General features: G+C 39.7%; 3 protein-coding genes, 3 long non-coding RNA genes and 2 other non-coding genes across 14 annotated transcripts; 4 read left to right on the top strand and 4 right to left on the bottom strand.

Moving 5' to 3' along the window:
• Positions 1–1179: 1179 nt before the first annotated feature.
• On the bottom strand, positions 1180–7665 carry LOC124269713 (PR domain zinc finger protein 12-like). The gene is given in 6 exon segments (XM_046704745.1): positions 1180–1303; positions 1306–1364; positions 4391–4622; positions 5427–5537; positions 6511–6669; positions 7496–7665. Coding segments are annotated over 6 exon segments (690 nt in total). The 5' UTR covers positions 7565–7665; the 3' UTR covers positions 1180–1243.
• Positions 7666–35629: 27964 nt separating this feature from the next.
• On the top strand, positions 35630–43360 carry LOC124269756. Its single transcript, XR_006896600.1, has 3 exons — positions 35630–35641; positions 42089–42093; positions 43281–43360. It is a non-coding gene; the product is annotated as an uncharacterized LOC124269756 (long non-coding RNA).
• LOC124269757 lies at positions 41682–66098 on the bottom strand. Its single transcript, XR_006896601.1, has 3 exons — positions 66015–66098; positions 46659–46673; positions 41682–41698 (listed from the first exon to the last, which is right to left on the bottom strand). It is a non-coding gene; the product is annotated as an uncharacterized LOC124269757 (long non-coding RNA).
• LOC124269753 (far upstream element-binding protein 1-like) lies at positions 56328–79761 on the top strand. 7 transcript variants are annotated; one of them, XM_046704782.1, is made up of 20 exons: positions 56328–56453; positions 61552–61639; positions 64615–64656; positions 64926–64983; positions 66105–66262; positions 67922–67993; positions 68491–68572; positions 69165–69333; positions 69827–69925; positions 70351–70410; positions 71077–71154; positions 71510–71612; positions 71797–71897; positions 73328–73544; positions 74066–74232; positions 74623–74765; positions 74910–74977; positions 75194–75397; positions 75655–75842; positions 76338–79761. In XM_046704782.1, exons 1-19 carry the CDS (start codon positions 56379–56381, stop codon positions 75795–75797), a joined length of 2127 nt encoding a protein of 708 aa, XP_046560738.1. In that variant the 5' UTR covers positions 56328–56378; the 3' UTR covers positions 75798–75842; positions 76338–79761. The 7 variants fall into 7 exon arrangements, with proteins under 7 accessions (XP_046560738.1, XP_046560740.1, XP_046560744.1 ...); XM_046704784.1 differs by having other exon boundaries at positions 56348–56453; positions 75194–75391; XM_046704788.1 differs by having other exon boundaries at positions 56348–56453; positions 68515–68572; positions 75194–75391.
• LOC124269768 lies at positions 72350–72490 on the top strand. Its single transcript, XR_006896603.1, has one exon. It is a non-coding gene; the product is annotated as a small nucleolar RNA SNORA62/SNORA6 family (small nucleolar RNA).
• LOC124269769 lies at positions 72951–73091 on the top strand. Its single transcript, XR_006896604.1, has one exon. It is a non-coding gene; the product is annotated as a small nucleolar RNA SNORA62/SNORA6 family (small nucleolar RNA).
• A 728-nt stretch (positions 79762–80489) lies between the features above and the next one.
• On the bottom strand, positions 80490–85455 carry LOC124269755 (very low-density lipoprotein receptor-like). The gene is made up of 4 exons (XM_046704789.1): positions 85203–85455; positions 82877–82987; positions 81294–81422; positions 80490–80803 (listed from the first exon to the last, which is right to left on the bottom strand). The coding sequence occupies exons 1-4, from the start codon at positions 85270–85272 to the stop codon at positions 80799–80801; spliced, it is 315 nt and encodes a 104-aa protein (XP_046560745.1). The 5' UTR covers positions 85273–85455; the 3' UTR covers positions 80490–80798.
• A 17995-nt stretch (positions 85456–103450) lies between these two features.
• On the bottom strand, positions 103451–125630 carry LOC124269714. The gene is made up of 3 exons (XR_006896587.1): positions 125476–125630; positions 116590–116727; positions 103451–105558 (listed from the first exon to the last, which is right to left on the bottom strand). It is a non-coding gene; the product is annotated as an uncharacterized LOC124269714 (long non-coding RNA).
• Positions 125631–144179: the final 18549 nt, after the last annotated feature.

A 144179-nucleotide genomic window follows, 5' to 3' on the forward strand; every position in this document is an offset into this window, starting at 1 on the left:
TTAAACTCTCGATAATGTGATACCACACAGTAATATACTTAAAATCTTGTTTCACTATAACCCGTGAAGATCCGTGTTAGAATTGATCTTCAGTAACCCATGCTTGTCGTAAGAGGCGACTAACGGGATCGGATGGTCAGACTCGACTTGGTTGACACGTGTCATCGGTTCCCAACTACGTGCATCGATGCTCATGTTGTTGATCACTGGATTGTCTGGTCCAGACTCGATTATTTACAGACCGCCTCCATATTGCTGGAATATTGCTGAGTGCGGCGTAAAACTAAGCTCACTTCACCCACAAGGACAATAACTTAGAAAAACAAAGACAATACTCAAATGAGGAAGTATAAATATTTATTTACAAATGCAAACATAATAATGTGTAGATACACGTGTAAGCGGCACATGTATTTACAGAAATATACGGTATGAAAGTATAAGGAATGGCCAAGTATGTGAAGTCTTCGACCAAGGCGTGTTGCGGCTAATGTCCATGTATGCAACATCATCGGGAACAGGGGCGGTGGGGTAGCCTAGTGGTTAAAGCGTTCGCACGTCACGCCGAAGACCAGGGTTCGATTCCTAACATGGGTACAATGTGCGAAGCCCATTTCTGGTGTCCCCAGCCGTGATATTTCTTGAATATTGCTAAAACCGGCGTAAAACCATACTCACTCACTCACTCATCGGGAACGCTGACATGTAAGGCACTGGTCGATAATAACAACATAATTCTATTGATGTTCATTTCACCGAATAATATATCCAAAGGAAGGAAAGTGGCATCCATGAATGATTGCTCTGCCATTCTTTGTTTAGAGAGCTGCACTGGTCGTTCTGGTCGTGATGTTTATTGTGGTCGCGGTCTGTTTCAAGGAGACAACTCCTACATCCTTGAGCGTCATTCAGCTGGTCTCGATCACATTTGCAGCGGGTGATATTAAACTAAGCGGTTGCAGTTGACTTCGGTTGTATATATCACAATGTCAATTTTGCATATGGAAACTGACAAGTGCTTTGCTTTGCGGAACACTTTAAATAGTCCGGTTTCTACCCCAGTGAAAACACATAGGTCGGTGGATATCATAAATATATATGTATGTATATACATGAATGTATATAATCGATCGTATCGATCCTAGAGTATTCTCAGTTCTCAACACCAGAATATTTAGCAAATATGTTTCACATTTTTTCTTTTCGGTGGTGGTTATTATTAGGGTAAAGGAAATATCAGATGTCACGTGTGTGACTGCTGATTGGCTTGTGGTCGATGTCTCGCGCTCTTCTGATGCGCGCGCGCAGCCCTGCCAGCTGACTGTACGAGCTCTGGCAGACTGTACATTTGTACGGCTTCTCTCCTGAAGCACAAATATATGCATTTACGTTAGTGTTAAATATCTTTTAAATCGCACAAATTGTGAAATGGCATCTATCTTCTCTTTACGTGGAAAAAGATATAATGATGTAATAACGTGGATTTGTCTTTATTTTGTTTAACGCCGCACTCCAGCAATATTCAAGCCATTTGACCGGGGATTTTATATACGGTCTTCATATAATCGAGTCTCAAACAGACAATCCGGTGATCAACAGCATGAGTATCGATCTACGCAATCGGTGACACTGGCTTGTCTGGTCCAGACTGGATTATTTACAGACCGCCGCTATTTAGGGGCAGCAACGATTCACCCAGACCTCGATTCGATTCGATTTTCGATATTGGACATTCGATCATTTTCGGTTCGATTCGATTCTTCATACAAGTAAAAACATCAGATTTCATTTAACTCTCAGAGTCGGCTTTTTTAGCATAAAATCCATCATCAACTTGGCGATGTCTACTAACAACAATTCTCATTGGATAATTAGCCCGGCGTCAACCAATCACGTTTCGCCTTATTTCAGAGCTCGAAACAGCTCGAGTTGGAGTCAAAATTTCGTACTGGCTCTGTGGAAATATTTTAAATAGGTATTCAAATATCGAATAGAATTAGTGGTAATGGTTATCGAAAATCGAAACAAAGGTGTCAGATTAGATTTTCGATGAATCGAACCGAAACGTTCCAGCCCTACGCTATATAGCTGGAATATTTCCGAGTGCGGCGTTAAACTGACTGACTTAGTTTGGTTTTACGCCGCTTTTAGCAATATTTCAGCAACATCACGGCGGGGGACACCAGAAATGGGCTTCACACATTTTACCCATGTGGGGATTCGAACCCGGGTCTTCGTTGTGACGGAGCCAACGCTTTAACCACTAAGAGTACCTTACACGCCCCAATGCGCTAAACAACAAACAAACCAAACAAAATGTGCACTTTATTGACCAAATAGGGGAAATAACTGTAGATTTCAGCGACAGTTACACTACAGAAGCTATTTGATAAAACAACCATAAGGTGACATAAAGATGTCACTGAAATGGGATATTTCGCTTCCTATCGAACTAAAAGTACTGTCGGAAATAGAAAAAACTGGTTTTTTCGCATTGATATCTACAATTTATGTAGTTAATAGTATAAGTGTGAAATATCTGTTGAACTAAGTTCGGCCTAACTACAGTCTTAGTGGTAGGGAGATAGGAAACGTAGAAAAAGGACTTTACTGAGGAGAGATTAGTCCAGAAATGAGAAATGCGGTTTTTTTCCAAGTCCAAAGCGACTTATTTGGAACAGGCCATGGCTTTATGCAAATTAGTGTGCGATGATATTATATTACAAAGGACAATTTTTAATGTCCATTTTGAAATTAAACTTAGCTTCATTATAAACGATAGCTGACATAAACAATAATAACTTTTATATTACTGAAACTATGAAGGATGTAGCTACTCATGGAGTCTCACTATCAGTATATAAAAGAAAACAGGTAGGAGGGTCGTCTCAAAAAGCAAAACCAAGACCGGTGTTTCTGACGGTAGTTGGGGTCGGGCTTAAGGGATAGAGATAATAGCTAAGATTAGATAATCAGTAGAGACATATTCAATACACATGAAAAAGCATAAAAAGATATTTGAGATGACCCCTGTGTCTGTGGGCAGCACGTGCATTTCATGCCAAGTGAGTTGACGGTCCGTTGTCATACCTGGCTGAGCGACCTAATTTGCCATCTATAGTCTAATCTATTGTTTTCAGCAGCTATTCGTATTTTTCTAAGGTTTTGCCCTATTTTACGAGTAAACATGCTTTTCTGGATACAATTTTTTAATGTCCATTTTTGAAATTAAACTTAGCTTCATTATAAACGATAGCTGACATAAACAATATAACTTTAATATTACTGAAACTATGAAGGGATGTACCTGCCATGGAGTCTCACTGTATCAGTATAAAAGGAAACGAATTGGGAGGGGTCGTCTCAAAAGCAAAACCAAGACGGGTGTTTCTGACGGAAACAGTTGTAGGGCTATCGGACTTGGGGATAGAGATATTAGCTAAGATTAGATAATCAGTAGAGACATATTCAATACACATGAAAAAGCATAAAATATATTTGAGATGACCCCTTGTGCTCCGTGGGGCACGTTGCATTTCATGCCAAGTGAGTTGATTTGGTCCGTTGTCATACCTGGCTGAGCGACCTAATTGTCATCTATAGTCTAATCTATTGTTTTCAGCAGCTATTCGTATTTACAATTTTTTAATGTCCATTTTGAAATTAAACTTAGCTTCATTATAAACGATAGCTGACATAAACAATAATAACTTTAATACTGAAACTATGAAGGATGTAGCTACCATGGAGTCTCACTGTCACTATAAAATGAAACAGGTAGGAGGGGTCGTCTCAAAAGCAAAACCAAGACGGGTGTTTCTGACGGTAGTTGGGGTCGGGCTTGGGGATAGAGATATTAGCTAAGATTAGATAATATGATAGATAGATAGATTCAATACACATGAAAAAGCATAAAAGATATTTGAGATGACCCCTTGTGTCTGTGGGCAGCACGTGCATTTCATGCCAAGTGAGTTGATGGTCCATTGTCATACCTGGCTGAGCGACCTAATTGCCATCTATAGTCTGATCTATTGTTTTCAGCAGCTGTTCGTAATTTTTCTAAGTTTTGCCCGATTTTACGAGTAAACATGCTTTTCTGGATATCTTATTACGCATCCCACTGAACGCCCAGTTAGGCCGATGCGGGTTATTTCGACATATGCTATTTGCAATTGTGTACATTTTAGAGATACAGAGTAACAGCCTAAAAACAGTTTTTTCTATTTCCGACAGTACTTTAGTTGTCTTTTTCGTTGGTTGAAATTAATACAGACTGCAACAACTAACAGCAACATCATATATATGCAAAGAAACAAAACAAAACTATATTATTTTTTTTAAATTTTATCACACATATGAAATTGTTCCAGTGTTTGGTCGCACCTACCTGTGTGTAGACGGACATGGTTTCTGAGTGTGGAAGACTGGCTGAACCTCCGGTCACAGAATCGACATACGAACGGTTTCTCCATGGTATGGATGCGCATGTGCGAGCGGAGGTTACTCCTGGAGTTGAACCCCCGCCTGCACAACACACACTTTAATTTAGTGGCGGGGATCGGCGTCTGTTTCGGGAGGGACGGCTGATGCTGATGTTGATGCTGCTGATGCTGCTGATGCTCATGCTGATGCTGATGTTGACACTTTGGGTCTGAAAGTGGGAGTTTCAGAAACTTAAGTTTTGTTTCACAAATCAATTTGGTACTTTCAACCATATCACAGGCCAAACTTCAGCTCACTGAGTGAGCATTGTTTTACGCCGCTTTTAGCAATATTCCAGCAATATCATGGCGGAGGACACCAGAAATTGGCTTCGCAGATTGTACCCACATAGGAAACCGAACCCGGGACTTTGGCGTGACGAGTGAACGCCTTAACAACTAGGCTAACCCACCATATTCTCGTACCATTCTACACCTGAAATGATGGACGGGCTTATAATGTACTTAAGTTTGTGAGAGAGGGGCGTGGGGTGTACCCTAAGGGATCGAAAACGTTCGTGACTCGCGAACGCCTTAACACCTAGGCTAACCCACCGTACCATTCTACAACGATGATGGACGGGCCCAGGGATGGGTACGTTCGCTCGTCACGACGATTCCCATCTGTAGCCCATCCTAGTGTTACTCTGCTTATGATTTCTGTTTGGAGAAGAAGGGGGCATGCTATTAGAAACTGAAGCCAAATATCTGCTCAATTTCTCCAGCTAATTATATATTTTGCAAAACTAAACAAATTTGATAACATTAATGTATCAGATACTAAACAAATACTAAACAAATCAGAGTGAGTGAGTATGGTTTTACGCCGCTTTTAGCAATATTCCAGCAATATCACGGCGGGGGACAAACAAATCAGATACGTCAAACGTAGATAAGTCAGTTAGTATGCGTTGAAGTGAACAGTGAGTGAAACAAACCTGCAGGTGACACGTCCTTGACCTCTGGCGCATGGTGACCCAGAGACGGAATACCCATATACAAGTTGAAGGACGCTCCGTACCAAACCAACAGCTCCTGTTGTGGGGGAATGTCCTGGAATAGAAAACAACCCTTGTTTACAAAGAAAACACCATTTATGGATAACAGCTTCCTTATTGACAGTTACAACGACGTCTTTGCTATAGATATTTATACGGCTGCCAAGCTGGTCTTGACCTGTTAGTTTACTGGATTGTCTGGTCCAGACTCGATTATATACAGACTGCTGCCATACATTAAACACCAAAAGAAACGTTACCCTCATACCCTAAGAATTATTCAGGGCTTCAGACAGACTGGGGTCACCGTAGACAGACCAAGAAGTGGCCGTCAACGCATCACAACGCTAGCTGAAGATAGGTACCTCCGTCACTAAGGTGAGGTGAGGTGAAATTGGGTTTTACGTCGTGCTTGAGAATATTTCGCTCATATGACGACGTGCATGCCTGTGTATGTGTATGTGCGGCTGCTTGTACTAGCCCAGACTGAAGCTGGTTTTATAGTGCTAGCCCACTGAGATACCATGCCGCAGTGAAGCATGAATACCCCACTCAGACACATTATACTGACTCCGAGCCGACCAGTCCTTGTTGTACCCATTAATGCCGAGCGCCAGGCAGGGACCAACAAGTACCATATTTTAACGTCTTTTGGTATGACGCGGTCGGGGATCGAACCCGCGACCTTCCGCTCTCCAGGCGGACGCTCTAACCACTACACCACGGAGGCGGTCTCCGTCACTAAGGAAGGAGGGTAACGTTTCTTTTGGCGATTAGTGTATACAATGTAGCTGGAATGCGGCGTATAGCGACAAACCAACCAACCAACCAACCTAAGAGCTGTTATAGAAGCTGTTCCAAACATATCGACTCGATTATCTTAGACACAAATCTTAGCTAAAACAGCTTTGTGAAAAGGCCGATCCCGACCACAAGTCCCCATAGTAATTTCCTCTTTGGCAGGCAGACATGGGGCATTTGGTGCCTTTCAGAACTACCCTGTGTATCTACACCGGAAAACAACGTACCTTGATGGCTCTGTAGAATAGGTTCCTTCCGACTTGGAATGTCTCAAGGTTCTGTTCCTGCTCGTTCCTGGCACAGTTGACATAAGAGAGCCAGCTGGCCCGGGGATGTTCTGTCCCCCCGTCTATGTATAGCAAGATGTTGCCCTGGTCGTCAAAAATCTGAAAATGAAAAATGGTTGTAAGTGGATGATGTTTTACGCAAGTCATCAAAATTCCAGTTTGAAAATCGAATGTACGGATATTATTACCCAACATTCAGCCTTAAATGTTCTGAAGTGAGGTGAAATTGGGTTTAACGTCGTGCTTGAAAATATTTCGCTCATATGACGACGTGCATGCGTGTGTATGTGTATGTGCGGCTGCTTGTACTAGCCCAGACAGAAGCTGGTTTTATAGTGCTAGACCACTGAGATACCATGCCGCAGTGAAGCATGAATACCCCACTCAGACACAATATACTGACTCCGAACCGACCAGTCCTTGATGTACCCATTAATGCCGAACGCCAGGCAGGGACCAACAAGTACCATATTTTAACGTATTTTGGTATGACGCGGTCGGGGATCGAACCCGCGACCTTCCGCTCTCCGGGCGGACGCTCTAATCACTACACCACGGAGGCGGTTTTAAATGCTCTGAATATTCTGTTCATTATCGAATGAATTAATACTGTTGTATTATATCTAAGCCATAACTATGCCTGTTACCATGGGGATCTGTGAATATGAGATCGCTTGAATATAGTTTTACGCCGCGGTCAGTGATATCCCAGATAGATCACAAATGCAACCTGGACTAGGAAAATACCGAGAGGTACGATGAAATCATCTTGGTCTCACATTGTAACCACCTAATCCTGATTTTAGACCACCCTGCGAAGAGCAATTAGATCCCCGGAATCACACAGGCTATCGAAGTTTATTTATTTTTTAATTTTGTTATATCTATTTCATAAAGGAAACAATAAACAGTGTTGCATGCCAACCTCCCAGGCGTTTTCGCTGCTGCAGTCCATATTCTCTCTGCTGACAACTCGACCAATGAACGGCCCCATCTCAGTTCCCGTTTTGATCCACGTGGTCGAGAACACGCCGAGACCTGCCCCGGGAAGAGACGATGGCCCAACTCGAACTTGTTTTGGAGTTTGCACTGATGATATTTCTGGAAAAGAATTAAAGGAATTTAAAGAGCAGCTCGGTTTAACGCTTCTTTCCCTAGTATACCCATTATATCGTGGTGTGTCAGTTTCATGTGGGATAAAACCCCGAAGTAATGCACATGTAACGTCTTTGAGAGGCATTTAGAAGTTGGATCAATAAGGAAGGATGGCAATATATGGATGAACAACTACTTTATTACAGTGACCTGTGAAGGTCCGGGTTAGAATTAGGGCTGCGCAATATAACCGGTTTACCGGTATTTACCGGTTCAGACATGAAAACGATACGTATTTCGATACGCTGATCGAAAACCGGTATTTTGACATCGTAAACTTCGTAACACTCGGAAATCTTCGGATATTTCCGTTTTTTGAATTGTTCTTTTCCCTGTTTCATTAGTGCCAAATGTTAATTACATTTTTATTTTGTCATGATTAAAAGTTTTTATAAACGGTTAATCAATCATAGTGATTTTGTTGTGTTTTTGCTTATAATCAAGCATTAACTCGATTATAAGTTAACTCAATAAATATCGCAATATATGCTTCCGCATCGCAATATATCGCAATATGAAAATATAGCTGGAATATTGCTGATTGCGGCGTAAAACTAAACTCCCTCACTCTCTCACTCTTTATTACAGTGGGAGCGACGTTTCCGTGTATGTTCCAACACCATTATCAAGCCAGTGATCACTGACTGAGTTTAGTTTTACGACGCTTTTACAATATTCCAGCAACATCACGGCGGGTGACACCAGAAATGAGCGTCCAGCATTGTACCACGTAGGGAATCGAACCCGGGTCTTCGGCGTGACGAAACAAGTGATGAACAGAATGACGATAGAGATCGAAGAATATATACAGGCGTTTGTACAGTACAATTGGGGATTAGTACTGTGATGTTATAGGGAAGCCAGTCAGACGGGATATAGCTGACATATTGCTAGCTGGTGCGTGAGACAACATTCACTCACTAACTCAAAAAGCTCTTTGAACGGTGAGCATGGTGAGGTAGCCCTCCGGTTAAAGCGTCCCCTCGTCACACCGAAGCGTGTTCCCAACATGGGTACAATGTGTGAAGCCCATTTCTGGTGTCCCCCGTCGTGATAACTAAACTCTCACTCACTAAAAAAGCTCTTTGATCTAATATATGAAGACATTCCTCAATAAAACCACTCTGTCAAACGCTCCAGCCAAGCGACCAATGACAGGCACCACCTGGCTTTGACAAAAACGCCGCCCAGCAAAATCCCGTTACCAGTGCCACAAATCGGTTAATGAAACGTGGATAAGGCGCGCTGCGGGATACAATACAAACTCTCGTTAAGCATCGCTACCCAAACGAGAATTATGGGTATATGATACTGACACGAGTCTCACAATACCGCTACTTCATTGCAGTCGGACGTGTTCGGAAGGAGCTGGACTACGTCGAGTGGATCCGAATGTCCATCATAGTTTATTGTGTTTTGTCTCTTGTTTAACGCCGTCAGCCACGGCTAAATGACGGGGACTAGTATGTCTCACAGTCCCTGGACCATATTATTTTCACTTTTTCAATGGAACAAGTCCACTTTTATCTCACTAAATAATAATAAATAATAATAATAATGGATATTTTTAGCGCGTCATTTTCCACCCACTGATACATGCTCAAGGCGCTACATAAAAGCATACATACAATGCATACAGAGGATAAAATAGCAAAATAAGTATACATTAAAATTGATGGCAGAAAGATTGATTTTAGGGATAGGCTTTGGAAAAAAGAAAGTCTTCAACTTAATTTTGAAAGTTTCCAATGTGGGAGACTGCTTTATGTGGAGAGGGAGAGAATTCCACAGAGTAGGACCAGCGTACTGGAAATGGTTTTGGTTTTTGAAAATATACAACCCTGAGAATTTCATTTAGATAAGGTTTTTCTTATGATTACGTTTTTCTTATGAATTTCTTATGAAGATAATAAAGAAAAACTTTATTAATATCTTTATTAGAATTTCATTTTAATAAAGTTTTCTCATGATTACGTTTTTCTTATGAATTTCTTAAAATAAAGAAAAACTTTATTAAAATGAAATTCTCAATGTTATATATTTTCAAAAACTGAAGAGTTAATCTAGACAGTAGCCTGTAATAATAGAGTGGACACAACAGGGATACGGGGCACGAAACAACCTGGTCAGCGAGACTGTTACCGGTGTAGCCAATGGGTTAAAGCGTTCGCACGTTACTCTGAAGACCCGGGTTCGATTCCCCACTCCCCACATGGGTACAATGTGTGTAGCCCATTTCTGGTGTCGCCACTGCTGGAATATTGCTAAAAGCGGCGTAGCACCCAACTCACTCACTCACTCTTTCACTTGACGACCTGTTGTAGGGTCTCTTACTGATTTTGATATCTATCTCATGGGTACCAGTGGAACTGCCCCAGCTACAAAATGCCCCAGCAAATTTGGTCGTTCATTCTAATTTGGTCAAATTTATTTCAAATGATTAAATATATGCCGTAAATGCATAGTTTTTGTCAACTTTGATATTATGTTCTTCATGTAAAAGTTATTAAGAAGTAATATTTCTGATAAATGTTCCATCAGTAAACTCATAACTATGTATATACTTTTATATGAAGAACATAATATCAAAGTTGACAAAACTATGCATTTATGGCCTATATTTAATCATTTTAAATAAATTGGGGCATTTTAACTACCCCCCTGGGGCAATTTGACCAAAACTCCGGGGCAATTTGACCAAATTTGCTGGTGCAGTTTGCAGCGGGGGCAATTCGACTGGCAATCGTACTTGATTAAATTTATGTTAAAAATACCACTGACAGTACTGACTAACTGAGTTTGGCTTTACGCCGCTTTTAGCAATATTCCAGCAACATCACGGCGGGGGACACCAGAAATGGGTTTCACGCGTTGTACCCATGTGGGGATTCGAACCCGGGTCTTCGGCGTGACAAGCCAACGCTTTAACCACTAGACTGCCCCATCGTCCCCCACTGACAGTAAGCTGTAACAGGGAATGATGGAGTATAAATGAATTTCGTGGGTAATTCTTCCTTCTTCAGCCTAGATTTGGGATTTGTATGCCCCATATGTGTGCTTGTCTCTTTCATATGCGTCCGACTCGGAATGATCGGACCATTTCTCCTGCCTAAGTCTATCTCTTTACTTGGAAAACGGAAGAAATGGTGGCTTTCCATTGTTCGATGATTCCGTGCATCCCCAGGCAACAGAATACACCATCGTACCATTTAAAAAAACGACAGAAACAACACGATTTGTACTACTGTAGCGCTTGGTCTTTGGCAATATGGCGGACTCCAGGCACATTTGACGTCACGAGCGGAAAGGTCACGTGGGTTCCAGCAAAATATGGATTTACAGAAACTGTTTTCGCGATTAAAACATAATTATGCATAATTTTTAATTGAAAATATTTGGGAATATGTTTCTGATGACTTATCTTTCACCAGAAAATTATTGCAATTGACTCGTATTCTCCTTTAAGTCTGGGCTAGTACAAGCAGCCGCACATACACATACACACGCATGCACGTCGTCATATGAGCGAAATATTCTCAAGCACGACGTTAAACCCAATTTCACCTCACCTCACTTACTCTGCAGTTTAGCCCACATAAACACACGTGTTTTATGCCTTCCTATATATTATAGCCATGCAAATTAAATATTTCAAAATATACAGTTTAATGATCAATCTGTTAAGATCAAAGCGCACCATCGTTTAAACATTTTAACAGTGAGATTTACACGGTATGTTATCCCTAACTTATGTTCATGTTTCGTAGGCCTGGCAGACCCGCATAGAGGCCCTTAACGACGTGTCCTGTATTAAGGGCTAGAGGGCCGGAGGGGATTAGCCGGCTGATACATGGCCTTTGTCGCTCAGCGGACAAGAAACAAGACAACCGGGTTGAGAATGCCGTGGCATATGTTCACTATGACCGTGCTTTGTTCAGCTTGATAACCCTTTCCTTTGAGCTTTTCAGTACACGTTTACTTCTAGTCTGTCACACAGTCCATAAACCACAATATTTTCCTTTCTGGTGAGGTGAAATGGGGCTTAATATTTCGCTCATATGACGACATGCATGCGTGTGTATGAAGCATGAATACCCCACTCAGACACATTATACTGACTCCGAGCCGACCAATCCTTGTTGTACCCATTAAAGCCGAGCGCCAGGCAGGGACCAACAAGTACCATATTTTAACGTCGTTTGGTATGACACGGCCGGAGATCGAACCCGCGAACTTCCGCTCTCCGGGCGGACGCTCTAACCACTACACCACCTATATCCCTAGTTAAACGTGAGTCAGGTGTACCTGTATCCCTAGTTAACCGTGAGTCAGGTGCACCTATATCCCTAGTTAACCGTGAGTCAGGTGCACCTATATCCCTAGTTAACCGTGAGTCAGGTGCACCTGTATCCCTAGTTAACCGTGAGTCAGGTGCACCCAGGTGCACCTATATCCCTAGTTAACCGTGAGTCAGGTGCACCTATATCCCTAGTTAACCGTGAGTCAGGTGTACCTGTATCCCTAGTTAACCGTGAGTCAGGTGTACCTGTATCCCTAGTTAACCGTGAGTCAGGTGCACCTGTATCCCTAGTTAACCGTGAGTCAGGTGCACCTATATCCCTAGTTAACCGTGAGTCAGGTGCACCTATATCCCTAGTTAACCGTGAGTCAGGTGCAGGTGCACCTTATATGTATCCTATATCCCTAGTTAACCGTGAGTCAGGTGCACCTGTATCCCTAGTTAACCGTGAGTCAGGTGCACCTATATCCCTAGTTAACCGTGAGTCAGGTGCACCTATATCCCTAGTTAACCGTGAGTCAGGTGCACCTATATCCCTAGTTAACCGTGAGTCAGGTGCACCTATATCCCTAGTTAACCGTGAGTCAGGTGCACCTATATCCCTAGTTAACCGTGAGTCAGGTGCACCTATTTAACCATGGGTTACGGTGTATCTGTATTCATGACAGTCAGAGAGCGACAGGCAGGGAGATAGACAGACACAGAGTGAGACGAGGATGCTTCACATCCCGTTAACTTGTCCGATATTTTACAAATCCATAAACATCGAAGCCTCTATGTTCACTGGCGAGTGCTCCTTGCTACAACATGCCCGTACCAAGTCGCATATATGTTGTAAATAATCTAGTTATCCCCCTCTCGGAAGTGTGGATCTATCTGACCGCTTGGTAATAACGTTTAATGCGTTTAAGGTCATACTGGCACGATGTGAGAACATTAGCCACAGCAGGAAATAATTACTCAGAGAAATACGTGGTCAATACCATCTCGAGCCTTTGTGAACATCGCGGTGTAAATGCTCCTCGCACCTGTCTCAATCTTAGTGATAGATCCCCAACCGTCACTCCTCCACCCTGCCACGACAATGCCACCCCTCCCTCCAGCTGTTCTCCCTCCATGTCCTAACACCAGGGTGAAAGTTTCCCCACGGCGCCTCAACCGCTGTACGAAAAAAAGATAATATCCTCATTCCAAAACGCTACATCTCGCATGAGCCCTGAAGAATAATCTCTGCTAATCTATCGAGCTCACCCTCCCCTCTCCCCCTCGTCGATACGACATCCTCCCGACCCTGACCCGCATGTATAAACATGGCATTGGCGAGTAGTCGTCTCCGGGCGCATGTCTAATTATCCTGATGTCAATACAAAGGGTCGTGCCCCTATATAAAAAAATCTTACATTTTCCGACGAATGAATTTACATTAACTTGCTCCGACCAAGAAGACATATTGGATGCGATTTCAACCCCGTCGGTTGTTAAGCTGGTGATGTGCTGTTTCGTCTGCTATCACATTATTACATTAATACTCCCAGAGCAGACACGCACGCGCAGTAGCCCGCATTCCACGTGCTGGTAACCACCAGTGCGCCATCTAGCGGATTCGGTCGAAGTGTCGACTGTCGTTGTCGCGGCGAAAGGCAACCCGTACAAAAACATTAATCTGTTCAGTTTTAATTATCATGCAAAGGGTTGACATCCTCTGCTGGTATAGCTGGTCCTGATGCAGGGGTAATTTGTATGGGGTGAACCAAAGGGGCTTAATTTGCTTTGTAAAGGCGCTGAGAGTTAAACGTGCATGTCAAGCATTACTGGAACGTATGGTGTCTGTTTGAACAACCAGGTGAATTTCTTTAGTAATTTAAATGATTATTTTTATTATGCTGTTCAAACCTGATTGACATATATAGACTTCAGGAGTAAAGCACATTTGGTTTGATTGCATTTATTGCTATACAGAGTTGCGTCCCTTGACCTTGCCTGGATCGGCTTATCCAAGATCGTTACGTCCGGATTGTCAGCTCAATACCATGAATATGAGTAAGGTTCAAATTATACCACCTTAGCTTTTATGTTGGGGTTTCCTCTAAACGTAAACGCGTTATGCCGAAATTAATCGATCAGTCAGTTTTTAACCCAAAAAGCTCTGGACTAATCGCCAGGAGAAACCGATACCCCGCCCAAATGTACTCGTCTCGTTTTGGAAATGAAATTTCAACACACTCACTCGACAGTCCCAAGGGCCGAGAGATTGTAACAGGAATCTTAACTGAGATAGCACGTCTAGTGACAGCTACGTCTTCATTAATAATTTCAACGGGATCGGTTGGTCAGGCTAGCTGACTTGGTTGACACATGTCATCGGTTCCTATTCGCGTAGATCGATGCCCATGCTGTTGATCACTGGACTGTCTGGTCCAGACTCGATTATTTACAGACCGCGGCGTTTAACAACAAACAAAGCAAAGTATTATTTATGCCGTAGGAACCAGTGCCATTCATAACACTGTGGAAATTAAACATAGAAAGTCAAGGCCAGAAAATAACCAGTCTAGTTTATTTGCCGCACCAGGTGTCTCCAGACGGGTTCTGGACTCCGAAGACCCGGGTTCGATTCCCCACATGGGTACAATGTGTGAAGCCCGTTTCTGGTGTCCCCCGCCGTGATATTGCTTGAATATTGCTAAAAGATGCGAAAAAATACCAACTCACTCATTATGTTGAGGACCGCCTCCGTGGTGAAGCGGTTCGATCCCCGACCGCGTCATACCAAAAGACGTTAAAATATGGTACTTGTTGGTCCCTGCCTGGCGCTCGGCATTAATGGGTACAACAAGGACTGGTTGGCTCGGAGCCAGTATAATGTGTCTGAGTGGGGTATTCATGCTTCACTGCGGCATGGTATCTCAGTGGGTTAGCACTATAAAAGCAGCTTAAGTCTGGGCTAGTACAAGCAGCCGCACATACACATACACACGCATGCACGTCGTCATATGAGCGAAATATTCTCAAGCACGACGTTAAACCCAATTTCACCTCACCTCACCTCACATCCCATTATGTGGAGATACAGTTTCGCGCCCAGCTGGGTTCACTCGCTCTACCATTAATGGCCTTGACAGGCGTTTCCCAAATGTGTTCCTTTTGAAAAAACCGACATCATTACATCTAAATGTCCTTTGGAATGACAAGAATACATGTACGGTGTTTAAAAAACTTCAGAGAAATATTAAAATTGTTTGTATGCGGTAACAGACGGGAGACTTGCTGTCCTTTGATTCCGACGTGAAGTGTGTCCAGATTCATCACGTCTTTTATCACCCAATATGTTACCGATATTTAAAACATGTTCCGTCATAGTGAGCACACATTACATCTTTTTTGTCATTTATCATCGTTATGCGATAATATATGTAGAGCGTGCTATGTACCTTTCCTAGGCGTCCATGATAATAGTAAAAAAATTTACTAATCGTCTTTTTTATCTACAAAATAATGAGGATACAGCCCTTTAGAATTATGACAAATAACAATTTTCACTGCAGGTGGTGTTGGCACATACGGGTTTATATCTCCATTGCTTTCTGTATTCAGAGGTGCATAGGTACACCTGGGCTAACATGTCGTCGTATATGGGCGGTGGGGTAACCTAGTGGTTAAAACGTTCACTCGTCACGCCAAAGACCCGGGTTCGATTCCCCACATAGGTACAATGTGGGAAGCCCATTTCTAGTGTCCCCCCCGCCGTGATATTGCTCGAATATTGCTAAAAGCGGCGTAAAACCAAACGCACTCACTCACTCCCTCTAGTCATATATTATAGCGAAAAGGGTTCCTAATATAAATTAACAAAATAATACATAAAGCAGAACACCAGAGCCTTTCATTTTCAGAAACTGAGGTACACTAGATTTGCATCGGGAGTCTTGGATATATATATATCAGTGTCTGTATCACAGATTAAGGTACACCAAATGATCAAATGAGTAAGCTTAAAATTCATTAATTCAAGACCACTTCATCCAGATAAATGACTGTTTGAAATAATGAGTGAGTGAGTTTAGTTTTACGACGATTTTACAAATATTGCAGTAATATCATGGGCTTCACACATTATACCCATGTGGGGAATTGAACCCGGGTCTTCGGCGTGACACTTTAACCACTTGGCTACCCCACCGCCCCTTGAAATAATGGCAGAGCTAGGTATTGTAAGGTCAATGCTGCGTGCATGCTGACCTTTATCAATACAGTGTGATTGATCGGGATTCTTCATGTATTCCTGTGGTTGCCGATATGGTTATTTTTTTTATATTTCCTAATCAATGTGTCCCATGACATTACAGTAATAGGTGAGGTGAAATTGGGTTTAACGTCGTGCTTGAGAATATTTCGCTCATATGACGACGTGCATGCGTGTGTATGTGCGGCTGCTTGTACTAGCCCAGACTTAAGCTGCTTTTATAGTGCTAGCCCACTGAGATATCATGCCGCAGTGAAGCTTGAATACCCCACTCAGACACATTATACTGACTCCGAGTCGACCAGTCCTTGTTGTACCCATTAATGCCGAGCGCCAGGCAGGGACCAACAAGTACCATATTTTAACGTCTTTTGGTATGACGCGGTCGGGGATCGAACCCGCGACCTTCCGCTCTCCGGGCGAACGCTCTAACCACTACACCACGGAGGCGGTCTTGCAGTAACAAACCCAGGCAGCATTTAGAAAGAGATATCATATTATTAAGATTCATATGTTTAGTCATATTTTATTCCATTTTTGTAATCGGTCACAAGAGTGAGTGAGTGAGTTTAGTTTTACGCCGCACTCAGCAATATTCCAGCTGTATGGCGGCGGTCTGTAAATACTCGAGTGTGGACCAGACAATCCAGTGATCAACAGCATGAGCATCGATCTGCGCAACTGGGAACCGATGACATGTGTCAACCAAGTTAGCGAGCCTGACCATTCCATCCCGTTAGTCGCCTCTTACGATAAGCATGGGTTACTGAAGATCAATATTCTAATCCGGACCTTCACGGGTCCGGTCACAAGACATTCACCGGGATATATTGTTGTGCATGTCACATATCAATAAAAGGGGCTGTGTGTAATCATATAGACTGTAATATCAGTTGTAATTTAATTTTTAAATCAATTTCTATTTTGTTTTTATAAATTTATGAATTACCCACTTTTGCCTGTTAACAAACGCTGTCACATCATGTGATAAAATACACACTTTTGGGAAAATTGCGATTTGGGTGATAACAGAATTCACATTAACTCCAAGCTAAACACAAAACAGAACATTATTAAAAATAATTGTTATGATAATAATTTTCCGAAACGAAATATCGCTAGAACTGCTTATGTATTCACGAAGGTGTGTTTGAACTTCAAATTGGTTTTATCAAACAAATCATAAGCGTTTCAACAAAATGCAGTTTGGGAGATAAGATCAGAATCTCTGTAATGAGGTTATTCTTAAAAGCTGAATATTCAAATATTATTGTTTTTCTTTCAAACAGAAACGCCGACACTTCATGTAAACAATAAACACGAAATAAATAGGCAACTACTCATTGCTGTGTCATTGTTGCATGTTGAAACGCAGACACATAACTGCCAATATTTTATTGCTAAGAGTGACAATAGCTAGTTATATTGTTATGATAAAAATTTCTGAATCGAAATATTGCTGGAAGTGAACGTGTATTCACGAAGTAAATTTCACGTTACGTCCAAAACAAAAATTCAGAATAATTACAGAAGAATGACTTGGTCATGAGAGACATGTACTATTGGAAATATCTGCACTTTTTAAGGTGTGTTTGTACTTCAAATTTACTTTATTAAACAAATTATAAGTGTTTCTTACACTATGAATGTGATTCAAACATAAGAGTTGAAAACAATTCATTAAAACAGTTCAATAACTTCAAACCTATGTTAAATTAAAGTGTGTGAGGAAATATTGTGTAACAACCCATAATCCAAATTCAGCTTTTCGCGGCCATGTAAAATTGAAATAATATCGCGTAGAGAGAGAGTGTGTAGACTATTAAGAGTACCGTCGTATCAAAACCAAATAACGTTGTGTACACTTGAGAAATTAAATTAGAATTAACAGTCTGTTGTATTCGATCTGATTTCTGACGTCATTTACTCAGTAATTCAGAAGGGGCGGTGTGGTAGCCTAGTGGTTAAAGCGTTCGCTCGTCACGCCGAAGACCCGGGTTCGATTCTCCACATGGGTACAAATGGGGAAGCCCATTTCTGGTGTCCCCCGCCTTGATATTGCTGGAATATTGCTAAAAGCGGCGTAAAACTAAACTCATTCACTCAGTAATTCAGTAATACACACAATATGTCATAACAAAATAAGTGTTATGGTTACCATTAACAACATTAAAATGCCTTGTGTCTGTTATGTATTAGGGTCATTTTGTCCTTTTCTTCTAAGAATGTTGACAAACTACATTTCGGCAACAATTAATCGTTATACATCTCCTTTGTCAAACAAGCGATACCCATACATTAGAACTGACAGTCCACACTGTCAATTATTTATAAGGACAAAAGTATGGATGGTTTTCTAGTCCTGAGCAGATTGTTCTTAAAGGAAGAAAAATTCACTTGAACAAAAATGACAGACGTCGTTTTACCGTTACTAATATGAATATATTAAGACTAACTTTCTGATCTTTTTATGGGCTTTGCGCACGAGAAACCATTAATAATCTTCCGTGTAAAATAAGGCTTACACTTCACACTAGGATTAGACCAACATTTAAAAACGTTATCAACCGTGATATCAAACCCCCCAAACGTAGGGTCCAACGGTAAATGTACCGTATTACACATCACAAATACATCACAGTCGGATAACCATTTATGGGTATAGTTTTAGCCAACATCACCTACCTGCAGTTTACTAATATATTCCTGCTTTTCGAAATGGACAGAGAATATCACATTTTTGTGAAAATGGGCGTCCTTATTATATATAACCTTGACAGAAACTGACCTACTGTTGCTCTGCGCTAAATTCTATATCTTTAAATGTAACGTGTTGAAAACAAACGCTATTCACTTTAAACAGTATATCCACACCGGGTATATCATTGAAAGAAGTATTGCCTACAGCAAAAGCCATGAACCATGAACTAGCTAATGTAGATATGTCGATTGCTCAGAGATCTTGATTTAATGGGTACAAATATTCTTGATTACTTAAATTTATGTTTTGATGTGACGAAATTGAACCTATTTGTTCAGTGAATCTGAATGTGAAGGAGTGTCTATATCAGTGTTAAATTTTTAAAAATATATAAATCCTTAATATCATACCACTGATATGAAACATACTAACCTAATTAGCATCCATAACAATAGCTTTAGAAACTCATTTAATAACTTAAAGTTGTCTGTATATCATTTCTCTTTTGATTTAAACCCAAAACTACAATAGTTGTTTGGTTTTATCTCTAACAGGGACTCAATAATAACATATGAGTAAAAAAAAACAATATTATTATTCAAACAATAAATCTTCCGTCTCATTTTCACCTATCTGTAACGAATTAAATTATGTACTGTTAATCAGCACAATAAATGTTAATACAATGTTATATATATCTTTCATAAGTGTGATTATAAACACACTTCCCGTTATGACGTTGAAGAATGATCATTTTCGTCGTATTCATTGTGACATAATGATTCCAGAAAAGATCATATATTAAACATGGTTATGGCGTCCTTAAACAAGTGCATGGCGTCAGTTTTAAACGTTTGTGGTAAGTATTACCACAATTAGTACCAATAGCATTGTGTGTGTCTCTCCTGCGTACGTAATTAATAATTACGATGTACCGTATTGTCAAAAACATGAAAACATTATTTGATTTGAATAAAATTGTACGTCAAGACTAATTCATTGTTGTTTCATTTGTTTTATTTATTTATGAAACATAGGTTGTTGAATTACTCAAAAGAAGCATTTCATCTGAAACTTTTTTGGGGGGGAGTGGAACGTAATTTATTTTCTAAAAACCTTGTCAACTTCATTTACTTCTTTTCAGTATGCACAATTTTAGTAATTGTGAGAGATATTCCGAAACTGTAGAGTGCCTAAAATTGGTAATTACCCTTACATTTCTATAGATATTTCCAAGAGACGATCATGGCAAACCAAAGTACCGAATTAAAAAGCATACACAATACGAAAACATACAATGTACAATTTGCCTATTAATAAAACGAATGTGGATATCTATTTGTCGTTGTTTGTTTTTTTACATTTCTGGCATAGCTTTTCAAAGTGCCCTTGTACATGTAATTCTAATTTAATTTAATAACTCTAGATTGTTCACTTGCATTATTCAAAATGAAAAAAGTGAAAATATTGGTAAATAATCAAGTTCCTTACCTTGTATGTTGTTAACACTATACGCATTTGTCATATTGTTCCAACAGACTTGGCCGTACAAGCACTGCCTGAGAGTTTCTGCTAAAACCGCCATTAAACACTTTTCTTACTAAACGCGGGACTCAACACAAAATATGTTCTTTTATCAAGCCTGTTAATGATTGACGGATCAGCATGATAGGGGATTTATAGGGTTCAAGAAGACTGCAGATCTGTGATTTACGGAAGTATTCAGCCAATCACAACGCCCGCGCCTCAATAAAATAGGGGCGGGTGGTACACGGAGCTAAGGACAGAAGGGCCATAATTGAAATCAGTGATCGAGATCAAATCTCGCGAGACCGGGATAACTATCCGGGTACACATATGACGTCACGCACTCCATTTAAATCACGTGACACAGGTTTTCATCGCGTTTTTATTTATCGTTTTTATCGCGTACCCGCATTTTGAACTCCTTTTTTAACCTGGCACGTATCTTTGTCCAGGTTAAAGGACTGCTCTTGTATCAATAGCTTTTGAAAGATCAAACTGACAGATTTCGTCCGTGGACATGTACACTATTCGTTGACAGCGTACTTGAATTTTTTAAAGTTCGTCTAAAAATTTATGAAACTAAAAAGGGAGTGGAGCAAACTAGACTAACGCTTAGTCTCTGAATATATAAAATTTTGATAGAAACAAGTAATTCCTAATAAACTGAAAAGGAGCTCCAGTGATATGGGAGGTTCCTAAGGAAATCTAGACTTGCTTCATTTAAGTTTAAGCATTGCATAAAGGGTTGAGTGGAAGGAAAATAACACTGTTTAGGGATTGTGAGACAGACTGATTACACCCGTGGCTGTAACGTTCGAGTAAAAGGCTATTGGTTCAAGTTACCGTTATTATATTCCTCGTGTTGGTACATGGTTGAGACGTAATATATGTTACTTGTACAAAAGTTAATTTCTATCATGTAATGTAAAAACCACTGCTACTTATATGTGTACTACAAGGTTATTGTTTCAAAAGACCGTGATTACATTCCTGTTCTAGGTATCATGGTTAAGACGTGATATATATGTTACTTGTACAATATTTAATTTGTATATTGTAATGTGACAAAACACTGCGACGTACATGTGTAGTACAAGGTTATTGTTTCAAAAGACCGTGATCATATTCCTGTTCTAGGTATCATGGTTAAGACGTAATATATATGTTACTTGTACAATAGTTAATTTGTATAATGTAATGTGACAAAACACTGCGACTTACATGTGTACTACAAGGTTATTGTTTCAACCGACCGCGATTATATGTTAATTTAAAAATAAAATATCTGTGAAAGCACCTGTGAAAGCAGAGAGAACATTCTTCACTAGTTACTAAAATGACAATACGTGGAACATTTGGTTTATATGAATACAGGGAATCATTTTGGTTCATTTGGAAATCTCAACCAGGCATCTGGCATACAACTTTTTGAAAGCTAAAGTGAGTCTTGCATGTCGTATACATGTTAACAATACGCCCTTTAAAATCTGCCCCAAAATGGCATGCTGGATTCCGGCTCGAAAACTGTTCTTTTGTTGATGATATTGTATTACATGTACACGAGGGTGGTGACTATACTGATGATGAGACTACGAGTGGAAAGATAAAGATTGCAAGAGAAGTGGAGACGTTTTACATCAAACACTCTGTTGTATTAAAACAATTTAAGTGTTTAATTAATACATTTATTGATGCCTATACTGACGATGAGACTATGAAAGAGTGGAAAGATAAAGACTGCAGGAGAAGTGGATAGGTTTTACATCAAACACTCTGTTGTATTAAACCAATTTAAGTGTTTAAATGATATCTTTATTGATGCCTATACTGACGATGAGACTATGAAAGAGTGGAAAGATAAAGACTGCAGGAGAAGTGGAGAAGTTTTACATCAAACACCCTTTGTATTAAATCAATTTAAGTGTTTAATTAAGGTATTTCCTTGTATTATGTCGAGTAGGCTGCAATATTTAGATTTGTAATTGCTTTTAAATTATCTCAATGTTAACAAAATTAGCCACCACGAAGTTGGATATTGAAGTATTACTGCAGTCTTAACCGACCTTAATATTGTTTAGGGTACTTTGATTTTTGAATTAGCAGTGAAGTATACTCAAGGGTAAAACTATACCGCGAAGTTGGTTCTACCATATGTTCGATTTTCATATTTCAATGTCTTAGGTTTGCCACATTATATCCAAAACTAGAACTTTATTATGCTTATTCAGCGCAAAAAGACTACCTCTACATGGTTTAAGTGTACCTTGAATTTAAAACAAGTACCAAAACTTCGCATAAAACGCCACTGTTAATGGGTACCTTAGACATCTTATCTTTCATTGTTAACAAAAAATCAAACATGGTTGGGTCATATCATTTAAGCTTCATTTCTAACTTCAATGAACCAATGTTTTATACAAAATCTTCCAACAATAGATTTATTTTTTATACAAACCTAGTGTAAAACCGCCATATTCAATGTTAACAACAGTTCTTTTAATTTTCGATTACATAAAAGAACACTCGGTGTATTTTCTTAAGTCAACCAGTTAAATTGAATAACAGTTTATGAAAATGTTTAAATTTAAGCAACATCTACATAAACAAAGAATTCGATTGGATGTCTATAAGTGTGGTGTATAGATCGGTTATTGATACAAAATTAACTTTTATAAAAAATTCTCCTTTTTTGTATTTACATTTGTTCTCTCACCATGCAAGTCGCATGTAAGATGTTTGTTCGTATTTTTGTCTTGGTACAAAACAGAATTGCATGATAAAAAGAACGCCTTATAAGTTAGACCCTTTCAAAAAACACATTTGAATGTCAGTGAAAAGAATCGTTGCTGCTCCGGAAAAAGGACACAGCTGGAACTCGTCTCGAAAGGAATCAACTCACTCAAAATCTAAACCAGGAAGTACGTTACGGAGAGGGAGAGTAAAAAAATGTTTTGGTGATAAAAACGTCAATGGTTGAGAGCTCGTAATGTGTTTTTTGTGTTGACATATTGAGTCAGGCACCTGTTAATTGGCAAGGCTCCCGCGGCCGAAAGCTAACACTTTTCAGAGGGGTACACAAAGTCCGCAGTCTAGACTACCAGTTGTCCGACTTCAATTTTCGTGGAAGCCGCGGTGGCTGAGCGGTCTAGGCGTCTGACTTTTGAGTGTTGGCAATTAGGTGCCTGACTCTGAGGGTGTGGGTTCGAATCCCGGATGGGACTCAACCCCCCAAAAAGTACTAGAATCTGTACTTTACTAAGAAAGTGTAATCCCATATATAACATACGTTACATTTGACCACTTTCTAAAATGGCATTGTGTATTTTATATTGAGCTCAGTCTGTGACAGGGAAAGCAGCTTGTGCCGTGATCGTAAACAACCTCTGTCTGGCCTCAGTGACTAGTGTCGAGCATTAATATGCTAATAGGCTCAAATCGACATTTAAGCACCCATTTCGATAAACGTCACAGCTTAGCTTTTGTGTCAACCAAGGTCACAGCCCCGTGATGTGGTCTCTCCAAACTCGAAACATTCCAGACGGATTCGAACAATCAAAACCAATGTGAATCTCTCAACCATGAAATCTAGTTTCAAAACATCTTCAGTGGCACCCTGTAAATGAGATTATTCCGTTTAAGTTTATGCTTTTCCATTCATAAAGCTATGTTGCATGGTTGTATTAATGCTTGATTATGTTCTCTCGTTGAATTCTTTTCCGTATTACATCAGGGGTTAAAGTATAGGCTGTGACAAAGGCTTTTGTAATATAAGTCCTTTTTGTTAGTGTAAAAGTGCACAAAATGATAAATGTGTTTAAATCTCTGCTAGGCTGTTAGGGTCGGAATATCCAGTTTCTTTTCCTCAGTCTTAATCTATTCCGACCTTAAGGAAGAACGAGGTCACGTGTCACAAACAACCATGCGCAAACAACACAAGCTGGTACAGATCTGTTGGGCATCAAAACAAGACTGCAGCATGTTTGGCTGCAAACAGGTGGTCTTCAGTCAAGACTATTACAGACAGATCTGATTTATATCCTTAGTTGGCAGTTGCAGTCTTGGTTCAAGCCACAATCATCTCATCGAAAACGCCACTTAGAGATCACTGAAGTGTTAAGGTTCTTTTGTAGATGCCCAATTTGAAACACCAGCTCGATCAGCATTGCTGTCAAGTCCTTTAGAGAACAGTGGACAGTGATTTACGAAAGGTAGTTCTTTTTAAGCATGCCATTGACATGCAGTTGATGACGGGTAGACTAACACTTAGACCCTGAAAGAATATAATTTTGATCGAAACAAACAACAAAATGATAAAGGAGCCACAGCGAGAAGGGAGATAGAGAATTTGGAAAATATATACCTGTGCTTCATTTAGAGCTATGACATTTCTGTAAGGGCAAGGCGGGCGTCAAAGCTTTTGTTTTTATAGGTTTGTTTGTTTATACTTTTGTTCTTTATCGTTACTTATTTTTATTTTTTATTCATTTTTTAGTTGGGGGTGGGCTGTGCTGGTGTTAATATGTCTTTATTTATATATCCACACCAAGATCCGGTGGACGATATACATTGTCAAAATCCGGAGGGGAGAAAATACTTTTTATGGATATTTTCGGGGACATTTGCAACTCCGCGTTTTATTTTGATTCATCAAAACAGTTGTAAAATTACTAAACGATCACAAAATGACCCTCTCAGTTTTAAAATACTGACTGGCTAACTCTCATTTATTGAAAACTTTCAGAAATCAGGATGAAATACATAGTGTATCAGCTCTGTGATTAGAATTTCTTTTTCCCAAATTTCTAACGAAAACAATTCCCGATTTATGGGCAAGTCTAAAATGAGTATATGAAATAAACATGTGTCAGACATCTGTAATAGCAAATATATTTGCATCGGAAACTATTTTTTATAGATAAATGACAAAGAGAAGAAAGTATGTCAGTTTTATTGAACAAACATGTAAGTATTTTATTTGACACATGTTTATTATTGACTATTAATGATCAGTCGGAGGTGGATCTAGGGTTTTTCAGACTGCTTATTCTGTGACAAAAAAGTGTTATAGGGATAGCTAATAAGAATGTGGCGTTAATTTTTTGATGAATTATAGCGTGATATAGGTATATTTAAACGCAATTTGTCGGTTTTGTGTATAGTCTGTTTGCAGTGAAAACGTACCGGTGAATTGCACTTTAAACAAACATGTAAATCAAATAAAGTGAAATTAAGATTGCGAATCCACATAATTCTACCTTGCCAATTGAACATTTAAATCTTAGATTTTTATTCAACTTATGAAAAAAGTTGTTTAACAAACGATCATAGTTTCAAATCGCTTATATCGGTTTGTATTACAAGGGGGTAAGCGCAGTAGTTGGAACAGTGAAACACATGCACGTGCGGAACGTGGTGAGCGTTAATTTAGACCAACCCTACTTGATCTCGGTGTTTCATTTTATGTGCATACACCCTTGTAATACAAACCAATAATAGCGATTTGTAACTATGATCGTCTGTTAAACAACTTTCATCCCAAGTTGAATAAAATTCTGAGATTTAAATTTTCAAATGGCAAGGTGAAATTATGAGGATTCGCAATCTTAATTTCACTTTATTTGATTTACTTTTTTGTTTAAAGTGAAATTCATCGGTACGTTTTCACCGCAAACAGACTACAATTTGTTCGTGTTTAAATATACTGAGGGAAACAAATAAGGGAAAACGTTGTTTTCCAGGTTTCTTCACCAGCTTTGTGTCGCACTGTAGGTGAAAATCTGAGAATAAATAGAGAAATAGTGCGATGGAGTAGTGTTCTTCAGTAACCCATGCGTGTCGTAAGAGGCGACTAACGGGATCGGGTGGTCAGGTGGTCAGGCTCGCTGACTTGGTTGACACATGTCATCGGTTCCTAATTATGCAGATCGATGCTCATGCTGTTGATCACTGGATTGTCTGGTCAAGACTCGATTAGTTACAGACCGCCGCCATATAGTTGGAATATTGCTGAGTGCGGAGTAAAACTAAACTCACTCACTCACTTAAATATAAAATAATCATATCCTCGATTTGTGCATTATTTGTCTATGTATGCACAGTTACACGCAACCGACAGTCTCACCAAAAAACATAAAATATACGTAAAGAAGACGCGCCATCGTTTAATGATTTCCATAGAACATTTTAGTCGGAAGTAAGTAAGCCATAGCATAGTACAACAACTAGCCTAAATATAATTTATTTCCACCGAAATCGAAATAAATGTTATACATTGCAAACTTGAAATTTGTAATCTCTATTCTTCCGTATGTCATCTGATTAATCGTCTTCACGCGATAGGTTCAGGCTCATGTGTAAGGTCATTATGCCAAAATGACGTCAGGTCACGTGATGACACCTTTGCTTTCATTGTCTTCAGCTCTCAGTAGTTTCCGGAACATGCATTGTTTTTAACAGTTTTGGCACCAATTGTTGACTTAAGAAAACAATTTTCGTCAATATACTTCTTTTTTTATGCTTTATTGGATTTCAGATCTTTAACGTATATCTCTTTTAAAGAAGATGGCCTCTTGATACGTGTAGTTCGATTATCGATAGAAGCGACAAATCTGCTTTAATCGATACAATTCAAAACGATGTTTCAATTTTGTTAACATTATGTGTAATTTTCTTTGGATTACTATAATTTACAATGGGTTTGTCATGAACCTCCTGAAAAGTACATTTTGAAGAGTCCACCTAGAGTGACAGTATCATACAAAGTACATTTACCATGGTTCAAAGGTCCCTAAAAGTACATACATTCTGGTCGTCGCGAGTATGATCGACCTGTTGCGACATCAAAAGGTTAAAAGGGCATTACGTGCTTCACTGAGCGTGACATTTACCTTTTTCACGGTGATCTCACAGGTTACCATAACAATAGGTTATTCTTCATTCACCACAAGCGGGGAAGGTTGACAAGGACTGGTACGTGTTTCGGCGATCTTAGTATTACGATTGCCTTAGGTTTGTGTTTGTACAATGAATGAGTGTGGTTTTACGTTGCTTTTAGCATTTTAAAGCAATATTGCGACAAGGATGACCAGAAATAGACTTTTGTACTTTTTCAGTCGATTGAGAGATTCGATTGTCGTAACGTTAGAGCTGAAATAATCATAAACAAGAGTAAGTGAGTTTAGTTTTGAGCACACACACAGCAATATTCCAGTTATGTGGCGGGGGTCTGTAAATAATCAACAGCATCATCACCGATCTGCGGCAATTGGGATACGATGACATGTGTCAACCAAGTCAGCGAGCCTGACCACCCGATCCCGTTAGTCGCCTCTTACGACAAGCATGGGTTACTGTATTCTAACCCTGATCATCACGGGTCTCCAAGTGAAGGACATGAGTAAGAGGTGTTGCCTATCTATGCTGAAGAGGTTGCTCTTGGTTCATCAAAAGGCTCAACGGATTTAGTGACAGACAAAAACGCACAGGCCTAAACACGTCCCCTAGAGTACTATCCTTCTGATGTGGAATAGATTCCTAAGTCTGCAACCAGCAGTTCCTTAAAGACTTGAGTAAATGAAGTAGTCTCTCAGGCACGTCAATACAATCAAGAGACTTCAGAGTCCACATATGGAGGACAGATTATTATGCTTATTTGAAGTCCTTCCAGCACATTGATAGGTTATGGTGGTATGTTTTTGTCTCTTCCAAAATCAATATTTGTACAAGAAGTTGATCCTTGCACCCAAAACACTCCCTTCTTGCTCCTTTCTGCTCTCCAGATATAAGATCGTTGGAAAAGCAGTACGATGTCAAACACCCTTTGAAGATTTTATATTGTGTATTCCAGCATGTTATAAGCATTTTGGGGATCAATCAAGTCTCCTTTCTAGGGAAGAGGTATTATGGGAACTTTCCAGAACTGTGGAGGAACAAGAGGACTGAAACAGTGAAGCAGTGCCGTTGCATCTAGTTGCCTGTAAAATTATTCTTCATCAGTGAGGAAACTGTTTTGTTTGATGAAAATATTTTTATTTTTATTTTTATTTCAGTCCACATCGTTATTGTTTTTATTTGTATTATTTTAGGGACAGCTCTGGTCGTCTCTGCAACCTTTCATTTACGATATATCCTATGCCACCCGGTGGTTCTTTGAATACTGGAACAATAATGTTATGATTATGATTATTTTTGGGGATGTTTTTGTTCTTAAGAGTATACACACAATTTCGTTAATATATCCCCTTCCACCCCACCCCCAATATACACATGATCCCCAACCTTTTTTGGTTCAGCATATATGCATTAAGGGACTTTGACTTTGACTTTTCTATAGGAAAGAAGATGTACTATTTCAAGCAGAGTAATAAATTATGATGTGAGGGGATCAATTTCCAATTATGTTTGTATAACTCCTAGACATTTGTATACTGAAGCAAATTCAACTATCTTTCCTTCGTTTTTCCTTTCAAGAAAAAATGACAGCAATGGTCTACGCGGGCTGTGAAGTGTACCCCTCCAAAATCAAACCTTTAACCACTAGGCTACCCAAACACTCCTGAAGTTAAAGGGAGGTGCTATTACATTGCTCAAAGTTCAGCATGTTGCGTTTTTGCTAATCTGTTTATTCGAATTCCTTCAACACGATGTAACGTCTCTCTACAATTCTTCATTTTAAAGAGATCTTACTGAACATATATCCGACATTTCCAGTTATGATGTTTCAAAAAGACGGAAGTAACAGCCACAAGAATGAGGAAAACACAGGTAATCGAACTGCATATCATCTATTCTTAAAACACCTACTATTCACTGATCGATAAATAATACTTTTATTCCATATGAGAATTATTCTGAAGCCTACATCATGTTCTGAAATCAACACCGGTACACTGAACGTGTCAACGACCAAAATGGTAAACAAATTGTCCTGAGGAAAATAAAGACATATGTTCCCCTCTTTTTGTGGTTTTCTCATAAATCAAATATTCTGACAGCTCACACTGGGATGCTCATCTGAACGTCAAAAGCAACGTGTGAATAGCACAGCGAAGTGGGCGTGGTCGGTAGGCGTGGTCCTGGAAGTAGGATGATTGGCAGGTTGTTAACACGCGGAAGTGATAAATGATAATACAACACTTTCGACTGTAGGGTTAGCTTAGGATCATCCGATACATTACTTTTCGCGTTTGATATTTTAATCAAATGTTTTGAAGCTGAAAATACCAGTTGATTTTAATGCCTAGTTACGATTTCTTCATTTATCAAGGGCATGCAGATGAAAGCGGGACATGAAATGAAGTGTAGTGTGTTTTCTTCATATTGGGAGTGGACGCATCTGGTCATAGTGATTCACGCCGGGAGTACAATTCAGAGTATATTTGTTGTTCTTTTTTAAAACTCTAAATAAATATAGAAAGTAAAACAGAACAACGAGCAACACAATCGATGATTAAAAGAAATCAAAATAAAGTAATTCATTTAATCGAATGAGTTTAAGTTTTAAACTCTAATGAATTGTAGAAAGTAAAACAGAACACGAGCAACACAATCGATGATTAAAAGAAATCAAAATAACGTAATTCATTTAATCGAATGAGTTTAAATTTAAGGTTGTGTCGCAATATATATCAGTATAGCGACGAATTCAAATAAAATAATCATAGAGGCTGTCAATGTATGGAACATTACCAGGAATCAGTAATTGCAAACTTAATGACTAAAATATGTTGGATATAAACTGACTGTCAATGTATGGAACATTACCAGGAATCAGTAATTGCAAACTAAAAGACTAAAATATGTAGGATATAAACTGATTGTCAATGTATGGAACATTACCAGGAATCAGTAATTGCAAACTAAAAGACTAAAATATGTAGGATATAAACTGACTGTCAATGTATGGAACATTACCAGGAATCAGTAATTGCAAACTAAAAGACTAAAATATGTAGGATATAAACTGACTGTCAATGTATGGAACATTACCAGGAATCAGTAATTGCAAACTAAAAGACTAAAATATGTAGGATATAAACTGACTGTCAATGTATGGAACATTACCAGGAATCAGTAATTGTAAACTAAAAGACTAAAATATGTAGGATATAAACTGACTGTCAATGTATGGAACATTACCAGGAATCAGTAATTGCAAACTAAAAGACTAAAATATGTAGGATATAAACTGACTGTCAATGTATGGAACATTACCAGGAATCAGTAATTGTAAACTAAAAGACTAAAATATGTAGGATATAAACTGACTGTCAATGTATGGAACATTACCAGGAATCAGTAATTGCAAACTTAATGACTAAAATATGTTGGATATAAACTGACTGTCAATGTATGGAACATTACCAGGAATCAGTAATTGCAAACTAAAAGACTAAAATATGTAGGATATAAACTGACTGTCAATGTATGGAACATTACCAGGAATCAGTAATTGCAAACTAAAAGACTAAAATATGTAGGATATAAACTGACTGTCAATGTATGGAACATTACCAGGAATCAGTAATTGTAAACTAAAAGACTAAAATATGTAGGATATAAACTGACTGTCAATGTATGGAACATTACCAGGAATCAGTAATTGCAAACTAAAAGACTAAAATATGTAGGATATAAACTGACTGTCAATGTATGGAACATTACCAGGAATCAGTAATTGCAAACTAAAAGACTAAAATATGTAGGATATAAACTGACGTACAAAAGAAAGTACACTCCTGTATTATACTGAGGGGAAAAATAAGGGATCGCATGAAAGCACATGTGTCCCTCTATATTTTTCCCAGGTTTCTTCACAAGCTTGTGAAGAAATCTAGCAAAAAAAAGGAACACTTGTGCTTTCATGTGATCGATTATTTTTTCCAATAGTACATGTATATTTTACAAAAATCCCAACCGAATATTTTGAAAAGTGTTTTGATTTACATTAATCACAGACATTTAGTACGCTTTACTGATACACCACCGATATCACTGACAGTGTTATGAGACAAATATGATTAAAATCACGATTTTGTTGAATCTAACGTGCATGTTATGCGCCAACAGCATAAAACGCAGTTGAATGAGAGTATAAGTGCTAAACCTGTTAACAGCACACATCAAAATGCCAAGATTATCAGCAACGGAGCGAGAACGAGCCCTTGGAATGTCGCAGAGGGGGACTTCCTACAGAAATATTGCCAGGCAGACCGTCATTAGACTAAAATGACGCGTCAGTAGGACTGGAAAGACATCTGACATCTTCATCCCAGAAGACCGAGACTGACCACACCTTAAGATGACATCACCTGCGCATTCTCCATCTGCGCATCCGGATATTCACAATGACGTCATTAGCATTAACAGCGCTAGGGTATGCTGTCGCATCCGGGCATATCGGCCAATTCCGGTTGAACCCGTCAACGTCGATTGAATCGTTGGCAAGGAAAGTGAGTCGCAAATGACGCTATAATATTTTTCAAATTCTGAATTCAAATATGAAACCTATCTGATTTTATTACATCATAACAATTGGAGGGGGATGCTTAATTTCAGAACTTCAAACCATTATCTACCAATTGAAACAGGACGATGGATCAAAACTGCCCCAAATGAAAGATTATGTACTCTCTGTAATGCAAACGATATTGGAGATGAATTTCACTTTTTGTTTATTTGCCCTACCTTGGCCCAAGAAAGGAAAAATTATATCAACAACTATTTCTGCAGAAACCCGAATATGCACAAAAGGAACCACCTTTTTCACTCTAACAAACAAGGAGCAATTCGGAAATTAGCAATATTTTGTATTTAAGATGAACATCATGATGTAAACTTGTACCTCTAATGCCGTAGAACGCTGCCGGAGTGTAAATAAAGTTCAGTTCAGTTCAGTTACGATATCTATGATATTTTGTACACAATGTCTGTCACTTGTAAGTCACATTCAAATCACTTTTCAAAATTACCTTTCTATTTTGGAAAATTATCCAAGAGAGTGTACTTTCTTTTGTACATTAGTTTATATTACTCTGTAGAATTACACGGAGCTGAAGCTTGTGGTACACCATCACGAGCTGATTCAGTCTTCAAGAACCTGCATTTGCATTTGCAGTCTTCTAATTGTAACTAACTAGCGGTCAAAAGAAATAATACCAGGGAGAAGTTAACTATACCTTTGAGGAACCACACAAGTCTTTGAAAAAAACAAACATTTGTATTTGCAGGGCTCCGGATAAAGGCCATATTGGCGTATGTACGGATAAACAATATGCACGATACGATGGGAAATAATTTAGAAAACTTAGCAGATACGCACCACAGCGATGGTGTACGGTTTTAGAATCAGTTACAGACGTATTTATCTGAAAAAAGTAGTGTTTTATTGTTTATTGACCTGTTTACACAAGAGTAGCAATGTTGTGGTGCATATATGAAACAAACACAAGATTACTGATACTCCATTAAATTCCATTCAGTACTCTAAATGTACACTGAAGGTTTTCCAGAACTCTGGAAAAATTATCTGGAGCCCTGTATTTGTAAAACGCCATAGTTTCATTTAATCACCGATGAAAACAAAGTCAGAATCCTTTAGACAAAAGCGCGGTTACATGCCAAGTGTTCGGTCACATCAAAATGAATATGACAATCTTTAGGATGTGAACACTCACTCTTGCTGAGGATGCCAGACGCCTCCTCTGGAATAGCCTGAACAAGCTGTTTCCGGGAATCACAGGTCTTGCGCGAATTTGTCGACCCATCGGTCACACAGGTGCTCACATTGGCGACATGTCAGACCAAGACAGCACGTGGACGTTGTTTCTCTGGAGGAAATCTGTGATAATGATCCTGAAACAAGATCCGGGTGTGGTGTAGGGGTGACAGGACAATGTGGTGCAGTATCTGCTCCGTGTATCTGTGGGTATTCGGATTCCCTTGCACCACGGCAAGATCGGTCTTCATCTGGTCACGGGGCGGTGGGGTAGACAAGTGGGTAAAGCGTTCGCTCGTCACGCCGATGGTCCGGGGTCGATTCCCCACATAGGTACAATGTGGGAAGCCCATTACTGGTGTCCCCCGCCGTGATATTGCAGGAATATTGCTAAAAGCGGCGTAAAACCATACTCACACTTATGACCCCCAATGCGAACTTCACACTGATAAAACCGTAGAATAAATGAACTCATTAACTTTCGTGACGTCTTGGTCGGAATGGCTATCCCGATAAGTGAGGGTATGGCAACAGATGCTACCCAAACCACCACCAAACAGTTCCACCTCCTGGACGCAGAAACCTTGCCATCGTTCGCGTAGTCGTCGGTAGACTTGAGCCCTGCCATCATTGCTGATAAGCTAGAGTTGAGTGAGTGAATTTAGTTTTACGCCGCACTCAGCAATATTCCAGCTATATGGCGGCGGTCTGTAAATAATAGTGTCTTGACCAGACAATCCAGTAATCAACAGCATGATCATCGATCTACGCAATTGTCAACCAAGTCACCGAGCCTGACCACCCGATCCCGTTAGTCGCCTCTTACGACAAGCATGGGTTACTGAAGATTAATATTCTAAACCGGCACTTCACGGGTGCTGAAAAGCTGTAACCTTCTCTCATCAGAAAATGTCACTCTCTGTCAGCTTGAGTGAGTGAGTGAGTTTAGTTTTACGCCGCACTCAGCAATATTACAGCTATATGGCGGCGGTCTGCAAATAATCGAGTCTGGACCAGACAATCCAGTGATCAACAGCATGAGCCTGTCAGCATGATGTAAGAGCTCAACCCGAAGCCATGCAAGCCTTAGTCGTATACGATTTGGGTGAAACGCATCAGGTTTGCTTCTGACATATCTACAAATATATTTGGGGCAAAATTGGGATTCGAAACCCAAGAACACAACACAACTCAAGCGAATTGCGACGCCTTAGGCAACTATTCGTGCCCCCACGTGAGGAAATGACTGCTGTCTAATTCCTCTATCTATTCAAATGTAGCACCCTTAGCATGAGACCGCCTCCGTGGTGTAGTGGTTAGAGCGTCCAACCGGAGAACGGAAGGTCGCGGGTTCATACCAAAAGACGTTAAAATATGGTACTTGTTGGTCCCTGCCTGGCGCTCGGCATTAATGGGTACAACAAGGACTGGTCGGCTCGGAGTCAGTATAATGTGTCTGAGTGGGGTATTCATGCTTCACTGCGGCATGGTATCTCAGTGGGCTAGCACTATAAAACCAGCTTAAGTCTGGGGTAGTACAAGCAGCCGCACATACACATACACACGCATGCACGTCGTCATATGAGCGAAATATTCTCAAGCACGACGTTAAAACCCAATTTCACCTCACCTCACCCTTAGCATCATTAGATATAACATGTTGCATAAACTCATTATGAATGACCTAGCCTGATTAAGTGAGCTAGTATGGTTTTACACCGCTTTTAGCAATATTCCAGCAATCAGGGGACACCAGAAATTGGCTTCACACATTGTGCCCCTGTGGGGAATCGAACATGGGTTTTCGGCGTGACGAGCAAACGCTTTAACCACTAGGCTACCCCACTGCCCCCAAGCCTGTATCAATACATGTAAGAGCGAATATGAGAATGCCGACAATATCATGAGCTTGTGTCGACAAATCACTATCGAATAATGATGACACCAGTGGTGTTTGCGTTTGCGAAACGTTAAATGTATCCTGGAGTGAGTGCGTGAGTTTAGTTTTACGCCGCACTCAGCAATATTCCAGCTATATGGCGGCGGTCTGTAAATAATTTATGTCCTGCAAATGTTTCCAGGATATCTTTTTGCTTTTTCTTTCATAATGTAAAACCTAACCACTATGGTGATCATGTGATTTATGGGAATGCAAAATGTATACTCAGGGAAACGAATAAGGGAACACCTGAAAGTACAAGTGTTCCTTTCGTCTTTTCCAGGTTTCTTTACAAGGTACGTATTGCACTGTGGGTGAAATTCTGGAAATAAATAAAGAAACGCTTGTACTTTCATGTGTTTCCTTATTCGTTTCCATGGGGATAATTGCTAATACATGCTTTTGTACCACCGTGGTTTGTGATTTAAGAAAAGAAAATTAAATTCAGGTTTTCTTACGACTTCCGCGTCGTCTCATTATCTAATGTTTTTGTCTTAGAACTGTTGATGGCGCCCATAGTGGACGTTGAACGATCAGCGGTGCACGAGAAAACAATCCATAATTAGTTCTTCTTAATTTACAGGTCAGTCGTCTTCTTCAAATTTTAATTATCGTCTCTAAAAAATAAATTCGCCCCAGCTGATGCATGTTATATCATAGATTTTGAACATTTACACGCAGTGCAGCCCCAATTATATCGTTCTTTAAACATGCTCGTTGCGAGGGCGAACCAGCACCTCACGCAAGATTTACAACAAATGCGTGGCCTGAAGTGTCTCGAGTTGCCTTCAGATGTGTCCTTGATGTCTTGGCAAGCGCCCTCGCGTCTCGATCTCAATCAGATCATCCTCACTTGCCCACAAGCACCTCGCAATAACAACCTATATTTCCTCTCAGGGGACCATTCATTATCTCCTAGCTATTGTGTCAAAGTAAGGCCATATGGTCGGCCCGTATAACCCCGTCAAAACATGACTGCTCCCTGGGAGGCTAACACCGTAAAGGGTTTCGGGAATAGGGGTGGTAGTTTCGCCCCGAGGGAGGGGCTTGGTAGAATGGGTCGGGTTACCCTACACTCTGTTTCGAAACCCGCACCGCTCCCTCTTCAAGTACCTGTCAAAAATGGAAGCGGTCTAATGCATATATGTTGTCGGACGCGAGTTTGGGCTGAAACACTGAACCTTGTTTGTCTTTAACATCACGTTAATTTCCCGGTATTGGTAGCTGTGGAAACATGGAGCTGTTGTGTCTGGAAATTAAGAGTTTGTTTAGAATTTCATCAGCACAAAACATACATATGTCACGATAAAACACGCACAGAGATCAGTGCCGTTGCCAACGTGTCTCCCTGACAACAAAGAAATACACGAACCCAGTATAATAAAAATCGAATATAAAAAAAGAAATATTCTCTTAACTTATTCGAACATAAATAAAATACAAGGGTTCTCTAAAGAAACTCACTCACGAATAAGAATAGTTTTAGCAATATTCCAGCAATATCACGGCGGGGGACACCAGGAATGGGCTTCACACATTGTACCGATGTGGGGAATCGAACCCGGGTCTTCAGCACGACGAGCGAACGCTTTAACCACTAGGCTACCCCACCGCCCCTCAAGAATAGGACCACCTCCGTGGCCTAGTGGTAGACTTGACAGCGTCCCTATTCTGGGATGCATAGTGAACATTGATAGTCAGGTTAAGTACCTAGTGAGTGAGTGAGTGAGTTTAGTTTTACGCCGCACTCAGCAATATTCCAGCTATATGGCGGCGGTCTGTAAATAATCGAGTCTGGACCAGACAACCCAGTGATCAACAGCATGAGCATCGATCTGCGCAATTGGGAACCGATGACATGTGTCAACCAAGTCAGCGAGCCTGACCACCCGATCCCGTTAGTCGCCTCTTACGACAAGCATAGTCGCCTTTTACGACAAGCATGGGTTACTGAAGACCAATTCTAACCCGGGACCTTCACGGGTCGGTTAAGTACCTAGAAAGGAGTTATACTCTCTCATTTATATGACTAGCACGTTATGAGGTGAGTATAATAAGATGACCTCTCTGTGAAACTTTAAACACCTCCCTGTAATCTCAGCAGTTTATCCAATAGTTGATGCAGTTCATAAACAATGGATAAAGAAAGGAAAGGTCTGTGGTTCGAATCCCGGTCGCGTCACACTTTCAGTTTATTTTCAAATGTGTGCGCCAAGAGCCAAATGACAAATCTTGAAATATAAATATTTGAAAAAAATATCATAGCGCAAATGCGATGTATTTTTTTAGAGATAAAAATACCAGTCGAACCCCACCCAGCTCCCACCCGTTGTGATCCCGACCCTGGAGATGTACATATGCTGAAACGTCATATTCATGGACAGCTGAAGTTGTAACATTTTCGTTCTTTCATAATATGAAAAATACAACAGCCTTGATATTCTAGGAGTCTAATTTCTACAAACAAGGTTTTCTGTAATAAAAATCCTCCAAATAGCGTTGTGTGTATATATTGCATTTAGGACCAATAAGGAGAACATGGCATTCATCCTCCAGATTGTTTGTACAAAAAGGACAAACGCTTTTAAATACATTGGCATTTTCTATCATCAGAGTGTGAGAACCCACGCAAAATCGAGTTAACGATACTTATAGTTTTTTAATATCAAATCTCAATCAAAAGTCTATCAAATTCTAAAGTGCCTAATTCACATTTAAAGTATCCAAACCCATAAACGTTACTGATCTCTCAGCAGTGATGGGGCGGTGGGGTAGCCAAGTGGTTAAAGCGTTCGCTCGTCACGCCAAGGGCCAAGGTTCGACTCCCCACGTCGGTACATTGTGTGAAGCCCATTTCTGGTGTCCCCCGAGGTAATATTGCTGGAGGGCGGTGGGGTAGCCTGGTGGTTAAAGCGCTGGCTCGTCACGCCGAAGACCCGGGTTCGAATCCCCACATGGGTACAATGTGTGAAGCCCATTTCTGGTGTCCCCCCGCCGTGATGTTGCTGGAATATTGCTAAAAGCGGCGTAAAACCATACTCAGTCAGTTAGTAATATTGCTGGAATAATGCTAAAAGCGGCTTAAAAGCCAACTCACTCACTCACACAACAATGTAACCCAAGACTTGTGACCTGAATGATCATCTGCTAGCTTTAGTAAGGCACCACACACAAAGCTCATAAACATTATTACTACAGTCAATAAATTTTAACCAATGTTTCATAATACGTATTAACCTGAGGGTACAAAATGATTGGGTTTCCATGTCCAGAAACATTAAAATCCCTAGGTGTTGACTTTTTAAACGTTAGCACTTGTTTATTAACTTAAGGTGTATCCGCTCCGGGCGGTTGGGTAGTCTGGTGGTTAAAGCGTTTGCTCGTCACGCTGAAAACCCGGGCTCGATTCCCCACATGGGTACAATGTGTGAAGCCAATTTCTGGTGTCCCCCGCCGTGATATTGCTGGAATATTGCTAAAAGCGGCGTAAAACCATACTTACTCACTGTATACGCTCCATTGGTATTGCTTCCATGAAGTCCCGAACTTCACAACCAAAATACTAATTTAAAACGCGAAGATCAGGGTTAGAATTGGTCTTCAGCAACCTATGCCTGTGTAGATCGATGCTAAGGATGTTGATCACTGCATGGATTGTGTGGTCCAGATTTGAATGGAGGGATTCACTTTAAGGCTCGAGTGTGGAGAACATAATATTTGTTCCGAGAGAATTTTATAAGCCTGCGAGGAATCGCCATGACCCATGACCAACGAACACTTTCACCTAGAGGGTTGCATGCAGACACTAGTGTGGCTAGTTTCCCTGTACATATTGCCGAAGAGGTTTTTTGACTGACTGTTTCCTCTTGTTATAAGTGTTAAAATTGAGGAAATTTTTCTTTTTTTAAATATATCGAATAACATGTGCAAGATTATAAGGAGAGGATAAGTTTCAATTAATGTGTTGTTAGAAATTAAAAAACGTAAAGTGTAACGTAAAATCTGACATTTTTACAAGGTTACCGAGAGTTTTCCTGACTAAACGCCATGTTTTGAGAGAAGCGGCAAAGAGCTTCCTGGGTGCTTTGTCCCCTTGAGCCGCGCAGTTAATCAGGGCCGGTAACTCTGTAAGATGCGGGTCGCTAATTCACAGGCTATTGAAGGGACAAGCTAATGAATATGTTCGCCAGTGTCGCTTTAGGAGTCTCTCGTGGATAGCACATAATAGGGGCCTTTTACGAACTCAAATGAGATAATTTCGACTACTTTTACACATGAAAAAATTAGTTAATTTTCCAACATTTGTGAGACATTGTCACTCGATTAAAACTTGCGTTCTGTCACGGGTGGCGCGAATGTGCGCGCGCAACTCAGCACGCGGAGTAGATACGGGAGGATTTAGGGGAAAATTCATTGAATAAATGTTGTGAAAGATTTTGTCGTTGGTTTTATTCAGTCTGCATGAGCAATTATTTTTTATAGGGTTTCATAAAATAAATTTGACGAAAGAGCGATGGTAAGTTTGAATGAAAAATAATGGATTCATTTGAGATAACAACACGTAATATAGAGGAAGGACGTTTGGTTTTTTAAAAAAGGAGTTTCTCGTTTGTATGCGGAAAAAATACATTTGAAACCAGTACCATACATTTATGTGTGCATATGCTCTGATATCCAATATCACTGGTCGCCCGTGTTCCCAACACACTCATGCATACATCATGCATACACCATGCATACATCGGCCAGATTTGGTTGCTGGTGTGTTTCCGTTCGTCCTTTGTGCCCAACACTTTTGATTATTTTTATTTTTTTAAATTTAGTAAGTTTTTGTTTTTGTTTTGTCTTTTATGTAAATTGACATCAATCTGAATATTAGATCCATATTTTTTTTCCCAAGTTTCAAAATATCACCAGTCTCTAACATACGTTTGAATTGGCCAACTTTTCTTTGAGTTTCACACCACGCCTCTGTACATCACAATATCAGTATAGCAGTGTAACGAATAATACTGAGGCTAAGTTTACTTAAACTGTCTCTGATGAATTCTCATATTGTAATTTAACTTTGAAAGATTCTTTGATTTTGTACGGTTGAATAGTTGACGTGTAAGTTGTCCTTACTCTATTGTTAGCGTTGTTTTGTTAACTGGGATCTTTTTGTTTTGCTTAAATAGTATCATTTTATTTTTTAATTGTTTTTGTTTCTTCTTCTTCTTCTTTTTTAAATCATATTTCTTTTGGTTTAATAAAGAGCAGGCTTAGGGGCAGCAACTGTGGCGGTGTCGGATGGAACGATAAGATTATCGATGTCGACACTTTGCCTGAGACTAAATTCACGTGATTTGTGTCACATGCCTGTTCCACAAAGATAACTCAGTGCTGGGAGACCTACGAAGCCTGGTCGAAGCACGAAGATCGGTTCGTGGCATATCTTCACAAGGGCTGTTCACAAAGAGATCTTAGCCTTACGTGAATATACGAACCCTGGACGAAGCACGAAGATCGGTTCGTGGCATATCTCCACAAGGGCTGTTCACACAGAGATCTTAGCCTTACGTGAATATACGAACCCTGGTCGAAGCACGAAGATCGGTTCGTGGCATATCTCCACAAGGGCTGTTCACAAAGAGGTCTTAGCCTTACGTGAATACGAACCCTGGTACGAACCCTGGTCGAAGCACGAAGATCGGTTCGTGGCATATCTTCACAAGGGCTGTTCACAAAGAGATCTTAGCCTTACGTGAATATACGAACCCTGGACGAAGCACGAAGATCGGTTCGTGGCATATCTCCACAAGGGCTGTTCACAAAGAGATCTTAGCCTTACGTGAATATACGAACCCTGGACGAAGCACGAAGATCGGTTCGTGGCATATCTCCACAAGGGCTGTTCACAAAGAGATCTTAGCCTTACGTGAATATACGAACCCTGGTCGAAGCACGAAGATCGGTTCGTGGCATATCTCCACAAGGGCTGTTCACAAAGAGATCTTAGCCTTACGTGAATATACGAAGCCTGGTCGAAGTACGAAGATCGGTTCGTGGCATATCTCCACAAGGGCTGTTCACAAAGAGATCTAAGCCTTACGTGAATATACGAACCCTGGTCGAAGCACGAAGATCGGTTTGCGATGTCCCATAGACCCCTTCAACAAACAAATCAGAGCAAAACATTCACCAGACAGGGTACAATAACCAACATAATTACCTCTTATTGCTGGCAAATACGACAAATAATCGCAAACAGGGAGATCGGTTTTCTTTCACTGACCCATGAATCCCCAGTAAGGTGGTCTGGCTTTCGTGACTGGTGGTATACAGCTCGTATTTTAATGGTATTGCATGTAATACTGATCTTTGTGTTGAGTAAAGTCTTTTATCATTTGAAATGGTTAGTTTTTAGATTCAAATTGTGATAACTTGCTAATGTTTTACTGTCCTTTGCGAAGATATTTCATATAGTTAAACCAAATGATTGTCGTTACTATATGGCCAAAAAATTGCCGATGTAACGTATATAGTTTTAACTCTCACTCACTCACTCACTGACCCATGACATACAGATCTTAGCTGCGGAAAATACGACAAATAGTCGTAGCAGAAAAATCGGTTTGTTCCACACATGTTCACTTCCACAAAGAGACATGTGGCATGCGGCATGTAGCGTTAAGATCGACACAGACCCAAGCACGAAGAGACTGCTGTAACTCCCTAGTGTTGAGCCTTGCGATGGACGTAGAGTAGTCTGTCTCACAGCCCCTGAACCACATTATTTTCCCTACAGCCTAGCCTTCCCTGCAGTGCTAAAGCCCTAAATGAAGCAAGTCTAGATTTCCTCAGGTTCAGGCCTGAATCTCTGGTCTCCCTGGGGCTCCTTTTCAATTTATAATAGGTTTGTTTGTTACTATCGCAATTATATCTATTCAGAGACTAAGCATTAGTCTAGATGTAGCGTTAAGATCACTTAAGGAAATGGCCTCACTAGTGCTGGTTGAGCTTGTCTTGCATCAGACCCCGACATGAAGGGAGAGTGAGTGAGTTGAGCTTTACGCCACACTCAGCAATATTCCAGCTGTAAATAATCGAGTCTGGACCAGACAATCCAGTGATCAACAGCATGCACATCGATCTACGCAATTGGGAACCGATGACATTTGTCAACCAAGTCAGCGAGCCTGAACACCCGATCTCGTTAGTCGCCTCTTACGACAACCATGGATTACTGAAGATCAATTCTAACCCGGATCTTCACGGGTCACATGTAGGGAGACATTCACCAGATTTATTACTTGTCTCTCACACAGTTTGGGTGAGCATACATTGGATATCGCTCGTTATATACCAAAAGCAGAGAGAATGTTGTTTTATGACAGAAGCCTTCAGCTATGTGTCTGTAAATCAGTCAAATCAGTGTGAGTGAGAGAGAGAGAGAGAGAGAGAGAGAGAGAGAGAGAGAGAGTATGGTTTTACGCCGCTTTTAGCATTGTTCCAGCAATATCAAGGCAGAAATGGGCTTCACATATTGTACCCATGTGGGGAATCAAACCAAGGACATCGTCGTGACGAGCGAACGCTTTAAGCACTAGGCTAACCCACCGCCCCCACAATTCATCATGCGTTTAACAATTCATCATGCGTTTAACAATTCATCATGCGTTTAACAATTCATCATCCGTTTAACAATTCATCATGCGTTTAACAATTCATCATCCGTTTAACAATTCATCATGCGTTTAACAATTCATCATGCTGTCATATGTACAAGTGTAAATATGATGAATTCAACAATTCACAATGAGTTCAACAATTCATCATATGAACAAATCTAAATGAATGGTGGAAATCAGGTGTGCTACAGAGTCAAGTGGGTTGTGGCTAGGACTGTGCATTGGCAACTATATTGTATTGCAATATATTGCGATTCAGGTACCCGTATTGCGATACGTATTGCGATATATTGGGGACTTGTGTGTTTGACAGTGAGTCACACTAATTGTGAATGCCAATCCTATTTTCTACATTATAAGTCCCTAAACATATGTGTTATGAATATCGCTCTGATAACAGCAACCTCAAAATTAGGTTGCATAGTCAGGGATTCTATTTTCTTTTTTATACAATTTATAGTATTACAATATGCAGTTTTGTCATTTAGTAACGAAGGGAAACATTTGTTGTGAATGAAAGTCCGTGTAAATTTTTATTTAAACCATAAAGATCATCACAAAAACTTCATGGTTCTATACCCAATATACCGGTTTTCGGAAAAATATTGCAATACATATCGTTTGAAAAGAGTAATGCGATATAACGGTATACCTAGACTAACAACTAGTCTCTGAAATGAACATATTTTACTGAAAAAAGTTCATAGTAAAAAAAATATAATATAATGAAAATGAGGCCTGAGACTTGAAGCTGAGGAAATCTAGACTTGCCACATTTTCTAGACTTGCGTGGGCTTGCTTGGATATATTTGCTTCAGGGTCTGTATGACAGACTACGGTATACCGTGCAGTCTTAGTTGTGGCGGGAGTAAAACACGAGAAGCGTTCGTAAAATATACTTTGTTTCTGCCCAACCACAATGTTGTCACTCCGACATAAGCCAATGACCTCCATTCTTCTCCTATGTTTACGAAAGAGGGATATCACTGTTATTCAACGCAGCAAACTGTTACAAGGCGATCGATGATCACCATATGTTTGGTGAGACGTGAACAGATATCAGATTTCTATCAATATTACCGAATCAACATGGTAACATATCGATTGTGAACGCTGTGTCTGGGACATAAACCGTTATGTTGTTTGGTCAATAACAGTCTGTGCTGAAAAACATGTGTTGTTATTACTTGTACGTCGGCACATAATCATTCGTTATCAATAATCCAATAATAACAGCAACAGTAATAGCAGACATCCAACGCTCTTTGTAAAATGGCCATTGAATTATGTGTGGTTGTTGATTTTGGTTCATGCCAGTGTGCGAAATAGCCATTGGTCCGCTTTCCCGTGGCTAGTAAAAATTCAGTCGGGACAGTAAATCTCGACAGTCACTGGCCCGACAGGCTAGTAAATTTCCACTGGGACATTTTGTAAATATATCACTCTCTCCGAAAGTTATAATAAACTTTTAAATCCTGCAAGATTATGGTCTGACAGATGTTCATCATATATTATAAGCAGATTAATGATGAAACCCGTGTCATGCCGACAATATCTTATTCTCATCTATTTTTACTCAGTTTCTACATTCAAATTTCGGGCATAGCTAGCCTGACTGGATAACAAAATTTGGAAACCATTTCGCATACTGGTCCATGCCTTCACAAACCTATGGTTGTAAAGGGAGACTAACGGGACAGGCTTGCTGACTTGGTTGATGCATGTCATCATCCCAACTGCGTAGATCGGTGCTCTTATTGTCAATCACTGGGTTGTCTGGTCCAGACTCAATATTTACAGATCGCCGTCATATAGCTGGAATAGTGCTAATTGTGGCGTTAAACAACAAACGACAAACACTGTTGGCATTGACATTGATGTCCACGGACGATGGGGTGGCCAAATCAGGGTTTGCAATACTTTAATTTGCCAGTTGGCCACCAGGGCCTGCTGCCGCCTGCAGGCTTTAATATCTACAGGCCCTGAATGAAATCTGCAGGCCAGTTGTGTTAAAGTCAAACCAATAAAAACAAAATAGACTACACTGTACAGAGTTTCACACTGTTTGTACAAAATGAATTAGCGAAGCCTATGGCGCAGAGAGACGTTTTATTTGTTAAAGACTGGTGTTGACATTCCTATATGCGCAAAGCGTTGGAATACCAGGGAGTGAAACTGTAAGTTCTCGTAATTATAACATGGTGGATCATGGATGATTCCGGAACGTTAATAAAGAAAAAAAAAAAGGAAAGATTCCAGTTGAAAAAAAGACATAATTTACTAAAGACCACAAGGGCCTGGTATTTGAAACTGCAGGCCCGATACAATAACAACCGGCGCTGGGCCTCCGGGCCGGCGATTATTTCGAACGCTGGGCCAAATGGTTAAAGCGTTCACTCGTCACGCCAAAGACCAGGGTTCGATTCATCACAAGGATACAATGTGCGACGCCGTAGTGTGTTTCGAACCCCCCTTTCCGTAACCTCCAAGAAGATTCGGCTTGTCCCGGAATAACATGAATTGGTCACGAATGGGATATAGGGATACATGTGATTGTGTTGAATTTCAACATCCCTGCTGTTGAAGTATTTAATTCCAACCACCGCCACACCGGCAATCGAGAGACGTAAGAGTTTATATGCAATAAAACATTGCGCTGGGATACAGGTGACATATCTTAATAATCTCATCATCCCTGTTGCTATCGTGATTCAGACGAAGAAAATAAGCAAAATGATAATTGTTAATCATTTACGAAGCGGTTACTAATATAGACATTGTAGCACCATTATGAACCATGTAGCGACAAATTGCATACACTTTTAGTGATATTCAATACAATTGATTAGTATTGATTACTGCTATGATAACAACGACGTATTAAAGAGTATGAGATGCTTTATACACCAGCTACTGAATACAGGTTTGTGCGTGCGTATGTTTTTCTCTAAATAGATAGATCACCTCACTTAATACATACAGACAGATAGATAGATTTAAGCCTCAACTCACTTAATATATACAGACAGATAGATAGATTTAAGCCTCACCTCACTTAATATATACAGATGGATAGATAGACAGATAGATAGATAGATAGGTAGATAGGTAGGTAGGTAGGTAGGTAGGTAGGTAGGTAGGTAGATAGATAGATAGATAGATAGATAGATAGATATAAGCCTTACCTCACTTAATATGTACATAAAATACAAAGCATATAATTATGATACATAAAAGACGTGTGCCACCCATTCATGGCTATAGCCACATGGCTATGGATAGATGGATGGATGGATAGATAGATAGATAGATAGATAGATTTAAGCCTCACCTCACTTAATATATACAGATGGATGGATGGATAGATAGATAGATAGAAAATAGATAGATAGATAGATTTAAGCCTTACCTCACTTAATATATACAGATGGATGGATGGATAGATAGATAGATAGATAGGTAGGTAGATAGGTAGATAGGTAGGTAGGTAGGTAGGTAGGTAGGTAGATAGATAGATAGGTAGATATAAGCCTTACCTCACTTAATATGTACATAAAATACAAAGCATATAATTATGATACATAAAAGACGTGTGCCACCCATTCATGGCTATAGCCACATGGCTATGGATAGATGGATGGATGGATAGATAGATAGATAGATAGATTTAAGCCTCACCTCACTTAATATATACAGATGGATGGATGGATAGATAGATAGATAGAAAATAGATAGATAGATAGATAGATTTAAGCCTTACCTCACTTAATATATACAGATGGATGGATGGATAGATAGATAGAAAATAGATAAATAGATAGATAGATTTAAGCCTCACCTCACTTAATATATACTGATGGATGGATGGATGGATAGATTTAAGCCTTACCTCACTTAATATGTACATAAATACAAAGCATACAATTATAATACATAAAAGACGTGAGCCACCCATTCATCGCCATGAGCGACTATAAAAACATTATAGGGGGGGAGGGAGAGGGAGGGGGGAGGTGTCCTGCTTCAGGTTACCGTTCTACGTTCGTTTCCGGGTATTTCAAGTATTTTGACTTGTATAAACGGAATAATATTTCATCAGCCATGCGCAGTAGGTGTTGGTTGATAGTATCGATCTGACACCGTCTGCACGTGTAGACGACGGGTCGTGAAAACCTCTGTTCAATGAGCATGTCGGTTAAACCGGTTCTCCTTGTCCACTGACAGACGCTACGTACATACACTATGTGGGACACAAATATAATATGTCGGAATCTGTATCGGATAACACGGAGTTTCTAAACGTTGGTTTATTGTACAATGGCAGTGGTTGAAGCGTTAGTAAAATGCCTCTGTGTTCCCGGCTTTAATTTATACGTGCACGAGTTGTCTCCCTTAGATTTGCGTTACTTCAGTTTGGCTAACATAAATTACATTTCACTCAAAAGATCCGCATCCTATTCCGTTTCAGGGATAAAGGTTATATTGTAGGTCAATTTACTTATTTATTGCTGAATTTTATTTATTTGAAGGTAAACAAAGCATGAGTCCAATAACGAAAGGTTGGAAACACAAAAAATCAGTCGATAACACGAGACGAGAAAGCGATAACACGAGACGAGAAAGATAACGCGAGACGAGAAAGCGATAGTACGAGATAAAGCGATGGCCCTAATCAGCCACCTTGCAATGTCAATGAGGATCAAACACAGCTTCATTATTTTGTAATACTGTTTCAATTCTGCAATGTATCGACATGCAATAGGGCTGTTTGTTGTGTACTACTGCTTTGAAAGTTGTTAATTTACTCGGATATTCTTCAGAACGCCTATAGGGACTAAAGAGACTGTCCCGTAACTGCACCAAAAACAACAAAACAATGAACATTCACTCCTGATCACTTCCAAAAACTGTAACATACACCGAAAGAAACATGAGTACTACAGTCCTTGAGCAGTAGGGGTGGGTATTGCAGAGAATTTTCATATTGCGATATATTGCGATGCGGAAGCATATATTTCGATATGTATTGCAATATATTGCAAGAATTATTTTTTTAACAAAAACTATTTATAATCGAGTTAATGCTTGATTATAAAGCAAAAACACAACAATTAACCTTTAATAAAAACTTTTAATCATGACAAAATAAAAATGTAAGTAACATTTGGCACTAATGAAACAGGGAAAAGAACAATTAAAAAAACGAATATATCCGAAGATTTCCGAGTGTTACGAAGTTTTCCGAATGCATGTTAAAATACCGGTTTTCGATCAGCGTATCGCAATACGTATCGTTTTCATCTCCGAACCGGTAAATACCGGTAAACCGGTTATATTGCGCAGCCCTATTGAGCAGTATAACTTAATGACGAAATTAGATAAATGACAAAATCATAAGTTCATAAAATCATAGTGGTCATGGATCCGCAGTCAACATTCATTGTCACCATGAAGTATGATACATATCTACTAAACACACTACTTCCATTGAAAGGCGGTGGGGTAGCCTAGTGGTTAAAGCGTTTGCTCGTCACGCCGAAGACCCGGGTTCGATTCCCCACATGGTACAATGTCTGAAGTCCATTTCTGGTGTCCCCCGCCGTGATATTGCTGGAATATTGCTAAAAGCGGCGTAAATCTAAACTCACTAACTCAATCACTCGCTCCATTGAAGGCTTCCGTATAACAAATGTCAGTTCTGTAATGGAAACACATCACATTGCACGTGACTATTTATCACGGTTGGGTTTCTGTAAAATTGTGTGCAGTAGTCCGTTTGAGACAAAATGGTACAGTGAATTACAATCTAACACAAAACAAATAGACATAAAAGAATCAAACCAACGCGGAGTGCAATAAAAACAACAGACCAACTCTAGATAAAAGTGCATAATTTATGTCACAAATATAAAAGTTGTTTAAGAAACTGTCATCATTTAAGTTTGTGCGTTTGCCCAGTTTGTTACAGGGGGCGCAGTGCAATTAAAAATGAATTTGTTTCGTTGGGTATTTTGCAGAAACACCCAAATGTGCTAGAAACCTGCCATTAGGTAAGGGGAGAGACTCATTGTACTACACGCAGGGTGTCCAGGGGCGGATACAGCTTTTTGAGAAAGGGGGGTGCACACTATTGAGAAAAGGGAGGGTGCACACTTCATTTTCATCCGAGTTTCAATGGTCATTTAATAAACTTTCAGTACAAGTGTGTGTGTGTGTGTGTGTGTGTGTGTGTGTGTGTGTGTGTGGGTGTGTGGGGCACCCTGCACCAACACACACACACACCCCACCCCTCTGAATCCGCCTATGGTGTCGGGCTCTTACCTGGCCCCGGGGTCATGAAAGTGACTTAAGTCTAAAAATTGCTTAAGTCTGTCATTTTGATCATTTAAGTGACCGGACATGATTACACAATTCTAAAATTGCCATGGTAACTATCTCAGTCTTAGTCTTAGCTAAGATTTCACTGAGAGAGTTTCATGATTCCAGTCTTATCTACAATCTTAGCTAAGCAAAGTTTTTTGGACTTACGACTTTTTTTGTGCCAAGCATATTTTAGACTTAAGATGTTTTCATGATCCCGGGGCCTGGTTGTTCTCTAGTTTTCAAAGCAAAATCCAGGGACAATAGAGACTACCATACGGAAATGAATGATGAGGTATTCTTAGAATGGGTAAAGCACCAGTTGGTTCCAGCCCTGCCTACACAGTGCTTAGTGGTAATGGACAACGCTATCACAGTGTTCAGGAACCGGTCACTAAAGCTCCTACATCGAACGCCAGAAAGGGGGACATGATATCATGGCTGGAAAAAAACAAAATACCATTTCCTGACAAATCGACGAAACCAATTTTATACGAGATCATCAAATCTAACAAAACAGCTCCTGTATATAAAGTTGACCAGTTTCTTAGAGCCGAAGGTCATGAGATTTTGCGATTGCCGCCATACCACTGAGGTGAGGTGCTATGGGGTTTAACGTCGTGCTTGAGAATATTTCGCTCATATGACGACGTGCATGCGTGTGTATGTGTATGTGCGGCTGCCTGTACTAGCCCAGACTGAAGCTGGTTTTATAGTGCTAGCCCACTGAGATACCATGCCGCAGTGAAGCATGAATACCCCACTCACTCAGACACATTATACTGACTCCGAGCCGACCAGTCCTTGTTGTACCCATTAATGCCGAGCGCCAGGCAGGGACCAACAAGTACCATATGTTAACATCTTTTGATATGACGCGGTCGGGGATCGAACCCGCGACCTTCCGCTGTCCGGGTGGCCGCTTTAACCACTACACCACGGAGGCGGTCGAATCCCATTGAGGTTTTCTGGGGTATTTGAAGTCAGATGTTGGTAGGCAAAACACAACCTTCAAACTAAGTGACGTCCAAAAGTTAGTCGTTCAGTCCATGCAAAATGTTTCACAAGAGACTTGGCAACAGGCATTATTTGAATTTCGCTTTGGTTTACGGGGGTGGGGGGTTGAAGGGAAGAGAGAGTGGTCGGTAGGGTAGTCTAGTGGTTAAAGCGTTGGCTCGTCACGCCGAAGTTCCGGGTTCGAATCCCCACATGGGTACAATGAGTGAAGCCCATTTCTAGTTATCAGCAAGCGTGTGTACTGTGAGACGAACTTAAGAATAATGCCGACCTGTCATTTGAACCCGTGAATCTGAATAGCGGTGCAGTCCATTTTACCATTAAAGGGCCGAGGGTAGGTAAAGCGATAAACTGCTGTGAAGCGTGTCAGTCTACTCTCGCTCTTCTGGAACGGGTTCTATTTGCTAATTTGCGGTTGACGATTTCCATACACAACCCAATACAACACTCGATTTTTTTGTGTTTAACGATAAACAAAATACCAAAAGGTTAATATCTGTCCTAGCCTAGGTTCTGTGTGTGTGAATATGTTATGGATAATACGTTTGTGCTGTCGTCGAGGGGAATGAAATAACGTGATGTAAATTCAACACGGGGTACTAATTAATAATAACTTAGTAATTTTATTGCTCAGTGGTAGTTAATCTGCTATTTGCTACATGTCAGTCTCTTGAATCTGCTACTCGTCATCAATATCACTGATATCACTGTCAAGTTCGATGACAAGCTTTTCGATTTCATCCTCTAGGGCAATTTCTCGATGCCAGTAAAGATCCTCAATTTCCATCACATGTCTGCAACAGTCTGACCATTCCTTCTGGCCAATAGATGACAATCGTTCTTCGCAAGCCCTCTGTACAGAAGCCATTTTGAAATCTAAATTCTGGGACCCAACCCAATTTTTCAAATTCGCCCAAATTATTTCTATGGCATTGAAATCGGCGTGATAAGGAGGTAATCGGAGAACAGTATGCCCATGGGTTTTCAGAATTACATCGACATGATATACGGGGCCGCGCGGACCTGATTTCACAAGTGCAAGCAATTCAGCCTTCAACATTGAATGTGTAAAAGGTATATCATGCCTTTGTAGCCACGATTTGATTTCATCTTTCCGATTGGCAGTTGTTGGAGTTTTGTCCATTTGTTTGCTCTGGTAAGGGGCATTGTCCATTATAACTACTGAGTTTTGGGGCAGATTAGGAATAAGTTTTTCTTGCAACCACTTAGAGAAATTGATGAAATTCATTTCGTCATGGTAATCGCCGCTATTTTGTTTGGCTTTAAATATCAAAGAAGCATTAGGAATGAACCCCTCACATGTACCAGCATGGACTATAATTAATCTTGGACCTGTCCCCGATGGTACCCGAACACCGCCGACTGCTCCCTCCTCATCAGTTTGCCAACATATTGATACCGTGTGATGGGCGTGTACCCATGTTTCGTCGATGTACACGATTGGACGGTAATCTTAACGGTACTGGCGAATCATTCTGAGATATCTCAAACGCCATGCAATAATGTCTTTTCGCTCCATTAGGACCTGTCTGTCTGAACGAGTTTTCCGCCATTTGAAACCAATTTTTCTTAAACATTTACGCATTGTTTCTTTACTCCCTGTATATCCCAAATCATCAGTAGCCATTTTCATAATGCTTGTCAGTGTTGGCATTGTCTTGGTTACTGTGTAGCAGTGTTGAAAGTACTGGCGAATTGCGCATTTATCAAAATCATCAAATTCAATGTTCCCTTCGGTACGAGTACGCACATTCCCTGGGCTTGTGAACTTACTGGTACCCATCGCGGGAACGCATTACCTTCGTCATTTATTTAGCATCGCTGGCTTTTTTGAGTGCACTGTGTGTGCTGTCGGAAATAGTACACATGTACTGAATGACATTGTAGGCAACCTCACGTGTTTGTGAATGAATTACTTGACCCCGTTTACCCAATTTAGAGTGCGACATGATAAGCTTCAAATACCTGCAGAGTTTAATACTCTTTTAACAGACCACTTTACAAGATACTAGTATACAAATACTCGAGCAGAAACACGACGCTTCCGAATCATTGCGTAGAAAGTGATTACTGCAAGGATCACAAAAATCACGTGCGCGAAGTTTTCACACCTGTTCCCCCTTCGAGTGGGTAGTGGATCAGTTCACGGCACGCTCCCCCCTCTCCTTTCACAAAGGCGTCTTTCGCGCACATCTAATGTTGGTTGGACAGTAGTGGCATTTCAATTTCACACAAGCAACTCACACACCTGGCTGTTCTACCAGCAAGTGGCCCCCCTCGTAAACAATAGCGAAAAGTGACATTGTCACTGACAACAGAATAATGATCGTTTGTTTAGCAACTTTGTTATTCGGGTGTCCAAAAGTATGAGACAAATCATCAGAGTTGGTCTGTCGATTTCATGTGACTGTGCAAAATCTGGGTTTGTTGCAATTATTAGATGTTGTGTTAGTGAGCAATTCATCGGTCTCAAATGAAATAAAACTGACTGTAATTATTTAGCCGCTATCTTGCCTTCAATGTGAAATCAAATCCATTTTCAATAATTAAGAGCGATTAATCTGACATTTCGCATTTCGTTTCTGCACTGCTTTGAATGTCACGGGTCGGATTGTAAAGGACATGAATAATACTTTCATGAATGAAGACATAGCTGTCGGTAGACGAGGTATTTCATTAAAGCGTTCTGTTACATCTTCTGTTTAGTCACGAAGGAAGACATCTTTGGTACAGAAGAGTGAGTGAGTGGGTTTTACGCCGCACTCAGCAATATTCCAATCCAGTGATCAACATCATGAGCATCGATCTACGCAACTGGAATACGATAACATGTGTCAACCAATTCAGCGAGCCTGACCACCCGGTTGTACCCCATAACCCCTACATGCCATTACCCCTACACCCAAGTACCCCTACAATTAGTTAAAACAACACACGGCATTTACCTGTCTGGCATAATGGACTGACCCAAGAAGAGATTAGTGCATAGAGTATACAGATCAGATCAAGGGAGGGATTAGTGCACAGAGTATACCGATGAGATCAAGGGAGGGATTAAGCTGTTGTTTAGTGTTTTGTGTCAAGGAAATTTGGGATCAGCTAAAAGTTGATTAGTTTCATGATGAAAGATAAACCTCTAGTGAGTAGAACAATTTTACAAATTGGATAGTGTTTTGTGTCAAGGAAATTTGGCATCAGCTAAAAGTTGATTAGTTTCATGATGAAAGATAAACCTGTAGTGAGTAGAACAATTTGTGTAGGTTGTTAAATGTTGAAATTAAGTTGTTTTAGTGCCAGGATGAAAGATGCACAGTAATATTGAAACCTAGTCTTAGGACCCCTAATGTTCATAATGTATATTAATGATATTGTAGATGATATTGCTAGTAATATTAGACGACACGTCTCTATACGTTATAATTGATGATCCTGACATAGCTGCAGACTGTTTAAATAATGAATACTGGGATATTCACATAAACTCTATGAAACGAAAGTTAGCCCACTGATTAATGCTCAAGAAGTTTGAAATATCGATTATCGCGTAAAAGTTTAGAAATTATCTACAAATCTTTCATCTTACCGACGACATATGCCAGATCATTTCTACCTGATACAATAAAACTGTGGAAATCCCTGAGTTCGGAAATTCAAAATATTGATACTTTATCCTGATTCAAAAACTCGATATTAAGACAATATAACAAAACTATTATTTTTGATCTAAACTGATTTGATTTGAATGCTGATAGGTTTGATAGACATCATCGACAGCCCCTCGTGCTCATGTGGACATCCAGTCGAAAATGCTGTGCATTATTTCTTTACATGCAATAAATACACGGAATTAAGACAAAAATCATATTTCTATTTAAAGGGGTACACTGTACTATGGGTATCAACGATGTACTATGGGTATCAACACTGTACTATGGGTATCAACACTGTACTATGGGTATCAACACTGTACTATGGGTATCAACACTGTACTATGGGTATCAACACTGTAGTATGGGTATCAACACTGTACTATGGGTATCAACACTGTACTATGGGTATCAACACTGTACTATGGGTATCAACACTGTACTATAGGTATCAACACTGTACTATGGGTATCAACACTGTACTATGTACACTGAATGTTAACAATTAATTGTTATTGTTCATCAATTAATCATGATGACAACTTATTGTTAATCCTTATTAAAATCTTGATGATGACAAATGATGATATCAACCTTCATTAAAATCATTCTCTCAGTCTTATAGCTGTGTGTTGTTATGTCTCTTAAGTGGATTGGTCCATTGTATGGAATAGGTAACAGGCAGGGGATTAACAGTGCAACAGACCGTAAACTATGTTGTTTTAAGCTGTAGGGGTAGTGGCATGTAGGGGTAATGGGGGTTACCGACCACCCGGTCCCGTTAATCACCTCTTACGACAAGTATGCTGAGACCAATTCTAAACCGGATCTTCACGGGTAGTGAGTGAGTGGGTGAGTCGGTGGTTTCGGTGATAAATATGCATAAATATTGTCAAAAAACGCCAAGCGCTTCGACGTAAAATTATCAACCCAAATCATTGCCACTGAGCATATTTCTGAAACAGTCGAGTGAGTGAGTGAGTATGGTGTTTCGCCTCTTTTAGCAATATTCCAGCAATATCATGGCGGGGGACACCAGAAATGGACCTCACAATTTGTACCCATGTTGGGAATCGAACCGAAACAGTCAAGGGCTGTAAATTCACCTCACCGTGGAAACGTATATTTACGTTTGCCTATTCCGTATATTGTGTTTCATAATGGCCAGTTATCTGTGCCCTTTAAAACACTCTGACAATCAGGGTGGTACATAAGTTTCGAACAATAAAATGAAATTTGTGAAACAGCATAATTCTTATTAAATTCGGGTGTGTATATAAATTATGCTAAGATACCAGTTTAATATCATAAAGTCCTCAAAAAGAGAAACTTTAATGAGCTTAACTCATAAAGGGACGAGATAAATAAAGTGAGAGAGTGAGTTGGGTTTATGGCAGGGTCTGTAAGATAAATAAAGGTCAGACGGGCTTTCTTTAATCAAATGGTAGGTGTCCTCCCATTTGTGAGAACTCCCAGTTGTGAGACACATTAATTAATGGTTCAGTGCACATAGGTGGTGTTTCCACATCCCCCACAATGAAAGTGGGATCAGCCCAGTTGTTGACGAGTACCCACAGGAGTCATTGATGAGTAGATTAATGAAATAGATTATCAAAGATTTTATTTACAAAGAAGAAACATTTCATTAAATATTTTTTTTATTCAGAATAATATGTAATTATAATAACACCTTTTTATTGACTATTATGAAGTTTGAAAGTCATTTTGGTTTAAAACATATTTTATTATCATTATCAAAGTGTTTAATTTTTAAGGACATTTACTGGAGTATGTTAATCAATTTATCTTATTAAGTTTCATTAAGTTACCTCCAAAACATGCAGTTACATAGCAAATCAGTAATTCGCTAGGGTTAATCCATTCTATCAGGCAGGGGAGTATGGTGTGTTTTCTTTGTTAATTACCAACTCCACTGTCTCATAACTGGGAGTCTCACAAATGGGAGTAGACCAAATGGTATGCATTAATGTCGACATTTGGTCACTTTTTTGTCTTATAAATTAATGATTAAATTAAGATTTATTATTATTCAGAAATAAATGTTTTGAAACACAATAAAAATGATATATATGACTATTTACAATATATTAGTCGATGATTGGGGAATGAATAAATGATTGGCATAATTATGAAATTTTTGGATGAATAAGCTAGAAACAGGTGCTGCAATATCTTGAATTGTTTAAAATCGTATTCTTGTTTTGAGAATATATATCGCTAATATCACCTGCATATCGATATTTTTATCTCGTACATTTCAACTGAATGCACCACGCGTCTCGACCAGCACGGCCACCTTCCTTTCCTTGCCGCTCACGCCATTGAGGTAAACCTACAAATTTTCTCTTGAACTTTCTAAAGCAATGCAAAAACCACGTGCTCGTGGTGGAAAATCCCAACAGAGGGCGCCTTTTCTGTCTCGGCCAATCAAAACAGCAGAAAACTTCAGCGCCCTCGCGTCGCGATCACTCTCTTCCGCCATTTTGAAGACAATGGATCAATCTGGTGGTCCAGGTGGATTTGATGCACAATCGGCTTTCGCGGACGCAGTAGCAAGAGCAAGACAGGTAATAATGATCATTAATCATTGAAATGCAAAGGTGCTGAGTTGTAGATCATAATGATATGTATTTTGATTGTTTCGGATAACTAATTATGCTTGTTCCTCGACCGTGGCTTCTCGGCGATCTGAAGACATGCTTCCGCGTGCCGACATTTTCAATTAGCAAAAGGCTAGGATGTGCACGTGGTTTTGAAACATTCACCAAGATCTCTGATGGATGATTAATAAATTTGCAACGGTATCTACCTGAGTGTGTGTTATTCTTCTGCGGTGTCTTTGGTTATATGTTCTAGTGCATATTAATATCCAAGTAAATTAGGTTATGAAAAGTACGGAACACGCTTAGCCTCAGTTCCTTGCACGCCCTCGAGGGTCATCGTGCCAAAGCGTATCCGGTCTGTAAATTTCGCGTTTATAACCCAATATTCAAACCATCAAAATTCCCCAACTCGTGACTGGACTCGCAATCATTACCTACTTGTAGCTGGTATAGTTTTAATCAATTAAACCAATTCGATACGCAGTAACCCAGGCTCCACGTGTGCACGATATCTTGCCTACAACATTTGTTCCGTGTTTAATAAGGAAGTAGATGGACTTTCTGTTCACTGCACCTTACAGATTGCAGCATATTCACAAATAATTTGGCGTTTTAATAACGCAGGTTTTGGTATTTTTTTGTTTTCCGTTTTCAAGGACGTGCGCCTCATGGTTAAAACATTATTGCTGGTAGTTCCACCTTTTGTGTTTTGCTTGGCGTTCTACGATGGTTATTACTTTTTTGTGTTGTGTGGTTTTCCTGGTGAAAGTAATGAGTTTGATAACATAGACAAAGGACTTGCAGGGCTCCTTACAAAATGGGACAAAATGGCATTTTTAAAACAAAGTCTTAGACAAGTGCGTAGCAAGCCAATTATTCGTCTAAGCCCGATAGGTTGCACAGCTTTATGTGTAGGTAGTATTGAGGGCTTGCTCTACCTTTTTAGCAACAATCATGTGTAACCCCAGGCTTTTTTCTATAACAGTAGCTACGTCCCTGTTAGAGCTTATTTTGAGATACTTGACCAAGGATGGTATTGATGTCCATGTCAGTATGACCCACACACACACACGTTATAAAGATTAAAGCCATTATATTTTAGGAAACATGTGTCGTCTCCCCCCCCCCCCCCTTTAAAAAAGAAAGATTAAGATTTTAACAACCATTTAAAGCATGTCTGATTGGTGAAGAAACAGAAATTCAGAAGCTGTATTAAAACAGCATTGAAACAATAAGAATAATTGAAAGCATGTCGATCTCAGCCACCTCAAACCCTTTTCCCCACCCCCCAAATGTTTTGAACATTTGGTTTATTAGAAAGATTTGTCAACGCTACTGTTTCACTGGTGTTGATGCACTTTGTGAAGTGTGTTGGGTCCTTTCAAACTCTTGTGAACTAGTTTGACTTTTATTTGGGTGATGGTTTAAAGACATTTGGCAAGATTGTTGTAAACACTTGTTGCATACAGTACACATTTTTCACAGGTTCAACGATTATACCAGACTTGAACTGATGCAGATTTATGACCACTTCATCGTTAATTGGAATTAGTTTCCAACCAATTGAGTTACGACAGAATCTATGATCAATATTTGTGTGCTGACAAGAATGCTGACTTTTCACGGTAGATTTTTGAGTGTTGTATATGGCAGGAATTTACCTTGAGTCCTGTATTTGAGGGTCCCTAGGACTCCCTCATAATTTTAAGGGGTCCTGGACTACAAATTGGGGTCCCAGACACTTATATATTATTATTTATACTGTGTTGTAATATTGTTGCAATTCAGTTACTGTTATTGTTTTATGTACCATGATCATCACATTGTTACAGTAATTAAATTGCAAATGATACCATAACCCGTCTAGTAGAGGACTGAGTGATAACTCATGGTTACTTGATTGGAATTTTTACAGAAAGTGTTTGGATTTTATCTGCGTCCCTATGGACGCGCTATTAAATGTAGTTCTGTCCATTGTAAATTTTTATGAGTATAGGACGAAGGAATTCGCGCCCTTTAAATCCCGGCATAGTCATTAAATATTATAACTTATGTTGAAAGATGCCGAAAAATAATGGTCAAACTAACAAAGTTCAGATTTTTCTGTTCTCACTCATTTGTAAAGTTGGTGCCTATGTGTATCAATGAAAATATCAGCTTGTAAATCATTATTACTACTAACTACATATCATACACCATTTGAAAGGTCTAATCCTACTGTTTATAAATATGAAAGTTATTTTTTATCATATTATTCAAGTAATACGACTACAGCTTAAATAAGTTAATGAATATGCAAGCTTACACATTTATATATCCAGATAAACCACGAAGGAAGCAAAAAATGAGACGATTTTTTTCCATTTGTAACATGTCATAATACCCCTTTACCTTTTTCTTTTATATTTTCATTTTTACGTAATCGGAACATTATTATAAAAAGATTTCTGAATTAGTATTTATGGTCGTCTATTTCCCAATATCTGTGGCTTTCCACTCGGTAACGTGATACAACAGCGTGAAATACCTGTTTTGAGGCTTCGTATGAATAACATGGGAGGCGATTCGTTTGATGGCGGGTATTGTTCGAAGGCTCTGATAATCAACATCACTGTACCCTTGCCAAGAGTATTTTCACAGTTGTAAGAAGCGATTTATTGGATAAAGATTGGTTTCTAATGACGCTTATTTGCCCCAGTTTGCAATAAGGATCATGATTGGACAAAATCAGACGCGTGACCTAAGGCAGCCAATCAAATAACAGCAATGGATACGCGACGTAAACGAAAACCTGCAGGTTCAGACGAAAGTTTTGGGTAAAATCATGCTATTCTGAACGTGTTGCGCAAAAAATCGCCACCTATGCGTATATTGTTGAACTTAGTGGACGTATCGTGCTAGGTTATGACCTGTGACAAGAAAGTATTTTAGCATTTAACATCACGTTCGAGCGTAAAGTTCGAAGCGACGAAAGCCAAGATGTCCTTTGAATTACATTACAGGGGCCCACAATAAAGATGGAAATAGTAAGTTGTAACATACATTTGACAACTTGTATGGGCACTGTTGTTGATTTTATTCTTCCGTTTATTCAATTTGTGTAATTATTATCACGAAACATCGTTACTTTGCTCTTTGACAACTCTGATGTGGACCCGTTGCTGAAGCATATGTCCGAAAAATCTTCTTTTTTTTTCAATAACATTGAAAAAAATGGTTTATAATTCTAATTCTGTCGATTATATATGGCCATTTGAAATGTAATAAGTGTTTTCAGACATTATGAAAAGTGATAGATTTGATAAATGAATCATATGTTAGTTAGGTTCCTAAAATTATATATCATTTTGATGCATTTACTGCCTGGCCTACGCTGTCTGGGGACTGGCGACGTCTTGGCCGGTTTTCTGGCCTACGGTGTTCTGGCCTACAGTGTTGAATCGGTTAAGTAAGGCTGTTACAATTCACTCACATATTCGGTGAATCCAACTGTAGCCCTTCATGAATTCAATTCGTTATTCATGGTCATTTACGAATATTTTAAGGGAGTGTGTTTAACTTGAACCATTATGTCCTTTTTCAAAGTGAGATATGCAAAAATGGAATATGTACTATCGTTGTAGTAGCACGCGTTATGTTAGTTTGCCAAGGTCGCACATGGTACTGTTGACTATTAGTATTACATACCAAATTTGAGTGTCATGAGATCACTGGTTATTGCTGTGACAAATTAACACTATCAACATGGGCATTTCACTTTGTGCATCGATCACGTTACAATATTGTATTCATGAATAGTTATTTGTATTTGTTAGCCAATATTCATGATATGTATCCTATTTGCCAAATAGTGTATTCGTTGCAGCCCCAATATTAACTCCTTCAAAACCAGTCAACCAGAGGCATTTACTGCCATGACACCGAGCTCCCAGAGACTCTAAGGTCACAGATGAAACCTATGTTTATGAAGGAAATTATAAGATAGTAAAACGTTATTGCTACTACATCTCATACACCATTTTAAAGGTCTAATCCCACTGTTGATAAATATGAAGTTTATTTTTATGTTATTCACATAATACAACTACAACTTAAATAGATTTATTTTTGTAATGAAAATGCAAGCTTACTTTTATAATGTCCAGATAAACCACGAAAGAAGCAAAAACTAAGGCAATTTTTTCAATTTGTGACATGCCATAACATGCCCGTGCCTTTTTCTTTTATATTTTCATTTTTACGTAATCAGAAAATTATTATAAAAAGATTTCTTAAATAATATTTATGGTTGCCTATTTCCCAATATCAGTGGCTTTCCGCTCGATGACATGACAAAATGGAAAATACCTTCGTTTTCGAAGCTTCGTATGAATAACATGGGAGGCGAATCGTTTGTCGGGTATCATTCAAAAGCTCTGAACATCAACAACATCACTGTATCCTTGCTGAGAGTATTTTCACAGTTGTAAGAAGCGATTTTGTTGGATAAAGATTGGTTTCTAATGACACATCGAAAACTTTTAGATTTAGACAAAAGTTTTGGGTAAAATAATGCTATTTTGAACATATTAAGCAAGAAATCGCTACCTATACGTAAATAATAGAACTTATTTGACGTATCGTGCTAGGTTATGACCTGTGACAAAAATGCTTCATGCTTACATTTTCGCATAAAAAATTGTGTCCGAGCTTGAAGATTGAGACGGCTAGCCGAGATGTCACTTCTCAGTGACTTGACTTGCATTACATGATCGCACAAAAAGCTGGAAATTGTAATTTTATATGTACGTTTGACATCTTTTATGAATGCTTTTTACAGACATTATGACAAGAGATAGATTTGATAAAAGAATCATATGTTAGTTTAGATTCCTAAAATTATATATAATTTTGATGCAACTACTGCCTGGCCGGTTTACTGGGTACTCGTGACGTCTTGGCCGGTTTTCTGGCCTACGGTGTTGAATGGGTTAAGTAACAAATGGGTTGTTTATATATAACCAGTTGTCAATCTTAAACCAATCACATTATTATTGTCAGTAATGATCCATGTCTATTGCAGATAGCAGCTAAAATCAACCAGCCCGGAGGGGGCGATGCAGGACAGCAGGGTGTGAAGAGGCCATTTGAAGAGGGATCAACTGGGCTTGGTTAGTTTCTACCTATTTGATATTAGTTTAAGTAATGCACAGGGTTTCATCAAGGTCTTCCAAGTTGTAGGTCTCTTTCCATTTTGGCACAAGATAATATAGATTGAACGTTCTTTTGAAAATGCAAAGAATTCCTTGAGGGAGGGATTTTGTACTTCAGTTTGCAAGATTCGAGATTCCTCTACTCGAAGTATTTTTTAGATTTGTGGCAACCCTACTTGCAGATGGTTCTTAAAATAGTATAAGCTCTCTGAACTAGATGAAATCCTGTATAAGTTTTAGATGTTTAAATGTGTTTTCTTACTCAGACTTTGTGGTTAGTAATTTTGTGCTGTGCAGTAATTGAGAACTAAACCCCTCTTAACACTGAAGTTATCAGCTAGTTTGCAGCCTTTCTTTGAAATCTAGCTATAAAAGTCTAACACAACTTTGTTAGTAAGAAATAATTATTGTACAAAGGGAATTCTATTGATCTCAAGAAACTGAAAAATGAAAGGTTTGTGACCACAAAAGTGAATATGTTTCAAGCAGGTTTTAGGGAATTTTACCTGAAATGAAGCCATTATCTATTGGAGTATCAGTCGATCATTCCCTTTTTTTACATGCCGCTGCCCAAATGCATCAGTCTGAAGTTGCATAAAACATTAAGACAAAATTGTCGATCTTGATCAGTTTATATCTGCTTGTCAGTTGATCCTTTCTGCCTTCAGCATAAATACAAGATTCTTTTACCCCAGCAGCCCTTATCAGTATATTCTGACCACCTTTCAATAAAATGTTATGTTAGATGTTCCATTAAACCTTTCAAGTATGGTATTTCATTTGTTAGCTTGTGAAAACCCTTTCAGAATTTGAGCTTAAGTATTGATCTTGACTTTTCAAAAAATGTTTGTTCCCAGAAAGCACAAAACAGTTAACATCTAAGTTGAGTATTGTATCCCATTGTTGCACCTAATATCTTATATACTATTTCGACACTGTTCACACATTATTTTTCATGTTTAGGGTTTTAGAAACTACATTTTACAACCTGACTTCAGTGTATCCATGTAATATGAATCACTTTGTATTGGGATCTGTGTGTTGACAGCTGTTGGTATCTGTTTGTACTGTGACTGCCCAGATCATTGCATGTGTAATACTGTTGTAGAGTGGTGGATGGTACATAGTTCTTAATAACAATACCCACCTGCATGTTGGCATTTTGGGATCACTGTCAGGTCATCTTAGTGTTTGAGAATCTGTTCAGACAGCCCACAGGGCATACTTGAACATAACAGAAGTGACTTTGGAATGTTCTCTGGGATACAAGTACGGGCAAATATCCAGTTGAAGCCTGCAACATTATTGGGGTTCCTTGAGACACCTGATTACTTGTGTAGCAGGGCGTGGAGTCATCTCACAGATGACATCCTTACCTTGTCAGCTTGCTGACAGGGTTAACCTCTTTGGTCATGTGGACAAGGCGTCCGACTTCTGATCAGAAGGTCCATGGTTCGAATCCCAGCACGGGACTCGGAAATTTTATGGTCGCTACACTTGTTTCTAAACAGTTGTGTAATTATCTATGTATTAGTGTTGGGACTAGGTTAAAATCTCATAATTGATGATTGATTCATAACAACCGATCAATCATCAAAGATAATTGGTTAGTGTCATTTATCAAATTTTCATGGTTGTTTGTTAATGCACAAAGAATAAAGAAAACCATAGTTCTTTCTGGGTGTTTTTTCAAATTGCACAAAATGTATTTGCAATTTTCACTTCTTCAAAGGATGACTAGTATGTTAAGAACATAAATTTCCTAGAGTCTTGAAGATAACTTCAGTCATGACTTCTAACAAGATTGCAGTGCTTATGAAATGTAACAGACAAAACCAACCTTGTGAAAAATATTCTTAATGCAAGCCGCTTAGCGTTCCCAAATTGTTTGTGTTCGATTATGAGAAAACATGATCGACTGCTTGGTTGTTTAGTCACTGCGACCAATCTTCGATTATTTCAATTAATTGGACCACCTATGTATGGCACTGAAATCTACCAAAGGTGATTCATAAGCCAATTCAAACGCAAGTGGTTTTGTACTGATTGGTGCAGTGCATTGTATTGTCCATTCAGTGTACAATTTGACTCCTTGCTAATAACATTGCAGAAATGGTACCCTTTATGACTATATGGAGAAGCATATTAATGACTAAATTATGGATGATAGAGATTGCAAGATACTATTGCTTGACGATTTTCAAACAGATCCATCTGCAAGACATGCTATGAATTTGTTGACAGAGGATATTTGAACAGATGTCATTCTTTCCTGACACTTGCTTAATTCATTACATGCACATAAGAGCTGTTGAGAACAAGTGAGCTGCAGATTCCCTAGCTCCTGTTTGTACTTGAAGTTGTTGTTCTTGTGCAGATTTTGAAAATTATCGCAGGATTCAATAGTTTAGTATTGCCATGCTTGATGGTGTTTGGTGGCCATTTAACATTACTTCTCTTTTCAGCTTTTTGAAACTGAATTAAATTCTTTTGTCTTGCATTCTAATTCATTGTATTGAGTTCAAACTTTAGTTCATCCAGTAAGCCCAAGTCCTGGTTGATACAGGTTAGGTTTACTGGATGTCATGTAGTTCTGACCAGCCTTTTAACTCAACACTGTACGTAGACATGACATTTACTAGTAGTTCCTAGGGGTTGTCTGTTTCCGACTCCGTTGTAACCATTCTGCATAGTCTCAAAATCTCCTTCAACAACAACTCCAAAGAACATCTCATCTGCTTCTAGTATTTAGACACACCTTTGAATCTTCACTTTTATCCATGTTTAACACCACAGCAGCTGTCATTATCTGTGATTAATCCCAACATCTCTGCCATTCTTCTATCCACATTCTGACACAGCCTGTACATTGGCACCTAGACAAACCCAAGGATAGCCCCTAACAGGATGTTTTTTTGTTTTTCTCGTTTCAGGTGAACCAGAAGCAAAGAAAACCCCAGCTGCAATTGTAGATCGTGAGTTGTTTGACTTGTGGTAATGTTGAGGTATAAGGGATCAACGGTTTGACTTAGTTGAACTACAGTGTTGGGTTAGGCCTGGTCAGAAATGCAATGTTCTGGACACTCAATAATGCTTTTCTTCCCTCAGACTACTGGACACAACACAGTAAGTATGGTCTTGCTTTCAGGGTGCCAGGCAGAAAGGTTTGGTAAGATGTAGGGTACAGATAGGTGTGTGATTTATTGTTGATACTATGTTTATGAAAGTGTTGTTTCTTTACTAGCTATAGGAGCACAGCTGAGAGCGATAGCAGATCAACAAAGAGTAGCTGATCAGCAAAGGTAGGACACATTTCAATCCTTCAGTCCCAGAAAAATAATTCATATCAGCATGTTCAGTTTACCAGAAATATCAGTCAGGTATTAAGTACCTGTTTCATGTTACCCGACTTGAATCATTGTTTGACTTTCCGTTCAGATCTTTTTGTTACTCCTTATAAAGTTTTCCCAGTAAATGGCCACTATTTTTACTTACATGATTGAGAAATAGTACAATTGTTGTTAGTATTGAACGTGTGTGAAATTCTTAACAAAATTACTGAAAAGGCCCTACCTACCACACCCCATATTGATTACCTGAAACACAACTTGTTTGTATTTGACCTTATAACATGCCAGTAATTCATATTTGTATAATGTGAGAAGATTGAGGTTAAATATTGCCAATATTTAGCACACCCCAGTCTGTGAAATAGGCTGGTTTCAAAACGGGTTTTTTCCTGCACATCATTCAAGAATATCCTTTTTGTCAGATTTTTCAAATTGAAGGTAGTACAAAAAAATTGTAATGGAAAGAACTTATTTAATTTGTTCTTTTTCTCCTGTTATGCTGATAGCACACTTACTTAATAACCCGCTGTTGATAATGTTCATCAATGTTTAGCAAAAGCAAGAATTTCCTTCAGAAACATAAAAAGCTCTGTATGGAATATTTAGACTAGCAATCTAATATGAACTTCACTTTGGTTCATTTCACCTGCAGATGTAAAACCTTTGTATATAGACTATTGAATGGGGGAAGTGATGTTAATCAAAACTTGTTACTGATTCACCATGTTGCCACTATTTTGACACGTCGGATCTATACTGACCTGCATCCAATATAATTCTCTGAATGGAAATAAAAGCATGCCATATTTTGTTATCGATCGAATTGCTACTTTGCGCTAGTAGAAACAACCTGTATTTTCCAGAGTAGGAAGAGATTCTGATGCCATAGGATGTAATAATTCGGGGTTTTCATTAAAAATTTTTTCAAAATTTAAAACCTGCATTTCAATCAACTCAAATGTAAATTATATTTATTCAAATACAGGTCATACTCTATTAAGTGTCTTGGGTGTTACAGACCTGTTTGATAATTGACTATTTAATCAAAACTGTATGGCATTGTCCACACTCAGAGCCAGTCAGGCTGCACAGGCTGCACAAGAAGCAGCAGCGAGAATCAATCAGCAGCTAGGAGTAGCATCATCTGGTCCCCCGTCGAGCATCCCCAAACCACACCTCGAGATGGTCAGCACAGAAGAATACGCAGTTCCTGACAAGATGGTCGGATTAAGTGAGTAATTAATCATTTCAATTTACTTTCACTATTATGCAGTGCAATCTAATTAAAATCAAATCCTATCAGATCAAACCACTACTTGTACTCTACAAACTGGGCATGTGGCTGGACCAGTCAGTCTCACTGAGATTTTTATGGCGAGTCCCAATGTGCTTTCCAAATCTTGTAACCTCTAAAAGGTTACAGCAGGATATTCCAAACCAGCCCCATTGGTTACGACTGTCTTAATGCTGTCTCATTTCAGTGTTCATATCAGATGCATTTTAAACAGAAGACATCATAGCACTGTTGGATTTCTTGCCATGTAATCTCTGCTGTGTTATTTATCATCATTACCAAATTTTGTTCAGTTATCAGTGAATAGCTTGAGAAAAATACTTCATCATTGGTAAATTTGGATTACTTGTTCAGCGGTTGAAATGGTGCTTAATTTGAAAATTGAAATGGCACAGATAAAATATTTTCCATCTTTCCCAGCAGCACACGACAAAGTATAAAAATAATACTCTGATTCAGTTTATAGAAAATGCAATAACTTTGACCAACTCAATAGATTCAAAATCTATTTCAAAATCCCTATCAAAACTTTTTATGGGTGACACTCTTACCTCGCAGCTTAACATGTGACATTTAACATTTTGAATGCCAGTGCGCATAACAGGAAATTCCGCTTTGAATGACAACATAGTTTTGTGGGTAGGTTTATGGGACCATTCCAAATGAAGTTGAACATGGAAATCCGGGTCAGTTTTGCAGGTTTACTGATTATTAAACAATAGACTAAAATGACATTGTTGTGGATCATCAAAAGGAATGGGCACACTTATTTTTATAAAAGCACACCTTAATTTTATCAATCTTGTGCATTATGACACCCTTCGAAAGAAATAGCATTTCTATCCCTGTTAATTTGTGATCTGTAAAAGTTCATGAACGGTCGTTCTGGCATTACATGCAATGACAGGTCTTCCCAAATTTGTGTGGCAGTACTGATCGAGAAGTTCAGGCTTTCAGATTAAACAGTCCACAGTTAGACATATTCATTTTGTTCATTGGTTGAAAATTTTCTATGAAATTTTAGTTATGATTACACAATGAACTTCAGGGCTCCAGATAAGGGCCGTATCGGTGTATGTACGGATAAAAAATATGGATGATACGGTAGGAAATAATTTAGAAAACGTAGCAGATACGCACCACAGCAATGGTGTACGGTCTTAGAATCATTTACAGGCGTATTTATCTGAAAAAAGTATTGTTTTATTGTTTATTGACCTGTTTTCACAAGAGTAGCAATATTGGGGTGCATATATGAAACAAAACACAAGATTACTGATAGTCCATTAATTTTCATTCAGTACTCTTACGGTTTTCCAGTACTCCTATATTGAACAAACAAGGAGTACATACTCCTGATGTTGAAAAAATATCTGGAGCCCTGAACTTATAGTTGTCTTGTGGGCAACTAAGTAGCAGTCATGTTGTAATGTCATGGTTGGTAATTAATATTCTTTCAAGAGTTCACCTGAAGTTGCATTTTAAATCAGGATCCTTGTAAAATTAAGTTTTGTATTTCATTCTTTAAACAGGTTTAAGTCCTGTTGGAAATGTCTATTTTGCAATCAAATTGAAAGTTGAATGTTTCAATTTCAGTTATTGGTAAAGGTGGTGAGCAAATCACACGGTTGCAAGCAGAGACAGGCTGCAAAGTACAGATTGCCCCAGGTTGGTCCTGATAGCAGTGGACACGTGTACATTAATGTTTCTGTTCTTCGTACTCGATAGGCATGATCTTTGGTAAATGTGAAGGAACATTGATAGCAGGTTTTTTAAAGTGATAGTTCATCACAATGTTGTGACATGTGAGTGTTTGGTAATGAGGTTTTGTTTAAGAAATGTACTGGAATTTTGTGAGAACAGACTTTAATGTGTAATAAATAACTTTACCATATATTTTGTGTCTAAAATTGGCTTTCTCTTTACAAGTTGAATCCATATCATGCTTAACAAAACTTATTGTTCCAAGAAAGTGATAGTATTTTGTTACTCTGCCTCATGGTGGTGGTCAAGTTGGGGTTCTATTTGTGAAGAAATGGATTTCCTAAAATTTGACTGCCATCTTAAGGAATTTCTTATTAAACATGCTCAAGGATTTAAGTCTTTAGTCTGTCAGTTGAATTTGATGCATCAGATGATTCATACAATCTGTATTAATTGTGCAGATGATGCATGTATGCATTTTGCAGATAGTGGAGGTCTACCTGAACGAATGTGCACCCTCACAGGACCCCCTAGTGCTATACAGTAAGTAACCATGGCTTGTCCTTATTTGAACACACTGAAAAAAACACTACTTTATTTGAAAATATCAACAGACATCTTTGCACGTAGACACCCATGGGGAGATTGTGAAAAACACCAGCATCCCACTTTTTTGCAGAATGAGATGAAGAGCAGGTGGTTGCATCTTTCTCACTGTGCCCTGATATAATTATCATATAATCCCTGACATCCTTGGCTGGCTGCCGATACTTTTGGTTAAATTGCTTAGTTGTCAGTGTTTAATACTAGTTAGACACTTCTTGACACTGCCCCATGGTGATAGAGTTGACCTTTGCACCTATGCCAGAACTTAGCCAAGGCGTTATGTTACTCTTTGTAATATGTTGTTAAAGAGCAACATCAATGTCAAGCTTGACAAATTTAACAATTAACGAGGTAATTTATTCCCAATTCATTATCCTTATCCTTAATCTAATTCTGTTCTCAAGAATCAGAATTGTCGTAATTCTTTCGGAGCGCACATGATTTGATCATCCACTCATATACATAGGTGGTTTGTTACTGTATTTGATAATCATTGCCTATTATTATTGCAACATTATTCATCTTTCAGAGCCTGTAAGCAGGCAATCAATCTTATCATTGAAAGAGGAAAGAGCTCCCAGGGTCCAATGGATCCTAATCAATTGTATGATGGGCAAGCTGTGGTAGAGATGAGTATACCAGGCAACAAGGTCGGCCTCATCATTGGCAAGGGTGGGGAAACCATCAGGCAACTACAGGTAAGTGACTGCACAACAGGCTACATATTTGCTCATCATAGGCTGCATTCATGACGTTTAACCTATGGCAAATATATCTAGGGTTTGAACATAAAACAGGCACTGGTAGCCCAGGTCAAGACCAGTGAATATACAGGTTAGACTTGCTCTTCAGCAAACCATGGTTGTCGTAATAGACAACTAACGGGATTTGGTGCTTGGTTAACAAATGTCACTGTATCCCAATTGTGTACATTAATGGTGCTGCTGTTGATCACTGGATTGCCTAGTTCAGACTCGATTATTAACAGACCACTGAAATATTGGAGTGCGGCGTTAACATGCTTTCGAACACTAGGTCTCATCTATCTGTTAACATTTTTATGCTTTGTCTTTTTGTTCATTTCCAGAAAGAAAGTGTAAAACTTGACAAAGTATTTAAGATGAAATCCTCCATGGTGTATGGTTATTTTGGGGGTTTATGTCACCAAATTCTTTTCCTCTTGCATTTCAGGAGCGTGCTGGTGTAAAGATGGTGATGATTCAAGACAGCAACTCTCCTACAGCTTGTGACAAACCTCTAAGTATTACAGGGGATCCCAACAAGTGTCAGGTGTGTTCACATTGTATCTGCCGTGGGTGGTGGTGGGTTTGCCTAATGGTTAAAGCGTTCAGTTCCCCATTTGGATACAATGTGTGAAGTCCATTTCTCGTGTCCCCGCACTGATATTGCTGGAATATTGCTAAAAGCGGCGTAAAACTAAACTCGCTCGACCATGGGTGCTTGGGTCAATGCCCCCATCTGCTTACATTCTGATACCCTTCACTATATCGATATCATAATTGTCATGGGTTTTCCGGAGATGATTAGTAAAATACTTTAATATTTAGGAATTTATTCTAGCCTCAAAGTAACTTAATCTGAAAGACCAAGATTGAAGATCACCTTTAAATTGTTGTATAAATTACATGTCCTGAAAAGTGTAATCAGCACAAATTTTCAGAGTAATGTTGTACATATACATGTTTTGTTTTCAGAGAGCCAAGGAAATGGTTATTGAACTATTGGCAGAAAAGGACATGGAGGTGGGTAGTAATGTGAGTTGGAAATAGGATCGACGCAACAAGAAGAAAACTATTTCATGAGTAAACCTCTTGAACTGAAGCAAGGAATAGATTTTTTGCAATGCAAAATTTGGCTGATAGGCTGAAAAAATGCATTTTGCAGGATGTTTGCTAGGTTTGATATGGATTTTTTTTAATCTTTATCAATCCTTGGTTAAGTAATCTTTATGGTTAACATTATTTAATAATAAACCTAGACCTGGATTTTTTAGTTTCATGAATCAATACAAATCACGATACCCATGTCACGATTCGATATGTATCATGCCTATTTTCGTGGCATTATTGCGTAAGTTTAGTTTCTTTTTGAACATTAATATTTCATATTGTATAATTGTCCATGAAAAATCATTTTGATTCTGAGAGATTAAGAAGTTCTAATTTCCCATTTTTGTGCATGAAAAGTAATTTATAACTCTTAACATGAAAAAAACATGATACAATTGCAGAATGTAAACGATACATAAACATTTATACCGATACTTTCAAAGCTAAATATTGATACAGTTTTGAATGTATCGATAATTGTCTTAGAAAAAGTATCGATGTATCGTGACATCCCTAGTATTTTTTCTTCACTTTCAATGTCTGTAATCCAAGCCAAAATGGAGATAAATACATGTCTTGCATACTTCACAGATGGGTGGAGGAGGCGGTGGCGGTGGTGGTGGAAGATTCAACGACTATGGAATGGGTGGCAGAGGAGGTGGAACTGAGGTAAATAACTGATGTTACAGAGTAGTTGTGTTTTTCACTATTTCGGAATATCAAGGAGTTTGACTAGTTAGGGTAAATTTGTTAGTTTCGTGGATAGGCAGTGTGTTCATGTTCATCAAACGTTATAAGTGGCCATTATTAAGAACTCTGACTGACAGTTCCCATTGGTTTAAAGGTTCTAATGTCTAATATCAATTTGATTTGCCATTTGGTCATTATCAGTGCATTGGTATGTATGAACTAAACTGATTTTCCATGAATATTGCAGACTATGGTGTAAAATAGAAGACAAATTGGTAACTTTATCCTTTTGAGTATCTATTTGTTGGTGTTAAAATCAATTATTCTCTTTCAGATACCTGTCCCCAGAGCAGCAGTTGGACTTGTTATTGGCAAGGGTGGAGAAATGATCAAAAAGATTCAAACAGAAACTGGTGCAAAAGTACAGTTCAAGCCAGGTAGTGTACTGTACAGAATTTGTAAATTGTTGCTATCTTAGAAGGCATCAAATGTTAAAAGCTGAGTGAAAATAAGAAATTACTACTTACCCACCGGTAAATGATAAAACCTTGATCAAATGTTGTAATACTTTCTTCACGTTTAGTTTTGTTTATGTTTAACTCTGCCTTTGTACTGTTACAGATGATGGACAGACACCAGACAGAATTTGTGCTATTACAGGCCCTCCTGACAAGGTGAACCAAGCTGTAGGAATGATCCATGAACTGTTGGATAATGCAAATGTAAGTGCTGATACTGCTAATTTTCATCATGAGAATTTTTAAATTGTTTCATAAAACAAAAGTGAGTTGGATAGCCTTGTGGTTAAAGCATTGTCTTGCCATGTCAACGACCTGGATTCAATTACCAACATAGGTACATTGTGTGAAGACCATTGCTGATGTACCCTGCCCTATTACTGATGTACCCTGCCCTATTTCTGATGTACCCTGCCCTATTACTGATGTACCCTGCCCTATTTCTGATGTACCCTGCCCTATTTCTGATGTACCCTGCCCTATTTCTGATGTACCCTGCCCTATTACTGATGTACCCTGCCCTATTACTGATGTACCCTGCCCTATTTCTTATGTACCTTGTCCTGATTCTACTAGCATAGTACTAAGCTCTTGAAACTCTAAAAATCCCTCTCTCAAATTTAAAACAAAATGGTATATGAAATCAAATCTTTACTGAAGCACATAATTAGAACTTTTGGCTCTTTTTATGGAGCCAGGAGTGTCGAATGTGTGCAATATAAAAAGGAAGGATTCGCTAACACCACTCGAGTTATTTGCTCAATGAGTGGGGTTTGATAGTAGACCTTCCGACATGTTAATGGTAAATGACAAGTCTTTCAGAGATATACCGATCTTAGGTAAAGTTGTTGCTTTAGGAATGATCCATGAACTGTTGGATAATGCAAATGTAAGTGCTGATACTGCTAATTTTCATCGTGAGAATTTTTAAATTGTTTCATCAAACAAAAGTGAGTTGGATAGCCTTGTGGTTAAAGCATTGTCTTGCCATGTCAACGACCTGGATTCAATTACCAACATAGGTACATTGTGTGAAGACCATTACTGATGTACCCTGCCCTATTACTGATGTACCCTGCCCTATTACTGATGTACCCTGCCCTATTACTGATGTACCCTGCTCTATTACTGATGTACCCTGCCCTATTTCTGATGTACCTTGTCCTGATTCTACTAGCATAGTGCTAAGCTCTTGAAACTCTAAAAATCCCTCTCTCAAATTTAAAACAAAATGATATATGTAATCAAATCTTTACTGAAGCACATAATTAGAACTTTTGGCTCTTTTTATGGAGCCAGGAGTGTCGAATGTGTGCAATATAAAAAGGAAGGATTCGCTAACACCACTCGAGTTATTTGCTCAATGAGTGGGGTTTGATAGTAGACCTTCCGACATGTTAATGGTAAATGACAAGTCTTTCAGAGATATACAGATCTTAGGTAAAGTTGTTGCTTTAACTTGAGGTGGATATGGTTCCTGAAAATAACTAACAATTTGTAAACATTGCTTATGTGTAAGGGAGACCATTCACATTTTCAAGTAGTTTCCTAATCCTCCCACCCAGGAATGCTTTAAATGCAGTCTGCATCTGAGTGAAGTTATGAACAATGAGTTGTGTTTTTCTTGTTTTCAGCAATTCGGTCCTGGCGGTATGGGTCGAGGTGGTGGTGGTGGCTTTGGAATGGGACGAGGCGGTCGTGGTGGGGGTCGAGGTGGAGGTGGCGGCAGAGGTGGCTTCCCCCCAGGGGGACCAGGCAGAGGGGGCATGGGCAGAGGGTTTGATGGAGGATTCCAAGATGGAACAACATACACAGTACCCTCGGACAAGTGCGGATTAGTTATTGGAAAAGGTGAGGGATGTTACTACCACCCTGTATAAACTTAAACAGTTTTCTCTCCTATCTACAATCTTATACATCTGTAATATATGATGTAATAAGTGACTGGAAGAAATTGCAGATACAGATGTCATGGTGCATGTAAGGAACATGCCCAGGGTGTATTCACCTGTAATGACTGGAGTGTCTTGAATTGTGCAATATTAAAGGAACACCTTGCTTGCACTGTTTGAGTTATCTGCTTAGTGATGATAAAGCTTCTTCCATCTGTTGATCATTAATTGTCAGGGGTTCCCCGCTTTAAAAATGATTGTTACTGAAATTGAAAAATGTTTGGAAGATTTGACTTCAGTTTGTCAGGACAAACAGTTGGAAGAAAAAATTACTCCTATTGTCTCGTATATTCTATTATATGAGTTATTTTCATATGACAACAAAGCATGTTCTATTTAAATGTTAACAAAACTATATTTGCTATCGGCAAGTTTGTTTAAAGAAAAACATTTGTGTTAATCGTTGTTTTATTTGAACAGGCGGAGAGACCATCAGAGAAATTAATCGTCAGTCTGGAGCACATGTTGAGTTGGACAGAAACCCACCTCCAAACCCAGGAGAGAAGATCTTTAACATCCGTGGAAATCCCCAACAAATACAACATGCTATTCAGATGATATGTGAGAAGGCAGGGTTACAGTCTGATGTGAGTAGCTGTTTATGTATTCATCTAGTGTGTATCGCGACCTCTATTTGGATGTCTTTTGTTCATTGCTGTAGCTGTATCACTTAGGTCTGATTGTGATGAAGTTGGTATCATTTAGTTATTAATTTGAGGTTTCTTATTTTTTAAATAAAAGTTGAACACCATGGTAGAATTAACTTTATCAAAGCAGGCGAAGTAGCACATTTTTATACCTTACAATTGTCCAAAGAATTCCTTTCTCTTTCATATACAACTAAAAATGTATTTGATAGCTTTGATAATATTGGCTGTGTTATAGCCAAATCGCATACTTTTCTAAGTCAACATGCTTTGCCCAGTATTTGATTTCCTTTGTCACTTAGTTGTTCAAGTTCTGTAATTTTATTTCAGGGTCCAGGTCCAGGTGGTCCTGGTGGTCCAATGGGTCCAGGTCCTGGTGGCCCAGGGCCTCAAGGTCCAGGTCCACAAGGCCCTCCAGGCCCAGGTCCTCAGGGACCAGGATATGACCAGTATGGTCAGTACGGACAGCCAGGGTAAGGATCACAACTCAATGCCCAACAATTTACGCACAATATGTAATTTTTGTCTTTGAGATATTTATTCTGGAAATTGTTCCTCTATTTAAACTAGTATTCAAAGGAGTACATATGCCTGATTTTGTTTTCATTTCCCTTCAGACAACCACCAGCAAATGCCTATGGTCAGGGATGGAATGCTTATGGACAAACACCCCCACAGAATGACAGTAAGTGGGTTTCTTGAACTGTGGATCATGATCAATTTGATGGCAATTTAATGACTGACATCCAAGACTCATCTTTCATGAAATTTATTGTGCTTCATCAGTTGCGAAATAGTTGACATTAAGTTATTGTAACACATATTTTAAGCTTTCAATTTGAAGTACCTTTATTATTAACTTTATTATTACCTTGATTAATATGGTTATTTGCGTTTTCTGATCAAGGTGACAAGCAGGCACAAGACGCAAATGCTGCTGCCTGGGCTGCTTATTATGCTCAGTATTACGCTCAGTATGGTCAGTATGGGCAGTACAGTCAGCAGCAACAGCAGGGCCAGCAGCCACAACAGCAACAGCAGCAGCCTCCGACTCAGCAGACACAACCCTCTCAACAGCCCCAGAATTTCCCACAACCTAGTGAGTGTAAGATACCTTTACATTATTATTCCTGTCGTCTTGTCTGCATGTACCATAACTCGGGGAAAGCATGTCACCGAAAATGTGAGATCTCTTAACTTAAGTGACCATTAAACGATAATTTAGCATGTTAATCCCATCGTAAAATTAATTGTATGCATGTATATTACAAATATATTCGAACAGAATCTATTAATGGTAAAGTAAGTGTAATTAGTGTAAATGTGTAAATGTATTTGGTATATTGTGGTCCTTTTGTACAGCAATCAACCCCCAGACCGGCCAGGCAGACTACAGCACTGCATGGGCCGAGTACTACAGACAGCAGGGTATGCACTACCAGGCCAACCTCATCATGCAGCAGGCAGCAGCAGCACAAGGAGGCCAGCAGCCTCCCCAACAGTAGTTGCTGCAACGCCCACTTGATGGCTACACATTCACTCCGCAAGAGGTAAAAAAACATGCTCCGCACAGAGCAACTAACGACTCATTCCCTTCCAGCTTGGACGACCACGATGCAGTGTACAAGGCTTGTATTACTACTTTCATCAAAACATGCCACGATTCCAAATTTTTGAAGAATTTTAATTACAGGAAAGATACATTTTCTTCAACTTGGTAACTAACTTCGGCATGAGTATGTTAGTATCTAATGCTTGCCTTTATATCTGAATTGACGTAAGTATGTCCCAGGGTAAGTAAGTGTAATTGTCAGGGGAAAATATATATCCAATATAGGTTGAAGTGTCCGTGGGCATAAATCTTAAATGTGAGGGCAAGTTTCAAACCAGGTCCAACCAATTGGAAGCGGACCTGGTCTCCCCTGGCCGTCTGAGAGCCTTGAGTCCACGCCACATGTAAGTACTCAGTGTAACAACAATAGGTAGGGCAGGTTTTCAATTACTGATGCATATGTGAATGTGGTTGCCTTTGTTTTTTTGTACAGGGGCTGTGGAGGTGTCTAGCGACGAGTTGCTGCTGTGCTGGTGTCCCATTGTCTCCTGTATGATCAACCTCCATAACTTTATTTGCTATGATGAAACATCGTCTTATTTCATACTTGCTTGCTATAGTAGACTTGCCCTTTGTCATTTCTTCATCTGCTTCATAAGTCGTAGTATCACACAACATTCCAACATTAAAATTATATAACAAACTAAGTCACAGCATTATCTACTGTTCTGGACCCTCCAAATACATGCGTGAAGGTTGGAAATGTTTATTTTTATGTGTAATCATGTTTGTTTGTAAATTACATGTTAAAACAGCTGATGGGATCTTCATTGTATAGGCTTAATTTGTGAATAACATTGTTGTCTCGCTTTTATATGCAGTCATTAGTATTATTTTATGCTGTTTTGACACTTTTAATCATGTACATAGTTTGGTTTGTGATCAGGAAGGGAAAATATGCCTGAAGTATTGTGTTCACATGAAGCAGACCTAGGTTACATGTCATGAATAAATGTTTATTGTATGCAAAATAAGCTTGTTCTCTTTGATGCATGAAAATAGTGAAATATATTCTTGTTCATTGACTCGAGAAACTGAGTTTCTTTTGACAGCATTGCACGGAAGGTAAGGTATGTTCAAATGTATATGGTTGACCGAATTGCTCGTCAAATTTGTATATAAATAGGTTACAGCCAAAGGTCGGAGAAATAAACTAACCTTAAAACCCAGCTTGGACCGAAACATCATATGTCTCGTTGCCTTGGCACTTGCTCATATTTTAAATATTGTATGTTTATTTTAAACTTGATGCTTTCACATATTGACATAATTTATGCATTTGAAGAGTATTGTATGAACTATTCACCAGTATTACCTTTGAATCCCAAGTCACAGTTAAATACAGTTCATGTTCTCTCTCAGCCAGTAATTGCCAAATATTTGAATTACATGTTGAATTACTGCCATACATTAATATGCAAACAGTTGTTGGAATTTCTTCCATGGTCAATATATATGGTCTATTATGATTTGTTTTAAATGATGATCTATTTGATACTTGTGTAGATATTTTCCTGCCATTCTCATAAAAATAGTCTTGATATGGTTCCGATGATTCCACTCGTTCTTGCGTTAGCTCGTTCATTTCATAATTTAGGATTTGTTTCATTTACCCGTGTTTCCGTTTTATTTTGTATTGATGATAAACAAGTGTAGGACTAGTAGTATGACCCATATATGACCGTGCTTGACATGTTTTCAATATCGTACCCAATGTCATGAATCCTTAAATACACTATTCCATACCTTTTATCAGGATTATTTTTTGCTCAATGATGAATAGTATAAAATGACTACCCTATTTTGATGTGTATAATGAAATGTTCATGAAAGTGCTTATTGATGATGTAGACTTCTTAGCTTTTCTAGGTGATGATTTATTTTGCTACTGACATAAATAACCATGTTTCTAAGCCGTCCAGTCATAGATGATAGTTTGTACATTTTGAAACTGCTTGTTTAATCAACAGATATTCTCATCAGATTATATATCGTTTTGAAATGACATGAAATTCATATACTTTGTTTGTCTTACTTTGGATGATATTGCGGGGGGAAAAATACCATTGAATGTGCATGACATTTTATAATGAATCCACCGATTGCTGTTTTATGATATTGACTGATTTGAAATTTGCTAAAGTAATTCAGGCTCCTATGTTGGTGAGAGGTGCTGATTGGTCGGTCGTTTGGTTGGCTGGTTTCGGCTGGCTGCCAGGCTTTCCCCAAATCTCGTCGAAAGACGACAGGCTCCACCAACCTACCCACACTCAGTCCTACTTGGCCAGAATTCGCTCGCGCTGGAGGGAAGATCACTCACCCGCACGTAAACTCCCACTCTCGCCAGGCCTGCCCGTTCTGTATAGGGTAATATTGATAATATTTCATGCCTAAGTGAATATTGACTTTCTTCATAAATGTTATCACCAATTGACTATTGCATATTTTTGATAAATGTTCCTGTTTAAATTTCTCATGTTCGCGTGCATTGTTTGACTTCCATAAATGTGTTTTTCGTTGCAAATAGTTTTTTTAACATGCATATATATACCGTGATCTTTAAAAATGATACTTATTGAGTAGATTACTATTTCGTTTGACCTCTTGTGCCAAGATATGCCTTTATTTAATTTGTTTGGATCATTCCATTTGAAATTTATAGCTGTGGAGACTGTTACATGTTGATCGACTTTCATTTTGATTGTTTTAGTTTTGAACCATATGTAGCTACAGACTGGTTTTAAGTAGTATTGAAGAAGTTTTGTTCAAAACTATTTTACATATCCGGATGTTTTTTTTATGCATTGATTTTATGAATGTTTAACCCCGTCTCAATTTCGTGACATTTTATGACCACGCGAGAAATACTCAAGCTGACTAGTTATTCTGTATATGTAGGTGGTTTGCTGATAATGATATGCAACGCAAGTTTCCAATTGAATATTTGACTTGAGATCTCAGGAAGGTACATGTATGGCAGTTGATACATATTTTCATCATTTCTATTCACTAATGTGATATTTTCCCCACATAATGTGATGAGATTTTTCAAATGCATTTTGTTGTCTTAAAACCAAAGTATTGAGCATATTTTTCTAGGTCATGTGTCAAATGAGAGCAAGCCAAGGGTTTCTGGAGCCATGGTCTATCGTTTGCCAGAAATTCTGTTACGGATAAGGGTTGAGAACTAGAGCTAGATGCGTGTAATCGGCATGGTGCACAATCACAACACAATTCACTGCAGTTAGATGTATTTTAATCAGCGTTCATCATGTTTGGATTTGACTTGTACTTTCCCAAAGTGCTTTTGTTTGTGGTATTATTATATTGGAACATACTGGTGCTGTTGGTTTAACTAAGCTTGTCTTGTTCGGAGCCTCCCCCCACCCTCCTGCGCCCTCAGCCTCCTCTGCCACAAGAGGGTGGGGACTGAGGAAATAGTGTTTGATCAACAGGGGCATACCTCAGTACCATTAAGGATATATTACGTTTTTGTGTGGATTGCATATATAATTGATATTCAACTTTGTTCCTTGCACGGTTTACTCAGATTAGTGTTTTTATCAAATTGCTTTGTACAGAAGTTTCATAAGGCCGTATGAAATTGAATCCTTGTTCATCCCCACAAACCTTGATGCATTCCACATGTTTTTTAACCTCATCTTTGATATCTGAAACAGTGCAATGGTCTATTGTTTGAATGTTTTGATATTTCAATGATAAATTGCTTGATGTCATGTCATGAACTTTAAAATGTAACATAACTTTTTTGACAAATTGAGGATGAACAAGGATTCTGCGCTGTCAACATGTTATGTACTACACATGAGTGCAGAATAAATGCTAAAAAGAGTCAATATGGTTTTGGTTTGATATTCGGCTAACTCTCAGGACACATAACTGCTCTCATTTGAAAAAATTCTTGCTTTTGAGTTACATGGAAGAAAATAACACCTGTTTAAAATGTGTAGTAATGCCAATGGCTGTATGGTTGAACAATTGAAATTACAAAATAAATGTCAAACACGAATAGACCTGCAAAAATACTAGATAGATTTGAGGCTGGAAAATAAGTTAACTAATAATAGATGATGTGGATTAAAGAAAAATGAATTGAAATGTCCACACATACACCTCTTGCTTGTATGAGAAACCTCACTTCTTTCAACACGGAACACTATTCTAGTCCTTATATTGGAAATAAACTTAATATTGGATTTGCTGATACTGATAGGCACACATTTGTAACGCGAAAAGGATCTTGATGAACATTGAGGATCCAGGTACGCTGAAGGGGTACAACTGCTTATAATGTCTGTTCAAATAAGACGCAAGTGTCACTGTGCATTCTGAGTGAGTGGATTGGTTTATTCTGAGCCCACGTTTACTTGAGAGAATTGATCTAAGAACCATGGTGCAAGTAAGAATAGGATTGTTGCAGTGTGTAACAGGTGATTGTGTGTCATCCAGCTGCGATGGCATCGGGGGTTCTTTTTCAATTAGTGTTTGTGATGGCTGTTCATCTGTTAACATTTAGTCTACAGTTCTCAATCAAGGAGACATGATCGGTCATAAAGAACAAATAGCAATAAATTTTCATTTATATTTTTATTTATAAAAATCATTTGAATATTTGACACTCCCTTGAAATGAAATTTAAAGTTGAGGCATTGTGGTGTCAGATGAATAATAAGTTAAGGATCACGGATAGACAGTCATTGGTCCCTTAGTCTGAGATTTTAACAATCTAGACACAATTTGTTTCACCCCATAATCTAGTTATGTCTTGTAACCACTAGTCCTATGGATACGACCATGGTGTCTATCCCTGTGAAGATGGGTCAGATCTGTTGATGAGTGCATCATGTTTTTGATGTCTTGCATATGGTCTGGATCAAGCTGAAACAAAGAACAAAGGATCATTTTCTAGCCAATGTCCAGAAGTGCCAAGGCAGTAGGTTCTTTGCAGTATACTTACTGTTTCCTTTTCTCTACGTACACACTAGACATTGAAGAACATCCATGCGATAAAACGTAATGTACAGACTGAGGCAAGCATACGTTTACAAAGCAAATCTTCAACCCAAGAATTGATTGATACTGAGATGGCTTAATTAATTTTTACCCACAAGACATTAGTAAAATGCTTTGAATCTTTCGCGTTCAACTGACAATAGTGTCAATATATTGTAAAAAATGTAACACATGGATTCAAAGAGTATGACTCATTTGTGGCTATTAATTTTTAGATTTTCTTGCATAAAGGGGTGGAATATCTAAACAGTTGACAGAACAAGATGGCTAAACACGTTTTTAGTAGAACCTCATATGGTACATTTTTAACAAAATGGACGACCTATAGCTGACAACTTCGTGCAATGTTCTCTACCTGGACATCGTATCACGTCTCCGCTGTTTTCGTCGCTGCCGTCGTCGCAATCTTGGTCAGTGTCGCATTTCCAGTGCTCAGGGATGCATTGACCATTGTTGCATGTGTAACGTTCTGGTCCACAAGTGTCTACGAAAGGATGAATCCATAAGTTGGTGAAAATGGTTTTTCAAGATGCTTCACAGGAAGAATCAAGAAACACACACACACACACACACACACACACACACACACACAGAGACAGAGTTATTGTTGGTACTGTTACATCCCAGCAATGTTTCAGTTGCAGAATCAGATTATGAAAGATGACATGGCTTTAAAATTGACATGTGGGCAATAACGCGCATCACAACCGCCTTCAAACAATCAAATAAGACTGTAAATTACACATTGATTACAAAGCGTGCAAAGTTCATTTAGATACCATGGCATGTGAAGGGACCAATGGTTTTGATAGTTAAAAGACCCCTGATATTACAGGATGCGAACACGTCAGTTGGATGGACCATATTGCTAACTGCTGCCTGTGTAGGCTTCCATTCTAGTTATTACGTCTGTAAATTTGTTTCGTTTCTTTAAGTGACGTAAGGGGAGATAAATCGTACGTTTTACTTTACAATTCGCACAACGCTGTTTCCGACAGTCTTGCACATTCAAGAGTACAGTCCATCCCGCCAAAACACGACCAATATTCACGAAACGTCGAAACGGATATTGGCTGGAGAATTATTTAAATTGTTGATCGGCGGTTACGCTTTTAAGGTTTCTTTGTGCAAGTGGGGCCAGGATTCAAGGAACTGATCTCGTTTTAAAGGAATGGGTGAAATGCTTGGGGCGACCTACATCTAAAGAGGAGTGTTAAACTGAACGTTGTTTAACTGGCAGTCGGAATTGTTTCAACAACTTTGTAATTATCGTGACTGGAAACATCGATTTTTTTTTCTTGGCATGTAATGTCTATCAACAAAGGAATCAGTGGGCTTGACAAGTTCTCGTATGTGAAAAGAAAGGTGACATTATTTTCGTTTGTTACCTAAATAGACATCTATCTATACTGGGCGTCCATACCTTCCTGTCAATATTTGTTTTCAAAGTAGACATTTAAAACTTGCGTTCACTGAAAAACCTAAATGAGAACATTTTGTAAATTGTCAACTTCTCTACTACGTGTTGTCTGAACGCAACTGGGGAGTGCATATTTTTCAGTTACTGCGCTTATGTGAAAAGGGAAGCTCTCGTAAAATATCGAACACTGATTTCACTCGCCAGTACTTCTGCTAAATAACGATGTAATTCGCACCAAGATTCTCTGATCTCTAATAAGAATTTTTATACTCCCGGAAAGATCCTGACCTATTTAATAGGTACCATAACCGTACTTCAGGAGTTCACCAAAGGGGTTAAACATAACAGTGCCACTTTACTCTTCCATCAGTTTTAATTCTTATGCTGTATGCAACGGCATTTTACTTTCAACTGTATACCGGAAGTCTGGGATCGCTTAGTACAATGGCACCCATGTCTTTCTTTCCCGAGAAATGTCGCTTTGTGCTGATGTGTACTATTGTAGTCTATAAACTTACATGTGCAGCCAACCTCGTCTTCCTTTCCCGGACAATCGTTATCAGCGTCACATCGCCATCTATCTGTAATACACTCTCCGTTTGAACACTGGAACTCTTCCTGTTCACATACTGTCAAAGAAATCAAGAACATTAAATGAATGGAGATCATTCTCATCTTTAAACTGGAAACGAAATACACATTTCTAAAATGATGTATTGATCTACAGTAACCCGGTTATCATATCGTCATTTTATAGAATTCGCAAAGTAATCTAAGCTTTAAACACATTTTCATTTACAATACTAACTTTAGATTCGGCTTAGGATTACATTATGCCTGCAATAATATTGAATCTTAACTATTCATTTCAAAACTATCCACCCTGCGCATCACCACTAAGCCCAAGTTGTATTGCCGCAACGAGCGCAAGTACCTAGGGCAGGCAAACCAGTCAGAAATCATGTAAGTTCCCGTTGGTGTAGTCAGATTTCCCCCGTTACCAAACAGAATATTGTGATCAATTAGAATACCTACGGTAGTATAATCCGAGCATTTAATAGGTGGGTTTCGATATGTTTCCCTTTCTTTCAAGTGGTATATATGCTATCTTGATAACGGTGTTAGTATCTACACCGAAACGTCGCACTCTTTGCTATAAAAAAAGTTACTACCCATTGAACTTGGAACCTTGACAATTTGCGTGAGGTTATATGAATGCCAGTTGTGACATCAGCATCTTCCCAGGAGTTCTTGGAAGGGCATTTAAAAGTCATGAAATATTTTTGAATGTCAACAATAATTGTTTAAACATGAGGTTTCGGAGTTAATTCTTGTTCATTCTTCCAGTGAATGTAGAGAGTGAACATGGACAAATATCTTGATTGTTCCATCAGGCAGATCCGTGTGAAAGCGCACGTAAAATCTCCAAATCATTATCATTGTTCATTCACCCGAAGGAGCAAGCATATACTCAAAACCGTACGCTTAAACTAATAAATTTGATGTCCAGTGGATTTTGAATAAGCCTTATCTTGAGCTGTATTAAGGTTTGGGCATATAGGACACCGTTTGCAGCCATGTTTGTTTTATATGTACCGATAAGCGCCTAAATGTTTGTACAACGTTAGTTCCTAAAAGGGAAATTCATTTGCATATTTATCGGACAGTGTGATAAGTTTATCCAATTGTCTTATCACATCAATGAGATTTATCAACTATGTGATACTTTAAGACAGGAAACTTTTCCAGCTTTTTAAAAAAGGGTGGATGCCCATTGATCAAGTTATAATTCAATGGACTGAATTAGCCAGAAACCTATGATCGTTGGTTCGAATTCCATATTCGTCCATTCTTTTCAGCACTATACCCACGCTCATAGGTTTTTTGAAAGGTTATAAACGTCTAAGCCCCTGTAGACATTTTTGTCCCACACCGAGACTACTCCCGTGACAAAAGTAAACAACTACTTTTGTAACGAACACGTGTTTAACGAACCTTATTTTTGAGTCGAGATGTGAATAACAAACTACCATTTTAACGAACTAAAATTAGTACTGTACTGTCCCATCTGACTGTAACGGGAGGGGGCGGTGGGATAGCCTAGTGGTTAAAGCTTCGCTCGTCACGCCGAACACCAGGGATCGATTCCCCACATGGGTACAATGTGTGAAGCCCATTTCTGGTGTTTCCCCGCCGTGGTATTGCTGGAATATTGCTAATGGCGGCCTAAAAACCAAAACTCTCTCATTGTACTGATCTAGATTCACTCGCCCACTCACTCGTTTGAAATGTAAATGTCATTACCGTTTCTGAGTATGAGTGAATGAAAATTTACGCCTGAATCGATACACAGGGGGCTTGTAACGCAATAAATGGCATCAAGGTTTTTACTGTCACTGACTGGGTCTCTGCAATATACATCGTTTATTTTATATGGTGCTGGGACCCCGTCTGTGACAGTATATACCTCGATGCCAGTTTTTGCATAACAAGCCCCTGTGAATCGATACATATATTACTAACGTTATAAATACTTAGGCTGAAACTTATCGCCGTAACACTTGACTGAAGGCCTGATACAAAATGGGATGTGTTAAATACTAATTGTTTGATGGACATTCTGGAAGTTGGTGACTCAAAAATGAAACATACACCTTTATGCAATAAATAAGAAGTTGTCATCGATAAAGTTGTATGTTTCATTTTTGTGTTAAATACATCACCGCCATTTCTTGTTTATCCACTATCAAACCTGGATGTGTACTTGCTTTTCCCAGCATAAAACAATACCACGACGACAACAAGCCATATTAAGAAACATACATATAACTATTTTCAACTGACCTGTCGCACTGTTGAGTCTGACGACAAGCACAACCACAGCTAAAACTAGCGTGAAATAGAGGGTCTTCATTTTCAACCAGCCTGATGGTCAAAGCAGGAAGGGTAGTATACTTGTGGGATGTAGAGCCAAATCTTGCTGTCAGTCACTGCTGTAACGTAAGTGTGTTTTCATCGCCTGATGTAGGTTTATATAGCATCCTGCTGTCGTATCTTGTTGCCAGGGTCACGTGAGATGGAGGATAATGGTTCAGGGAGTGCTGAAATCGCCAATGCGCATGAGATGATGAGGTCAGTTTGGTGGATGAGACAATATGTAGTTTTAGTTCAGATTGGAGAAAAAACTTCATATATATGTGTAGTCTTCCCAGTATGACTTTGATACGTCAAAGAATCGTACTATGGACTAATATTTTCTGTATAAAAAAATATTATGGACGTCAACCTCTTTATTGCAAACTCAACGTTTCTGGACTTTTTCCTTGCCCCTTCGTCAGGTGAATAACTTCCGTACCAACTTCTATATGCATCACAGAATCTAATATTTTCTGAACATTCTCTATGAAAAAGAATGTGAAATGGAACATAACCTTGCCGTACCTTATGTAAAAACCATTAATATGCACTGTTATTAACAGCAGACATGGGCGTGTATTGAACACCACATCTGATATATATTTTATTGTATGTATGTTCATTACTATATCAGATGGCTGAACATAATAATAATAACGTTTGTGTGTGCGTGCGTGCGTTTTCTATCCTGGACTAATACCAGAGTGATTGTGATAGCTCGCCGAGAGAACCATCCTCATCTTAGCATTCACACATAGTGTTGTAGCTCCGGGGCATCTATTCCTTCTTTTATCCACTTAATGCTGATTTCCGGGCAAGGTAACAACAAGTACATGTACCATCTTCGCAACATTTGTATGACACGACCGGTGATCGAACCAGCGACGTTTTTGTTCTCAGGGCGGTGTGGTAGCCTAGTGGTTAAATCGTTCGCTCGTCAATCCGAAGACCCGGGTTCGATTCCCCACATGGGTACAATGTATGAAGCCCATTTCTGGTGTTCCCTGCCGTGATAATGCTGGAATATTGCTGAAATTGGCGTAGAAATTAACTCACTCACTCACTACTCCAGTCATCAATCGCATCGATTCTTTCACTGTCAATCACGACATCATGTTGTTCTCAGTAGTATTTAACCTTGACCTAATTATCCACAGCAGCGTTGATTATCAGTGAGTGAGTATGGTTTTACGCCGCTTTTAGCAATATCACGGCGATGTACACCAGGAACGAGCTTCACAGACTGAATTATTAACTCAGGTAACTGCATCTGCAGTCACTATCAACTTTTAATGGCGTATCGTCATTTTAGCTATGTAAATACGTTGTATTTTAGACCGCGTACAGCAATATTCCAGCCACAATACCCAGAAATAAGTATCTCACATTCTGTCATGATGTAAAGCGTTATGACAACAAGGGAGGCGTTTTAAAAAGACCTTAGCGCTTAGTCCATGTTAAGTTACGGTCACCTTAACGCTAAGATCGCTTTGTACAAATGTACCCATGTTATCTCAACGCACCTTTAGCTGTGTGATATAATGGCCCAAACTTTATTGTATTCAACCTGTTAGTCCGGACCGACTCAAAAGCGGACCGATGAATTGCAATCTAACTCGAAAACTAATAAACATCATGAAACGCTGATCATAAACAAAACATCTATGTGAGGTTTTGCAGAATTTTGTCCTAAAAATAAAAAGTTGTTTAACGATCTATCATTAAAATATTGACACAGTTCACTATTTGTTACGAGGAGGAGGTGTAGAGAAAGGACAGCCAGGTGTTAGAGAAGCATTAACCTGTGCCGTCTCCATCCTTTCTGGAACACCTGGCTGTCCCTTTCTCTGCACTCCTCCCTCGTAACAAATAGTGAACTGTGTCAATATTTTAATGATAGATTGTTAAACAACGTTTTTATTTTTAGGACAAAAATTCTGTCAAAACCTCACAGAGTGGGTATGATGTTTTGATTATGATCAGCGTTTCATTGAGTATGTTATGTTTATTAGTTTTCGAGTTAGATTGCAATTCATCGGTCCGCTTTTGAGCCAAACGGAGTGTAGTTATATATGATTTAAGGCACAAGGAGAATTCTGTTTACTGTGTCCTCTCGGATGTGTTATCTTCAATCTGGCCCTATCAACAGCGATAGCGTTATCAGTATTTGCTGCACCTATGTTTTACTCCGATACTGACCAACGTGTACAAGGTGTCAGATTCCTCCACAATGACCGTTGTAGCTCAGGATTCTACCATGACCCCGGTCAGCGGAGATTTGTTGAATAATCAGCAGTTGATATCGGGAGATATCTCTGGGTATATCTCAATTATCGTGTCATGATGGTGTGCATCTGTAGTTGATGGGAACACGTGTTTACGAATGACCACACACTTTTATCAACTATGTGGGATATATCTGGATTAGACTACCTGGTTCCCAACGGAAAATTTGACAAAACAATTATTTTATCTTACCTTGTATAATACTGTTATCTGAGTGGACACTGCTGTTTAGACAAAGCTCCGCTAAAACCCGCTGACAATAGATAAACTCACGGGCGAAAGAAACGTCACCAAAATTATTAGTTATTTTTTATCTTTAATCGTACACTATAAGTGATTATTCATATCTGTAGTTCACACTTTCATCATTCAGAATGTTGTAGTAAATCCATTCATTTTCCAAATATGATTGTTAAATTTCCAAAATCTGAGTTTGTTGTTTTGTGACTGACTGACTGAGTTTAGTTTTACGCCGCTTTTAGCAATATTCCAGCAATATCACGGCGGTGTTGTTTTTGAACGTTAAAAAAACGAGGTGACGTTTCTTACCCACGTGAGTTTATAACGTAATGGACCAGACAAAATTTGTTCTTGTACTGTGCCCAAATAAGGGCATATTTCACGAACTACAGTGAGTGTGTTTAGTTTTACGCGTAATATTCCAGCAATATCACAGCGGAGGGCACAAGAAATGGGCTTCACACATTGTGACCATGTGGGGAATAGAACCCGGGTCTTCGGCGTGACGAGCTAACGCTTTAACTACTAGGCTACCCCACCGCCCCCACAAACTACAGTATCTCCTCTATTGAGTATAGGTTCCGATGAATACACAATGCCCTTTAAAAGTTATCAATTGTTACATATGTTATGGGGCTTTCTCAATAATATATGGCTACTTGTACCATCCGGGAATTTCATATGTTATACGGGGCTTTTAGCAATATTCTCAATATAATGTATGGCTACTTGTCGAACCATCTGGGAATTGAACCCACATTCTGAGAGTGAGTCATCTAATCCCCAGCATTCAAAGTGATACCCTAACCAATTCAATAAATTTTGTTGATCATGTACTTTGAGTCACAATTTGGAAGTATGATCCCAAATGTAAAATATTAGACTCAGCACAAAGTGATCTAACCAATTCAATAATGGTTGATCTTGTACTTCCTGATGACTTTACAATATCAGCCAAAGGTCCACGGCCGTACAAGACCAGGCCCCCATTTCTCGAAACAAACTTAAGTTATTACTCAAATCTCAAACTGAGTTTCACAATTTGGAACAGCTGAATTTTTAACTCAACTGCATTTTTTAAATATAAAAGCCCAAACAACTAAACTAATCTATCCACTAAACTCAAATTTTATAGTTTGAGTTTAATAACGATTTTAGTTCATTCTGTGAAATGCATTTTCCTGCGTTTTTTCAAATTTGAGTAAAAACTCGAACTGAAGCAGTGTAGGATAGATAGCCCGTCCCAACGTCCGAGACGGGCGAATTTTGTGGAGGACGGGTTAAAAAAATATCTAGTCCGTCCTCATGTCGGGTCAATTTTAGCAAACCAATGACATATATATAATGATTATAACCTTTTTGAATATTTACTGCCGAAGCTGTTTTATTTATATTTGGAGGACAGGCTAGATTTTGGCAGGACTGGTAAAAAAATTTACCTGCCAGTCCTGTGGACAGGCTAGATTTTCTACATCTTTCCTACACTGTCAAACTCAGACTTAAGTTGTTTTGAGAAATCGGGGCCAGGACCCTGCCATTCAAAGTTATCGTAAGACAGTTGCAGCTTGCATTTTCGTATCAAAGACTTTTGACAGTCATACAAAATGGTGCTGTAACGATGCATCAAACTATCAATAGATTGTGATTGTTGAGTCTCCGATAGCAATTAATCGATGGTAGAAACGAAAAACTATCGATGCATCGATAGTATGTGTGACTATCGATAGTTTAGTAATTGACTTCCGTTAATAAATACGCAGCGCAAAATACAGGAAATACCAGATTTGTTCACTTTGATTTAGAGTTATCAGCCATTGTTACTTCTTAAACAAATATGACGCAAACACGGTATGCGACTCGGAGTTTGAAAGTGTAAATAACAATAAATTTATGTTTTAACTGTTTACTTGATCTTGGTTTCAAGTTTCTTGACAGTTATTAAAATATACTGAAACTACTTCAACTTGTTTTTATGTCATATAAACTATACATTCATTTGGGAAATGACTTCAAATAAGACAATTCAAGGAGAGAAAATAACTATTGCAATAGTTGGTCGCCATAGTGAGTGAGTGAGTGAGTTTAGTTTTACGCCGCACTCAGCAATATCCCAGCTATATGGCGGCGGTCTGTAAATAATCGAGTCTGGACCATACAATCCCGTTAGTCGCCTCTTACGACAAGCAAAGTCGCTTTTTATGGCAAGCACATGGGTTGCTGAATTATAAGACCTATTCTACCCCGGATCTTCACGGGTTCGCAATAGACTATAGCTGTCGGAATAGTATGTCGCAATAGACTATCGTTATCGCAATAGTTTTTTCCACCTCAATAGTCCCACCTAGTACAAAATCATTATGTTGACAGCACTGAGCGCCCTCCCGTTGTATATTGTGAAAGTTTTGTTTCAGCCGAGTGACTAACGCTTGTAGGAATCATCAAATCCATCTAATTCTCTCCATTCAATCCATTCTTATACTTTCTCTTAAATGGCAGTCTGTTTGCTCCTGCGAAGGATCAGTTCTAACCCTGCTCATGCTGTTGGTCACTGGATTGTTTAGTCCAGACTCGATTATTTACAGAACTCCGGAATATTGCTGAGTGCGGCGTAAAAATAAACTCACTCACTTACCCAGTTCTGACTCCAAACTGATTATCTATCAACAGGAGACAAAATGGTCAGTCGAGCAAGGAAGTATACACTTCAAAACTGATTTAACTTGACTGAAAACAGTCGCCGAAATATGGCAAAGTAACGGTTCTAAACGGTTCACATTCTTATTAAACACGGGCGGTGGGGTAGCCTAGTGGTTAAAGCGTTGGCTCGTCACGCCGAAGACCCGGGTTCGATTCCCCACATGGGCACAATGAGTGAAGCCCATTTCTGGTGTCCCCCGCCGTGATATTGCTGGAATATTGCTAAAAGCGGCGTAAAACTAAACTCAGTCTTATTAAACACAATACAATGTAACAACAATGTACAGCATAAGTTTGTTCAGTACACATAATTATTGCTACAAACGTCAAACACTTGGTTGAATCAAAACAAGAACATATTGGGCATGTTTTGTACTCTCAAACAGATGCGAGGGTCAAAAGACGAAACGTGAACAATGATCAGGTGAGAGGCCAGTCATCATTAAGCGTTTGATTGGACAGTTACATCACGTGACCGTGTTAACGCTACATCCAAGGTCAACAATGCGCATCGTGTGATTCTCTGTCGTTGAATCAGCAGATGAAACCATCATAATATCAGGCGACTAGTCAAATATTCATTTAGCTATATGAATGTGAAGGTGGGAATTTTTATGAAATAATTATTATTGTCAGTTGAATGAGGATGAGATTTGGTTTTGTTCAATACATGCGTTCTTTTGGACTGATAGAAACACTAAATGATCATGATCGCTAAATATTTGCCCAAAGGGATGACTCAAGAGGGGTTGAGTGAGAGAGTTTTTAGTTTTATGTATTCCAGCAATATAACGGAGGGGGACACCAGAAATGGGTTTCACACATTGTACCCATGTGGGGAATCGAACCCGGGCCTTCGGCGTGACGAGCGCACGCTTTAACCCTAGGCTACCCCACCGCCCCTCAAGAGGGGTTGAGACAATATTTTACAAATATATAACTAAATCACTGGCAAAAGCTGATTTTCTTAGGAAATGTAGGTAAAAGCAGTACCATATTTTGCGACAGCCTGTATATTGGCTATCGGACATTTTCTGTTCTATTACCTTAATATTCAAGAAAGTATTTTTTTAGCTCATTTGACCGTTACTGTGTAACATTACTTGAATATCTCATACTTGCAAATTTTAGAAAATAAAAGGAATTCTCGATAACTCGATTCTCTGTACATATCTGATAACGTTTTAACACCGTTACCAGGTTTTCCCGCAAACGTAACATTTGACATCCCTCCTTCTGCTCTTGTTAATGTTAACGATGCAGATGGGTACGTGAGTGAGTGAATTTAGTTTTACGCCGCACTAAGCAATATTCCAGCTATATGGCGGTGGTCTGTAAATAATCGAGTCTGGACCAGACAATCCAGTGATCAACAGCATGAGCATCGATCTGCGCAATTGGGAACCGATAGCATGTGTCAACCAAGCCAGCGAGCCTGACCACCCGATCCCGTTAGTCGCCTCTTACGACAAGCATGGGTTACTGAAGGTTCATTCTAACCCGGACCTTCATGGGTTTCTTACAACTAGTATTGGTTGTTACCAGATTTAACCCAGAAACTCAAAGGGGCCAATCTGGGGTGTTGTTAACATTTCAAGCGTCTCCTTGAGTCGCATTTCCAAAGCGTAATTTAAGGTTCTCCTTGCGATCTTTTGTCAGCAATATTGTTCTTTCAAAAGTTCGACTGTATTAAACGACATGTTCAAAAACAAACACCTTTGCCTAAACAGCAAACATCCCCACCCTAGGCAAAGAGGTTTGTTTTTTGAACTCGACTGTTCTACGCAAAGGAGAAAGTTATCAATTTCAAGACCCTTGAGTTCATACATCAAATGATTTGTTGAATGAGGCTACAGGTCGCCGTCAAAGTTTGCGGCTCAGAAAAAAATTCAACTGATATCTGGAGCATTCAAATTTGTTTTTATATATTTTTAATGGTTGTGCATAGTCTGTGATGTTCCAAATTATACTTCCCAAGAAACGAAGCAGCCATACAGATTCATCATGCATTACTGTTGATACAAGCAATCAACCCTTTGTTTACAGTTTTACTCGGGTAAGATTGTACCTGTTACAATCATTGTCATTATTAGGTGTCAATGACATTGATGGCATTCACGATAACATTGCTTTAAGTATCGAACTGAGAAAGTCCATTGTATATCCACTGAACAAGTGCTGAGATGAATGTTTTGTTTTTTATATATATAAAATGCTGGGAAAAAGACATTTAATTTCGCGCGGTTTTTTTTAAAATAATGAAAACAAAAAAAAAAAAGTAAATGAAAAGTATTGCGGATACGCTGATCGTATTGCGTCAAAACCGGTATTTTGACATGCATTCGGAAACCTTCGTAACACTCGGAAATCTTCGGATATTTCCGTTTTTTTAATTGTTCTTCTCCCTGTTTCATTAGTGCCAAATGTTAATTACATTTTAATTTGTCATGATTAAAAGTTTTTATAAACGGTTAATCAATCATAGTGATTTTGTTGTGTTTTTGCTTATAATCAAGCATTAACTCGATTATAAGTAGTTTTTGTTAAAAAAATAAACCTTGCAATATATTGCAATACATATCGCAATATATGCTTCCGCATCGCAATATATCGCAATATGAAAATTCTCTGCAATACCCACCCCTAATTACCGCCCACCCGCTCTGTTGTTGCTTGAGGGTGGAGATGAGAAACACATAAAAATATGTGGCTGGCTTAAGGCGTTTTGTTTCTTTGTAACATGGCCTGTATGATCCACTGTTGAAAAGATTACGAGGTGAGGCGAGGTGAAATTGGGTTTATCGTCGTGCTTGAGAATATTTCGCTCATATGACGACGTACATGCGTGTGTATGTGTATGTGCGGCTGCTTGTACTAGCCCAGACTTAAGCTGCTTTTATAGTGCTAGCCCACTGAGATACCATGCCGCAGTAAGGCAGAAATACCCCACTCAGACACATTATACTGACACCGAGCCGACCAGTCCTTGTTGTACCCATTAATGCCTAGCGCCAGGCAGGGACCAACAAGTACCTTATTTTAACGTCTTTTGGTATGACGCGGCCGGGGATCGAACCCGCGACCTTCTGCTCTCCAGGCGGACGCTCTAACCACTACACCACGGAGGCGGTCCGAAAAGATTACGAGTATTTTCTGGTTATCTACATATCCCTTTAACTGACCAGTACCAGTTCAGACCGCTTCTATTTGGGAATTCCATTTGTGGCCTCGTTCACCGACATATGATAATGCAGTATCGATACCACGTGACCTAGGTGTACATAAACAAGGCCATGTGAAGGTCGTGTCAAACGTGCTTGCACCAGCTCTGTGTTGTGACAGTAGTCTGCGCTCATCAGTGACGCGAATCAAACAGTGAAAATACTTGTACAGAATAACTTCACTATAGTATGTGCTTTTAGATCAGTACAATGAGAGAGTTTTCATTTTTAGGCCGCTTTTAGCAATATTCCAGCAATATCAAGGCTGGGGACACCAGAAATGGGCTTCACACATTGTACCCATGTGGGGAATCGAACCCGGGTCTTCGGCGTGACGAGCCAACGCTTTAACCACTAGGCTACCCAACCGCCCTGTGGTCAGTACATGAATTTATACATGGCATGGCATGTCTATTCTCCCGTACAACACGTACAATAACTGTAAGGGATATTGTTAAACTTCCACCAACGCTTTGCCTCATCTGATAGAAGACGCAGCTCAATGTAACTTGAAATTATATTGAAGATGAGTTTGGAGATGATTCAGAACCGGTAGAAACTCTAAACTTCATTTAGAACTATAGCATAAGCCGGCGGGGTAGCCTAGTGGTTAAGCGTTCGATCGTCACGCCGAACAGGTTAATTCCCACCGCCCCCGTTTGTTTAAGAGGTAACAGGGGCAGATAAATCAAAATCAAAGTGAACGAATTTGGAAACCGGGTTCGATTCCCACGTGGCATACTTTGGGTACAAAGTGTTAAGGCCATTTTTAAGGTGTCTTTTCCCCCACTCTTTTAACGGGATCAGGTGTGGTCAGGCTCGCTGACTGGATTGGAATCTAATAGATAAAATACCTGAGGTATATTAAGAGGTTCTATTTCAGCACAGGAACTTGGCGATATTCTTATCGTTTGTCATATTACAGATCAAATATAAATAACAAAAACGTAAACCAACATTTCATTTTTACAATTAATGGGAAATGGCAAAATACCCAATTGAGTTTGTGTGAGGTGGGTACAATTTATTTGGTTACTTAAAGGAAAATTAGGGATACCCAATTGAGATGAACACAAGCGAGTACATAACTCAATGACCTAAAAAGTTATCTGTGGCTCTTTGATGTACCCTGGCTTTCCGTGTAGTGTGCGAAATAGCCACTGGCCCGCAAAATCCAGTCGGGCCAGTAAATCTCTACAGTCACTGACCCGATTGGCTGGTGAAGTTTCATGGGGTCATTTTGTAAATATATCACTCTCTCTCTGACTCTCTGATAATACATAATAAAAATGTTCATCATATTAGCAGCTTAATGATGAAACCCGTGTCTACATTCAAATTTCGGGCTAGTGAATTATTTCGTGGGCTAGTAACTTTCAGGCATAGTTACCCCGACTGCCTAGCAAAATTTGGAAACTATATTTCGCACGCTGTTTCCGTGAGCTATGGAAACGACGGTAGGGAAAAGCCTGTCTATGTCCGTAGAAAGAAATACCATCCAATAATGTACAAGCCTGGGCCCAGATTTTCGAAGCTCTCTAAGATAGTCGTAAGTGCCATACATTAACATTAACTTACGACTATCTTAGCGCTAAGAGAGCTTCGAAAATCTACGCCCTGGTGTGATGCAAATATCGTAACATTACATTCCACACAAAAAATCAATCACTTATTTGTTTGGTCCGGGTTCTATTGTGTACATTTTCTATTAAACTAAAATATATGTTCAAACTGACTCCATGGAATAACGCCCAATCGTGATGAAAATACCGTAAGCTAACTTAATTTGATAATGGTTTGTTTACAGTGGATACGACCTTGACCTTTGGAGCGATTTGTTGTTCCCTTACTGAATAATCTGAGGCACGAGTAGGGATTTATTTCAGTTCACCTTAATAATCATATGTCAACACTGAAAGAAACTGAACATATTTTCGCAAATGTTCATTTAAACCAACGCTCATAAAACCAAATTAATATTGTAAAGTTATCCTTATTTTTTAGCAGTTAATAACAACCATCTCTCCTTGCCATTGTTAAGTTAGTCCTTCAAGCGCCCTCGTTTCAGCTCAGCAGCGTAGACATTTTACAGCCACTTCTGTCATCTGCGCGAATATGTAAGTACGCGGGCACCTTGTAATAAGGGAGGCTACTCTATTTTAGGAATCACAACTATACGGGAAATACGCTTGTCCATTTGCATAAGAGCTTCGACGCCTCGTGAAACCAGTGTAATTAATTGATAGTTTTTAGGAACGTTATTTTAAACGGAACCGCTAAAGGTGCCCTCAGCAAAGAGGACAGGCGGGCGGTGATCGATGGAAACGTCACTGTTAGTAATGAAACTTTTAAAATGTCTTGTTGAAATTTGTTCGAATAAGAATATTATTATGCCAAATATGTTTTAAAAAACCCGATTTATATTGTGAATGTCTTCAAGAAAAAGGAGTTTGTACGCTTTTTAGCAATAAACCAACAATATCACTTCGTGGGACACCACAAATGGGCTTCACTCATTGTAACAATGTGAAGAATCGAAATTAGGTTTTCGGTGTGATGAGCGAACGCTTTAACCACTAGGCTACCCCACTTCCCTTCCTGAAATAAGGAATGAGATGAAGAATGTATTTACAAAGATTCAGTTGACCTGTATAATCAGGGTAGAAATACCCATAGCAGCAGCCCATGCACATGCACCACCTGAAGAGAGGACTCATTGAGTGAGTGAGTTGAGTTTTACGCCGCACTCCAGCTATATGGCGGAGGTCTGTAAATAATCGAGTCTAGACCAGACAATCCAGGGATCAACAGCATGAGCATCGATCTATTCCACTGGGATACAATGACATGTGTTAACCCAGTCAGCGAGCCTGACCAGCCGATCCCGTTAGAGGACTCAGTGAGGGGCAGGCAGAGTAACATATATATCCAAGAACGCCTGTATGCAAGTCTATAATATGTGACAAGTCTAGATTTCCAGAAGAAAATAGCTGGGCTCCTTTTCATTATTTTTTATGAATATTTTTCATTTAAAAAAAGCTGAACAGCTGTTCATTTCAGAGAGTAGATGTTAGTCTAATGATGGTGATGATGCTTATGTGAGACAACTGAAATTATGTGTTACCTTGCAAATTGCGTGACATCGTGTCCCGACGGTTCGTTATGCTATCAACCACTGGTTTGACAGACACGGACTTGTACAGATTATTGTGATAAAGCTCTAATGCTGCTAACTTATGCTTCAAATATTCCAAATCCCCGTGTGCAATACACGATGAATGCAGATAGTGATTGAACCGCCCCACAAATATACCAACGGTCATGTTCGCTTTCTCCTAATTTCAAGATTGGGGGTTGGTTGGTTGTTTAACGCCGTACTCAGCAACATTCCAGCTATATGGCGGTAGTCTGTAAATAATCGAGTCTGGACCAGACAATCCAGTGATCAACAGCATGAGCACCGGTCTACGCAACTGGGATACGATGGCATGTGTCAACCAAGTCAGCGAGCCTGACCACCCGATCTCGTTAGTCGCCTCTTACTGAAGACCAATTCTAACCCGGATCTTCAAGGGGCCTAATTTCAAGATTCAAAAGCCCGTGTTCGATTCCAACATGGATTTGTTTGTTTAATTTGTGCGTTGGTTAACGCAGCACTCACAAAAACGCAAGATTTATGACGGTGGGTTGTAAATATGCGTGGCTGAACCAGGTAACCCAGAGAGCATCAGTCCAGTCCTTCGAGATAAGATGGCACATCATCAACAATATCCTCTGTATATTGTTTGTTGTTTAACGCCACACTTAGCAATATTGCAACTAAACGGTCTGTAAATATCCCAGTCAATCCAGTGATTGACATCATGAGCATCGACCTACGCAATAACCAAGTCAGCGAGCCCGACCATCCGTTAGCCGCGTCTTACGACAACCATGGGTTAATGAAGACCAGTTCCAATCCGCATCTTCACGGTCAATCAACCATGTCATAGCGCATGACCTCCCTATCCGTTTGGTCTATTTAGAGATCGCCACAGGTTGTAAGCAATCAAGATTACAGGAATCTTCACATGTGTTCTATTTGAGTCGTATATTTCAAAATTATCCATTTGGAGACAGAACCTGTGTATCAAATAAAGCTTGATTGTTTGAAACTGAACATGTCTCGTATAATGAATAAAACCTTTAATTGAGTAAGGGAGGCTGTTTTTTTGTCCCCATTATTCCAGCAATATCACGACGGGGGACACACAAAAATGGGCTCCACACATTGAACCAATGTGGAGAATAGAACCCGGATCTTCGGCGTGACGAGTGGGCGTTTTAACCACTTGGCTACCCTACCGCCCCCTAAACGTTAAGAATACATACGGCCACGTTGACGTTGACGTTGACGCTTCCGATAAAGTAAATGTACGAAATTTGACTATTTCCCGAGGGATTGTTTTGTTGTTTCTGTTTTGGTGGAGTTGAACTAGCACCGTTTAAAGATTCAAATCAGAAAGGTGAATCTGAATTCCTGAATGATTCAAGTCGTCCCACATGGTGTGAACAGGGAAGTCGGATTGTAAACCCAAATGGTCACCGGTGAAACAATCGAACCGGAATAAGAATCGGATTTACATAAAGTCGCCTGAAATGTTGCATCTCTTGACCGTCCCAGGATCCGATTACCATGGGTTCGAACTTAAAACGGTCAGTGTCACACATAGTCACCAACTCCGTTTTCATCTTCAGAAACAATAGAGCCAGTTAAGTTTACCTAGATTTAGGTAACCCAGTCGCCTAAAGATTGTACCCCTTTGCCGTCCCAGGATCCGATTACCATGACTCAAATGCCACATTCGCTTGGATTCTGATATTTGGCCTCTAAGCAACCTACCCATGTTTGCTGGTTTCGCTTTACTGGAGTATGAGCCCCTTTTGTCCCCACCCTCCCATCAAAGACCAAATCAAACCGAAACATGAGTTTCATTAACCTATTCAGACAATGACCTACTTTTCAGCCGATCCGAATTTTTTCGCGTGTGAAAGTGAAAATAGACATCATAAATAACTATGGTTACACTGAATTCCAATTTCTTGTTTCATAAGAAAATGGTATTTACAAATGTATTTTAAGTTTAAACTTTAATAACATCGTATTTCTATATTTTATGGCGAGGTGTAGGCAGCATGACTTAACTAAGACGTCACAGACTGCCCCTGTTTGATGAGGTCGTAAAATGATTCACAATGCATCTGGCACACTGGTTACACCTGTTATGTGTTTTTGCGCTTATTCAGTGTAGTTCTGTAACGCACAATGTGATGGATATAATATCAAATCCGTACCAGACCGCCAAACTTTTCTAGCGGGAGAGCCTCGTTTTGAGATTTCCACGATTTCCAGGTTTCCGTTTGTCAGAGCACGCTGTACGACAGAGCACTCTGCACGACGTGTTTGCAAGGATTAAAATGAGCGTAGTGTTGCAATATACCAGTGCTTAGATGTATCAAATAATACTGATTAATAATTATGTTTCCAGTTAAATGAATTGGTCCCAAAATTCTGGACTAGTTATTGTACTAAGTTGCGCAATAGGACGGGACCCAGTCAACAGGAAACGAGACTGTGTGTAATCAATGTTTTGACTTGGTTTCTGTGTAATAATTATAATAATTATTTTATAAAGTTATGGGTTGATAGAGGAATAATGTATATTTGATCAAATATCAAAGACAATTCTCTATGCATTTATTAGTAATATTATTGTTGACTTATTCTCTGACGAAAAGGGGGAGGTGGGGTAGCCTAGTGGTTAAAGCGTTCGCTCGTCACGCCGAAGAACCGGGTTCGATTCCCACATGGGTACAATGTGTGAAGCCCATTTCTGGTGTCCCCTGCCGTGGTATTGCTGTAATATTGCTAAAAGCGGCGTAAAACCATACGCACTCACTCACTCACACACTGACGAAAAAGAAACTGTCGAATATATTTCTTTGAGAACCGTGTAATCAAGGTCTTGTTACCTTGGCAATAAAACATGCAATTTTGTTTGTACCTAACCATGGCTCTGATTTATACCAACGCGTCCGTATTCTTTTTAATGTATTTTTCAAACTGATAACCTCGTACTAATACTACATGTATCTTTTTTAAAACTACCTTGTTCTTGTTTGATTTTTTTTCAAACTGATAAGATCGCCCACTTGTAAACGTATGTTTACACTCAATCTGCTCTTGTTAATCTATCGGTAGCTTCGTCAACATGTCAACCGTAGTCCCATACAGTTAGATGGTGCATTATCGTTTTTTCGTGACTCACAGTCGAACTGACATACAAAGAGTTCTCTATTATTTTCAAGTATAAAAAGCGGGATTCTATTAAATAAAGTAACTAAACACCGAGTCCTAGTTAATCGATATTTGTCATGGCTAAATGCCTCGGTGAAATTATAATCGATTTGATTACAAAAGAATATAGCAATCTATTTTGCAGCGTAGCATATTTTTTTTAAAATAATGACCGCCTGTATATTGATTTTCTTTACCAGTTATACTAATGTACACACCAGCTGATGCCACTTTTACGCCATTTGGCAATATCATGATATGTTAACGTTGTGAGTGAGTGAGTGAGTGAGTGAGTGAGTGAGTGAGTATGGTTCTACGCCGCTTTTAGCAATATTCCAGCAATATCACGGCGGGGGACACCAGAAATGGGCTTCACACATTGTATCCATGTGGGGAATCGAACCCGGGTCTTCGACGTAACGAGCGAACGCTTTAACCACTGGGCTACCCCCACCGCCCCTATGTTAACGTTGACCTATGTATGTTAACACCAGTGTACAATTACTGGCTTCATGCTGTTTTTAAAAATATAATGACACCTACAGATACCAGGTTGTATACTATTTAAATGTTAAATGTCAACTTAGCAATTACAGTTATTGGATTCCACGGTTCCACTGTGAAATCAGGTATTAAGACGAGTGTTGAAAAATACACACAATAAGTAATATCCCTTGGGTTTCGAGTAAGGATAATGATGCTCACGGTGAACGTGCCATCGTAACTACTGCTGCAATGACTGAACTTGAGGATTAACTTCCAAGGCCGTGAGCATTACCTTAATTGGATGCTGGTGATGACTGTAAGGTGTTTCTGTGTCGTGTGTTTGTTTGTACTCGTGTTTCAGTTGAAAGCTGTAGTCAGTATTATTTTTCACCTTGTTTTTTACGACCTGGATCTTCTTGCACAGCGCCGGGCGGTGGGGTAGCCTAGTGGTTAAAGCGTTCGCTCGTCACGCCGAAGACCTGGGTTCGATTCCCAATATGGGTTTACATGTGTGAAGCCTATTTCTGGTGTCCCCCGCTGTGGTATGGCTCGAATATTGCTAAAACGGCGTAAAATCCTACTCACTCACTCACTCACTCTCAAATGTGTGAAGCCCATTTCTGGTGTCCCCCGAGGTGATATTGCCGGAAATGTCTTAAAAGTGGCACTCACTCACTCAATCACTCACTCTAGAATGGGAGTTACGAATGTTGTAGCGCTGAGATCGCTTTGTGCAAGCGGGACTTGGACCACGGGGAACAGGCAGCTGCGTCATCTAGGACACCGTGAAGTGTGTGCAGAGTTACGGCCTTTAGCCCTGCCAGGATACACACATCGTATGTTCGAATCCCAGCTTTGCTTGATTAACATCATTTGCCGCCTGTAAATAGTAATCACCTACCCAACATTGGATTTCCCTCGACGTTTACCACTTAATACAAACAACAACAACAAAAACAACAACAAAAACAAAACGAAACAAAACACTTAAAAATCAGAGATTAGAATCGGGTTGAGTTGGACTGACTGACTGACTGAGTTTGGTTTTACGCCGCTTTTAGCAATATTCCACCAACATCACGGCGGGGGACACCAGAAATGGGCTTCACACATTGTACCCATGTGGGGATTCGAACCCGGGTCTTCGGAGTGACGAGCCAACGCTTTAACCACTAGGCTACCCCACCGCCCCGGGTTGAATTGGATATATCCTGTGTTTTAAATCGTATATAGTCAGTCTATGTAGACTACTCCTTAAGGTTGGTCTTGTCGTCTAGCGTGTCATCTTATTTCTCTTGCCGATGTTAGAAGGTATTAGTTAAGAAGAAAGCGTAAAAACACAGCTTTATGCAAATCACGAAAATAAATTCTCAAATGCATTCATATTTAGGTGAAATGCATCTTTTTCAGAAGAGTTAAATTGTCGTATTTTCGTCCATGCCGAAATGAACTAATAACAGTGATCTAGATGTCCAAAAGAAAGGTTGAAATAAAATTCTGCTTTGAGACAAAGATAAACCATTTAAAGTCACCATTTTTCAACTGTTAAAACAAGAAACAACTGTTGTAGAGTGTGTAAAATTGTAAAATAATCATTCCTATGATTTCAGTCTTTTAATAAATTTCTGCTAATTTGCATTAGTGAAAACAAGTGCAACGTGTATTTGATATTGTGAAAAAATGTTTAGGAACATCTAAAATTATCTTTGTAAACATTTTATGCTTGCAAAGTAACATTTTTCCTGTTTCTGTTTACACATGGCAATATCAATCGCCAAAACGCAGTATTTCCATAGGGTATAAAGAGAGACTAGAATGCATGATATGATACACAAGAACGAGAAATAAGCCACGATTAACAGCTGAAGAGAGAGAAGGGGCCATTGAGATGGCGCAGATTGGGTCGACATACAATGCTGTTGCCAACGCCCTCGGATGCCACCGTATCACGGTTACAAGACTTATTCAGGGCTTCGGACAGACCGGGGTCACCGTAGACGGACCAAGAAATGGACGTCCACGCATCACAACGCCAGCTGTAGATAGGTACCTCCGTCATTAAGGTGAGGAGGTGAGGTGAGGTGAAACTTGGTTTTACGTCGTGCTTGAGAATATTTCGCTCATATGACGACGTGCATGCGTGTGTATGTGTATGTGCGGCTGCTTGTACTAGCCCAGACTTAAGCTGGTTTTATAGTGCTAGCTCACTGAGATACCATGCCGCAGTGAAGCATGAATACCCCACTCAGACACATTATACTGACTCCGAGCCGACCAGTCCTTGATGTACACATTAATGCCGAGCGCCAGGCAGAGACCAACAAGTACCATATTTTCACGTCTTTTAGTATGACGCGGACGGGGATCGAACCCGCGACCTTCCGCTCTCCGGGCGGACGCTCTAACCACTATACCACGGAAACGGTCCCGTCATTAAGAAATGAGGGTAACGTTTCTTTTGGCGTTTAGTGTATGTATGTAATGTTGATGAATGATCGAGGATGGATTAGTGGTGACTCTGGAATCCATTTGATCTCGCCTACTTACAGGAAACGTCCATCATAATATAGGTTTTGTAATATCACAAGACAACCAAGAACTAAGGGCTTTAAATGATCCAAAATAGAACTTGCTTCTTCCCTACCGCGTAAACCATTCTTATGATAATACGTACTGTACAGCAAACCTCTCAACGTTATTGACATCAAAAAAAAAATTCTTTATAGATCAATACACGAGATAGGTGTAAGATACTTTCAGAAGCATGACCATGGCTTAACTAAGAATAGAACATATGTATTTATAAACCAGTATTGAATATATGATCCAGTCTTGACGGGTGTCCGTAGTGTTTGACCGCGCCCGTTCATGACTCGTTAAACACTCAGCACATAACACAAACACGAACATACATTAGAGACCACTTTATTCTTATAAAAGAAACGCCAATGGATTGTGAGAGATCGTCAAAACAAGAGACAAAACAACTAACTAACATCTACTACAGATTACAACCAGCCTAAGACATAGCTGCTTGTCCGTTGTCCGTGCACACTAATACTTAAAGCGGACCTGTATTCAAAGCCATAGCTTCGCACGGGTGTAAGGTTTTAGCAATAATTTCAAATTTATTTCACATTTGATTATCTAAACCGACCATTTCCCGATTCGATTGGTACAATCATAAATGAATATTGAGGTAATTCCGTAGCTTTTGATTGGTTAACTAATACATTCATTTTGTGTACTAGTTTCCTTAACCAATGATAATCAACCACTTTGGATTGCGGATTTTTGATTGGCTTATACTAGAATTGTTGGGGCACGTGTTAAATTATTGCGATAAACGACATCACCGATTTCGTGTTGTTTTCTCAAGGAGTTAACTATTATTGATTACAAAGTAATCTATAAAGCTTTTATTGTTGACATATTTCTTTAAAAGAATTTATAAGATTTGGAGTTATGAACGTACAAGCTCGTTTTACGCCATGTGCACGTCGGATGTTTACGTTTATAGCTCTATAAACAAAAAAGAATATATCGGAGTCGATCTTAAATATTAGGGGTTTAAAGGGACATTAAGGTCCGTAAAATTGGCAGTCCAACAAGTCTGATTCAACGTCCACGTTCGACTTAAGATTTCTGCTAAATATACAAATCTGGCAGTTCATAGTAACGCCGTTATCATAGACAATGATTGTGTCCCATTTTGCTTATTACAATGACTAGTTCTAAGCCCTAACTCAATAGCGCACATGGCCCCTTTAAATCGTGTTGTCCGGTTTCTAGAAACTGGATAGATATCTCAATTATATAAGAAACAATGGAAACCCGTTAATCCGGAGCCAAATCCGACATCACCTGTTTTCTCAAATATTTCAAATTTAAAAAGGTCCACTTGTATGTATGGCAACCCACTCAGCAGTATTCGTAGGGTGTCCGGACTAGCGAGGTTTCTGGACTAGCAAGCTATCACTGAAATAACAATACAGGTCTAACTATGTACATTGCTGTGTTGCCTTCAAGCCGAAAGGTTCGTATTACCACAAATGTCACACTGTAATTTCACAAACAACAAAACATATCCACGCTTTTGATGCAGGGGCATCTATTTGTCCTCTTGAGCAGCTATTCAGGTTCTTCAAGAAGAGCGTTCAAAAGATTCCCACTGATTGTGTTCCTCGGCTCCACAGCGCCTTCTGACGGCCAACTCATGTGCCGCAACACCCTCTAGCGACGAATGCACATTCACTGATCTATAATCGTTGTCATCAGCATTACTTTCTCTGAAATAGGCTTCCTGTCACATCCGTCGCCTTCAAAACACTGACTACACACAAGGAGTGATGCGGACCAAAGTCCCATGCTATAATTATCTATGACAACTGCATCGTTCCCACGTTCATGTTCACTGCGTGCAATGTATGTTACAGGAGAAGTAGAACCAATGAAATAGTTACAGTGAACCCTCGTTAATCCGCACAGTGAAACAATCCGGATAAAGAATTCTCAGCTCGGGGTCATGTTATATACGTATATACTCCGAATTATTATTTATGATCCAAACATAATCGCCCAAATTCGGTATTTTGTCGGATCAACGGGGTTTCACTGAATAGTTAAACGATATTCCCGCGTCCCAGGCAACTCTTTGATCTGATTCGGCTGGCTTTAGAGCAGTGTTACATAGTACTTCCGGTCTACCTCCTTCCGCCCAGTCCGAAACGCACTGTTGTTACCCTAAACCCACATATTCTTCCGCTCCTCAAATACTCAAGTATTATTTGAATGGTAATGCGGGTTGTATCACAGTTCAATTCAAGTCGTTTTTGAATCACAGGTTGATTCATCAGCGCACGCATGAGAACCAGTTTCCGTAACCAGCTGCCACTTCCGGAGTTATTGCTTGACTTGCGCATGCGTGTCAAACGCTCAATGTCTTTATGTAACTCCTTGAAAGAAGAGCGGTGAGGGGCGACAATCTCTGACCGTTGCCTCGGTCTGTGAAACATATCTGAAACATAAAGAAAAGACGTCATCACGCCATATTTCGTTTTAAATGACGTTGTAAGCAATTGTTGGAAGCGTAACCTTCCTAATCCTCGATTACCCAGACATATTTGCCGGATTAAATAAAGTATACACTTGGACGTTCAGACTATACGGGGCGGTGGGGTAACCTAGTGGTTAAAGCGTCCGCTCGTCACGCCGAAGACCCGGGTTCGATTCCCCACATGGGCACAATGTGTGAAGCCCATTTCTGGTGTCCCTTGCCGTGATATTGCTGGAATATTGCTAAAAGCGGCGTAAAACTAAACTCAGTCAGTCAGACTTTACACTGCTCATTACAACCTGGTTCTCTGGGTATGCTGCGCTGACGCTTCACTGACCCAGGCAATGACTACACAATGGCGGACTCCGCCCGTAACCGATACGTTCTTTTCCCTAATTATTATGCTGGGCGGTCGAACAATATTTCCATTAAGCCCTCCATACAGCGATGGAAGGTACGTGACCTAATCGGCGATATCTGCGTCATCAAATTTACTAAAGTAAACATGCTGACGATATGTTGCACGATGTCGTGACAATAGCGAGCTGACACGAAACATTAATGTACGTATCGATGTTGAAAATGGTGTGTGGGAGTCACTGTTTACATTTCGCCCATGTTACGGCGACTTTCCCGTCTCGAAACTGCTTAAATAACGTTTCCCTACTCTAAAGGTAACGATGGGTGTTGTTTTGGTGACGTACACCTTACTTGAGTACCGATGGAAATGCTAAAAATCATTTTAACCACTCGTTCTTGGATTTTTCTACAGTAAATAGCGCTTTACCCACTTGTGGATGCCGCCGGTCTTTGCCAGGGTCAGTGAAGCGCAGCGCAGCTTACCTAGGGGACCAGGTTGTGCTCGTTACTGAGTACAGTGAACATGGGCCTCTCACGTTGTTTGACACGTCAAGATACACCTCACCTACTGTGACACACCGACTGATGTGACACATGGAACTGGTATCTTGTACACCTCACCTACTGTGACACACCGACTGATGTGACACATACAACTGGTATCTTGTACACCTCACCTACTGTGACACACCGACTGATGTGACACATACAACTGGTATCTTGTACACCTCACCTACTGTGACACACCGACTGATGTGACACATAGAACTGGTATCTTGTACACCTCACCTACTGTGACACACCGACTGATGTCACACATAGAACTGGTATCTTGTACACCTCACCTACTGTGACACACCGACTGATGTGACACATAGAACTGGTATCTTGTAGAACTCCTCACCTACTATGACACACCGACTGATGTGACACATAGAACTGGTATCTTGTACACCTACACCTCACCTGACACACCGACTGATGACACATAGAACTGGATCTTGACCTACTGTGACACATGACAACATAGAACTGGTATCTTGTACACCTCACCTACTGTGACACACCGACTGATGTGACACATACAACTGGTATCTTGTACACCTCACCTACTGTGACACACCGACTGATGTCACACATAGAACTGGTATCTTGTACACCTCACCTACTGTGACACACCGACTGATGTCACACATAGAACTGGTATCTTGTACACCTCACCTACTGTGACACACCGACTGATGTGACACATAGAACTGGTATCTTGTACACCTCACCTACTGTGACACACCGACTGATGTGACACATAGAACTGGTATCTTGTACACCTCACCTACTGTGACACACCGACTGATGTCACACATAGAACTGGTATCTTGTACACCTCGCCTACTGTGACACACCGACTGATGTGACACATACAACTGGTATCTTGTACACCTCACCCACTGTGACACACCGACTGATGTGACACATAGAACTGGTATCTTGTACACCTCACCTACTGTGACACACCGACTGATGTGACACATAGAACTGGTATCTTGTACACCTCACCTACTGTGACACACCGACTGATGTGACACATACAACTGGTATCTTGTACACCTTCTACTATGACACACCGACTGATGTGACATACACTGGTATCGACTGACTATATGACACACCGACTGATGTGACACATAGAACTGGTATCTTGTACACCTCACCTACAGTGACACACCGACTGATGTGACACATAGAACTGGTATCTTGTACACCTCACCTACTGTGACACACCGACTGATGTGACACATAGAACTGGTATCTTGTACACTCGCCTACTGTGACACACCGACTGATGTGACACATAGAACTGGTATCTTGTACACCTCACCTACTGTGACACACACCGACTGATGTGACACATAGAACTGGTATCTTGTACACCTCACCTACTGTGACACACCGACTGATGTGACACATAGAACTGGTATCTTGTACACCTCACCTACTGTGACACACCGACTGATGTGACACATAGAACTGGTATCTTGTACACCTCACCTACTGTGACACACCGACTGATGTGACACATAGAACTGGTATCTTGTACACCTCACCTACTGTGACACACCGACTGATGTGACACATAGAACTGGTATCTTATCTTACACCTCACCTACTGTGACACACCGACTGATGTGACACATAGAACTGGTATCTTGTACACCTCACCTACTGTGACACACCGACTGATGTGACACATAGAACTGGTATCTTGTACACCTCACCTACTATGACACACCGACTGATGTGACACATACAACTGGTATCTTGTACACCTCACCTACTGTGACACACCGACTGATGTGACACATAGAACTGGTATCTTGTACACCTCACCTACTGTGACACACCGACTGATGTGACACATAGAACTGGTATCTTGTACACCTCACCTACTGTGACACACCGACTGATGTGACACATACAACTGGTATCTTGTACACCTCGCCTACTATGACACACCGACTGATGTGACACATAGAACTGGTATCTTGTACACCTCACCTACTGTGACACACCGACTGATGTGACACATACAACTGGTATCTTGTACACCTCACCTACTGTGACACACCGACTGATGTGACACATAGAACTGGTATCTTGTACACCTCACCTACTGTGACACACCGACTGATGTGACACATAGAACTGGTATCTTGTACACCTCACCTACTGTGACACACCGACTGATGTGACACATAGAACTGGTATCTTGTACACCTCACCTACTGTGACACACCGACTGATGTGACACATAGAACTGGTATCTTGTACACCTCACCTACTGTGACACACCGACTGATGTGACACATAGAACTGGTATCTTGTACACCTCACCTACTGTGACACACCGACTGATGTGACACATAGAACTGGTATCTTGTACACCTCACCTACTGTGACACACCGACTGATGTGACACATAGAACTGGTATCTTGTACACCTCACCTACTGTGACACACCGACTGATGTGACACATACAACTGGTATCTTGTACACACCTCACCTACTGTGACACACCGACTGATGTGACACATACAACTGGTATCTTGTACACCTCACCTACTGTGACACACCGACTGATGTGACACATACAACTGGTATCTTGTACACCTCACCTACTGTGACACCGACTGATGTGACACATAGAACTGGTATCTTGTACACCTCACCTACTGTGACACACCGACTGATGTGACACATAGAACTGGTATCTTGTACACCTCACCTACTGTGACACACCGACTGATGTGACACATAGAACTGGTATCTTGTACACCTCACCTACTGTGACACACCGACTGATGTGACACATAGAACTGGTATCTTGTACACCTCACCTACTGTGACACACCGACTGATGTGACACATAGAACTGGTATCTTGTACACCTCACCTACTGTGACACACCGACTGATGTGACACATAGAACTGGTATCTTGTACACCTCACCTACTGTGACACACCGACTGATGTGACACATAGAACTGGTATCTTGTACACCTCACCTACTGTGACACACCGACTGATGTGACACATAGAACTGGTATCTTGTACACCTCACCTACTGTGACACACCGACTGATGTGACACATAGAACTGGTATCTTGTACACCTCACCTACTGTGACACACCGACTGATGTGACACATAGAACTGGTATCTTGTACACCTCACCTACTGTGACACACCGACTGATGTGACACATAGAACTGGTATCTTGTACACCTCACCTACTGTGACACACCGACTGATGTGACACATAGAACTGGTATCTTGTACACACCTCACCTACTGTGACACACCGACTGATGTGACACATAGAACTGGTATCTTGTACACCTCACCTACTGTGACACACCGACTGATGTGACACATAGAACTGGTATCTTGTACACCTCACCTACTGTGACACACCGACTGATGTGACACATGGAACTGGTATCTTGTACACCTCACCTACTATGACACACCGACTGATGTGACACATAGAACTGGTATCTTGTACACCTCACCTACTGTGACACACCGACTGATGTGACACATAGAACTGGTATCTTGTACACCTCACCTACTGTGACACACCGACTGATGTGACACATAGAACTGGTATCTTGTACACCTCACCTACTGTGACACACCGACTGATGTGACACATAGAACTGGTATCTTGTACACCTCACCTACTATGACACACCGACTGATGTGACACATAGAACTGGTATCTTGTACACCTCACCTACTATGACACACCGACTGATGTGACACATGGAACTGGTATCTTGTACACCTCACCTACTGTGACACACCGACTGATGTCACACATAGAACTGGTATCTTGTACACCTCACCTACAGTGACACACCGACTGATGTGACACATAGAACTGGTATCTTGTACACCTCACCTACTGTGACACACCGACTGATGTGACACATGGAACTGGTATCTTGTACACCTCACCTACTGTGACACACCGACTGATGTGACACATACAACTGGTATCTTGTACACCTCACCTACTGTGACACACCGACTGATGTCACACATAGAACTGGTATCTTGTACACCTCACCTACTGTGACACACCGACTGATGTGACACATAGAACTGGTATCTTGTATACCTCACCTACTGTGACACACCGACTGATGTGACACATAGAACTGGTATCTAATACATGTACGAACTGAAACAAACTCAAAGTGACCACAAATTTTAGTTCGCTATTTCCGAAGTTCGTTATACACATTTCGACTGAAATTTACAGCAAAAATCACAGTTCGCTATATCCGTCAGTTCGGTATAAGCTTGTTTCGTTACATAAGTTGTTTACTGTATATTGAATACCATTAAGCAATTCTTAATATACCCATGCCATTAATGGTTGTCACCCCCTTCAGTTATATTAATAGGCTGGGGGTGACAACCATTATTGGCATGAGTATATATTCCTCCAAGCGCCAGTTTCGTTGTCAGGCGACGCTCAAGTTATAATCACTGGTGCAGGACGTAAGGGGCGACTAACGAGATCAGGTGGTCAGGCTCGCTGACTTGGTTGACACATGTCATCGTATCCCAATTGCGTAGATCGATGCTCATGCCGTTGATCACTGGACTGTCTGGTCCAGACTCGATTATTTACAGACCGCCGCCATATAGCTGAAATATTGCCTTAAACTTAAAAGGCGTAAACTCAACTCACTCACTCACTGGTGCGTAAACAGCATGTACTCACTCGACAGCCATCCCAAACGACCCCTTTAAAAGTGCAGTAAACAGTTACACGTGACCGCAGTTACTGGTCCAAGTAAAGTCGTTTGCATGTGGTGTTTAAGTTACCAAATTCCCCAATTAGCTTCGTGATAAAATAAGCACTTAAGCCGAAATTTCGATTGACATAACCTCGATGTATTGTGTGCGTGCGTTAAGATGCCGGCCACCCACGCGTCATGTGATTAGTCTCATATAATCCATTTAGCTACATGACATTGATGAGTTGTTCATGTTAGCTGGTGATTATTCCACACCTAATCCAACACCAGCAGCGTTTCCATGCGTGAAATGAAGTGGAAATGCTTGGAGGGGCGAGATGATGTTCATTACAGATGATACTCTTTTAGAGTGAGTGAGTTTAGTTTTAGCAATACCACGGCGGAGGACACCAGAAATGGGTTTCACGTATTGCGAGTGAGTGAGTGAGTGAGTTTAGTTTTCAGCAATATTCCAGCAATATCACGGCGGGGGGACACCAGAGTGAGTGAGTGAGTGAGCATGGTTTTAAGCCGCTTTTAGCAATATTCCAGCAATATCACGGCGGGGGACACCAGAAATAGGCTTCCAACACTGTACCCATGTGGGGAATCGAACCCGTGTTTTCGGCGAGACGAGCGGACGCTTTAACCATTAGGCTATCCCACAGCCCCTGAAGGTTTGAAAGGACACACACAGGTACCATTTCAGAAGCCGCCCGACGTTTATGAAGGCTGCTGAGTTGTGGGTTGGCGAACGCCGCTTTGAGCAGTTGTATCTCAGTTCTACGACCGCGTGGGTGGGTGCGTCGGGCTTCGGATGGGAGTGGGAGATTTAAAAGTAAAGCAGGCCCACGAGCACATGTGCGGTGCTGGCTCAGAAATTATTATCGTTTTGGGTCGGATCTGGGATTCTAAGCAACGATCATCACTATTTGGCAACGATGATATAGGTAAGAGTAAGGGACGCTAAATTGAGACATCTAAGGCAAATGCATTAGGGTAAACGTTCCCTTTTATATTACAGCTATGCACGCTGCATGATGTCACTCGGAATGCCACCGAACGTGGCACCTATGTAGTAGATAAAAACCAAGTTGTGCATTATATACTGACAGCCAAAAGAAACGTTACAATAGTTTTCAATCAGTCTAATATATAACCAGAAAGGATAGATGCATGAAGTGAAATGTATTGAAAAAAAAATCAATATCTCAACGAACTCAACACTTAAAATGACAGTCAAACAGCAAAAGACACTGGAACGACAGTTGCCTGAATTGAGTGAGTGAGTTTAGTTTTACGCCGCACTCAGCAATATTCCAGCTATATGGCGGCGGTCTGTAAATAATTGAGTCTGGACCAGACAATCAAGTGATAAACGCCTGAATTGAAGTGACGTAGCAAACACAAGCTTTTGCTGTTATGGCCAATGGGCACACACATCAAGTTCGATGACATGTCACGTTAATAGCGTGTTTGACCACCCAGTGAGTGAGTGAGTGAGTTTGATTTTACGCCGCTTTTAGCAATATTCCAGCAATATCACGGAGGGGGACACCAGAAATGGGCTTAACACATCGTACCCATGTGGGGAATCGAACCCGGGGCTTCGGCGTGACGAGCGAACGCTTTACCCACTAGGCTACCCCACCGCCCCTTGACCACCCAGTACTGCAACACCCTCAAAAACTCTCCTGCGTCTGTGGAACGTGTAGGTCGCGGAAACACGTTGACGTTGTTGGTTGCAAGGAAGTTCTGTTTCAGTTTTGGCTGCAAGGGGTCTTGGGTCGTCATTAAAAAAGACGTTACAAAAATGGTGGGACAATCGGACAAAGAATGTCATCCAAGTATGCTGAGCTGTCAAATTTTCACAACAGCCTCTCCAGCATACGGCACAACTCCCGCTGTGTCCTTCGACGGTAAACACGGTCTTCCATCAGCTCTGAGCAGACAGAACTGGGTGTTATCAATGAAGGCGGCCTTCTGCCAGTCACGTCGCTGCCAACGACACATAGTTACGGTCTGTCTTGATCTCTGACGACGATTGTTCGCTGTCAATAATCTCAGTGAGGTCTGTAAGCGCGAATTAATCCAGTCCTCAGTCGCCGGGCCAATGTCTGTCGACTAACTACGTGGCCAAAGGCATCCTTTGCTGTCAATGTTCAAGAATCGATTGCGCTGATGTAAAGTACGCAAGTACCGGTCTTCAGTGGGCGTAGTTACCCTGGGTCTGTCTGTTAATGGCCTCTATGATGTCTGCCAGGTCTGTCTGTAAGGTTTCATTCGGTTAGTTACAGCAACACGGGAGAAATAAAAAGTTCTAGCACTGTGGGCATGGTTGGTTCCAATCTGTGCAATACCAAGAGCGGTGTTGGAGTGTCAGTCGTGGAATTAGAGTGGTGTTTTGCCATCATTTAAAAACGTTCACATCATCTGTATGCGTTGTTTGCTCATGTTGTTTCGCCTACCCGAGTTTTTTACTTTTTCGCAATTACTTTTAAAAAATGGTGCCATGAACGTGTATCACTTCATAGGCGGATCCAGAGGGATGGTGCAGGGGTGCGCACCCCTCCTATTGTCGTGAAAGTTTTTTAAATGACCATTGAAAATTTGGTGAAAATGATGCCAACCCTCACCCCCACCCACCCCCCTTTTTTTCTCTCTTTCTCAAAAGGTTCCTGTGTCCGCCCCTGCACTTACTACATTGATGTGTTTTACTGTAATTAAGGTCAAATTTAAAAGGAAACAAACTAACTGTATATTTTGCATTATTTATTCGGTTGGTTCCGCTCTTCTTCACATTCGGCAACACGATCACGGAAAGGTACGAGGTTTAACGACTTGCTCGGCGTTTAAGCCACTTGAACGATCGGCGAAATAACACCGCCTCGGGATTATGGGGAGATTCAGGCAAGCGGTAAATGTTATTACCTTCTCAGTCCACAAATAGACAGCATGGCATCCCAGCGTATAATCTGTAATCTATCAAGACAACGAGATTCTGAACCTGCTTGATGAATTCACTGACAACATCCTACTGGCTGTTCAGATTTGCAGGATTTTGTAATCTATTTATGACAGTGACGTGTTAGCGTCTCAAAATATAACTAATCGTTTTATAATGCACTATATACAGCTTGCCCTGATCACATGACTCAAGAGAACTGTCTGCCGCTGTTTAAACGGTAACTAACGGAGCTATTGGTTGTGCTTGGAGGCATGGCGTTTTCACTCGTTTTGTACAAAGACACCGTCATTATTTTAGTGAATGTGAGTGAGTGAGTTTAGTTTTATGCCGCTTTTAGCAATATTCCAGCAATATCACGACGGGGGACAGAAATGAGCTTCACATATTGTATCCATGTTAGGAATCGAACCCGGGTCTTTGGCGTGACGTGCGAACGCTTTAATTACATATTCAAGGCTACCCCACCGCCCCCATTATTTTAGAGCAATAAGGCCAGTGAGTTTAGTTTGATGGCCCCTATTCCAGGCATTTCAAAGAGGGGAACGCCAGAAATGAGCTTGACTTATTTTACACACGTAGATAGGGAATCGAACCCGGATATAAGGTGTGACAAGCTAACCCTTCAGCCTCCATGTAGTGAGGCTGAAAACAGCGAAGATGTCTACATACTCTCTATCTTGATTACGGGCGGTGGGGTTCGATACCCCATGTGTGAAATCCATTCTGGTGTCCGACGTTATATTGCTGGAATATTGCTAAAAGCGGCGTAAAACTGAACTCACTCTAACTTGATTATCCTTACTACGGTCAAGCAGAGTAACGGGATTCGACTGTTACTAAGTGCGGTGGGTAGCCTAGTGATTAGAGCGTTCGCTCGTCACACCGAGGACCCGGGTTCGATTCCCGATATGGGTATAATGTGTGAACCCATTTCTGGTGTCCCCCGTCGGGATATTGCTGGAATATTGCTAAAAGCGGCGTAAAACTGAACTCACTCACTCACTCGACCTTTACTCAAAACATAACTGTCGTCGTTTCGCTTTTCACTGTATTTGATTCCCGACGTACCATTTTTAAAATTGATTGTTTCCAAGGTCAATCACTAACGGAAAACTGAGATGCAGGTCAGTTGGAGTTTGTTCATTGCCAAAACAACAACCGACTTATGCCGACACTAGTTATACAGGGCATTTACGAAGACTATTGACTTGTACTCTTGGTCTTTGTGATACGTTTTCCTATCTACGAAGATGGTGTATATTAGAGGTGACTATTGACGGGGAAACAACTATTGCGACATACTATTGCGATCAACTATTGCAATACTATTGCAATCGTTTTTTCTGCTTGAATTGTCATATTTGAAGTCATTTCCCAAATGAATGTATAGTTTATATCAAATAAAAACAAGTTGAAGTAGTTTCAGCCTCTTTTAATACCTGACAAGAAACGTGAAACCCAGATCAAGAAAACAGTTAAAACATAAATTTATTGTTATTCACAATTTCAAACTCCGAGTCGCATGTCGTGTTTGCCGCCATGTTTGTTCAAGACGTAACAGGGGCAGATAACTCTAAATCAAAGTGAACGAATATGGTACTTCCTGTATTTTGCTCTGCGCGTTTATCAACGGAAGTCAATTACTAAACTGTCGATAGTCACACATACTATCGATGTATCAATAGTTTTTCGTTTCTTCCATCGATTAATTGCTGTCGGAGACTCAACAATTGCAATCCATCGATAATTCGATGCACCGTTACAGCACTAGTGTATATTATATGCCTTTATGGCGAATGATAGAGTTCTTCCAGATACCGGTACAATGAACAAGGAGGACATGGTATTGCATATGATTTTTATCCTATTGCTTGATGGTAAATGTAACATATGAGTGAGTGAGTGAGTGAGTGAGTGAATTTAGTTTTACGCCGCACTCAGCAATATTCCAGCTATATGACGGCGGTCTGTAAATAATCGAGCCTGGACCACACAATCCAGTGATCAACAGCATGAGCATCAATCTGTGCAACTGGGAACCGATGACGTGTGTCAACCAAGTCGCCTCTTACGACATGCATGGGTTACTGAAGGTTCATTCTAACCCGGACCTTCACGGGTTGTTACATATGACACAGACTGAGAAACCTGCAGCTAGGTTTCAGAGTTGGACTATAATTTACTGAACTAATGGATAAAACATATTTCTACAAAATATGACATTATTCTGCCCAGCAACCAACGAGCGCGGTTTTGGTGTGAGTCTGGGATTCGAACCAAAAGCTGCTGGCACGATTAGAGGCAGATCGCTGTGAATTTCAGCACCTTACAACACCGACAAGAAAACTAGTTCACCTTTAGACCGGACGTACATGTCACCCCAAAGCGCATGTCCAAAATGTCCCGTGGCGCGCTTCCGGTGTTGAGCGGCGGTGTGAGTCAGGCCCAGCATCAGTACCAACGCCACCAACGTCTCCCTCAACATACTGCAGGCTGAAACAGATTAACAGATATATTCAGTCGATTGCAACAGATGTAACGTGGACATTCAGCAGACTGTAATTACATTGAACGTATCACATGATGTTACAAGATTTAGGGAGCTGAAACGAAACAATATAACTGGAAGGCAAGAACATATGTAACAAATAAATTCAACGGCTGTAACCGAATAAACGTCTTTATTTAGTAGCTGTATGAGTGAGTGAGTGAGTGAGTGAGTTGGGTTTTGCGCCGCTTTTAGCAATATTCCAGCAATATCACGGAGGGGGACACCAGAAATGGGCTTCACACATTGTACCCATGTAGGGAATCGAACACGGGCCTTCGGCGTGACGAGCGAACGCTTTAACCACTAGGCTACCCCACCGCCCCAGTAGCTGTATGAAGCTGAAATGATTGTAACATATATATTCAGAAGACCATAACAGAAGTAACATACAAATTCAGCTGGCTGTGACAGATGTAACGTACATTCATCAGATGTATCAAGCTGTAATGAATTCAGCAAGTATATTTAGATAATGTCTTTCGGTGGCATTTAGAAGTTGTACATTGATGTCCAAGATATTTTTTATGGATTAAACTTCTTTTTTTAATTTCTCTCACGACGTTTCGAGACCATTCCAGGTCCCTTCATCAGGTTTAATCCATAAAAATATCTTGGATATATTTAGATAGCTGTAACAGATATAACATCTGTAACAGATGTAACATAGAGATTCATCAGGCTGTAACATATTTCACATTAGATTCAGCAGGTTGTAACATATACTACCCATCAAAAGTTTAGACTTAAGCACTCACTATATTTTATGTATATCTATGGTTACATCGAAGATTGATTTCTCCACCAACTTAGGGGAACCATCTGCCAACCCTATGCAGATGAATTGCACGAGGATCATGCATCAACCTTCTGAAAAGCATGTGCAAATATCATGCATGTGAACAGCTGTGTTTTGGGGTAAAGTTTTTTATTTCTCGATACACGTACCTCTAGTGTGCACTGCTGATCTTATGTATCATATACTACCCAACAAAAGTTTAGACTCACTTATAGCATTCACTATATGTTATGTATGTATGTGTGGTTACATCGAAGATGAATTTCTCCACTAACGTAGGGGAACCAACTGCAAACCTTATGCAGATGAATTAATATTGCATGAGGATCATGCATCAAATTACTGAAAGCATGTGCAAACATCATGCATGTGAACAACTGCGTTTTGTTAAGAATTCGCCAATTTTCATTGAGTTTCACAATTTATTGAACTCATGAAAATAATGTTTTCAACGTTACGAATTTGTTTTACAATACATCAGTTCATATGTTAACAATACTTTTAAACAGTATGGAATATTTTGCAAAATCTAGTTTAGAACAGTTGAGTGAAGTAAGCGGCTATATTTACAGTAGTGAGTCTAAACATTTGATGGGTAGTATATATGCAACAACTGCAGCAAACGAGAACTGATGTAACAAATGCAGGATGCAGCATATGTTACAAAGGCTGTTCAGAGACTGAAACAGTCAGCGTCCCGATCCACAAAGTTTTATCTAAGTTCCGGGTTAGAATTGGTCTTCAGCAACCAATGCTGAGGCGACTAACAGGATCGGAAGGTCAGGCTCGCCGACTTGGTTGATACATGTCACCGTATCCCAATTGCGATGCTCATGCTGTCGATCACTGGATTGTCTGGTGCAGACTCGATTTTTTTACAGACCGCCGTCATATAGCTCGAATACTGCTGAGTGCGTCTTTAGATACATACAAACAAAACAAAAATCTAACGGATAAATTCAGAAAGTCGTAACAGATGTGAAAGTAGTTATAGTAAGACGGCTGTGACAGATGTAAAAGTGAGTGAGTGAGTTAAATTTTAAGCCGCTTTTAACAATATTCCAGCAATATCAAGGCGGGGGACACCTGAAATGGGCTTCACACATTGTACCCATGTTGGGAATCGAACCCCGGTCTTCGGCGTGACGAGCGAACGCTTTAACCACTAGGCCACCCCACTGCACCATCAGATTTAACAAACAGTGATCATCATATATAATGCAGCGGGTTGAGGAACACAGATAAATCATAACGGTAATGTTTATGTGTTAAAAAACATTCAAAACATACCAGCGGGTATTAAATGAGCTATTATTTACTGTTGTTATGGTCACAATAATCCAAGTAGATCTAGTTACCTTTCACTATAGTCTGTTTGCAGTGAAAACGTACTGATGAATTTCACTCTAAATAAAAAAGTAAATCGATTAAAGCGAAATTAAGATTGCGAATCCTCATAATTTTACCTTGCCAATTGAACATTCAAATCTCAGAATTTTATTCAACTTAGGATAAAGGTTGTTAACAAACGATCATAGTTTCAAATCGCTAGTATTAGTTTGAATTACAAGGGGGAATGCACATTAAATGAAACCCCACGAACAAGACGGGTTGCTTTCTACGTTAGTCTAAGTTAACGCTCATCACGTACCTTACGTGCATATGTTTCGCTGTTCCAACTACTGCGCTTACCCCCCTTGTAATACAAACCAATAATAGCAATTTGAAACTGTGATCGTTTGTTAAACAACTTTTATCCTAAGTTGAATAAAATTTTGAGATTTAAATGTTCATTTGGCAAGGAAAAATTATGAGGATTCACAATCTTAATTTCACTAAATTTGATTTACTTTTTTGTTTAAAGTGAAATTCATCGGTACGTTTTCACTGCAAACAGATTATAGCTTGAAATGGAAATCTTCATCGCTGCTATTATATCTGATTATTTGGTAGGGGTGGAGACAGGGAAGACTTTGTTTGGTCAGAGGGAACAAATCGGGCACAAACCTATGAGGGCGGTGGGGTAGTGGTTAGAGAGTTGGCTCGTCACGCTCATCTAGGTTCGATTCCCCACATGAGTGCAATGTGCAAAACCCATTTATGGTGTCCCCCGCGGTGAAATTGTTGGAATATTGCCAAAAGCGGCGTAAACCTCTCTCATTCACCTTTGCCATCGTTTTGGTATTAATGAAGTCTCTATCGACCTGTACAAGGGCTCGGTGAACTCAATTCAATTTTTTTAACCATACAGATACAGCTTATCGATTTTAAACAATAATCAATGGGTGTCATCCGAGACACGTCCGATATCACTTCAAGTTTGGAGAATAAAAAACGTACTGTAAGCTTTTTCTCTTAATGTCAGCTCTAAACAGATATTTACCAAGGTTACATAGCTGCTTAACCTTTCGAATACTGAATAAACTAGTGTAAAGATTGGTGTAAAGTGGGCAATTTAAACTCAACATCAAGATTAGTCGAACAAATTATGAACTTTCTTTCTTAATACTTGGATAACTTGTGTGAAAATATTATAGATAAATCTTATACATATAAAGATTGAATAGACTTCCAAAGATAATATTGTAAGTTCACATATCAACATAATTTAAAATCATTCATTTACATGTATACTTTTCAAAAAAAGAAACGCATAGGTGATTTTGAGAATATTGGATTCATGTAGCTGCGGCAAAACATTTCAAATATACTATTTTTTTCCAAAACGTCATCTTTGTGTGATTATAAACAGCTTCAGCTCCAAAACGCGGCAATTTTCACCTTTTCTCTTGTTTTAGAAGCGTTTGATGAAATAGTCGCCAAAACGCCCCTAAGAATAGTAGCAGAGGAAAATGCACGTGCAAGTAAGCGGAAAAGCATGCGGTATATATATCGATCATTATAAAAAGGCAAACGTTGTGTTTAATTTTGTCATTCGTTTTTGCCTTAAAAAGAGGAAATCATTATGCCACTGAGTGCCGCCAATCGAAACATCGCCATAGGCCGCCTTGAAGCCGGGGAGTCGCAGTCTGCAGTTGCCCGACATTTCAACGTTCATCAGAGCAACATATCTCGCCTTTGGGATCGTTTCCTGCAGACAAATTCCGTCCAAGATTGCCCGAGAAGCGGCCGTCAAACCACCAATCCTGGCACCGCTACATCCGGGCTGCTCACTTGCGTCATCGTCTTGCCACAGCCGTGGAGACTGCACAACACATCTCTGGTTTGAGAAGAATTTCCGACCAAACTGTCAGGAATCGATTGCATGACGTGGAAATTCGACCAAGAAGGCCAGTTGTCGCCCCAGTTTTGAGAGACTGCCATTTGCGCATTCGCTTGCGGTGGTGTCGTAGAGTCCGGAACTGGATCCTTACAAACAGAAGGTGAGTCTGGTTCAGTGATGAATCTGGTCTTCTTCTTCACCGGCGAGATGGAACACAACGTGTTTACAGTCGGAGAAATGAACGTTTTGCCCTTAATTGCATTCGACAGGTCGACATATTCGGTGGGGAAAGAGTCATGGTGTGGGGTGCGATATCCAGCACACAAAGATCTGATTTAGTGGTGGTTCAGGGGAAATTGACAGCAAATCGGTACATGCTTCCGATTATGGACCGACAGAGGGAGTTGTTCCAGCATGAAAATGCTACTTCGAATTACAGAACGCGTCACGAATGAAATTACATGAAATAATTGCTCTTAAACAAACTCAATACATTCTTCTAAAAATGGCTTATGCCTTTTTTTGGAAGAGTGTACTTACCAGGTGACTTCGAATAATGATCTACAATTCTCTTATTAATTTAGGGTAAACAACGAAAGTTCAAATCTTGTTTTACCACATTCCACTCTGACCCACAGCTGCCAACAAATGTTTTACCTATTACTTCAAATTATGTACGTTAATGTACTAGTATTTCTTATTAAGTAGACATTCATAGTAGTTATCATTTAATTTTCTACTGATAAAATTGTATATTTCTCCGAGCAAAGTAACAAACGCTATAAAAGCTATATTTTGGCCTGTCTGTTTCAGCTGAAAACCAAAGTGGACATTTGTGAAAATATTGGTGTCTGAAGACGAAGTTATTCTTCTCTGACTTATATTTGAAGAGAAAGGTTTACAAAAGCAAGTAAAAAGGCTGGCATCCATTAATAATTCTGGTTGGTAATGTGTCCGTTTATAAAAAACAAGGACTAACGATGTTGCCACGATTTGTTGCAAAGGCGTGTTGATTTAAAGAAATTAAATATTTTATTAAACATATGAGTGAAATAACTACCACGTTGAATTAAATTCAAGTTCATTCCATATATAGTCCCATCTACCTGATTTCTAACGCTAAAGGGAATTTAATAACTTTCTGTATTTCAAATGCATTAATTTCACAGTGAAGCTTAGTAAATGTTAAGCGATTGTGTCTGAAGGCAGAACGTTTCCGTTAGAGACAAATGGCAATACTTCTAAAATGGTAATAACGTTATACCAAACACTGATACGAGCATTTTGCGTTTGGAAACTTCATATTCCAGTCAATATTCAATACTCAATATGTGCGGTAAAACATTTGGAGTAGAAATGGGCTGGGAGTTTTGGAGACAACTGAGAGTTGTGACAATAACGCCTTTTACGACATAAGGGGTGTGACGTCATAAATCACATGGCTTACGGAGTAGATGTGCTGCACATTGCAGTCTTTATACCACCTGAGAGAGCGAGTGAGTTAGGATCTTGAATCACATTGGCTGTAGTTCAGCCATATAGTGACTAAATTTATAATACATCAAGTAAAACCTGCCCACGAAGGACAGCGAAACACCCAGAATATCACATATATAGATGTAAAACTAGCATATAAATCTAAAACTATTTCACTATTGAAGAGTGGCATATGATAACGCGAAAAGCAATGTTGAAATAGGTTTTTTAAAGACTGTTATGGTTCTTTTCTTTTTTCAGATACATAAACATGATCAATGTAGAGCAAGATTACATGAAGAATATGTAAACGCGATGAATTGAACTGAAGCGCAACGCTATGTTTAAAATATTACATTTAGCGCAGTTAAACCTAAAGGAAAGCATACGTTTATCTTGTAACTCACTCACACGCTCATTCATTGGTACCCTGGGTTATTTTTATGGAACCATATGGAAATATCGGAATGAAATCTATTGTTCAACGAAAGGGTAATTAGGTTATTGAGAGGCATATAGAAGCTGGTATTCAAGTGCAAGACAAAATATTATGGATGTCAACTTCTTCTTTATTGTATACACAACGTTTCTGGGCTATTCCTTGCCCCTTCGTCAGGTAAAACATTCACCTGACGAATGGCAAGGAATAGCCCAGGAACGTTGTGTCACCTGACGAGGGGCAAGGAATAGCCCAGAAACGTGTCACCTGACGAAGGGGCAAGGAATACCCCAGAAACGTTGTGTCTCATGACGAAGAAGCAAGGAATAGCCCAGAAACGTTGTGACTCCTGACAAAGAGGCAAGGAATAGCCCAGAAACGTTGTGTCTCATGACGAAGGGGCAAAGAATACCCCAGAAACGTTGTGTCAACTGACGAAGGGGCAAGGAATAGCCCAGAAACGTGTCACCTGACGAAGAGGTTAGGAATAACCCAGAAACGTTGTGTCACCTGACGAAGGGGCAAGGAATACCCCAGAAACATTGTGTCTCATGACGAAGAAGCAAGGAATAGCCCAGAAACGTTGTGACTCCTGACGAAGAGGCAAGGAATAACCCAGAAACGTTGTGTCACCTGACGAAGGGGCAAGGAATAGCCCAGAAACGTTGTGTCTCACGACGAAGGGGCAAAGAATACCCCAGAAACGTTGTGTCAACTGACGAAGGGGCAAGGAATAGCCCAGAAACGTGTCACCTGACGAAGAGGTTAGGAATAGCCCAGAAACGTTGTGTCACCTGACGAAGGGGCAAGGAATAGCCCAGAAACGTTGTAATTCCTGACGAAGAGGCAAGGAATAGCCCAGAAACGCTGTGTCACCTGACGAAGAGGTTAGGAATAGCCCAGAAACCTTGTGTACAATAAAGAGGCAGTTGACATCCATAATATTTTGTCTTATACTTGAAAGGTTAATTGTCAAACCCAAGAATCATAATGTTACAAAACACAAAACGTCAAAGCCAGAGAACAACCAGTCTAGATTATTCACTGAAACACATTGGGCATAAAAGGCAAGATTGCAGCGAACATTACATGAATGAAATCTTGGACAGTCAGTGATGGCTCCAGGTGGTCACGAAATTGACCAAGTATATTTTAATCGATATCGATCTTATGTCGATCTGACATACTCCAACAGTTCAGGTTCTTGAGAGGCATACAAAAGTGGTATTCACTTCTTGTTTATTCTATACGCAACGTTTATGGGCTATTCCTGGTCCCTTCGTCATTGTATACCGGACGAAGGGGCAAGGAAAATTCCAGAACGTTGTATATAGAATATAGAAAAAGTTGACATCCATAATATTTTGTCTTATACTCCAACAATTCAGTTGGTTAGTCCGCCTAGCCTTGAGACATAAAGCAAAAACACCAAGGTCTCTGTAAATATAAAACTTTAGTTCAAAAGACCACCCAGTCTTGACTATCCCCCAAAATATCCTCTGAGTATCCTCTATTTGGTGCAATGGGCAAAAAGATGTAACAACATCTGAATGGACCACTCAAGCCAACATATCAAGAATAAAACTTGAAAGTACAGAAAAAAGCTTAATGAGAAATTTGCCCAACACCCACTGTTCATGTTACGTTGGGCATTTTGAAGATGAACACAAGCCTGTCATTCATTTCTCAACTTCTCAACGTCAGATGAATGTTGACAGGACAGACATTACGACAAGATGCCTTCTGAGGCAATGTAACATGCCAGGCTCTTGATGGCATACGATGTCAAGGACATCAATCATATTCATTGTTGAAGTTCTTGAGAGGCATATAGAAGTTGGTATTCTAGTATAAGAGAAAACATTATGGATGTCAACTTCTTGTTTATTCTACACACAAAGTTTGTGGGCCTTACCTTGCCCCTTCGTCAGGTAAATGACAAAGGGGCAAGGGAAGGCTCAGAAACGTTGTGTATAGAATAAGGGGGAAGTTGACATCCATAACATTTTGTCACATACATATTCACTGTGGTAACATGTTTCTGAAATGTACTCTGGACTCCAAGGTCGCTCATATAAAACTAACTCTTAAACCGTTTTGAAAATATAAAATGTCAACACAAAATCTGGCTAGAGAAAATAGTGAAAATTAAATCAATAAATCTCTGAAGTGACGGCACCAGGTGCATGCAATATACACGTTGGTTGTCTAACGCCACACACCAATACGCCTCTAAAAGAGAGAGAGAGAGCGAGAGAGAGAGAGAGAGAGAGAGAGAGAGAGAGAGAGAGAGAGAGAGAGAGAGAGAGAGAGAGAGAGAGAGAGAGAGAGAGAGAGAGAGAGAGAGAATCAACTGAGAGCGAACCAGACCATCCAGTGATGCCCTTTTTACTGATGATGTTTAAACAGTAATCGAATTATTAATTTTGAAAGGGCACTTCTAAATGAAAGCACAATTACCGAACCTCAATTTTGACACCGACACAATCAAATATTAAATAAATACTGGATATTAAATCAATTGCAGAATGATGCATTTGTGAATATCAACGACATTCTACTTTTTGAAATATTTCTACATTTTGTAACAGGATAATAAGCAAGCATTCTACTAACGAGCTGGAAGATTCTAGGCTGTTATTTGTTTAGAGAGTTCGCAATTTCATTTCGTTTATCGATGAAAACTGTAATCCAGAGTAAGTAAACATGCCATGCATAAATTCAATTGCAGAAAATTAGACTGCTCTAAAACCTACCCCTGATACTGTTCGTGTATTTTGCACTGAATGTGCGCCGCTGTTAAATTGGACGAACCCAGGGTATTTCTTCGCTTTGGCTCTCAGAACAGGAATTAATCACGAAGAAGTTATTCCAAACACCGCTGCCTTTTTATTGGAGCGAATCCGCCCACTACATTTCAGATGTGATCGACTAAGAGGCTCTGGGCCGTTGGTGTGCGGAGCTAAGTCACCAAGGCCATACGAGCCTGGATTTGACACGTGTGGTACGAGTTGTAATGTACATTGATTTTAGATCAATTGTTATGCAACACCACCGAGTCAGTCCCCCTGCTTTCTGTGTGAAATCAAGAATTGTGCATCTTGTTTAACAAGAAAGCTTAACATCAATTTGAATCTCTGACAACAAGGGGAGAGAAAGGGTGGGTCGTGGGTGGGTGGGTCGTAGGTGGGTGGGTGTCGTCATTTGAGTTATTACGATGGTTATTGTTAGTAAGAATGGTTAGACAGGCAGGGATAGAAAGATGGATAGACAGATAGAGCACGAGTGTATAGAGAGACTAACAGACAGACAGAAAGATAGATAGACAGATAGAGCACGAGTGTATAGAGAGACTAACAGACAGACAGAAAGATAGATAGACAGATAGAGCACGAGTGTATAGAGAGACTAACAGACAGACAGAAAGATAGATAGACAGATAGAGCACGAGTGTATAGAGAGACTAACAGACAGACAGAAAGATAGATAGACAGATAGAGCACGAGTGTATAGAGAGACTAACAGACAGACAGAAAGAGATAGACAGATAGAGCATAGTGTATGGAGAGATAGATAGACAGAAAGATAGATAGACAGATAGAGCTAACGAGTGTATAGAGAGACTAACAGACAGACAGAAAGATAGATAGATAGATAGAGCACGAGTGTATGGAGAGACTAACAGACAGACAGAAAGATAGATAGACAGATAGAGCACGAGTGTATAGAGAGACTAACAGACAGACAGATAGATAGATAGATAGAGCACGAGTGTATAGAGAGACTAACAGACAGATAGAAAGATGGATAGACAGATAGAGCACGAGTGTATAGAGAGACTAACAGACAGACAGAAAGAAGATAGATAGAGCACAGATAGAGCACGAGTGTATAGATAGAGCACTAAGAGACTAACAGACAGACAGAAAGATAGATAGACAGATAGAGCACGAGTATAGAGAGACTAACAGACAGAAAGATGGATAGACAGATAGAGCACGAGTGTATAGAGAGACTAACAGACAGACAGAAAGATAGATAGACAGATAGAGCACGAGTGTATAGAGAGACTAACAGACAGACAGAAAGATAGATAGACAGATAGATAGAGAGCACAGAGTGTATAGGAGAGACTAACAGACAGACAGAAAGATAGATAGACAGATAGAGATAGACGAGTATGTATACAGAAAGATGGATAGACAGATAGAGACTAACAGACAGACAGAAAGATAGATAAGATAGAGCACGAGTGTATAGAGAGACTAACAGACAGGAAAGAAAGATAGATAGATAGAGCACGAGTGTATAGAGAGACTAACAGACAGACAGAAAGATAGATAGACAGATAGAGCACGAGTGTATAGAGAGACTAACAGACAGACAGAAAGATAGATAGACAGATAGAGCACGAGTGTATAGAGACTAACAGACAGACAGAAAGATAGATAGATAAAGCACAAGTGGATAGATAGAGCACGTGTGGATAGATAGAACACGTGTGGATAGAGAGAGCACGTGTGGATAGATAGACAGACAGATAGATAGATGTTAACATGACACACAAATACAATGCATGCAGTAGTAGTAGTAGTAGTAGTAGGAGGAGGAGGAGGAGGAGGAACAGGGGAGTGTTAGTAGTGATGCGTTAGTAGTAGTAGTAGTAGTAGTAGTAGTAGTAGTAGTAGTAGTAGTTGTTGTTGTTGTTGTTGTTGATAGTAGCAGCAGCAGAAGGGATGATAGTGGTAGAGGAATCTCCAGAAGCGGAAAAGACTTCGATTAAGGGGATATCTTGCATGCTCACCTCAGACACGATCCAGTTACAAACTGATATGTAACATTTAACAATATAAGTGTTCGTACTCCGTGTTGCATCAAAGATCTTGCATCCTCGAAAAGAGTTAATGAAACCTGCTTTAAATCGCCTTCACGATCAAGAAAAGACCTTACTTTCGTCCAATTCGCTGTGCAGAATTGCCTCCCTTGAGTTCGCAAGAAGCCTCTGCTTGGTCACGTGACTCAGTGCAGAGTTGAACCCAACCCACTCAATCACTTACTCAACAGAATACTTATCGATTGCCTCATAGAATGATACAGCATTTTCTTCACCTGGTATCATTGCTAATTTACAGCGATCCATTCATAAAAAAATGATTATTTTGCCTTTTACGTCAAACAGATTTTGTTTCGATTTAAGCATCAACACTGCCTATTCTCATGTATAATTCTTCATTATTTCATTTCTTTACATTATTGTCACAAGAAGTCTTCATGATAACAGTATTCTTTACACTATTATTACAAGCAGTCGTCAAGATAACAGTACATGGTGCAATTTAAAGAAAACTCGCTGTTCAAATGAAAGCGGCACGTTCAGCATTAATATTTAAAGTCGTACATATCCTGTGAAAACTATTCATCCTTGTTCTTTTAACCAAGGGCGTTTTTTTGCTATTATACAAACGGTCGATCGTATTTTGTACCACCACTTGCTCATGAAATCGTTAACAGTCCACAAACGCAGAAATGGTGAAGGGAAATATTGACACGGGCGTCCTTTATTGAGATCTCTAAGGACAAACACAACATCTTCGGGAAAATATTCTCAAGCTTTACGTTTCCCGTTGTTAATGGGGTCTGTATCTTTCAGTGTATTTACATACATATATCCAGCAAAGTTTAACATATCATGCTTAACCTGCGTTTATAATGTTCTAGTCTTACAGAATAGGTTTGCGCCAAGAATTCTACAAGGAATATTTCACGGTGTCGAGATAACAGCAACTATAAATACATGCTTATGAGCCAGGGCCTAGATTTTCGAAGCTCTCTAAGCGCTAAGATAGTCGTAAGTGCCATACATTAACATTAACTTACAACTTCGAAAATATTGACCAGAATCGTCCAACATCCAACCGTTCGAACTCCCCTCACTCACTCACTCACTCACATTCAGATAATATTCAAGTACATGTACTGGGCACATCTTAGAAAAGGTATATTTTTTAACTGAACATATGATAAAACATGTTTTCGCCCTTTTACACATTGTTGTTTTGCTACATTGTAACGAGGAAGTTTCTCCTTTGCTATGTTTCAGCTGAAAAATATTTATCAAAGCCAAAGGGCATGTCAATATCATTGGTAAAGGAAATTAAAGGTGAGTCAGTTTGAGAGCGGATTCAGTGTCGTCCATGTAAAGGAAGTGAGCAAGAAGTGTTGGGGGTGGATTTGTGCTGTAGATGTCCAGTATGACAACCTTGCTCTTTGTTAGGCTTAAAAGATTTAGTGAGATGAGGTGAAATGGGGTTTAACGTCGCACTTAAGATTATTTCGCTCATATGACGACGTGCATGTGTGTTTTTATAGTGCTAGCTCACTGAGATACCATGCCGCAGTTAAGCATGAAAACTCCACTCAGACACATTATACTGACTCCGGGCTGACCAGTCCTTGTTATTCCCATTAATGCGGAGCGACAGGCAGGGACCAACAAGTACCATATTTTAACCTTATTTGGTATAACGCGGCCGGGGATCGAACCTGCTACCTTCTGTTCTCCGGACAGACGCTCTAATCACTACCCCACGGAGACGTTCAAAAATGATTTAATGACAAACAGAAAAGCAAAGGACAAAAAGAATCACCCTGACATATTCTCCTGCTAATAGAAATGAGTTCCGTAGTCGCCTAAAATTATATCTCAAGTTGAGTTGACCAGCAATGTATTAAAAGTAAATTTAAAAAGAAATATAACAAATAATCCCCCCAGGAGGTCAATTCATTTCAATGACTTCGAATTCCATTCGAGACATGCAGAATAATAAGCTTTTCTCCAGTCAAAAACACATTAAGAAGATTAGCATCCTCAAAGATAATATTGCTAACCAACAATTGATCCTTGGTAGTAGTAGTAGTAGTAGTAGTAGTAGTAGTAGTAGTAGTAGTAGTAGTAGTAGTAGTAGTAGTAGTAGTAGCAGTAGTAGGTGCAGCAGCATTTCAAAATGTTCTGTTAGGTAAACATCCGAAGGCGTTCAAAAAGAAGTCTCACCTAGAAAATGATACAAATGCAGCTGTTTTATTGTTTTATTTTTCTACATATTATCTGTCAACCTCAAGCAAATTGGTCCCCATTTTGTTTGACTGTTTTATCTTGGCACCCCAAAAAATCACAAACTTCAGACATCGTATCGCATGGCGCCAATCACTGGATTGTCTGGTCCAGACTCGCTTGTTTGCAAACAACATCGTTCAGCTGTATGCTTACTCGTGATATAGTCAGAACTGTACATTCTATTCTGTTTTTCGCAGAGATTTCTTATGGATTTGAGAAAGGTTTTGTCGCTTCTATTTCCACAAAGTATTTTAAATAATGTACGATACCATTAATGAAAGTATGCCACTTTTATTGTCATTGCTTGCCCAATAATAACGATAATAGAACCAATCTATTTCAAACCAAAAATGACTTCATACAAAGCGGTTAATCGGTCATAAAATTTCTTGTAGAACACTTTTAATTTTCTTAATGTTCAATTTCGGCGGGTGGCATGAAAATAATGGTAGCCTAACCGCAGTATTCATGAAATATTTAGTAGAAAAACCTCAATAACGTGAAAGAGGCAGCTTCTTTGTAAAACACAGATTTCGATTGTCATGTTTTGACATTCTAGATCGAGAAGAAACCTTTATCGCTAGAAAATGATCACTTCAATCTTCAATCCCAAATGAATATCAAATAATACCAATGACATTTTAACCCGATTACAATAAATGTCATTGAAACCTTATCCTAATGGAACGCTAAATATTTGAATTACCAATAAAAAACGTTTTCATAAAAATCTAATAAAGTTGTGCTTTAAAGATACGCAAATCCTGTCCATGGGATTAAATGGAAGTCGAGCATGATGTACATCCTTGTTATGGCAGCTTGCAAATGAAAACAGACCTCCTCACCTTGTAATCTGCGCGACTAAAATGCCAATGAGCTATAAACATAACTAGATTGTAACATAAATCTGCCAGTTGTTTGGTCGACCTGATTCAAGATCGAATTTCAAAACCGGATTTGTCACCGGAATAGGAAATATTCGATCGTTCCGGCTCGTCCTGCCTTTAGTGAAAGTTGTCGCCAGCTACATAACATGTGATCACCAACTACAAAAGCGCTGTGGGCGAATACACTAGCCCAGCTCTCTAACGCAAAGCAATTAAGCGAAAATCAAATCGTTCCCTTTTCAATTGAGCCAATAACTAAAGACCCCCTTTAAGTGTATGCAATAATCGGGAACCTGCGGGGGCGAACATTAACCTTTGACCTCGCGTGCAGAATCGACACAGGACAATAACTTCAGAGGTTTCTGTAGACGAGGAACATTCTACCGTTTCCAGTCGGAGACATGGAAGAGAATTTAATTAACATTCTTCGATGGGTAAATGGACAAAGTAGTGTTATTTTCATTGGCTGCGTAAGAAGATCACACAAATTTTGAGATGAAAATAGTTTTGATAGCAAGTAATGAGATTTAAGGACTTGTTTTCATTGAGAAGCACACCGTAATTATAGACGCTGTACTGAATTGCTGGAGGGTCCCCATTCAAGTATTTTACAGAAGTTTGGTAAAATTATTATATGTGTGTTCAATTTGATAACGGTAAGATACTCGGTTTGAGATTATATTCAATTACGAAACTTATGAAACATTGATGAGATTTAAGAAATGCGAAGAACGACGTTAAGATCGCTCACTCAAAGGATGCCATCGAGCGATGACTAAATATTGAAAAGACTTAAAATAAGACGTGACCGAAATACGTTAAAGGTAAATCCTGTTTCTGCACACCACGCCAGTTGGTATTTATTGGAAAAAAGCCAAATGATGCTAAAAATAGAATATTAATGTAAGCCTCGACCTTACATACTGGAGCGGTGGGGTAGCCTAGTGTTAAAGCGTTCACTCGTCACGCCGAAGGCCGGGTTCGATTCCCCTACATAGGCACAATGTGTGAAGCCTATCTGTGGTGTCACCGCCGTGCTATTGCTGGAATACTGCTAAAAGCCTAAAACTCACTCACTCACTCTTACATGAATAGAATAATTAACAACCCCAATTTGAAGGAAAATTGATGGTATTTTGCTATACCTACTTTCCTTATAACACATATACTGGTATACTGGTACATGAAACTGTCGTATACTGGCAGTCTTCCTGCAAGGATATGAAACTGTCGTATACTTCGTTGAGTGGCATATTAGAAGTTGGGAAGTACAGTACTGACAAATTTATGGATAACAACGTATTTTATTTTCTGAGTAAGTGAGTGAGTTTAGTGAGTTTAGTGTTACACCAGAAATCGGCTTCACACATTGTGCCCATATGTGGAATCGAACCCGGGTATTCGGCGCGACGAGAAAGCTTTAACCACTAGGCCACAGCACCGACCCTTGTATATTGTAAGTGCGACGTTTCAGTATAGATTCCTGATTGACAACGGTACAAGAATCTGTATCGAAACGTTGCACTCACAAAATTTAGGAAGCTGTTATCCATAATTGTGTCAGTATAAACCAAATGAAATGCTATAATTAGAATATCGGTTTCGTTAAATGACTTCTTTGATTAACACTGGCGGTAAAAGTTATTTCCCAAACTGAATTTCCCTCATACGCTTTACGAGCAATCGGTATGCCTTTTATGCTCGCTTAAATCGCCCCTTTAACGAAGCAACGTCACGTCAGACGGCGTGAAACGTTGAACCACGCTGTTAAGAGCTGAAACCGTTAGGGAATTATTGACAAAGCGACGGTGTGTCTTTAACGCCAAAACCAATAATCTATCTACAGACTTCCACCCCCACCTCCCCCTCCAAATCCCGGATCTTCAGATTCCTTGAATCAATGGACCGTTTGTAATACAGTCTTGTTAGTGACATAAGTCTTAGGCTCGCCGCTCTCCTCAAGCGGGCCAATCAGGTGTCAACACTGAACCTAGTCTTGCAGCGTGACATTAAACTGGCTCTATATTTGGAAATCAATTCTGGCAGCCGTCAAACTTAATGGGTAGGGGTGGTCAAATACAGGCGTCGATCAGAGAGATTCGCTATTTTTAGTTTTGACGAGGGCCAGCTATTGAACGGAAGGTCTCGTTGGCTTCTTCGTTACAAAGCGCAAACCTTTGGAAGCATCGACGTAGAGTTATATTTAGAACTTCTGACATTGACACCCTCCCCTCTTGAAGACCAGGCACCGGCAAATGACGCACTTTAATTAATTTGCGAGGTATCGGAGTGTTTAACGGAACGAGACAACAGAGAGATATTTGAGGTCGTGGTCCGGGACGTCTACTGCTCCGGCATCAAAGGTTTCTATCGCCGACATCGCACCTCGGTGTGGCTCGCGTAAAGAGCGTCAAGGAGACCATTTTTATTACATAGTAAATATTTGTCCGACTTGTGTTATATTACTCGCTCAATATTATCACTTTCTCGAACTCATTTGAACTCTAAGCGCAGAGCATGCAATTAGGAAATGTCTGAATGGAAATCGTTTTAACTTTTGAAAATATGGTTAATAAATATATCAAATACGTATTATGTCACATGTTAAAGGTCTATGAGAATATTGATTATATTTTAAAGTATTTTTCGCTTATCTTGTCTATTTCAAAATTGAACAAAAATTGTTTAAAAGACCGACAAGGAAAAGCAGAGATCTGACACAAAATAGTTTGACTTGCTTTGAGAACAACTAAGGCATTGTTTTAATTATTACTAAATCAAGGTTACAATATTCAAAGCCTCGGTAAAACTTGCACAAAGTTTTATGGCAGATATATAGAGGATTCTTATAAAAACAACCTGACAGATCAGCAACTCAAATGATGACAGATGCAATTCCCTATTTAGATTTGAACAAGCGAACACGTGACTTGCCTTTGCGTGTGTTTATGACATGCTATATTTTTATATCGTTCTCTGGCATGTGGGGGCGGTGGGGTAGCCTAATGGTTAAAGCGTCCGCTCGTCAAGCCGAAGACCCGGTTTCGATTACCAACATGGGTACAATGTGTGAAGCCCATTTCCACACCCCACCCCACCCCCGTGATATTGCTGGAATAATGGAATAATGCTAAAAGCGGAATAAAACCATACTCACTCACTCACTCATTCACTCTGGCATGTGTTTTATTTTTGTATTATTGAAAGACAGAAACCGTTAAGTGAAATACAGAGAGGTGTTTCTGTTCTGAGTGAAACTTCAAAGGATATTCAATATCCGACGCCATAATGATCAGATTAACAGCTTGCAGCTGACGGAAGAACCCCTTCTACCCCAAACACAGAGAACTGTCAACTATACCGAGGCAATTTGGTTTTTAGATTTAGCGCCTTCCGTGTAACCTCTCTGTTCTTCATATTTTCGTCCCATTTTTTTAATTCCAATTCAATTTAAATCCTGAAAGTCAATGCCAGTTCCATGTTGATCTAGCAACTGTCATCGCCAATATGAATGTTCTACAAATGAGATTGCTTTGCACTTCGTCATCGTCTTCCAGTGAAGAGTCCTAACGGTAAACACGCCACCGTGTAATGTCAGGCTGCATAGACAGAATTTTAAAAGCATATTTCTTTCAACTGAACAGAAAGGAGGACTGTTCATTTTTGTCTGTTGACAGAAGAATTAACGAGAAATGTCACTGAGTGAGTGTGAAAGAAAACCTGAATGAACAACGTTTGAAAGGGAAAACAAACTGCCACATCAGCAACCAAAATGACGACAGATGCAATTCCCTATGTTGATTTGAACAATTGACTTACCCTTGCATGTGTTTATGACATGTTTTATTCTTATATCGTTTCCTGGCATGTGTCTCAATATTATTATTGGCAGACAGAAACCGTTATGTGAAAAACAGAGAAAACCTGAATGAACAACGTTTGAAAGGAAATATGTTCCATAGAAATGGAAAGGATGTTTTGTCCAGACACGCCAACGCACGAGGAACGTTCCTTTGTAGAAGAAAAACAATATGTCGGACTTGTTGGAGGGATTTCAATAGCAACACGAAGATTTCTTTGATTGGCATTCCAGAAGTTGAGGAGATGAAGAATGAGGACAATGTTATGGATATACAAGTTCCTTATTCTGTACAGGCGACGTTTCGACATACTAGTGTATAGATTCTAATGTCAGGCAAGTCACCTTTCGACATATATAGATTCTAATAATGTCGTTTGTCAAGCAAGTCCTCATTCTTCAGCATTACGAAGGTTTCATTAGCGAGGTTATAATATAGTAATATACACGTGTTCTACAGGGACATTATTTTCAACAGTTTGATTAAGTGGGAATATAAGAATAACGACGAATCGGTGTGTGAATGAGTGAGTGAGTGGGTGAGTGAGTGAGTGAGTGAGTGAGTTGACTTTAAACAGTAATTCAGTTAAAGCAAGGAGTGAGTGAGTATGGTTTTACTCCGCTTTTACCAATATTACAGCAATATCACGGCGGGGGACACCGAACTATACTTCGGTTACCACCAACCAAAAAATCGCTTTCAGGTTCACAGTCAGTTCCATGTTTCCTGCACGTCTAGGTGACGACCATTGTGCCAGCACGCAGCAACGCCTTCGACGTCATGACCACCATATCCACCCTAAAGCTACGAGAGTAGCCAATAGACGCAGATAAACCTCCGAATTACCAGTAACACTGGGAGTACCCGAATAGGGTTTCCGGGTCAGAAAAAGGTTTCTGTTCTCCAAAGCGATCTTCGCGTTACGTGAGTGATAGAGTTTAGTTTTACGTCGCTTTTAGCAATATTCCAGCAATATCACGGCGAGGGACACCAGAAATGGGCTTAAAAATTGTACCCATGTGGTGAATCGAACCCGGGTCTTCGGCGTGACGAGCGAACGCTTTAACCACTGGGCTACCCCACCGTCTTACGTCAAAGTATGTGAGTTACGATAATGTACAATCCCTTTGAGAGACTAGCAACCTATGCTGTTTTTAAACAGTGTCCACATAGTCCAGGTGCCGGATTCGGTGACGAGGCTGAAGTTGTGTCTTCGTACCCCGGTTGAACAATTAATATGAAATACTGGATTGTCTGGTCCCGGATTCGACTATTTACAGACCGCCGTCATAGCTGGAATGTTGCGAATATGGCGTTAAAACAAATGTTTGTTTGTTTGTTGTTTAACGCCGCCCTCAGCCATATTCAAGCTATGTGGCAGCGGTCTGTATATAATCGTCTGGACCAGACAATCCAATGATCAACAGGATGAGCATCGATCTACGCAATTGGGATACGATGACATGTGTCAACCAAGTCAGCGAGCCTGACCACCCGATCCCGTTAGTCGCCTTTACGACAAGCATGGGTTGCTGAAGATCAATTCTAGCCCGGATCTTCACGGGTCTGTACACATTTAATATAATGTACTGTACATGTAATGTGAAGTGCCGTCTCCGAGTGCAGTGTCATGTTCACATATAATGCATTGCATTGTGGCAATGTCCTTAAACAATGCCATGTACATGGAATGTCATTTTCACCTATTACCCCTGCTAATATATGAGTTTAGTGAGTGAGTTTAATTTTACGTCCAATTAAGCAATATCCCAGCAATATCACCAAAGAGGAGCTCCACACATTGTACCCATGTGGGGAATCGAACCCGAGTCCTCGGCTTGACGAGCGAACGCTTTAACCACTAGGCTACCCCACTGACCTTTTACGACAAGCATGGGTTGCTGAAGATCAGTTGTAACACGGATCTTCACGGGTGTTCCTCCAATATTCACTAACAGTTTGAATATCGTGTACATCGACCAAACACTTGTGTATTATTTTGTAATGTTTGTCATTGTTCCTTCAAATAATATTAAGAAATGTGAACAATAATAAATCACAACAAATATTGGATCGTCATGTTTGGGTTGGGTTTTTTTAAATTTTAGATAAATCCAACCCGGAATTGAGATAGACCTAATTATTTTGAAAACGTTTGTTTTTTCCTTTTGTCCAGAACGGTGAACAGTTGTCATTACGACATAGGGACGGCGTATCATTAACAAATATTGGGTCAGTCCCAGGCACTGATACAGTGACGTCATCGAGCAATGAAGACAGACAACGGGCAAAAACAAAGATACGTGAAGACACGAACGTAACTAAGAAGGACAGATGAAGAGACATTCACAGAAAATATTGAAATGAACACATCTGTCTTCATTAAAATGATATTTGCTATGGAAAAAGAAAGATGAGTAGCTGTCAATTTAACAATTAATAAATATTTATAGTCACCCCAGGGAAACGAGAACCCTTTTTAGGACAGCTTCGGTAGACGTCGACATTTTAAGAACACGTCTCATAATAAGCAAGCATGAGACGCTACTGGTAGCTATTATTTTCTGTATCTTCATAGTTGACATGTGGTCAATATCAGTTGTCCATCACGCCAAAAAGAGGCTAATACGACGCCGAGGCGTGGACGTTGCCCTTAGGGGTGTCCGTTTGAGGGGACCAAACAATCTATTTAGCCATCGATTAGAAAATATTGAACTGCTTTCCCAATTAACTTACAAAGCAGAGTACGCTTCTGGCTTTTAATCGACACAAACAACATTATTAAAATCTAAAAATATTGCAGATATAAATACGAGCAGGTTAATAAGTACAATTATGAAAGAAACGCCAGAAGCATATGTTATACTTTATGGAGACAAAAGTATTTTGAGGTAAAGTGATTTGAGGTAATTTCGTGCAAAACGTGTCTCCTCCAATAGTAGATATACCTCATAAGAACTGATGTTGGTATCAGGCGCGGTCGACACTGACCGTGTCAGTCAAATAGGACAGGCATATGTACAGGTTGAAGAGTGAGTGAGAGAGTGAGTTTTACGCCACTTTTAGCAATATTCCAGCTATATCTCGTCGGGGGACACGAGAAGTGGGCTTCAAGCATTGTACTCATGTTGGGAATCGAACCCGGGTGTTCGGCGTGACGAGCGTACACTTTAACCACTAGGCTACCCCACCGCTCCTACTGGTTGTAGAGTGACAGGAATCTGGCTTAACGATGCTTAAAAAACCTTAAACTAATTTTTTTAATTATATTAATATATATTTTGATATTTGAGGAACTTAAAGTGGACATAGATAATTGGAGCAACTTAAAGTGGAAATAAGTAAATGGAGGGACTTAAAGTGGACATAGATAAATGGAGAAACTTAAAGTGGACATAGATAAGGATGAAGGAAATTAAAGTGGACATAGGTAAATGGAGGAAATTAAAGTGGACATAGATAAGGGGAAGGAAATGAAAGTGGACATAGGTAAATGGAGGAACTTAAAGTGGACATGGAAGGGGATAAAAAGAGGAAGGAAATGAAAGTAAATGGGAGACATGGAGGAACTTAAAGTGGACATAGATAAATGGAGGAACTTAAAGTGGACATAGATAAGGGCGAAGGAAATTAAAGTGGACATAGATAAATGGAGGAACTTAAAGTGGACATAGATAAATGGAGGAACTTAAAGTGGACATACTTAAAAGTGGACGTAAATGGAGGAACTTGAAGGGACATAGGTGGACGGAGGAACTTAAAGTAAAGTGGACAAATGACGAAGGAACTTAAAGTGGACATAGATAAATGGAGGAACTCATAGAAAAGTGGACATAGATAAAATGAAGGGAAATTAAAGTGGACATAGAGAAAAATTAAGGAACTTAAAGTGGACATAGATAAATGGAGGAACTCAAAGTGGACATAGATAAATGGAGGAACTCAAAGTGGACATACCTAAATGTAGGGACTTAAAGTGGACATAGAGAAAAATTAAGGAACTTAAAGTGGACATAGATAAATGGAGGAACTCAAAGTGGACATAGATAAATGTAGGGACCTAAAGTGGACATAGAGAAAAATTAAGGAACTTAAAGTGGACATAGATAAATGGAGGAACTCAAAGTGGACATAAGTGGACATAAAGTGGACATACCGAAATGTAGGGACTTAAAGTGGAGATAGAGAGAAATTAAGGAACTTAAAGTGTACATAGATAAATGGAGGATTTCAAAGTGGACATAGATAAATGTAGGGACTCAAAGTGGACATACGTAAATGTAGGGACTTAAAGTGGACATAGATAAATGGAGGAAACTCCAAATGGACATAGATAAATGGAGGAACTCAAAGTGGACATAGGTAAATGTAGGGACTTAAAGTGGACATAGAGAAAAGTTAAGGAACTTAAAGTGGAGATAGATAAATGTAGGAACTCAAAGTGGACATACGTAAATGTAGGGACTTAAAGTTGACATAGAGAAAAATTAAAGAACTTAAAGTGGACATAGATAAATGGAGGAACTCAAAGTGGACATAGGTAAATGTAGGGACTTAAAGTGGACATAGAGAAAAGTTAAGGAACTTAAAGTGGAGATAGATAAATGGAGGAACTCAAAGTGGACATAGATAAATGTAGGGGACTTAAAGTGGACATAGAGATAAGCAGAAGGAATTAAGGAACTAATGGAGGAACTTAAAGTGGACATAGATAAATGGAGGAACTAAGGGAGAAAAATGGACATAGATAAATTTATCTATGTCCACTTTGGACAAAGTTCCTTGATTTTGGACATAGGTTATCTCCACTTTAAGTCCCTAGATTTACCTAGGAAATCCACTTCAGAAATTAAAGTGGAAATAAGTAAAGGAGGGACTTAAAGTGGACATAGATATATGGAGGAACCTAAAGTGGACATAGATAAGGATGAAGGAAATTAAAGTGGACATAGATTAATGGAGGAACTTCAAGTGGACTTTAATTTCCTTCGTCCTTATCTATGTCCACTTTAAGTTCCTCCATTTACTTATGTCCACTTCAAGTTCCTCCATTCACCTATGTCCACTTTAATTTCCTTCGTCCTTATCTATGTCCACTTTAAGTTCCTCCATTTATCTATGTCCACTTTAAGTCCCTCCATTTACTTATTTCCACTTTAAGTTGCTCCAATTATCTATGTCCACTTTAAGTCCCTAAGTTCCCATTTACTTTATGTCCACTTTTAAGTTCCTCCAATTATCTATGTCCACTTTTTACTTATATGTGTCCACTTTAATTTCCTTCGCATATCCTTATCTATGTCCACTTTAAGTTCCTATCCCTTTATCTATGTCCACTTCAAGATTCCTATGTCCATCGTTTTTTCTATGTCCACTCCATTTATCTATGTCCACTTTAAGTTCCTCCATTTATCTATGTCCACTTTAAGTTCCTCCATTTATCTATGTCCACTTTAATTTCCTTCGCCCTTATCTATGTCCACTTTAAGTTCCTCCATTTATCTATGTCCACTTTAAGTTCCTCCATTTATCTATGTCCACTTTAATTTCCCTCCACTTTAAGTTTTTATCTATGTCCACTTTAAGTTCCTCCATTTATCTATGTCTCTTTAAGTTCCTCCATTTATCTATGTCCACTTTAAGTTCCTCCATTTATCTATGTCCACTTTAAGTTCCTCCATTTATCTATGTCCTCTTTAATGTTAAGTTCTCCATTTATCTATGTCCACTTTTATTGTCCTCTTAAGTTCCTTCCATTTACTTATGTCCACTTTAAGCTCTTCCATTTATCATTTTATCTATGTCCACTTTAAGTTCCTCCATTTATGTCTTTGTCCACTTTAATTCCACTTCTTCTCTATCTATGCCCACTTTAAGTTCCTCCATCCTTATATATTCCCACTTTAAGTTCCTTCGTCTTTATCTATCACGACCGAGATGACTACAACATGGTCGCTACCAACACCTCACTAAAATGAATCCACATGCGTCATGGGTATTCAGAAAACGTTTCCAGATTCTTGCAGATGACCCCACGACACCATGAACTGATGAGCAAGAACAAGAAGAGATGTAATACTTACGTGTGTGACAGTCAGGTGAGGTGAAATGGGGTTTAACGTCGTGCTTGAGAATATTTCGCTCATATGACGTCGTGCATGCGTGTGTATGTATATGTGCGGCTGCTTGTACTAGCCTAGACTTAAGCTGGTTTTATAGTGCTAGCCCACTGAGATACAATGCCGCAGTGAAGCATGAATACCCCACTCAGACACAGTATACTGACTCCGAGCCGACCAGTCCTTGTTGTACCCATTTATGCCGAGCGCCAGGCAGGGACCAACAAGTACCATAGTTAAACGTCTTTTGGTATGGCGCGGCCGGGGACAGTACTCAAGTGGACAAGAAAAAGGACATTACTTTGATTTAATGGCATGGAACAAATGACATATATACCACCAGAAAAATATTTTGCTTCATGTTATCGTTAAACGTAAAGTGACCACCATTTACCAAGTAAAGAAGGGGGTATGCCAATACATATATCTGATTTAAATCTGATGTATAAATATAGTAAATAAAAATAAATACATGTAAATACATTCTCGTTCAGAAAAATATCTGCGTGGTGTAATGTCCATGTCCATGAAAGGTCTTCCTATTTATTCCTAAAATGATATACTTGGGCTGATATACTTCTAGGATAGTGGTAGAAAGTAAGCTATTGATAATTAAATCAAATTACACAATGCCATGATTACACAATGCCAAATGGTCAAATATCACGAAATTTGAGTAGATGAATAATGACATGCGTATGGACTAAAAATACATTTGCATTTGAATAACCTTTATTGACCGTCGGAGTAACGTGACAAGCAAGAGTTGGTGTTCTTTTTGATAATTAGTATATGACAATTAGAAAGGTATGAATTGAATAGACTTGCACTAAATATACTTCATTCTTACTTTTTTATGAAACAAATAGCTTTCAATGTGTATTTAATTGAATTTAATACTTTATACAGCTTTTAAAAATAAATCTTAACGTTTGTATAAAGTTTTGACATGTATATAAGCAAATTTAAGGGTTTGGTAGGTTTGAGTTAATAAGGCAGGGATCAGCCTTAAACTGCATGCAGAAAGTGTAAGGGGGAATTCTCATCCTGCACAGACACACACGCAGACGCACACACACACACTCATGCGCACGCACGTTCATACGCACGCACACACATGAATACAATACAATTTATAAATTGAAAAAAAACAACTAAAAATATATAACAAAATAGGACAATTTCGCCTGCTCCCTTTTGTAAAGTGATGTGATGTGATGTGAAATTGGGTTTAACGTCGTGCTTGAGAATATTTCGCTCATATGACGACGTACATGCGTGTGTATGCGTATGTGCGGCTGCTTGTACTTCAGCCCAGACTGAAGCTGGTTTTACAGTGCTAGCCCACTGAGATACCACGCCGCAGTGAAGCATGAATACCCCACTCAGACATATTATACTGACTCCGAGCCGACAGTCCTTGTTGTACCCATTAATGCCCTTTTGTAAAGTACATAACATATAAGGTGTTGTCGTATTTGAGAAAGATATCACTTTGACAACCACCAAGGCTAAGATTGGTATACGGAAACAAGAAGGAAATAAACCGATATTCTAAAAGGGTTTAGCGGCAAATAATAAAGTACCCGAGTAACACCAACATTCTCAAATTTATGTTTGAAAGCTATAGACAAATTTGATCGCCTATTTTGCAAACGCCTGGTGTTGTATTCAAGGCCTGTTATTCACTGTTCTCACAGATTCATATCAGTCCTCAGGGACATTTGTATTTACATTTAATTAATGAGAGTTATATTCTTGTTTTTGCAAGCTCAGCAGAAAATCACAACCCTGGCCAGACAGTCGAGTCATCCACCCTCACACAGGCCAGCCATTACCAGAAATTATTTGTTTGCGTTCTGTTGTGTAATGCAAATGTCAGAAGTCCTCCAAGCGATTTTCTTCTTAGTTACAATATTGACAACAAAAGCCACACAGCGAAAATAGTCGCCCCGGGCCGCTGTGCAAATCGGATCCAATGAAACCTAAGTATTCGGCAAACATAAGCAACGCATGACGGATAAAACAGTTTACACGAAAAAAACACTCTGTTAATCAGAAGTCATGCAAAGGTTAACATTCATAAGAATTCCTCCAACGCAACGGTTGTGACATCTGTCTGAATCGTGTAATGATGTGCTGTAGTTGATGACAACGTTGAAATACGAACAGTTTTTTCAGTTAATGAAATTAATATTTTTTTGGCCGTATTACCGCTAGAGTAGTGCTTCATCTCATGCTTATTATACTGTACATGGAAACCTGCACTCGCCACTGACTTTCAGTTATCCGCTCCTTTTTTCCAGCAGTATTTGCCTTTTACGCCAATGGAAACCTATTCGACGGATGATCGAGACTGGTTATTTCATGGCGTTGACGTTTCGAATAGTATAAGCACGATAGGACATAAATAAACATTTGGGTATATTACTGTAAATATTACATTATTCTAATTGCTTCTCGTGGCTTGGTCCTAGGTCCTGTCACATTCTTCTTTGGCGTTGAAGTTTTGCTATAGGTCGTGTTGATGAAACTGGCACAAAGCATGATCGACGAGTCAGTGTCACACAAGTACTCATGGAAACGAAAAAGGGTTCACATGAAAGTATAAGTGTTCCTTTATTATTTTCCAGGTTTTTCACAATCTTTGTATTGCACCGTGCGAGAAAAATCGGGAAATAGATAAAGGAACACTCGTACTTTCGTGTGTTCCCTTATTTATTTCCATGAGTATATATTCGTATTGTTACACAACGAGGATGAAGTCGACTGGTCTTAAATGTGAAACCGAGGGCCTTTTTGGCTGCCCAAGACCAGTCACTTCCCACTCGTAATCGCCAAAGTGTGATTCTAAAAGAAAATGTTTGTATGAAATGTCGATTGTGCAATGAATTTACAGAGACTGTCCAACATTTTGTCAGTGGATGCCCTTCTTTGGCACAAACAGCATATCTTAAACGACATGATGGCATGGCTCGCTGCTTTTACTACCGTCTCCGCCATGCCTGTGGCTTTGACTCCGAGGTCCGTCCATGGTACGACACTGAACATGTCCAGGGCGTCATGGAAAATGATGCTTTCAAACTTCTGTGGAATAGGCCCATATGCAGCCTCAGAAAAGTTCCTGCCAACAAACCTGATCTTGTCCTTTTTGATAAAGCCCATGAAATTATATATATATCATTGAATTTTCTGTCCCTTTTGACAGCAATGTGATTGGCAAGATTCAGGAAAAGCATTCTAAATATGCGGACCTCGCCTTTGAAATGTCTCGCTTGCATCCCAAGTACACTGTCGTCAGACTCCCCATTGTTCTCGGTGCCCTTGGTTTGGTACCTCCTGATCTCTTGGCGCAGATCAGGAGAGTGCCCGTGTTCTCCACCGGCAGCACAGCCCTTCTGACACTCTGGGTAATGCAGAAGGCTGCAGTGTTGGGGAGCCTTCATATTCTCCGGAAAGTTCTTGGTGGGTTCGACTAAG

Source organism: Haliotis rubra, unplaced genomic scaffold (genome assembly GCF_003918875.1).
Source record: "Haliotis rubra isolate DU_JTF1 unplaced genomic scaffold, ASM391887v1 Scf147, whole genome shotgun sequence".
Taxonomy (NCBI): domain Eukaryota; kingdom Metazoa; phylum Mollusca; class Gastropoda; order Lepetellida; family Haliotidae; genus Haliotis; species Haliotis rubra.

Coding starts and splice junctions, on each gene's coding strand:
- LOC124269753 (XM_046704782.1), top strand. CDS start 56,379: ATGGATCAATCTGGTGGTCCAGGTGGATTTGATGCACAATCGGCTTTC. Junction 67,994..68,490: donor CAAAGTACAGATTGCCCCAG/GTTGGTCCTGAT, acceptor TTAATTGTGCAG/ATGATGCATGTATGCATTTT. Junction 68,573..69,164: donor GGACCCCCTAGTGCTATACA/GTAAGTAACCAT, acceptor TTCATCTTTCAG/AGCCTGTAAGCAGGCAATCA.
- LOC124269755 (XM_046704789.1), bottom strand. CDS start 85,272: ATGAAGACCCTCTATTTCACGCTAGTTTTAGCTGTGGTTGTGCTTGTC. Junction 82,988..85,202: donor CAGACTCAACAGTGCGACAG/GTCAGTTGAAAA, acceptor TTTCTTTGACAG/TATGTGAACAGGAAGAGTTC. Junction 81,423..82,876: donor AGACGAGGTTGGCTGCACAT/GTAAGTTTATAG, acceptor ATCCTTTCGTAG/ACACTTGTGGACCAGAACGT.